We start from the raw sequence: 144,179 nt of genomic DNA, 5'->3' as shown, positions 1-144,179 counted from the left end.
AGCTGTTGAGTTCCCTTCACGGGGAAGAGCATAGCTCGCTAGTAGATGCCTATTAAAACCACTAGCCAGATAGGTGGATGGCTAGCTAGATAATATTACTTCTATGTACCACAGATTATATCGAACATACTTGACTGTATTGTTAGATAGCTAGTACCAGACTACTGTCATGCTGTTAACAAAGTTGTCTAGCTAGCTTAGCCTGTCTGATATTGCTAAGTCATAGCTGGCTAAGCTATCTAGCTAACGTTAGTTACCTAACAGCGTGGTATGTTGTCCGAGTTAAGTTATCGTTAGTTATTTTTGTCACACTTTTAAAATAGCTTTTTGAAAATACTCAACAACTGATGCACCGTGAAATCCGAAACAAATTGACTAACTATCTGGTTATACATTCACAAATGAAAGTGGATCACTCATTTCAGTGTAGATCATAGCTAGCTGGTAAAGCCAGGGCCTGGGAACAGATTTTGAACCTTACCCGGCCATTGTGAACTTCACTACCGCAAGCCTTGAGCCGGCTTCTGCTAGCTCAGGTTGGAATTCTGAATCATTTCCGATTACCTTTACCCCGACCATTTTACAGAATACAGCTGCAAATATGTATCTTATTTATGACAGATTATATACAAAATAGTGTCACGGGTGTACACTGTCCAAACTCAACTCCTCTCTAGAATCACACACTTTACTGAAGCGCCTTGACGAATGTTGGCCATTAACCAATGAAAACCAAGGAGGGCGTGGCCAACTCCACAGCTAAAACAAATCACAGAAATATAATGAATTTATTCTCTTTCGATTTAACAAATAATGATCCAAGGTAAGTTTTTAGTTTACGTGAATCTATCGAAATCAAATCAGATTCTATTTGTCACATGCCCCCGAATACAACGTGTGTAGACTTAACCGTGAAATGCTTGCTTATGAGCCCCCCCAATGATGCAGAGTTAAACAATTATAATAAAAATAACAATATCAACAGGAGGAATGAAATACACAAGAATGGAGCTATAAACAGGAAGTACCAGATCAATGTGGAGCTATATACAGGAAGTACCAGATCAATGTGGAGCTATATACAGGGAGTACCAGTACCAGATCAATGTGGAGCTATATACAGGGAGTACCAGTACCAGATCAATGTTTGAATGTGTGTTTGTGTTGTCGGTATGCGTGTGTGTGAGTATGTAGTGTGTGTGAATGTGTGGGGGTTTTGTGTGGGAGTGTCAGTGTAGTGTGTATATATAGTGTGTACAGTACCAGTCAAAAGTTTGGACATACCTACTCATTCAAGGGTTATTATTTATTTTTACTATTTTCTACATTGTACAATACTACTGATGACATCAACACCATGAAATAACAGATATGGAATCATGTAGTAACCAAAAAAGTGTTAAACAAATCAAAATATATATTTCGATTTTAGATTCTTCAAAGTTCAAAGCTGTCATCAAGGCAAAGGGGTGGCTACTTTGAAGAAACACTTTTGTTGGTTACTACATGATTCCATATGTGTTATTTCATATTTTGCGTAGAGTCAGTGCAGGTAGTCCAGGTAACCATTAATTAACTATTTAGCAGTCGTATCGGGGGTGGAAGCTGTCTCGGAGCCTATTGGGGTGGAAGCTCGTGGGTGGAAGCTGTCTCGGAGCCTATTGGTCCGAGAGCCGATGCTCCGGTACCGTTTCCTGGATGGTAGCAGACTGAACAGTCTATGGCTTGGTTGGCTTGAGTCTATGGGAATTCTTTGGCCCCAGTGATGTACTGGGCTGTCCGCTCTACCAAGCAGTAAAGTAGCCAGTCAAAATGCTCTCGATGATGATGCAGCTGTAAAACTTTTTGAGGATCCGAGGGCCCATGCAAAAAAAAAATTATCCTCCTGACGGCTGTTCTGCCATTTCCATGACTGTGCGGGTGTGTGTGTGGATTGTGTTAAGTCCCTAGTGATGTGGACGCCAAGGAACTTGAAGCTCTTGACCCACCCCACTACAGCCCCGCAAATATGGATGGGAGAATGCTCTCCCCTCTTTCTCCTGTAGTCCACGATCAGCTCCTTGGTCTTACTGACTTTGAGGAAGAGGTTGCTGTTATGGTACCGCACTACCAAATCTCTGACCTCCTCCCTGTAGACTGTCTCATCGCAGTCGGACACCAGGCCTATCACCGTCACGTCGTCAGCAAACTTGATGATGTTGTTGGAGTCGTGCGTGGCCATGCAGTCGTGGGTGAACAGAGAGTACAGGAGCCCTTGATGGGCCCCCGTGTTGAGGGTCAGCATGCCGGGGAGGTGTTTGTGCTGTTGCCTACCCTCACTACCTGGGGCCCGTCCCATCAGGAAGTACAGGATCCAGTTACAAAGGGAGGTGTTCAATCCCAGGGTTCCAGCTTGGTAATGAGCTTGGAGGGGACTATGGTGTTGAACGCTGAGCTGTAGAATATGAACAGTATTTTCACATAGTTATTCCCCCTATTGTCCAGATGGGAGAGGGCAGTGTGAAGTGCACTTGAGATCACTTGAGATCGCACTGGGTCTAGGGTGTCTAGGATGATGCTGTTGATGTGTGTCATAGCCAGCCTTTTTAAAAGCACTTCGTCATTACAGATGTGAGTGCTACAGGGGCGATAGTCATTTAGCCAGGTCATCTTGGAGTTCTTGGGAACAGGGACAATGGTGGTCAGCTTGAAACATGTTAGGATTACAAGCCGGGGACAAGGAGAGATTGAAAATGTCTGTGAAGACACTTGCCAGCTGGTCTGCGCATTCTTTGATAACGCGCCCTGGTATTCCATCTGGCCTGACAGTCTTCTGATTGTTAACCTGTTTAATGGTTTTACTCACACAGGCTGTCAGGGTTCCTCCTGACCACCAGAGGGCGGCAGAGACCGAACTAGATACTTTTATTGTGTCTTATTATTTCAAGATTGTGTCCCTGTTAAAAGAGGTGTGTTTTCTGTGGCCATTTACAGATGCTTGAATTGTTTACTGTGTGTGGTTGTTTCCTGAGTGAGTTTTCAACACTTAGTCTTTGTTGTTTTTCCCCTAGGTGTACTGTTTCTCAGTAAAGTATTTATGTTTATCCTTAACCATTGATGTGTGGTCTCTTCTCTGCACCTGGGTCTAACCTCATATCGGCCGGAGAGAGACATCACAAAGTCATCCGGGAACAGGGGCTTTCATGCAAGACCCAGTGGTTGTATTCCTCCTCGACGTGAGCATCACAGTCTGTACCAGCAAAACAGTCTTGTAGACTCGCGTTTGCTTTATCGGACCACTTCTGTATTGAGCGCGTCATTGGTACATTCTGTTTCAGCTTTTGTTTGTAAGCAGGAAAATAGTAATGGTCAGAATTGCCGAAGGGAGGTTGGGGGAGCTCCTCATTGTTTTTGGAGGTAGTCTAGTGGTTTAGAGTTTGAGTGGTTGTGTGTGTGTGTGTGTGTGTGTGTGTGTGTGTGTGTGTGTGTGTGTGTGTGTGTGTGTGTGTGTGTGTGTGTGTGTGTGTGTGTGTGTGTGTGTGTGTGTGAGAATGGTTTTATTAAGTCTCCCTCCGTTAGTCTTTGCCCACCAGAGATGCTGCCTCTAGTTTGTTTATGGCCCCATACAGTTTGTTGAATGCCAACGTGGTGTTGGCTTGTGGAGGGATGTATACAGCTGTGGCGATTACGGATGAGAACACTCGGTAGATAAAAAGGTCTGCAGCTTATCACGAGGTATTGAATATCAGCTGAACAAAAGCTCCAGATTTCCTTCACACTGGAAGTAGTGATTACATGTTTATACTGCATATACTCTAGGTGTGTGTGTGTGTGGGTTGTGTCTCTAAACACAACATATTTATGATCTGAGAGAGAACGTAAACTGACTCACTCTCCAGTCTCCATTGAATTGGCTTAGAATGCATATACGCTAGGGCTGTGTGTGTGTGTGTGTGTGTGTGTGTGTGTGTGTGTGTGTGTGTGTGTGTGTGTGTGTGTGTGTGTGTGTGTGTATTTCTTTAGATAGTGTTATATATACATACAGTGCATTTGGAAATTGTTCAGAACTCTTCACTTTTTCCACATTTTGTTATGTTACAGCCTTATTCTAAAATAGATTGCATGTTGTTTTTTTTGTCCTCATAAAAATACACACAATATCCAATAATGACAAAGCGAAAACAGGTTTTTAAATGTTTGCAAATGTATTCAAAGTTTTTACAAAAATAGCTACCTTAAATAAATATTCAGACCCTTTGCTATGAGACTCGAAATTGAGCAGAGGTGCATCCTCTTTCCATTGATCATCTTTGAGATGTTTCTACAACTTGATTGGACATGATTTGGAAAGGCACACCTGTCTTCAGTGCCTTGTGGAAGTATTCACCCCCTTGGTGTTTTTCCTATTTTGTTGCCTTACAACCTGGAATTAAAATGAATTTTGGGGGGGGGGTTTGTCTCATTTGATTTACACAACATGCCTACCACTTTGAAAATGCAAAATATTTTCTACTGTGAAACAAACAAGAAATAAGACAAAAAAACAGAACTTGAGCGTGCATAACTATTCACCCCCCCCCCCCACCAAAGTCAATACTTTGTAGAGCCACCTTTTGCAGCAATTACAGCTGAAAGTCTCTTGGGGTATGTCTCTAAGCTTGGCACATCTAGCCACTGGGATTTCTGCCCATTCTTCAAGAAAAAAATGCTCCAGCTCCTTCAAGTTGGATGGGTTCCGCTGGTGCACAGCAATTTTTAAGTCATACCACAGATTATCAATAGGATTGAGGTCTGGGCTTTGACTAGGCCATTCCAAGACATTTAAATGTCTCAACTGTTGCTTTAACAGTATGCTTAGGGTCATTGTCCTGCTGGAAGGTGAACCTCCGTCCCAGTCTACCCTCAAGAATTTCCCTGTATTTAGCACCATACAACATTCCTTCAATTCTGACTAGTCTCCCAGTCCCTGCTGCTGAAAAACATCCCTACAGCATGATGCTGTCATAACCATGCTTCACTGAGGGGATGGTGTTCTCGGGGTGATGAGAGGTGTTTGGTTTGTGCCAGACATTTTCCTTGATGGCCCTAAAGCTAAATGTTTGTCTCATCTGACCAATGGCTTTTTTTCTGGCCCCTCTTCCGTAAAGCCCAGCTCTGTGGTATGTGTATGGCTTAAAGTGGTCCAATGGACAGATACTCCGATCTCCACTGTGGAGCTTTGCAGCTCCTTCAGGGTTATCTTTGGTCTCTTTGTTGCCTCTCTGTCACGGTCGCCGTAAGGAGGAGACCAAGGCGCAGCGTAGTAAGCGAACATAACTCTTTTAATAAAAGAGAGAACACTGAACAGAACTATACAAACAACAAAACGTGAAGCAATATGGCTAGTGCAAAACAGGCAACTAAACATAGAATAACAACCCACAAAACCAAAATGGAAAATGGCAACCTAAATAGGATCTCCAATCAGAGACAACGATAAACAGCTGCCTCTGATTGGGAACCAATTCAGGCCACCATAGACCTACATATACCTAGACATACTAAAACCCCATAGATATACAAATACCCTAGACAGGACAAAAACACAGAGACAATACAAAAACTAAACCAACCACCCTTGTCACACCCTGACCTAACCAAAATAATAAAGAAAACAAAGATAACTAAGGTCAGGGCGTGACACTCTCTGATTAATGCCCTCCTTGACCGGTCCGTGAGTTTTGGCAGGTTTGTTGTGGTGCCATATTCTTTCCAATTTATAATAATGGATTTAATGGTGCTCCGTGGGATGTTCAATGTTTCTGATATTTTTTTATAACCCAACCCTGATCTGTACTTCTCCATAGCTTTGTCCCTGATCTGTTTGGAGAGCTCCTTGGTCTTCATGGTGCCGCTTGCTTGGTGGTGCCTCTTGCTTAGTGGTGTTGCAGACTCTTGGGCCTTTCAGAACAGGTGTGTATATATGCTGAGATCATGTGACAGATTGTGACACTTAGATTGCACACAGGTGGACTTTATTTAACTTATTATGTGACTTATGAAGGTAATTGGTTGCACCAGATCTTATTTAGGGGCTTCATAGCAAAGGGGGTGAATACATCTGCACGCACCACTTTTCCGTTTTTGTATTTTTTTAAACAACCTTTTTTAATTTCACTTCATCAATTTGGACTATTTTGTGTTTGTCCATTACACGAAATCCAAATAAAAAATATATTTAAATTATTGGTTGTAATGCAACAAAATAGGAAAAATGCCAAGGGGGATATATAAAAGGTTCCACAGTTGACAGTGCATGTCAGAGCAAAAACCAAGCCATGAGGTCGAAGGAATTGTGCGTAGAGCTCCGAGACAGGATTGTGTCGAGGTACAGACCTGGGGAAGGGTACCAAAAAATGTCTGCAGCATTGATGAAACTCCCCAAATACAGGTGTGCCAAGCTTGTAGCGTCCTACCTAAGAAGAATTGAGGCTGTAATCACTGCCAAAGGTGCTTCAACAAACTACTGAGTAAAGGGTCTGAATACTTATGTAAATGTGGTATTTCCCCAAAAAATTGGTACACATTTGCTAAAATCTCTAAACCTGTTTCTGCTTTGTCATTTTGGGGTATATTTATAAATGTTATAATAAGGCTGTAACGTAACAAAATGTGGAAAAGGTCAAGGGGTCTGAAATCTTTCTGAATGCACTGTACATACAGAGTGTACAAAACATTAGGAACACCTTCCTAATATTGAGTTGCACCCCCTTTTTGCCCTCAGATCAGCCTCAATTCATTGGGGTATGAACTCTACAATGTGTCAAAAGCAGTCCACAGGGATGCTGGCCCATGTTGACTCCAATGATTCCCACAGTTGTGTCAAATTGGCTGGATGTCCTTTGGGTGGTGGACCATTCTTGATACACACGGGAAACTGTTGACCGTAAAAAAACAACAACAGCGTTGCACTTCTTGACACAAACCGGTGCGCCTGGTACCTACTACCATACCTCGTTCAAAGACACAAATATATTTTGTCTTGCCCAATCTCCCTCTGAATGGCAAACATACAAAACATTTATTCAGATTTGCCCGTCAGTAGCTCCGAGAACAACCCTTACGAAAAAATATTGCAGTCAGAGGGTTGTATAACTGCATTTCTGCAATTACTGCTTCTAAAATACAACAGTCGACAGCAATTTTGAAACTGCAATCTTTTTTTTTTGTACGGGAAGTGAACCAAAGAACATTTTTTATTTAATTTAATGTATGGACATTAATGGGTTCAAATGGATTCTGCAACAATATATGCACGATGTAATGGATTGAATTAAATATGCATGAATCATATATAGCCTCATCATCTCTTAGCTTCATATATCTCTATGGTCCAATAACACACCAGATATGGTCCTTTCATCATGTCAGGGCGTGACTACAATGACTGTCAGGAACTGTGAACCAATCCGCGTTCAATTTACTGCACACTGTAACCAATCAACGTTCACGACCTTTTCGGAAGTTGTATGCGCAGATAATCATACGTGAGCACACAAACCAACGGGAGAAGCAAAGGCCGGTTCTTTTCAGTATTATTATTAGCTAGCTAGTATTTCATTAAAATATACAGATTTGATACAATTTCTACATGGATATGGCGGAGACGGCAACGAAACCTGCAGGTAAACTCATTGTGTAACGTTATGTAGCTAGCTACTATATATACAATGCTGAAATAATGTGTCAAGTGTTGCATCAGACCGGTGTTGCTAGTTAGCTTGCATACTTTAATTTTTTTTTTTTTAATTTAACCTTTATTTAACTAGGCAAGTCAGTTAAGAACAAATTATTATTTTACAATGACGGCCTACCCTGGCCAAACCCTCCCCTAACCCGGACGACGCTGGGCCAAGTGTGCACCGCCCTATGCGACTCCCAATCATGGCCGGTTGTGATACAGCCTGGGATCGAATCAGGGTCTGTAGGGACGCCTCTAGCACTGAGATGCAGAGCCTTAGACCGCTGCGCCACTCGGGAGCCCACCGGTAGCATAACCGTATCTTCACTGTCTAACTAGCTAAAAAAAAGCTAGTTAAGCATTTTGTTTGTTTTAGTGCCTTTTTCATTTCTGTCATACCTGTACCTAGCTGATATTCTCAACTCCACAATATGTACACACAGTGCGTTCGGAAAGTATTCAGACGGCTTGACTTTTACCACATTTTGTCACGTTACAGCCTTATTCTAAAGTTGAGTAAATATATTTCCCCCCCCTCATCAATATATACACAATACCGCATAATAACAAAGCAAAAAGCGAAAACAGGGTTTTAGAAGTTTAAGTACATCTCTGGCGAGACCAGAATATAGCTGTGCAGGGACGCTCCCCATCCAACAGAGCTTGAGAGGATCTGCAGGAAAGAATGGGAGAAACTTGCCAAATACAGGTGTGGTAAGCTTGTAGCATCATACCCAATAAGACTGGTGGCTGCCGAAGGTGCTTCAACAAAGTGCTTCGTAAAGGGTCTGAATACTTATGTAAATGTGATATTTCAGTTTTTTATATTTTAATAAATGTGCCAACATTAAAAATAAAGTTTTTGTCTTGTCATTATGGGGTATTGTGTGTTGATTGAGGAGGGAATACAATTTAATCAATTTTAGAATAGGGCTGTAACGTAACAAAATGTGGGAAAAGTCCAGGGGTCTGAATACTTTCCCAAAGCACTGTAGCTCCAACCTTTGAGTGGGTGAAATAGGCAACGTAGTGGGATGTCAAATATGGGATTTAGCATCGGGAATGATAACTGAACATGTCAAGCTAGGTTTAGAGGAAATGGCATTGCATGCAAGATCAAGTATTACAGTGCTTTCACTTTTTCCAGGTGAACTGTACGTGTCTGACAAAGAGGGAAATGACCAGGATGGCGACGGAACAGAACAGAAGCCTTTCAAGACCTCATTGAGGGTAAGAGGAATCAGTGTTGTCTGTTTGTTTTTCATTATTACACCCATTCAACAGAATTGATATGTCTACGATCCCCTTTAAATAAATCACAGTTAAGTGCAGTAACAACAGCTCTGTGGATTTCACAGGCATTGATATTTGCTGGAAAAGAACCATTCCCAACCATCTACGTGGATTCTCAGAAGGAGGGAGAGGTAGATAGTTACAACAAGCAATCAAAAATCAAGTCAAAACACAAACCCAGCAAAATCTGAAGATGTTTTCATTTTCTTTTCACTTACTGATTTTTGTTTCTCCTATTAATCTCAGCGTTGGGCAGTGATCTCCAAGACACAGAAGAAAAATGTGAAAAAGTTATTTGCCAGAGAGCAGATGAAGAGCGACTCCAAAGACAAAAAGGAGGTAATGGCACCCTATCCCCCCATATAGTGCGCTACCTCTGGTCAAAAGTAGTGCACTATGTAGGGAATAGGATGCACCATTATAATTATACACACTATTGTCTTCGGCCATAAACTGTACACTCACTGCTCACAGGTAGCAGTAGTGTATGTAAGAGGCAATTTATGTAAATGATTTTCAACTTTGATTTTGAAGGCAGAGGATTCTGAGAGACGAGAGAAGAACCTGGACGGAGCTAAGAAAGTCACCATTGAGAACGACTCCAGCCTTCCAGAGCCAAAAACGGTCAGATCCACTATATTCTCTTTAGTCAGCATCCTGTCAGAAACTCCTCATCTTTGGAAATAAGAGTGTAATTTTTTTGTCTTCCATTGTGTTTAAATATTGAAATTGAATCAACACTTTCCCAAAAGGTTAAAATCTATCAGTTGGAGCCTCTCCGGGGGGAGAGAGTGAAGGTGTTTGGCTGGGTGCACCGAATGAGAAAACAAGGTGAGGATTGTAGAAAGTCCAGTATGAAGGAAGATAGAGGTCGTTTTAGCGCTAGCTTAGCGCAAAGACTGGAAGTCAATGGGTACAGCTAGCTACCCACCAAAAATGTGTTCCGTGACCCAGAAAACAGAACTGAAAAGTTTCTGCAACACTGTGTACATAATGTTATGAACATGAATACTGTGTGATTCAAAACTTGTAAAAGTTGCACGTAATTTAAAAAAAAATCTTTAATCTAAGTTATGATATTTAGCATCGAAATCACAGCGCATCTTGGGTAATTTCCATAGCAACCTTGCTTACTTTTGTTGGACACTGGTCAGAACTATTTGTGCGTTCGGTGTTCGTCCTTGCATCAGCTCAAGCATCACGTGTTACCTTCACTGATGAACCCCGAAACGAGGAAATAAGTTTTAACCACATACAGTGGTTTTCTCAGTTAATATAAGACGTTCTGGCAGCTGCATTTCAGTGGAGGCTCCTCAGAGGAGGAAGGGGAGGACTATCATTTTGTAAAAAATCATTTTTATACTAAAAACTATACTAAAAATTATCATTTTTAAACTAAATATTTTCACATCACCAAATAATTGATTAAAACACAATGTTTTTCAATGAAAGTTCACAGTAGTCTCATCAGCACTTTGTAGGGTAGCAACATGGTGTAGCCGGAGGACAGCTAGCTTCCGTCCTCCTCTGGGTACATTGACTTAAATACAAAACCTTAGGAGGTTCATGGTTCTCATGTTTCTTCCATAGACTTACACAGTAATTATGACAACTTCCGGAGGACCACCTCCAACCTATCGGAGCTCTTGCAGCATTAACTGACATGTTGTCCACCCAATCAAAGGATCAGTGAATGAATGTAGTACTGAAAGCTACAGCTAGCTAGCACTGCAGTGTATAACATGTGGTGAGTAGTTGTTTTTTTTCCTACCCCTTTTTCGTGAAATCCAATTAGTAGTTAGTCTTTTCCCATCGCTGCAACTCTTGTACGGACTCGGGAGAGGCGAAGGTCGAGAGCCGTGCGTCTTCCGAAAACACGACCCTGCCAAGCCGCACTGCTTCTTGACACACTGCTTGCTTAACCCGGAAGCCAACCGCACCAATGTCTCAGAGGAAACACCATACAACTGGCGTCTGAAGTCAGCGTGCATGCACCCGGCCCGCCACAAGGAGTCGCTAGACCGCAATGGGACAAGAACATCCCGGCCGGCCAAACCCTTCCCCTAATCCGGACGACGCTGGGCCAATTGTTCGCTGCCTCATGGGTCTCCCGGTTGCGGCCGGCTGCAACACAGCCCGGGATCGAACCCAGGTCTGTAGTGATGCCTCTAGTACTGCAAAGCAGTGCCTTAGACCGCTGGGCCTCTTGGGAGGCCATGGTCACTTGGAATTTGACTCGTGGCCGCTGGTTTGGCGGTAATACGGTCACAGCAACAGCCCTAACGTTGACATGATCAGTCCAATCAAAGCTACTGTAGATCTAATGTGATTTGATGTAATTTTATCTGTGGCCAATGACCTTTGAGCCTTCTTGGATGGGCACTTCTAATGTAACTATGGCAGCACCCAAGGGGCTTGAATTTTTTAGCTCTCCCCATAGATTTTGCGGTGTCGTAGTGTCCCCTTGAGTGACAGAACACTGAGCCAATCACGGCGCAACTAGAGAACATTACAACCTCTACGCTCCGTATTTTCCCCTGTCTTCCCCACCACCACAGAAAGCACTGAGCTAGGATGAAACACCTGCATTTTTAAGCTGCCTTACTCAAGAAAGCAACATTGTTTGTATGCGGCTTTTTTAACTGAATTATAAAAATGTTTTACATTGTTTGCAAACTGATATGTGACACGTATTAATGTTGAAATAACATGCAAAACAGGCAGCAAAATGTTACATTTTTAATATTTATTTTTTAGCTAAACACAGAGATGCAAACCAGTTACCTTTTGGCAAAATTCACCGTTTTGAATCCAAAATAGTTAAAGTACTTGATTCAGGTTTTTTTTTGGGGGGGGGGTTCTAATATCCGTGTTTGGGTCACTAATGGCTGTAAGCGAACCAGTGATACATGTTTGAAGCAATTATGTCTGTAGCCAAGGCTCGAGCCTGCGCTCAGCCAGTCATTCACCTAACAGAATGTAGCACGCGACTGAAGAGACAACCAACTTGCTAGTTAGAGCATCAGCGCGCGCTCTGGAAGTCAGCGCAGAGTGGGAAGGCAGTTTTGATTGGGTGATGAAGCGTACTTCATGAGCTGTAACTGAAAAACTGGCATTTGGAAAGTTTGAGTTGAGGGAGTAAGTGTGGTGGGACAAGAATTGTTAGCAATGTTAAGTACTGTTATCTTGCTACAGTAGCTGGATCGAGTTATCTGTTAGCTAGCCAGAGAAATTTTGAGCAACATTATCTAACTTAGCTGATGAAATAATTGAGTTTATGGTGTGAATATTAGCTGGCTAACAAAGTTAGTCAGACCGCTAGCTAGCTGACGCTACAACATCAGATGAGGTAACATTATCTTGAGGAACCAATTAGCTACAGCGGTTCTTCCTTTAAAAAGTTGAAGTCTACTGCGGCTCAGCTTGCATGGTGCCGCAGAATTCTATGGCACTGTGCCAACCACTGGTACCATTAGTGGTAGTTGGTGCTAGTTTGACCACCAGAGGGCGTCTTTGAGAGGCATTTGATAGCCTTCAATAATGGCTGTACTAGAGAATTGAAAACTTTTTTTTGTAAGAACATTGTATATGGGACTGATTTTTTAAAGAAATTTTGCTTAATTAATTTGATTAATATTATGGTGTTTCTATTCCAAGGAAAACAAAAAAAACCCTGGGTTTCCATTAGGATGGAACGGGAAAATATGTCGCTGTACAACCAACGTGCCGGTCAGGAGTAGGCTACAGTACTGGGCTATTTAGCTAAAGAATCCCCGTGTTGTGCGGGCACGCGGGAGACCGGGGTTCAATTCCCTGCCGGGGAGGAAGGAGTAGGCTGTCCTTGTAAATAAGAATTTGTTCTTATTAACTGACTTGCTTAGTTAAATAAAGGTTACACTAAGAGCATAACATTTCTTAATGTTAAACTGAAATTGCAACCAATCACGGCCGGTTGTGATACAGCCAACCTAACTAAGAAATACATTCACCATGGGCTAGGTCCGTCTTCTGTGTGTGGCTCTGCAGCCCATTCTGTGCCCCCTGCCCTCGTGCCTTGAATCTTGTGCGCTTTCAGTGGATACAGCTGGAGAACTGCAAGGCAATCCCATTGTGTGCCACTCCTGAGCCATGACCAATATACAGTGGGGAGAACAAGTATTTGATACACTGCCGATTTTGCAGGTTTTCCTACTTACAAAGCATGTAGAGGTCTGTAATTTTTATCATAGGTACACTTCAACTGTGAGAGACGGAATCTAAAACAAAAATCCAGAAAATCACATTGTATGATTTTTTAATAATTAATTTGCATTTTATTGCATGACATAAGTATTTGATCACCTACCAACCAGTAAGAATTCCGGCTCTCACAGACCTGTTAGTTTTTCTTTAAGAAGCCCTCCTGTTCTCCACTCATTACCTGTATTAACTGCACCTGTTTGAACTCGTTACCTGTATAAAAGACACCTGTCCACACACAATCAAACAGATTCCAACCTCTCCACAATGGCCAAGACCAGAGAGCTGGGTAAGGACATCAGGGATAAAATTGTAGACCTGCACAAGGCTGGGATGGGCTACAGGACAATAGGCAAGCAGCTTGGTGAGAAGGAAACAACTGTTGGCGCAATTATTAGAAAATGGAAGAAGTTCAAGATGACGGTCAATCACCCTCGGTCCGGGGCTCCATGCAAGATTTCACCTCGTGGGGCATCAATGATCATGAGGAAGGTGAGGGATCAGCCCAGAACTACACGGCAGGACCTGGTCAATGACCTGAAGAGAGCTGGGACCACAGTCTCAAAGAAAACCATTAGTAACACACTACGCCGTCATGGATTAAAATCCTGCAGCGCACGCAAGGTCCCCCTGCTTAAGCCAGTGCATGTCCAGGCCTGTCTGAAGTTTGCCAATGACCATCTGGATGATCCAGAGGAGGAATGGGAGAAGGTCATGTGGTCTGATGAGACAAAAATAGAGCTTTTTGGTCTAACTCCACTCGCCGTGTTTGGAGGAAGAAGAAGTATGAGTACAACCCCAAGAACACCATCCCAACCGTGAAGCATGGAGGTGGAAACATCATTCTTTGGGGATGCTTTTCTGCAAAGGGGACAGGACGACTGCACCGTATTGAGGGGAGGATGGATGGGGCCATGTATCGCGAGATCTTGGCCAACAACCTCCTTCCCTCAGTAAGAGCATTGAAGATGGGTCGTGGCTGGGTCTTCCAGCATGACAACGACACGAAGCACACAGCCATGGCAACTAAGGAGTGGCTCCGTAAGAAGCATCTCAAGGTCCTGGAGTGGCCTAGCCAGTCTCCAGACCTGAACCCAATAGAAAATCTTTGGAGGGAGCTGAAAGTCCGTATTGCCCAGCGACAGCCCCGAAACCTGAAGGATCTGGAGAAGATCTGTAGGGAGGAGTGGGCCAAAATCCCTGCTGCAGTGTGTGCAAACCTAGTCAAGAACTACAGGAAACGTATGATCTCTGTAATTGCAAACCAAGGTTTCTGTACCAAATATGAAGTTCTGCTTTTCTGATGTATCAAATACTTATGTCATGCAATAAAATGCAAATTAATTACTTAAAAATCATACAATGTGATTTTCTGGATTTTTGTTTTAGATTCCGTCTCTCATAGTTGAAGTGTACCTATGATAAAAATTACAGACCTCTACATGCTTTGTAAGTAGGAAAACCTGCAAAATCGGCAGTGTATCAAATACTTGTTCTCCCCACTGTATATTGTCCTGATAATAACAGGGTTAATAATATATCTGTGAGAATATCCAAGGGGCTTTTATATCATTCTAAATTAATAATAATAATTGTTGTTTAAAAAAAATAACAATATTTTGGAGATGATTTTGTTTTCAAATAACGTAAACGAGCGAGGAAAAGGCCCTTCTTGAACATTGTTACTAATTCGTATTTAAAGCCAGTTTATTATTTAGAATAATTTATTTCTGTTTTTAGAGGGAGAGAAACCAAGCACCTACAGTCATCTCATGAGTCTCCCGGTCGAGACCGGCACAGATAGTGAACCAGCATCTGTAGCAACACAGCTTGCACTGCTATGCAGTGTCTTAGACTGTTGCGCCACTCAGGCGCTGTACAACGTGACCGGTCGGGAGTGGTCTACACTACTACAGGAAGAGCAAAAATAATCCTAACAAAATAAAATAATAAAAACCTTAGTGTAACAACAGTTTTAGTAAGTAATACTGAAGTTGTACACAATTATCAGTTTCTATTTAGGTTTATGTCGGCCATTCATTGTCAGTTAGAGACACAGTAGGACCCAAAAGCATAATCAGTGCTCTAACTCCCCCTTGTGGTGGTCTGGAGCAATGAAGTGGTGACGCAGGGCACTGTACTAAACCACAAATTACCTCTAAGTCCCGCAGCATAATCGCAAAACTTTTAGTGGAGCAACCACTATATAGTATTAACTGGTATACGACTTCTTGCCGATCCTCAAGCTATAACGTTAGTTGCTCTCTGGACCCTGGCAATCTGTGTGAAATGTTAACTAGTTAGCTAGCTAATGAACTAACTACTATCTATGAACTAATGTTTTCCCTTTGTGGTTAATTTTCTAAAATGAGAGAATTAAGTGAAAATGAGGCATTGCTTGTTAAACAAGTGGATTCAGGGATCAAGTGTAGCTGGACCTGCGGCCTGGTTTAAACTGGGCTTGGTTTAAGATGGATGCCGCTATAGAGGTGAAAGGAACACCACACACTTCCCCTCTTTCTCACTTTTACAAGACAACGGATAAAAAGGCCAGGTGTACTGTCTGCCTGAAAGAGATCAATTATGCCAACAAAGGGTATCATGCTCTGCTGGCACATTGTAGAACAGATGTCCCCAGGCAGAAAGTGTACAATGTAGTAATGTAGTAATGCAGTGTAGCCCAAAGTTATTGCTTTTGTTGTGTTGAACTTAACATACTGTTAAGTGAGGGGGAATTATTTAAAAAATTACTCAGTGAACGTTATGTTTTCACACATGTAGCCTTGTGCACTTAATCGATGTCTACTATAGGGGTCACTATAATAGAATACTAATGTCTACTATAGGGGTCACTATAATAGAATACTAATGTCTACTATAGGGGTCACTATAATAGAATACTAATGTCTACTATAGGGGTCACTATAATAGAATACTAATGTCTACTATAGGGGTCACTATAATAGAATACTAATGTCTACTATAGGGGTCACTATAATAGAATACTAATGTCTACTATAGGGGTCACTATAATAGAATACTAATGTCTACTATAGGGGTCACTATAATAGAATACTAATGTCTACTATAGGGGTCACTATAATAGAATACTAATGTCTACTATAGGGGTCACTATAATAGAATACTAATGTCTACTATAGGGGTCACTATAATAGAATACTAATGTCTACTATAGGGGTCACTATAATAGAATACTAATGTCTACTATAGGGGTCACTATAATAGAATACTAATGTCTACTATAGGGGTCACTATAATAGAATACTAATGTCTACTATAGGGGTCACTATAATAGAATACTAATGTCTACTATAGGGGTCACTATAATAGAATACTAATGTCTACTATAGGGGTCACTATAATAGAATACTAATGTCTACTATAGGGGTCACTATAATAGAATACTAATGTCTACTATAGGGGTCACTATAATAGAATACTAATGTCTACTATAGGGGTCACTATAATAGAATACTAATGTCTACTATAGGGGTCACTATAATAGAATACTAATGTCTACTATAGGGGTCACTATAATAGAATACTAATGTCTACTATAGGGGTCACTATAATAGAATACTAATGTCTACTATAGGGGTCACTATAATAGAATACTAATGTCTACTATAGGGGTCACTATAATAGAATACTAATGTCTACTATAGGGGTCACTATAATAGAATACTAATGTCTACTATAGGGGTCACTATAATAGAATACTAATGTCTACTATAGGGGTCACTATAATAGAATACTAATGTCTACTATAGGGGTCACTATAATAGAATACTAATGTCTACTATAGGGGTCACTATAATAGAATACTAATGTCTACTATAGGGGTCACTATAATAGAATACTAATGTCTACTATAGGGGTCACTATAATAGAATACTAATGTCTACTATAGGGGTCACTATAATAGAATACTAATGTCTACTATAGGGGTCACTATAATAGAATACTAATGTCTACTATAGGGGTCACTATAATAGAATACTAATGTCTACTATAGGGGTCACTATAATAGAATACTAATGTCTACTATAGGGGTCACTATAATAGAATACTAATGTCTACTATAGGGGTCACTATAATAGAATACTAATGTCTACTATAGGGGTCACTATAATAGAATACTAATGTCTACTATAGGGGTCACTATAATAGAATACTAATGTCTACTATAGGGGTCACTATAATAGAATACTAATGTCTACTATAGGGGTCACTATAATAGAATACTAATGTCTACTATAGGGGTCACTATAATAGAATACTAATGTCTACTATAGGGGTCACTATAATAGAATACTAATGTCTACTATAGGGGTCACTATAATAGAATACTAATGTCTACTATAGGGGTCACTATAATAGAATACTAATGTCTACTATAGGGGTCACTATAATAGAATACTAATGTCTACTATAGGGGTCACTATAATAGAATACTAATGTCTACTATAGGGGTCACTATAATAGAATACTAATGTCTACTATAGGGGTCACTATAATAGAATACTAATGTCTACTATAGGGGTCACTATAATAGAATACTAATGTCTACTATAGGGGTCACTATAATAGAATACTAATGTCTACTATAGGGGTCACTATAATAGAATACTAATGTCTACTATAGGGGTCACTATAATAGAATACTAATGTCTACTATAGGGGTCACTATAATAGAATACTAATGTCTACTATAGGGGTCACTATAATAGAATACTAATGTCTACTATAGGGGTCACTATAATAGAATACTAATGTCTACTATAGGGGTCACTATAATAGAATACTAATGTCTACTATAGGGGTCACTATAATAGAATACTAATGTCTACTATAGGGGTCACTATAATAGAATACTAATGTCTACTATAGGGGTCACTATAATAGAATACTAATGTCTACTATAGGGGTCACTATAATAGAATACTAATGTCTACTATAGGGGTCACTATAATAGAATACTAATGTCTACTATAGGGGTCACTATAATAGAATACTAATGTCTACTATAGGGGTCACTATAATAGAATACTAATGTCTACTATAGGGGTCACTATAATAGAATACTAATGTCTACTATAGGGGTCACTATAATAGAATACTAATGTCTACTATAGGGGTCACTATAATAGAATACTAATGTCTACTATAGGGGTCACTATAATAGAATACTAATGTCTACTATAGGGGTCACTATAATAGAATACTAATGTCTACTATAGGGGTCACTATAATAGAATACTAATGTCTACTATAGGGGTCACTATAATAGAATACTAATGTCTACTATAGGGGTCACTATAATAGAATACTAATGTCTACTATAGGGGTCACTATAATAGAATACTAATGTCTACTATAGGGGTCACTATAATAGAATACTAATGTCTACTATAGGGGTCACTATAATAGAATACTAATGTCTACTATAGGGGTCACTATAATAGAATACTAATGTCTACTATAGGGGTCACTATAATAGAATACTAATGTCTACTATAGGGGTCACTATAATAGAATACTAATGTCTACTATAGGGGTCACTATAATAGAATACTAATGTCTACTATAGGGGTCACTATAATAGAATACTAATGTCTACTATAGGGGTCACTATAATAGAATACTAATGTCTACTATAGGGGTCACTATAATAGAATACTAATGTCTACTATAGGGGTCACTATAATAGAATACTAATGTCTACTATAGGGGTCACTATAATAGAATACTAATGTCTACTATAGGGGTCACTATAATAGAATACTAATGTCTACTATAGGGGTCACTATAATAGAATACTAATGTCTACTATAGGGGTCACTATAATAGAATACTAATGTCTACTATAGGGGTCACTATAATAGAATACTAATGTCTACTATAGGGGTCACTATAATAGAATACTAATGTCTACTATAGGGGTCACTATAATAGAATACTAATGTCTACTATAGGGGTCACTATAATAGAATACTAATGTCTACTATAGGGGTCACTATAATAGAATACTAATGTCTACTATAGGGGTCACTATAATAGAATACTAATGTCTACTATAGGGGTCACTATAATAGAATACTAATGTCTACTATAGGGGTCACTATAATAGAATACTAATGTCTACTATAGGGGTCACTATAATAGAATACTAATGTCTACTATAGGGGTCACTATAATAGAATACTAATGTCTACTATAGGGGTCACTATAATAGAATACTAATGTCTACTATAGGGGTCACTATAATAGAATACTAATGTCTACTATAGGGGTCACTATAATAGAATACTAATGTCTACTATAGGGGTCACTATAATAGAATACTAATGTCTACTATAGGGGTCACTATAATAGAATACTAATGTCTACTATAGGGGTCACTATAATAGAATACTAATGTCTACTATAGGGGTCACTATAATAGAATACTAATGTCTACTATAGGGGTCACTATAATAGAATACTAATGTCTACTATAGGGGTCACTATAATAGAATACTAATGTCTACTATAGGGGTCACTATAATAGAATACTAATGTCTACTATAGGGGTCACTATAATAGAATACTAATGTCTACTATAGGGGTCACTATAATAGAATACTAATGTCTACTATAGGGGTCACTATAATAGAATACTAATGTCTACTATAGGGGTCACTATAATAGAATACTAATGTCTACTATAGGGGTCACTATAATAGAATACTAATGTCTACTATAGGGGTCACTATAATAGAATACTAATGTCTACTATAGGGGTCACTATAATAGAATACTAATGTCTACTATAGGGGTCACTATAATAGAATACTAATGTCTACTATAGGGGTCACTATAATAGAATACTAATGTCTACTATAGGGGTCACTATAATAGAATACTAATGTCTACTATAGGGGTCACTATAATAGAATACTAATGTCTACTATAGGGGTCACTATAATAGAATACTAATGTCTACTATAGGGGTCACTATAATAGAATACTAATGTCTACTATAGGGGTCACTATAATAGAATACTAATGTCTACTATAGGGGTCACTATAATAGAATACTAATGTCTACTATAGGGGTCACTATAATAGAATACTAATGTCTACTATAGGGGTCACTATAATAGAATACTAATGTCTACTATAGGGGTCACTATAATAGAATACTAATGTCTACTATAGGGGTCACTATAATAGAATACTAATGTCTACTATAGGGGTCACTATAATAGAATACTAATGTCTACTATAGGGGTCACTATAATAGAATACTAATGTCTACTATAGGGGTCACTATAATAGAATACTAATGTCTACTATAGGGGTCACTATAATAGAATACTAATGTCTACTATAGGGGTCACTATAATAGAATACTAATGTCTACTATAGGGGTCACTATAATAGAATACTAATGTCTACTATAGGGGTCACTATAATAGAATACTAATGTCTACTATAGGGGTCACTATAATAGAATACTAATGTCTACTATAGGGGTCACTATAATAGAATACTAATGTCTACTATAGGGGTCACTATAATAGAATACTAATGTCTACTATAGGGGTCACTATAATAGAATACTAATGTCTACTATAGGGGTCACTATAATAGAATACTAATGTCTACTATAGGGGTCACTATAATAGAATACTAATGTCTACTATAGGGGTCACTATAATAGAATACTAATGTCTACTATAGGGGTCACTATAATAGAATACTAATGTCTACTATAGGGGTCACTATAATAGAATACTAATGTCTACTATAGGGGTCACTATAATAGAATACTAATGTCTACTATAGGGGTCACTATAATAGAATACTAATGTCTACTATAGGGGTCACTATAATAGAATACTAATGTCTACTATAGGGGTCACTATAATAGAATACTTGTTTGTTTCATTCTATTTCTACTTTGAGATGTTTTTTTCCCCAAGTCTATTATAAAGGCTGTCGTGGTAACGAGCGTTCTATTATAAAGGCTGTCGTGGTAACGAGCGTTCTATTATAAAGGCTGTCGTGGTAACGAGCGTTCTATTATAAAGGCTGTCGTGGTAACGAGCGTTCTATTATAAAGGCTGTCGTGGTAACAAGCGTTCTATTATAAAGGCTGTCGTGGTAACAAGCGTTCTATTATAAAGGCTGTCGTGGTAACAAGCGTTCTATTATAAAGGCTGTCGTGGTAACAAGCGTTCTATTATAAAGGCTGTCGTGGTAACAAGCGTTCTATTATAAAGGCTGTCGTGGTAACGAGCGTTCTATTATAAAGGCTGTCGTGGTAACGAGCGTTCTTTTATAAAGGCTGTCGTGGTAACGAGCGTTCTGTTATAAAGGCTGTCGTGGTAACGAGCGTTCTATTATAAAGGCTGTCGTGGTAACGAGCGTTCTATTATAAAGGCTGTCGTGGTAACGAACGTTCTTTTATAAAGGCTGTCGTGGTAACGAACGTTCTTTTATAAAGGCTGTCATGGTAACAAGCGTTCTATTATAAAGGCTGTCGTGGTAACAAGCGTTCTATTATAAAGGCTGTCGTGGTAACAAGCGTTCTATTATAAAGGCTGTCGTGGTAACAAGCGTTCTGTTATAAAGGCTGTCGTGGTAACAAGCGTTCTATTATAAAGGCTGTCGTGGTAACAAGCGTTCTGTTATAAAGGCTGTCGTGGTAACAAGCGTTCTATTAAAAAGGCTGTCGTGGTAACAAGCGTTCTATTATAAAGGCTGTCGTGGTAACAAGCGTTCTATTATAAAGGCTGTCGTGGTAACAAGCGTTCTATTATAAAGGCTGTCGTGGTAACAAGCGTTCTATTATAAAGGCTGTCGTGGTAACGAACGTTCTATTATAAAGGCTGTCGTGGTAACGAACGTTCTATTATAAAGGCTGTCGTGGTAACGAACGTTCTATTATAAAGGCTGTCGTGGTAACGAACGTTCTATTATAAAGGCTGTCATGGCTAACTGCAATATTAATGTATTGTTTTTTTTCTCTGGGAAACAAATAACATTGGATTGCTTTCCTTAATGTTTTGCTACGAGTTTGGTTCACATTAACCACTTTTTATTTTACACACAGAGACTGATCCTGTAGATCATAATCTTTGTTGTTTAATTAGTACACAGTTAAAACCTGCATTTCAATGTAGCCTAAATGCTACATGCTGTAATGTAGCCTAAATGCTACATGCAATAATGTAGCCTAAATGCTACATGCAATAATGTAGCCTAAATGCTACATGCAATAATGTAGCCTAAATGCTACATGCAATAATGTAGCCTAAATGCTACATGCAATAATGTAGCCTAAATGCTACATGCAATAATGTAGCCTAAATGCTACATGCTGTAATGTAGCCTAAATGCTACATGCTGTAATGTAGCCTAAATGCTACATGCTGTAATGTAGCCTAAATGCTACATGCAGTAATGTAGCCTAAATGCTACATGCAGTAATGTAGCCTAAATGCTACATGCAGTAATGTAGCCTAAATGCTACATGCTATAATGTAGCCTAAATCAAGTCTAGGCCTATTATTTTGCTCGATCGCATGGAGGCAACTCTAAAACGAAGCAGAGTGAAGGTAGGAACCTGGTTCAAAAAAGCATGGGCTTGGGCTCTGTTTCAAAATATCACTTTTATATGGTTGGGAAAAATATTATTTTGTATTTTTATTATATTCTTACTATAAAATGTGTGTTGACTGTGATCTGGGTAGCCTACTTACTGTAAGTGTGTCTTGTTAGTAGTTTTGTTCATTCAAAAACAACGATGTCGAACTCATACCGGTCATTTTATAATATTTTAATTAATGTGCAACTTTTAACAAGTTTTGAACCACACTGTGTTTATATTCATAACATTCTATATGTGATGATTAAACTTTGAAGTTTTGTTTCCTGGGTCACGGATAGCCTTTTCTGAAGCCTTTTTTTTGGGGTGGTTGACCTTGGGACTTATATAACATGGACGTTGTTTTCTATCAGAATACGCTCAGGATTCTAATGCGTTGTACAGTCCCTAACCCTAACCCCTGACCCTAACCCTAACCAACACCATCTAGGGTTCCTGTTTACTTTGTATGATGCACTACAGACTTACTTAGGCTATTTATATTTTAGTTTTTATTTATTTATTTTTGTAATCCTTTTTTTTTTTTTATGAGGTAGATCGGCTTAAATATTGCAGGTAGATTGTAGCTTCCATCAATGTAATTGTCTGTATCACTTCCACAATCCCTCATATTTTTATATTTAAAAAAATATATTTTGTAGTTCTTTGCATGAATGAGAGAGGCTTATAGCGTGTTTGCTATTCTCTTGCTAGGAAAGAACCTGCTGTTCATCGTGCTGAGAGATGGAACTGGTTTCCTGCAGTGTGTTCTCAACGATAAATTGGTACTTTTTTTCCCCTTTTTTTTCGCTCTCTTTTAAAACTCAATTCTGTTAAAAAAATATAAAAAAATACGACAAAAATGTAATGATATACATTTTTTTTATGACCCCACTTTTATTTTTTTAATTTTCTCCTCTTATTCATTTGTAATATCTTTTTGGCCCTTTGTCACTGTTTTATAGTGTCAGTGCTACAATGCCTTGGTGCTGTCCACTGAAAGCACAGTGGCTCTGTATGGGACAGTGAAAGAAGTACCAGAAGGAAAACAGGTAAACATTCCTCCAAATAATATACATTATTGTTTCAAGTTTAGCATACACATATATGGTCATGTTTCCCAGACCCAGATTAAGCATAATCTTTGACATGTTCAATGAAAAATCTCCAATCTATTTTTTTGTTGTTGTCCGTGACTAGGCTTAAACTGTGTCCCAGGGGAAGGAAATCGGTCCCAATTAGTATTACATTTTAATGAATTATAATAACGTTGTTATGCCTTGCCTGTCTTCTCCTCCTCCACTAGGCCCCTGGAGGTCATGAGCTGACCTGTGACTTCTGGGAGCTGGTGGGTCTGGCGCCGGCTGGAGGCGCTGACAACCTGCTGAATGAGGAGTCCGATGTGGACGTTCAGCTCAACAACAGACACATGATGATCCGTGGGGAGAACGTGTCCAAGATCCTCCGGGTCCGCTCCACTGTCACACAGTGCTTCAGGGACCACTTCTTCAACCGCGGATACCATGAGGTACGGTAAAAAGTAGCTTCAACCGCGGATACCATGAGGTACGGTAAAAAGTAGTACCTATCCACATAGATACAACAGGATGGAGATTCTATTTAACATATGGGTACATCACAATCTTTCCATGTTTCTGATCTCTTTTTATAGTATATATATATACTGTAATGTCCATCACCTGCTGTCTTTGGGTTCTTATTGCTATTGCTGATTTTATAGATTAGGTTTGAATCATGAATAATTCTATATTGTCATCCTTGTGCATGTTTAAACATCTTTGTGACTTATTTAATAATATATCGTCTTAAGGATCTCTACAGATCGGTGTCCCACCCTCGGGACGGTTGAGCTAACGTGCGCTAATGCGATTAGCATGACGTTGTAAGTAACAAGAACATTTCCCAGGACATAGACATATCTGATATTGGCAGAAAGCTTAAATTCTTGTTAATCTAACTGCAGTCCAATTTACAGTAGCTATTACAGTGAAAATCAAATCAAATTTTATTTGTCACATACACATGGTTAGCAGATGTTAATGCGAGTGTAGCGAAATGCTTGTGCTTCTAGTTCCGACAATGCAGTAATAACAACAAGTAATCTAACCTAACAATTCCACAACTACTACCTTATACACACAAGTGTAAAGGGATAAAGAATATGTACATAAAGATATATGAATGAGTGATGGGAACAGAACGGCATAGGCAAGATGCAGTAGATGGTAGCGAGTACAGTATATACATATGAGATGAGTAATGTAGGGTATGTAAACATAAAAGTGCATAGTTTAAAGTGGCTAGTGATACATGTATTACATAAAGAAAACATACCATGCTATTGTTTGAGAGTGCACAATTATGTACTTGAAAATGTATATATTGACCAATTAGGCAGACTTGATATAACATGTTGAACAGAAATGCAATGGTTCATTGGATCAGTCTAAAACTTTGCACATACTGCTGCCATCTAGTGGCCAAAACCTAAATTGAGCCTTGGGTCCTAAATCAGATTATGGCCTTTCTCTTGCATTTCAAAGATGATGGTACAAAAAAATACAAAAAGAAAAAAACATGTATATTTTACCAGATCTAATGTGTTATATTCTCCTGCATTAATTTCACATTCCCACAAACTGGTTGCTGATGGTTGCTGATAATGAGCCTCTGTATGCCTATGTAAATATTCCATTAAAAAATCTGCCGTTTCCAGCTACAATAGTCATTTACAACATTAATAATGTCTGCACTGCATTTCAGATCATTTTTATGTTATTTTAATGGACCAAAAAAAAATGCTTTTCTTTCAAAAACAAGGACATTTCTAGGTGACCCCAAACTTTTGAACGGTAGTGTATATGTATAGAATGATCTCTTTTGTAAATGTAAAGCCATTCTAAAGCTATGTTTTTTTGTGTGTGTTTGTTTTCCCACAGATCACCCCACCCACCCTGGTGCAGACCCAGGTGGAGGGAGGTTCCACCTTGTTCAACCTGAACTACTTTGGGGAAGAGGCGTTCCTGACCCAGTCCTCTCAGCTCTACCTGGAGACCTGTATCCCTGCCCTGGGAGACACCTTCTGTATCGCTCAGTCCTACCGCGCTGAGCAGTCGCGCACCCGTAGGCACCTGTCTGAGTGAGTAGTAGTACTGGAATGGATGGGAGGTATTCATTAATTGGCCTTTCTAGGGAGTTTTTCCTAGCCACCGTGCTTCTACACCTGCATTGCTTGCTGTTTGGGGTTTTAGGCTGGGTTTCTGTACAGCACTTCGAGATATTAGCTGATGTACGAAGGGCTATATAAAATAAACTTGATTTGATTTGATTAAGGCACCCAATGTGCACTATAGCATGGAGGGAATAACTGAACTTGTACAATAAGAAACAATCACTTTTTTTGTTTTCCGATGCAAAGTTTTTCAATTGCGTTCGCTAATGAACGTGACCCAGTGCAATGTATTAGTATTCTGATGGCAAATACCTTCATTCTACAGGATATTCTCAGGAAATCCTCGAGTTCTGTTTGTTTACCATAGTACGACCGACCCTATGTTCCTCCCTTCCTCTGTAGGTACACTCACATAGAGGCAGAGTGCCCCTTCATGACCTATGAGGACCTACTGAGCAGGCTGGAAGATCTGGTGTGTGATGTGGTGGACAGAGTCCTGAAGTCTCCTGCTGCTTCTCTACTCTACCAAGTCAACCCTGTACGTCTGAGGTTTTATAAGGAGCTCTTTGCAGCTATTCTCTCTCTCTCTCTCTCTCTCTCTCTCTCTCTCTCTCTCTCTCTCTCTCTCTCTCTCTCTCTCTCTCTCTCTCTCTCTCTCACAAATGGTATTTGTCACATGCTTTGTAGATAGCAGGTATAGACTAACAGTGAAATACTTACGGGTCCTTTTTCAACAATGCCTAAGTTAATGATGAGATGAAATAATAACAGAAATAAGGACATGAGGAATAAATACAATGAATAACAATAGTGAGTTAAAAATGAGATATTTATACAGGAAGTAACAGTACCGAGTCGATGTGCAGGGGTACGAGGTAGATATAGGTAAGGAATGGATAATAAACAGTAGCAGCAGCGTATGTGGCGAGTGGGAAAGTGTGTGTGGCGTCAGTATTCGAGAGTGTATGTAGTGTGTGTGTGTTGGGGCGGGGGTGTGTTGGGGCGGGGGTGTGTGGGTAGGGCCCAGTGTGTGGGTAGGGCCCAGTGTGTGGGTAGGGCCCAGTGTGTGGGTAGGGCCCAGTGTGTGGGTAGGGCCTAGTGTGTGGGTAGGGCCCAGTGTGGGGGTAGGGCCCAGTGTGTGTGCGGGTAGGGCCCAGTGTGTGTGCGGGTAGGGCCCAGTGTGTGTGCGGGTAGGGCCCAGTGTGTGTGCGGGTAGGAACCAGTGTGTGTGCGGGTAGGGCCCAGTGTGGGTAGGGCCCAGTGTGTGTGTGGGTAGGGCCTAGTGTGTGTGTGGGTAGGGCCTAGTGTGTGGGTAGGGCCCAGTGTGGGTAGGGACCAGTGTGTGTGTGGGTAGGGCCTAGTGTGTGGGTAGGGCCTAGTGTGTGTGTGTGTGGGTAGGGCCCAGTGTGTGGGTAGGGCCTAGTGTGTGGGTAGGGCCCAGTGTGTGGGTAGGGCCCAGTGTGTGGGTAGGGACTAGTGTGTGGGTAGGGACCAGTGTGTGTGTGGGTAGGGCCCAGTGTGTGGGTAGGGGCCAGTGTGTGGGTAGGGCCCAGTGTGTGGGTAGGGCCCAGTGTGTGAGTAGGGCCCAGTGTGTGGGTAGGGCCCAGTGTGTGGGTAGGGCCCAGTGTGTGGGTAGGGCCCAGTGTGTGGTAGGGCCTAGTGTGTGGGTAGGGCCTAGTGTATGGGTAGGGACTAGTGTGTGGATAGGGCCTAGTGTGTGGGTAGGGCCTAGTGTGTGGGTAGGGCCTAGTGTGTGGATAGGGACTAGTGTATGGGTAGGGACTAGTGTGTGGATAGGGCCTAGTGTGTGGGTAGGGCCTAGTGTGTGAGTAGGGCCCAGTGTGTGGGTAGGGCCCAGTGTGTGGGTAGGGCCTAGTGTGTGGGTAGGGCCCAGTGTGTGGGTAGAGTCCAGTGTGTGGGTAGGGGCTAGTGTGTGGATAGGGACTAGTGTGTGGGTAGGGACTAGTGTGTGGGTAGGGCCTAGAGTGTGTGTGTGTGTGTGTGTGTGTGTGTGTGTGTGTGGGTAGGGCCTAGTGTGTGGGTAGGGCCTAGTGTGTGGGTAGGCCCAGTGTGTTGGTAGGGCCTAGTGTGTGGGTAGGGCCTAGTGTGTGGGTAGGGCCTAGTGTCTGGGTAGGCCCAGTGTGTGGGTAGGGACTAGTGTGTGGGTAGGGCCTAGTGTGTGGGTAGGGCCTAGTGTGTGGGTAGGGCCCAGTGTGTGGGTAGGGCCCAGTGTGTGGGTAGGGCCCAGTGTGTGGGTAGGGCCCAGTGTGTGGGTAGGGCCCAGTGTGTGGGTAGGGCCCAGTGTGTGGGTAGGGCCCAGTGTGTGGGTAGGGACTAGTGTGTGGGTAGGGCCTAGTGTGTGGATAGGGACTAGTGTGTGGGTAGGGCCTAGTGTGTGTGTGTGTGTGTGTGTGTGTGTGTGTGTGTGTGTGTGTGTGTGTGGGTAGGGCCTAGTGTGTGAGTAGGGCCCAGTGTGTGGGTAGGGCCCCTTTGTGTGGGTAGGGCCCCTTTGTGTGGGTAGGGCCCAGTGTGTGGGTAGGGCCTAGTGTGTGTGTGGGTGGGTTGTGTGTGCATAGAGTCAGTGCAAAAAAGGGTCAATGCAGGTAGTCCAGGTAGCCGTTTGATTAGCTATTTATCAGTCATGTTTAATAGCCGTATGGCGAGGGGAGGGGAGGGGGGGTAGAAGCTGTTCAGGGTCCTGTTGGTTCCAGACTTGGTACATTGGTACCACTTGCCGTGCGGTAGCAGAGAACAGTCCATGACTTGGGTGGCTGGAGTCTTTGACGGAGTCTCTTTCTCTCTCTCTTCCCCCCCGTGGTCTTGATCAGTGAGGTAGATGTATTCTTAAAGATTTCATCTCCCCAAAAAAAAATTATATTTGAGATTCAAATTTCCTTTTTGACCTCATTCAAAACGCCTCCCTCAAATCGTTAGTGTGGTCGTGAAAATCTGAACCCGATTTATGTGGTCTGTCCTTTACCTCCCCAGGACTTCAAGGCCCCCAAGAGGCCCTTCAAGAGGATCAACTACTCTGATGCCATCATCTGGCTGAAGGAGCATGACATCAAAAAGGATGATGGGACATACTATGAGTTCGGAGAGGTACATTTTGACTACGAATAAATGACATTTGACAAATGGTTTAGGGTCGGCATCAACCACAGTCAATTATAATCACTCCATCTAATCACTATCTCTCTCCAGAATTAATCTTTGGCTAGCATGAACCTGAGGTTGTGTTTTCAGGACATTTAGTGCTGGTTTCCTGGGCACAGATTGTGTCTAGTCCTGGATTACTGCTACTTTAATATGGTTCTTAGTCTAGCACTAGGTTTAATCTGTGTTGAGGAGACTGGCACAGATACGCAAAGAGAAGGGGGGAGGAGAAAATGGCCGCCAACTATTTACCTACTCATCAATGTATTGTTCAGTGGACCTTGTCTTTGTCCAGCTCCTGTTATTGTGATGTTATAAAACCCCTCTCCTTTTGATTCAGGACATCCCAGAGGCCCCAGAGAGGCTGATGACTGATGCCATCGGTGAGACCATCCTGCTGTGTCGCTTCCCGGCTGAGATCAAGTCCTTCTACATGCAGCGCTGTCCTGAGGACCGACGCCTCACTGAGTCGGTGAGTCCCTGACCAGCAGAGAGCTTACGTCACGGAAACCATGACCCCGGACCTGAAAAACAGCATCTTCATCAGAGCTTACCTCACCCGAACCATCACCCTTTTCCAAGGCCTGTATTCAAAAATGTCTCAGAGTTCTGATCTAGAATCAGTTTTTCATTTTAGTTCATACTGAATAGGCAAAGGCCATAGGTAACCGTCCCGTCCCTCCTGGATTCCTTTCCACCAGAGCAGAAGATCTGAATCACATTCTGGGTTTCCTTTACTTCTACTTTACACATGTTTGTAGTCACCCTCCCTTCACAGTTTTACAGGTGACACGTCCATCTGTCCCTGCTGCTTCTCTCTCCAGTGAAATAACTAATTGTTGTCCCTGCTGCTCCTCTCCAGTGAAATAACTCATTGTTGTCCCTGCTGCTCCTCTCTCCAGTGAAATAACTCATTGTTGTCCCTGCTGCTCCTCTCTCCAGTGAAATAACTCATTGTTGTCCCTGCTGCTCCTCTCTCCAGTGAAATAACTCATTGTTGTCCCTGCTGCTCCTCTCTCCAGTGAAATAACTCATTGTTGTCCCTGCTGCTCCTCTCTCCAGTGAAATAACTCATTGTTGTCCCTGCTGCTCCTCTCTCCAGTGACATAACTCATTGTTGTCCCTGCTGCTCCTCTCTCCAGTGAAATAACTCATTGTTGTCCCTGCTGCTCCTCTCTCCAGTGAAATAACTCATTGTTGTCCCTGCTGCTCCTCTCTCCAGTGAAATAACTCATTGTTGTCCCTGCTGCTCCTCTCTCCAGTGAAATAACTCATTGTTGTCCCTGCTGCTCCTCTCTCCAGTGAAATAACTCATTGTTGTCCCTGCTGCTCCTCTCTCCAGTGAAATAACTGTTATTGTTGTCCCTGCTGCTCCTCTCTCCAGTGAAATAACTGTTATTGTTGTCCCTGCTGCTCCTCTCTCCAGTGACATAACTCATTGTTGTCCCTGCTGCTCCTCTCTCCAGTGAAATAACTCATTGTTGTCCCTGCTGCTCCTCTCTCCAGTGAAATAACTCATTGTTGTCCCTGCTGCTCCTCTCTCCAGTGAAATAACTCATTGTTGTCCCTGCTGCTCCTCTCTCCAGTGAAATAACTCATTGTTGTCCCTGCTGCTCCTCTCTCCAGTGAAATAACTAATTGTTGTCCCTGCTGCTCCTCTCTCCAGTGAAATAACTCATTGTTGTCCCTGCTGCTGCTCTCCCCAGGTGGATGTGCTGATGCCTAATGTTGGAGAGATAGTAGGAGGGTCTATGAGGATCTGGGATGCTGAGGAACTGCTGGAGGGATACAAGAGGGAAGGCATTGACCCAACCCCTTACTACTGGTACACTGACCAGGTATGTACATCTACCCAACCCCTTACTACTGGTACACTGACCAGGTATGTACATCTACCCAACCCTCTAATACTGGTACACTGACCAGGTATGTACATCTACCCAACCCTCTAATACTGGTACACTGACCAGGTATGTACATCTACCCACCCCTCTAATACTGGTACACTGACCAGGTATGTACATCTACCCTCTAATACTGGTACACTGACCAGGTATGTACATCTACCCAACCCCTTACTACTGGTACACTGACCAGGTACGTACATCTACCCAACCCCTTACTACTGGTACACTGACCAGGTACGTACATCTACCCAACCCTCTAATACTGGTACACTGACCAGGTATCAACCCAACCCTCTAATACTGGTACACTGACCAGGTACGTACATCTACCCAACCCTCTAATACTGGTACACTGACCAGGTATGTACATCTACCCAACCCTCTAATACTGGTACACTGACCAGGTACGTACATCTACCCAACCCTCTAATACTGGTACACTGACCAGGTATGTACATCTACCCAACCCCCTAATACTGGTACACTGACCAGGTACGTACATCTACCCAACCCTCTAATACTGGTACACTGACCAGGTATGTACATCTACCCAACCCCTTACTACTGGTACACTGACCAGGTACGTACATCTACCCAACCCTCTAATACTGGTACACTGACCAGGTACGTACATCTACCCAACCCCTTACTACTGGTACACTGACCAGGTATGTACATCTACCCAACCCCTTACTACTGGTACACTGACCAGGTATGTACATCTACCCAACCCCTTACTATTGGTACACTGACCAGGTATGTACATCTACCCAACCCTCTAATACTGGTACACTGACCAGGTATGTACATCTACCCAACCCCTTACTACTGGTACACTGACCAGGTACGTACATCTACCCAACCCTCTAATACTGGTACACTGACCAGGTATCTACCCAACCCCTTACTACTGGTACACTGACCAGGTATGTACCCAACCCCTTACTACTGGTACACTGACCAGGTATGTACATCTACCCCTTACTACTGGTACACTGACCAGGTATGTACCCAACCCCTTACTACTGGTACACTGACCAGGTATGTACATCTACCCAACCCCTTACTACTGGTACACTGACCAGGTATGTACATCTACCCCTTACTACTGGTACACTGACCAGGTATGTACATCTACCCCTTACTACTGGTACACTGACCAGGTATGTACATCTACCCAACCCCTTACTACTGGTACACTGACCAGGTATGTACATCTACCCAACCCCTTACTATTGGTACACTGACCAGGTACGTACATCTACCCCTTACTAATGGTACACTGACCAGGTATGTACATCTACCCCTTACTACTGGTACACTGACCAGGTATGTACATCTACCCCTTACTACTGGTACACTGACCAGGTATGTACATCTACCCCTTACTACTGATACACTGACCAGGTATGTACATCTACCCCTTACTACTGGTACACTGACCAGGTATGTACATCTACCCCTTACTACTGGTACACTGACCAGGTATGTACATCTACCCCTTACTACTGGTACACTGACCAGGTATGTACATCTACCCCTTACTACTGGTACACTGACCAGGTATGTACATCTACCCAACCCCTTACTACTGGTACACTGACCAGGTATGTACATCTACTGGTACACTGACCAGGTATGTACATCTACCCAACCCCTTACTACTGGTACACTGACCAGGTATGTACATCTACCCAACCCCTTACTACTGGTACACTGACCAGGTACGTACATCTACCCAACCCCCTAATACTGGTACACTGACCAGGTACGTACATCTACCCAACCCCTTACTACTGGTACACTGACCAGGTATGTACATCTACCCAACCCTCTAATACTGGTACACTGACCAGGTACGTACATCTACCCAACCCCTTACTATTGGTACACTGACCAGGTATGTACCCAACCCCTTACTAATGGTACACTGACCAGGTATGTACATCTACCCAACCCCTTACTACTGGTACACTGACCAGGTACGTACATCTACCCAACCCTCTAATACTGGTACACTGACCAGGTATGTACATCTACCCAACCCCTTACTATTGGTACACTGACCAGGTACGTACATCTACCCAACCCCTTACTACTGGTACACTGACCAGGTACGTACATCTACCCAACCCCTTACTATTGGTACACTGACCAGGTACGTACATCTACCCAACCCCTTACTATTGGTACACTGACCAGGTATGTACCCAACCCCTTACTATTGGTACACTGACCAGGTACGTACATCTACCCAACCCCTTACTACTGGTACACTGACCAGGTATGTACCCAACCCCTTACTACTGGTACACTGACCAGGTATGTACATCTACCCCTTACTACTGGTACACTGACCAGGTATGTACATCTACCCCTTACTACTGGTACACTGACCAGGTATGTACATCTACCCCTTACTACTGGTACACTGACCAGGTATGTACATCTACCCAACCCCTTACTACTGGTACACTGACCAGGTATGTACATCTACCCAACCCCTTACTACTGGTACACTGACCAGGTATGTACATCTACCCCTTACTACTGGTACACTGACCAGGTATGTACATCTACCCCTTACTACTGGTACACTGACCAGGTACGTACATCTACCCTACCCCTTACTACTGGTACACTGACCAGGTATGTACATCTACCCAACCCCTTACTACTGGTACACTGACCAGGTATGTACATCTACCCCTTACTACTGATACACTGACCAGGTACGTACCCAACCCCTTACTACTGGTACACTGACCAGGTATGTACATCTACCCAACCCCTTACTACTGGTACACTGACCAGGTATGTACATCTACCCTACCCCTTACTACTGGTACACTGACCAGGTATGTACATCTACCCTACCCCTTACTACTGGTACACTGACCAGGTATGTACATCTACCCAACCCCTTACTACTGGTACACTGACCAGGTATGTACATCTACCCTACCCCTTACTACTTGTACACTGACCAGGTATGTACATCTACCCAACCCCTTACTACTGGTACACTGACCAGGTATGTACATCTACCCAACCCCTTACTACTGGTACACTGACCAGGTATGTACATCTACCCCTTACTACTGATACACTGACCAGGTACGTACCCAACCCCTTACTACTGGTACACTGACCAGGTATGTACATCTACCCAACCCTCTAATACTGGTACACTGACCAGCTATGTACATCTACCCAACCCCTTACTACTGGTACACTGACCAGGTATGTACCCAACCCCTTACTACTGGTACACTGACCAGGTATGCACATCTACCCACCCCTCTAATACTGGTACACTGACCAGGTATGTACATCTACCCAACCCCTTACTACTGGTAAACTGACCAGGTATGTACCCAACCCCTTACTACTGGTACACTGACCAGGTACGTACATCTACCCACCCCTCTAATACTGGTACACTGACCAGGTATGTACATCTACCCAACCCCTTACTACTGGTACACTGACCAGGTATGTACCCAACCCCTTACTACTGGTACACTGACCAGGTATGCACATCTACCCAACCCTCTAATACTGGTACACTGACCAGGTATGTACATCTACCCAACCCCTTACTACTGGTACACTGACCAGGTATGTACATCTACCCAACCCCTTACTACTGGTACACTGACCAGGTATGTACATCTACCCAACCCTCTAATACTGGTACACTGACCAGGTATCTACCCAACCCCTTACTACTGGTACACTGACCAGGTACGTACATCTACCCAACCCCTTACTACTGGTACACTGACCAGGTATGTACATCTACCCAACCCCTTACTACTGGTACACTGACCAGGTATGTACATCTACCCAACCCTCTAATACTGGTACACTGACCAGGTATCTACCCAACCCCTTACTACTGGTACACTGACCAGGTATGTACCCAACCCCTTACTACTGGTACACTGACCAGGTATGTACATCTACCCAACCCCCTAATACTGGTACACTGACCAGGTATGTACATCTACCCAACCCCCTAATACTGGTACACTGACCAGGTATGTACATCTACCCAACCCTCTAATACTGGTACACTGACCAGGTATCTACCCAACCCCTTACTACTGGTACACTGACCAGGTATGTACCCAACCCCTTACTACTGGTACACTGACCAGGTATGTACATCTACCCCTTACTACTGGTACACTGACCAGGTATGTACCCAACCCCTTACTACTGGTACACTGACCAGGTATGTACATCTACCCAACCCCTTAATACTGGTACACTGACCAGGTATGTACATCTACCCAACCCCTTACTACTGGTACACTGACCAGGTATGTACATCTACCCAACCCCTTACTACTGGTACACTGACCAGGTATGTACCCAACCCCTTACTACTGGTACACTGACCAGGTATGTACATCTACCCCTTACTACTGGTACACTGACCAGGTATGTACCCAACCCCTTACTACTGGTACACTGACCAGGTATGTACCCAACCCCTTACTACTGGTACACTGACCAGGTATGTACATCTACCCAACCCCTTACTACTGGTACACTGACCAGGTATGTACATCTACCCACCCCTCTAATACTGGTACACTGACCAGGTATGTACCCAACCCCTTACTACTGGTACACTGACCAGGTATGTACCCAACCCCTTACTACTGGTACACTGACCAGGTATGTACATCTACCCAACCCCTTACTACTGGTACACTGACCAGGTACGTACATCTACCCAACCCCCTAATACTGGTACACTGACCAGGTATGTACCCAACCCCTTACTACTGGTACACTGACCAGGTATGTACATCTACCCAACCCCCTAATACTGGTACACTGACCAGGTACGTACATCTACCCAACCCCTTACTACTGGTACACTGACCAGGTATGTACCCAACCCCCTAATACTGGTACACTGACCAGGTATGTACATCTACCCTCTAATACTGGTACACTGACCAGGTATGCACATCTACCCAACCCTCTAATACTGGTACACTGACCAGGTATGTACATCTACCCAACCCATTCTCTCAACCAGCTTCATGAGGTAGTCACCTGGAATGCATTTCAATTAACAACTTTAAGCAGTCGCAAAAAAAACATCAAGTGCTATGATGAAACTGGCTCTCATGAGGACCGCCACAGGAAAGGAAGACCCAGAGTTACCTCTGCTGCAGAGGATAAGTTCATTAGAGTTACCAGCCTCAGAATGCAGCCCAAATAAATGCTTCACAGAGTTCAAGTAACAGATTCATTTACATTTTACATTTACATTTAAGTCATTTAGCAGACGCTCTTATCCAGAGCGAATTACAAATTGGTGCATTCACCTTATGATATCCAGTGGAACAACCACTTTACAATAGTGCATCTAACTCTTTTAAGGGGGGGGGGGTTAGAAGGATTACTTTATCCTATCCTAGGTATTCCTTAAAGAGGTGGGGTTTCAGGTGTCTCCGGAAGGTGGTGATTGACTCCGCTGACCTGGCGTCGTGAGGGAGTTTGTTCCACCATTGGGGTGCCAGAGCAGCGAACAGTTTTGACTGGGCTGAGCGGGAACTGTACTTCCTCAGAGGTAGGGAGGCGAGCAGGCCAGAGGTGGATGAACGCAGTGCCCTTGTTTGGGTGTAGGGCCTGATCAGAGCCTGAAGGTACGGAGGTGCCGTTCCCCTCACAGCTCCGTAGGCAAGCACCATGGTCTTGTAGCGGATGCGAGCTTCAACTGGAAGCCAGTGGAGAGAGCGGAGGAGCGGGGTGACGTGAGAGAACTTGGGTAGGTTGAACACCAGACGGGCTGCGGCGTTCTGGATGAGTTGTAGGGGTTTAATAGCACAGGCAGGGAGCCCAGCCAACAGCGAGTTGCAGTAATCCAGACGGGAGATGACAAGTGCCTGGATTAGGACCTGCGCCGCTTCCTGTGTGAGGCAGGGTCGTACTCTGCGAATGTTGTAGAGCATGAACCTACAGGAACGGGTCACCGCCTTGATGTGAGTTGAGAACGACAGGGTGTTGTCCAGGATCACGCCAAGGTTCTTAGCACTCTGGAAGGAGGACACAATGGAGTTGTCAACCGTGATGGCGAGATCATGGAACGGGCAGTCCTTCCCCGGGAGGAAGAGCAGCTCCGTCTTGCCGAGGTTCAGCTTGAGGTGGTGATCCGTCATCCACACTGATATGTCTGCCAGACATGCAGAGATGCGATTCGCCACCTGGTTATCAGAGGGGGGAAAGGAGAAGATTAATTGTGTGTCGTCTGCATAGCAATGATAGGAGAGACCATGTGAGGATATGACAGAGCCAAGTGACTTGGTGTATAGCGAGAATAGGAGAGGGCCTAGAACAGAGCCCTGGGGGACACCAGTGGTGAGAGCACGTGGTGCGGAGACAGATTCTCGCCACGCCACCTGGTAGGAGCGACCTGTCAGGTAGGACGCAATCCAAGCGTGGGCCGCGCCGGAGATGCCCAGCTCGGAGAGGGTGGAGAGGAGGATCTGATGGTTCACAGTATCAAAGGCAGCCGATAGGTCTAGAAGGATGAGAGCAGAGGAGAGAGAGTTAGCTTTAGCAGTGCGGAGCGCCTCCGTGACACAGAGAAGAGCAGTCTCAGTTGAATGACTAGTCTTGAAACCTGACTGATTTGGATCAAGAAGGTCATTCTGAGAGAGATAGCAGGAGAGCTGGCCAAGGACGGCACGTTCAAGAGTTTTGGAGAGAAAAGAAAGAAGGGATACTGGTCTGTAGTTGTTGACATCGGAGGGATCGAGTGTAGGTTTTTTCAGAAGGGGTGCAACTCTCGCTCTCTTGAAGACGGAAGGGACGTAGCCAGCGGTCAAGGATGAGTTGATGAGCGAGGTGAGGTAAGGGAGAAGGTCTCCGGAAATGGTCTGGAGAAGAGAGGAGGGGATAGGGTCAAGCGGGCAGGTTGTTGGGCGGCCGGCCGTCACAAGACGCGAGATTTCATCTGGAGAGAGAGGGGAGAAAGAGGTCAAAGCACAGGGTAGGGCAGTGTGAGCAGAACCAGCGGTGTCATTTGACTTAGCAAACGAGGATCGGATGTCGTCGACCTTCTTTTCAAAATGGTTGACGAAGTCATCCGCAGAGGGGGAGGAGGGGGAGGAGGATTCAGGAGGGAGGAGAAGGTGGCAAAGAGCTTCCTGGGGTTAGAGGCAGATGCTTGGAATTTAGAGTGGTAGAAAGTGGCTTTAGCAGCAGAGACAGAAGAGGAGAATGTAGAGAGGAGGGAGTGAAAGGATGCCAGGTCCGCAGGGAGGCGAGTTTTCCTCCATTTCCGCTTTCATCTCAACATCAACTGGTCAGAGGAGACTGCGTAAATCAGCCCTTCATGGTCGATTTGCTGCAAAGAAACCAGAACTAAAGGACACCAATAATAAGAAGAGACTTGCTTGGGCCAAGAAACACGAGCAATGGACATTTGACCAAGAAGGAGAGTGATGGAGTTATGCATCAGATGACCTGTCCTCCACAATAACCTGACCTCAACCCAATTGAGATGGTTTGGGATGAGTTCGACCACAGAGTGAAGGAAAAGCAGCCAACAAGTGCTCAGCATATGTGGGAACCCCTTCAAGACTGTTGGAAAAGCATTCCTCATGAAGCTGGTTTTGAGAAAGCCAAGAGTGTGCAAAGCTGTCATCAAGGCAAAGGGTGGCTACTTTGAAGAATTATAAAATAGAAAATACATTTTTTTTTCATGGTAGGGTAGATGTATTTTCTTTCTACTAAATGTCTTAAGTCATTGTACACTGAACAAAAATATAAACGTATCATGTAAAGTGTTGGTTTCATGAGCTGAAAAAAGAAAATCCCAGAAATGTTCCATACGCACATAAAGCTTATTTCTCAAATTTTGTGCACAAATGGGGGAAAGAAAAGTGAATTGTTTCGCTCTCAAGAAAAGGGCACCAATGAAAGGAGTGATAACTGGGGTAGCAGTAGATATAAATGTTGACCAGCTGAGGGGAAAGATTCCCGGTGTTTGTGATGCTTGTCGTTTGATGCGACTCAGACAGGGTGGCGAGAGGGGCGAAACGGAAGAGTCATTGTCTGTTCTTTTGAGTTTTGAAGTTGAGTCTTTGCCTGACAAAGTGAAGCTAGGATATATAAGTTATCCTGTACGAGTGTATGTGCTGAATACATTACGATGTTACAGGTGTCAAGCTTATGGGCATGTGGCATCGGTGTGTAGGAGGGAGGGTCCAAGGTGTGAGAAGTGTGCAGAAGGGCATGAGACAAAGGAATGTGTAGCATTGGGGAAAGTAGTGGAATGTGTTAATTGTAGGGGTGCCCATGGGGCTGGGGATCAGAAATGTTCCATGCGAGAGAGGCAGGTTGAGGTTTCCAGGGTTAGAGTAGAGCAGAAGTTGTCATATGCTGAGGCAGTGAAGGAAGTAGAGGAAGATGGGTTAAGGGGGAGGAGTAGTAGAGATAACCCAGTACAGAGGGATAAGCCAAAAAGTGATATAAGGTTCAGTAAGATTGGATTTTTTGCATTTATGGTTATCAACTGTACTGCAGGGATGGAACGTAAGTCACAGAAAATGGAGGTTGTGGTGGCAGCTGCAGAGAGGTATTTGGGTGTGCTAGACTTGACAGCAGAGTTACAGGGTGTGTTAAATGGTGATGTCCCATCCTTTCAGGATGATATGAGGTTGAAATAAATACATTTAATTAGTGGATTAGGGTGGTATCAATTTGATTTTATACCATTTTGAAATGAGTGAGTGTAGTGTTAGATGGTAGGGTATTTATTTATTACATTTTATCTATCAAGCAAAGTGTAAGGGAGTTGTACTCCAGTCTAGTAGGTGGCGATAATGCAACAAATGGGATTCCAACCGCCGTTAAACCTCACAGAAGAAGAAGCGTCGTCTTCAGTCCCAATAGTCCTTTTAAAGAACAGGAAGTTACCAAACCACAGAGGAAGAAAATACGTGGTTTCCGGTGATGGCTAAATGGGATAGCTAGCAACTTGTAAACAATTACCCACTCCTTTAAGTGAGTACTATTTTAATAGTAATGTTAAATAATACATGTTGGCTGTCAAGCCAATTTATATTACACGACTGTTGCCTCCCGTTTAAGTTTATTGTGATGGTAATGGAGTTTTTTATGATAATTATTTTAGTTAGAAACAAGAAAAGTTATAAAGTTAGAAACAAGTTGAGGAAGAAGTAATTTAACAAATGTTTTATCACCTTTTCATTCAAGACAGGATAAGGTCATATCTCCCAAAAATAAATGCGATCTCTGACGAGAGACGTGCTCCCCATCTTGCATTACAAACACTACACTTGTCCGTTCAGTATTTTATTTGATTTATTTCACCTTTATTTAACCAGGTAGGCTAGCTGAGAACAAGTTCTCATTTACAACTGCGACCTGGCCAAGATAAAGCATAGCAGTGTGACAAAAAACAACAGAGTTACACATAAACAAATGTACAGTCAATAACACAATAGAAAAGTCTATATACAGTGAGTGCAAATGAGGTAAGATTAGGGAGGTAAGGCAATAAATAGGCCATAGTGGCGAAGTAATTACAGTACCGGGGCAAGACTCCGTGAAAATGACGTACGGCGTAATGAAATGTAACGGGGCAATAGATAGCTAGCTATACTGACAGCTAAAGTCATCCACAGCAACAATGTTTATCATTCCTAGCTAGCTAGTTATCTTACCTCTACAATGTTTACTCAAATTCGAGAGAGTTTTAGTTGGCGCCTCCGCCATCCTGAGTAAAGTAAAGCTTGCATTGCGTCGCCTCTCCTGTGATTTGAAGGAAAACTGGTCACAGTTTCCATTGGTTTCACAATCAACACTTTGATTAAAAAAACGTTTCTCTTTCACAATACGTCTCAAATGAAATAATACACAATGAGGCATGCTTCACAAGTCTGATTTTGTCACTGCTTAGAATGCCTCTCGGGGCAATCATCGACAAGGTCAGTTTCACAATGTCGTATATCATTGAAACGGACCTATCCACTAGCCACATTCTTGTTTTTCCCTGTTGTCCCGATCACATCCCTCACACAAACTGTTGAGAGTAGTTTTGGGATGGTTTTAGTTGTGTTACTAATGTTAACGTTGTGTTTTCCAGAGGAAGTATGGTACCTGTCCCCATGGTGGCTACGGGCTGGGCCTGGAGAGGTTCCTAACCTGGCTGCTGAACAGACACCACATCAGAGACGTGTGTCTCTACCCCCGCTTCATCCAGCGCTGCCGACCCTGAACTACCAACTACCCCGCCCCCTGCTGGCCTGGCCCTCTGTCTGCACCTAGATTGCACTGCAACAGACCCAAGGTTACGTCCCAAAAAATGGCAACTTATTCTCGCTGTATAGTGCACTTCTTTTGACCAGGGTTCATATTAATCTGGGAAAAACAGTAGTGCACTACTTGGGTGCCATTTGGGACGAAGCCTATCATCCTATTACACAGCAGGAGACCAACTTACAACGCTTGGGAACTAAAGACGAGATCACTTAATTAATCGTCACTTAATTAATTAATCAAATACAAATGTATAGAAGATGTTATTACAGGTGTAGAGAAATGCTTGTGTTTCTAACTCTTAGCAGTGCAGTAATATCTATCAATTCACAACCTAAAAGTAAAATAATGGAATTAAGAAATATATCAATTTAGGATGAGGATTATTTCAGGATACGAGACACAAATCTGCTAATTTTAAGGGTTTGAAATGTTATGTTTATTTAATTTTTTGTTGTTGACAACTTGCAATTCATGCTGTCCAGCAAATACAATAATGTCTGCCAATAAATGTATACCGTATGTGCTACTAAGATAACGCTGTTAGAGGTTTTTCTGTGGGGAGTTCATCATGCCTGGGTCCCAACTGATACTCCATAACCTAATATAGTGATGAGGATGTGGGACAAAGTAAGTCAATCAACATTTAGGTTCATGTTTGCTCCCGAGTGGCGCAGGCGGTCTAAGGCACTGTATCTCAGTGTCACTACAGACATCCTGTTTCGAATCCAGGCTTATTTAGCTGTCACAGACGTTTTTGACATCGGAGACAATCCCCATGTCGCTGCCTACTCGGGGCGCTGTCACCGACGCTCCTTTAATGTCGGTCAGAGACTCAATCTGAGGGCTACGGATCTCTTTCAGTCCCAGACATCCCAAAATGTTCAAACATGTTTGATTTTATCGGCACACTCTTCAATATTGTAGTGTGAGATGTGCAACGACACGTTTTGAGAACGGGGACCAGCGATGGCCAATAAGAGCTCGCCAGAGTAGAAGCCAGTGATCTGATGACGTTGTTTCCCATCACCCAGAATGTGTAGAGTAGCAGGAGCGATAACTACAACTAGTAAGCTTTTGTACTTGTCCTTAACCAAAGCAATGCTATACAATTCAAAATGTTGGCTGGATATTTTCAACTCTGTATAGCAAGCGTGAATGTCTTACTGAAAACGTTTGAGGCTGCTTTGAGCCACAGCTCATTGTAGATACGTTAAATATAATCCTTTATTTAACTAGGCAAGTCAGTTAAGAACAAATTCTTATTTACAATGAAGGCCGAAACCTAACGACACTGGGCCAATTGAGCGCCGCCCTACGGGACTCCCAATCACGGCCCTTTTGCGATACAGCCTGGAATCGAACCAAGGTCTGTAGTGACGCCTCTAGCACTGAGATGCAGTGCCTTAGACCGCTGTGCTACTCGGGAGCCCAATAATCACATTGTTTTCGTGAGACCGCGTGGTATCGAGAATCATAATGACCAAGTGAAGAATATTGTAGCGTGACATCGTTTTAGTGTGGGCACCACTACGTTGACAACACAAAACAGCCACAGGAGAGACAGTCGTTTAATGTGAGGCTCAGCGACGTTAGGATTCTGAATAGACGTGATGTAATTATTTCAAAACTGCAGCTCATTGTTTGAACATCTTTCTCTACTTCAATCAACCAGCCCTTTTTTTAAATGTGTGATTAAACTGTCATTTGGCAAGAAATGTATTTTGTGTATCCCATCAGTTAGATGTATTTCTGTAGGCCTAAATGGGAGCTTGTGTACACACACAGGATGCATGTGTAGAGGGAACAGTCAGTACACGAGTGAGTGAGACGTTTTAGGATGAAGAACTGCCTGATTCTTGGCTTGGTTTCTTTTTTTTGCTGTGCCCCGCATATGCTCATGTAGGCCTATGGGACACGAGTCAAAGCAAATTATGGCTTCCATCTGGCAAATCTACCATAAAGGCCTGATTGGTGGAGTGCTCCAGAGGTGGTGGTCCTTCTGGAAGGTTCTCCCATCTCCACAGAGGAACTCTGGAGCTCTGTCAGTGTGACCATCGGGGTTCTTGGTCACCTCCCTGACCAATGCCCTTCTCGCTAGATTGCTCAGTTTGGCCGGGCAGCCAACTCTAGGAAAAGTCTTGGGGATTCAAAACTTCTTCCATTTCAGAATGATGGAGGCCACTGTGTTCTTGGACCTTCAATGCTGCAGACATTTGGTACCCTTCCCCGGATCTGTGCCTCGACACAATCCTGTCTCTGAGCTCTACGGACAATTCCTTCGACCGCATGGCTTGGTCTTTGCTCTGACATGCACTGTCAACTGTGGGACCTTATATAGACAGGTGTGTGCCTTTCCAAATCATGTCCAGTCGATTGAATTTACCACTGGTGGACTCCAATCAAGTTGTAGAAACATCTCAAGGATGATCCATTTTTTTTTTTTTTTTTTAACCAGGTAAAACCCTTTGTGAGGTTAAAAACCTCTTTTGCGACCTGGCAAGAAGGCAAAACAGGAAAATAGCAGCGTGTCCATAAAATAATACAGAAAAATACAAAATACACACCATAGACAGTGTCACAAGTTACAGATACAATTGAAAATTGGAAACAACTGCAGTTGTCACAAACAGTGTTCTCGATCAGGGTCTTAAAAACAGGCAAGGACACCAACTCCCCTAACTTTAAAAAATATATATATTTTGAAGCATGATCCAGGATGAAGGGGCATTATGGGAAATGTTTTCCCCCATCTCAGTTCTAGCCTTAAGGAACAGACGAGGACAGCAGCGACTGTGAACGAAGACTGTATTGAGTGACTTGATCTGGTCAGTAAAGAACAGAGATACAAAGGCAGTTGTCCCGTCAATGCTTTGTATACAAAAGTGTACCAGCGCCTTCTGGTGGAGAGAGAGGTGCATTGCACCACAGCATACAAATCACTGATGGGTCAGTGATCTAGCATTGGTAATAAATCTTTAAGCACTATGATACACTGTCTCCAGAGTTGTTTTTTTTCAAGGTACTTGCTGAGGCCTGCATATAGACAATATCACCATCATCCGGGACTGATAAAAAAATTAAAAAAAATTATAATAATACTTTGAACAAGATTTTCTGACTAACATTGAAAAGCAAGATTTGTTCCTGAAATAGAAACCCAATTTTAATTTCAGTTTTCTTGGTCAAGTTATCAATGTGCTGTTTTAAAATTCAGCTTTTTATCTAAACAAATCCCCAAGATATTTAGAGGAGGTGAAACCTATCAATTTGCTGGCCTTTTTATAGTTCAAGTCTTACAAGTGACTCCATCTGTTCACTTTCAGGGAAGAGAAAACCATTAACTTTGTTTTCCGTTCATTTTAAGCGCCGGTTTCAATTGGAAAAAGCTGCCTTTGAATAACATCAACAGTAATGGAATCAACGGAAACAGGAAGCGCCTGAGCTCAATTTCGAGTGTCAAAGTAAAGGGTCTGAAAACTTATGTAAATAAGGTATTTCTGTTTTATTTTTATACATTTGCAAACACTTTAAAAAAAAAATTATATCTTAATTTTGTGATTCAATTAATTTCTCAATCAATTTTTTAATAAGACTTTAACGTAACAAAATGTGGAACAGGTCAAGGTGCCTGAATACCTCACGAATGCGCAGTAGGTTGTCATGGAACACGAGTCACTTTTAATGTTTACATGCTGTTTTACTGATTTCATATGTGTATATACTGTATTTTAGTCTACTCACCATCCTATATAACTACTGTCTATACACACCATCCTATATAACTACTGTCTATACACACCATCCTTTATAACTACTGTCTATACTGTCTATACACACCATCCTTTATAACTACTGTCTATACACACCATCCTATATAACTACTGTCTATACACACCATCCTATATAACTACTGTCTATACACACCATCCTTTATAACTACTGTCTATACTGTCTATACACACCATTTTGTGTGTGTTTGTGTATATATGTATACAGTACCAGTCAAAAATTTGGACACACCTACTCATTCCAGGGTTTTTCTTTATTTTTACTGTTTTCATTGTATAATAATAGTGAAGACATCAAAACTACCACACGGAAGCATGTAACCAAAAAAGGGTTAAACAAATCAAAATAGATTTTAGATTCTCAAAGTAGCCACCCTTGATGACAGCTTTGCACACTCTTGGCATTCTCTCAACCAGCTTCATGAGGTAGTCACCTGGAATGCATTTCAATTAACAGGTGTGACTTGTTCAAAGTTAATTTGTGGAATTTCTTTCCTTTTAATGCCTTTAAGCCAGTCAGTTGTGTTGTGACAAGGCAGGGGTGGCAAGGTAGGGGTGGCAAACAGAAGATAGCCCTATTTGGTAAAAGACCAAGTCCATATTATGGCAATAACGGCTCAAATAAGCAAAGAGAAACGACAGTCCATCATTACTTTAAAACCTGAAGGTCAGTCAATCCTGAAAATGTCAAGCACTTTGAAAGTTTCTTCAAGTGCAGTCGCAAAAACCATCAAGCGCTATGATGAAACTGGCTCTCATGAGGACCGCCACAGAAATGGAAGACCCAGAGTTACCTCTGCTGCAGAGGACAAGTTCATTAGTTACCGGACTCAGAAATTGCAGCCCAAATAAGTGCTTCACAGAGTTCAAGTAACAGACACATCTCAACGTCAACTGTTCAGAGGAGACTGTGTGAATCAGGTCTTCATGGTCGAATTGCTTCAAAGAAACCACTAATAAAGTACACCAATAATAAGAAGAGACTTGCTTGGGCCAAGAAGCATGAGCAATGGACATTAGATCGGTGGAAATCTGTCCTTTGGTCTGAATCCAAATTTGAGATTTTTGGTTCCAAGTGCCTTGTCTTTGAAACTCAGAGTAGGTGAACGGATCTCCTCGTGTAGTTCCCACGTGAAGCATGGAGGAGGAGGTGTGATGGTGTGGGTGTGCTTTTCTGGTGACAGTGTCTGTGATTTATTTAGAATTCAATTCACATTTAACCATCATGGCTACCACAGCATTCTGCAGCTACGCCATCCCATCTGGTTTGTGCCCAGTTCGACCATCATTCTTTTTTCAACAAGACAATGACCCAACACACCTCCAGGCTGTGTAAGGGCTATTTGACCAAGAAGGAGAGTGATGGAGTGCTGCATTTGATGACCTGGCCTCCACAGTCATCCGACCTCAACCCAATTGAGATGGTTTGGGATAAGTTGGACCGCTGAGTGAAGGAAAAGCAGCCAACAAGTGCTCAGCAAATGTAAGAACTCCTTCAAGACTCTTGGAAAAGCATTCCAGGTGAAGCTGGTTGAGAGAATGAAAATAGTGTGCAAAGCTGTCATCAAGGCGAAGGATAGCTACTTTGAAGAATATAAATCAAATATATTTTGATTTGTTTAACACTTTTGGTAACATTTTTCCACATGTGTTATTTCATAGTTTTGACGTCATCACTATTATTCTACAATGTAGAAAATAGTAAAAATAAAGAAAAAACCCTTTCATGAGTAGGTGTGTCAACTTTTGACTGGTATTGTTCAGGCAGTGCATTTAGAAAGTATTCAAACCCCAGGCCATTGACGGATATGACCCCAGGGCTGACTGAGCAGACAGCGTCTGATGTGAAAGATGTAGACTAACAGTGCCACCCGGTGGTCATCAACAGGTACTTCTAATTGTCCTCAGCTCACCAGGTTTCATAACTGAAACCTCACATAGTTAGCAGTTTAACACCAAGTGGATCATGTATTATCCATTTGTTGGCCTCCCTAAGCTGGATCCAATTCAGTGGCTGGGCCCCTCAGACAGATGACGTTATCAAGGGTCTGTCTGAACGGGGGAAGAACCTATCACTGGTCCCCGTCACATTCACCAGTGCCCACAGTGAGAAGCTGCATGAGCTGGACGTCGGGTACGTGGTACTGTACTGAGGTGTGAGTGAACTGGACATCGGGTACGTGGTACTGTACTGAGGTGTGAGTGAACTGGACATCGGGTACGTGGTACTGTACTGAGGTGTGAGTGAACTGGACATCGGGTACGTGGTACTGTACTGAGGTGTGAGTGAGCTGGATGTTGAGTACGTGGTACTGTACTGAGGTGTGAGTGAACTGGACATCGGGTACGTGGTACTGTACTGAGGTGTGAGTGAACTGGACATCGGGTACGTGGTACTGTACTGAGGTGTGAGTGAGCTGGACATCGGGTACGTGGGACTGTACTGAGGTGTGAGTGAACTGGACATCGGGTACGTGGTACTGTACTGAGGTGTGAGTGAGCTGGACATCGGGTACGTGGTACTGTACTGAGGTGTGAGTGAACTGGACATCGGGTACGTGGTACTGTACTGAGGTGTGAGTGAACTGGACATCGGGTACGTGGTACTGTACTGAGGTGTGAGTGAACTGGACATCGGGTACGTGGTACTGTACTGAGGTGTGAGTGAACTGGACATCGGGTACGTGGTACTGTACTGAGGTGTGAGTGAACTGGACATCGGGTACGTGGTACTGTACTGAGGTGTGAGTGAACTGGACATCGGGTACGTGGTACTGTACTGAGGTGTGAGTGAACTGGACATCGGGTACGTGGTACTGTACTGAGGTGTGAGTGAACTGGACATCGGGTACGTGGTACTGTACTGAGGTGTGAGTGAGCTGGATGTCGAGTACTCTCAGGTGCAGGGAGAGGAGGTACGTGGTACTGTACTGAGGTGTGAGTGAGCTGGATGTCGAGTACTCTCAGGTGCTGGGAGAGGAGGTACGTGGTACTGTACTGAGGTGTGAGTGAGCTGGATGTCGAGTACTCTCAGGTGCTGGGTAGGAGGTACGCGGTATTGTACTGAGGTGTGAGTGAGCTGGATGTCGAGTACTCTCAGGTGCTGGGAGAGGAGGTACGTGGTACTGTACTGAGGTGTGAGTGAACTGGATGTCGAGTACTCTCAGGTGCTGGGAGAGGAGGTACGTGGTACTGTACTGAGGTGTGAGTGAGCTGGATGTCGAGTACTCAGGTGCTGGGAGAGGAGGTACGTGGTACTGTACTGAGGTGACCAGAGCAAAGTACAGAGAGATCCTTGATGAAAACCTGCTCCAGAGCGCTCAGGACCTCAGACTGGGGTGAAGTGATATTTCATTTTTCTATTTTTAATAAATTAACAACAAAGAAAAAAAACGGTTTTACTGGGGGAGGTTGGGTTATGAGCATGAGCACAAAACACAAGTCCTTTTTTATTTATTTTTTAAATTTTTTACAAATATTACAAATCTTCTTCCACTGAGTATTTTGTGTAGATCGTTGACAAAAAATGATAATGAAATCCATTTTAATCCCACTTTGTAACAACAAAAAATGATAATGAAATCCATTGTAATCCTACTTTGTAACAACAAAAAAACATTGAAATCCATTTTAATCCCACCTTGTAACAACAAAAAGACATTGAAATCCATTCTAATCCCACTTTGTAACAACAAAAAAACAATGAAATACATTTTAATCCCACTTTGTAACAACAAAAAGACAATGAAATCCATTTTAATCCCACTTCGTTAACAAAAAATTACAATGAAATCCATTTTAATCCCACTTTGTAACAACAAAAAGACAATGACATCCATTTTAATCCCACTTTGTAACAACAAAATAACAAAGAAATCCATTTTAATCCCATTTTGTAACAACAAAAAGACAATGAAATCCATTTTAATCCCACTTTGTAACAACAAAAAGACAATGACATCCATTTTAATCCCACTTTGTAACAACAAAAAGACGATGAAATCCATTTTAATCCCACCCAAAATGTGGAACAAGTCGAGAGCTGCTACGGTAGGAGACATTGACATTTTACAGTTGGAACAATTGAAACGTATTATTTTTATTCACGTGGACAGACATTCTGATAGCCAGCAGGAAAGGAAAAAATGCAGGTAACTTTCCCAAAATACCCTGGTTAACCAGAAGTAATGATTGGAGGATTCCGTATTTCCAAGATTTCTGGAAAGCTGGGAATTTTGGGGAAGTTACTGGAATTTTTGCACTTCTACCCTGTACCCATCTGTTACTACAGGACAAAGCAGAAGTTCTAACTAACCAACATTGGAAGAAGAAGCAGATTAATAAGTAGAAAATAAAGTGTCTAATCACAATGACTGTATCGCATTAAATCTACAAGAGAAGAAGTCGTGCACTTAGTTTGTCCCACGCTGTTGGCCGTACATTCCATCCGTTGAGTCCCTGGAACTCCATTCATCCCTCCATCCTTTCCAAAGAGGAAGATTAAATGAGGGGCATCACGGCTGTATCGTTTCTCCTTACCTGATCGGATTTCAGGAATCAGACGGGATTAAATGTTAGAATTGGGGTTTTTCTAAACTGAAAAATGTGATTCTGATTCTCTGGATGGAGAAGGATTTGATAATCCAATCTGACCTTTAATCAGGTTTGAATGTCATTTTTGCGAATTTTTTCAGAATTCAAAGGATAGTTTTGATGCTGATAATATGGATTATCTTGATCCAACTGGGAGGATGGATTTAGAAAGGTGAAAGGTGAAAGGCACTACAACCAAGAAATGTCAATGTAGCTAAGGTCAGGTGTAAAAAGACCTTTCTTACATCTGAAAACCAAAAGTTCATTATGTTAAATTGACTGGAGTAGGTATGTGAGCTGTCGTTATTGAGAAGTGTCAAATAAATGCATCTACAATACTTGCTTATAAGTGATATTCAAGCTCTATTATTTTTACTCAAAGGAACCTTCATTCATGTCGTTTTTCTCATCTGTTTCCCTGTGCCAGTGTAGAAGTAGTACAAGTAGATGAGTAGATGAGGTGTTGGCCTGTTCACAGCACTGAAAATCCTTTGTTGATTGATCTGGATGAGAATGATCAGATACATTTTTTGGGGGAAAAACCACCACAAAAAAACAGCCAGAGAACTTTAGAATCCGGATTAAACGTTTTGTAAAACTGGGACCTGGTGCTTGCCCAGTTGGTTGTGCGTCATGTTGTGAAGACCCCCCCCCCCCCCCCCCCTCGCTTCCCATCCTTCTGGTAGGTCATCCTCTGGTAGGTCATCCTCTGGTAGGTCATCCTCTGGTAGGTTATCCTTCTGGTAGGTCATCCTCTGGTAGGTCATCCTCTGGTAGGTCATCCTCTGGTAGGTCATCCTCTGGTAGGTCATCCTCTGGTAGGTCATCCTCTGGTAGGTTATCCTTCTGGAAGGTCATCCTTCTGGTAGGTCATCCTTCTGGTAGGTCATCCTTCTGGTAGGTCATCCTCTGGTAGGTCATCCTCTGGTAGGTTATCCTTCTGGTAGGTCATCCTCTGGATGTCATCCTTCTGGTAGGTCATCCTTCTGGTAGGTCATCCTTCTGGTAGGTCATCCTTCTGGTAGGTCATCCTTCTGGTAGGTCATCCTTCTGGTAGGTCATCCTTCTGGTAGGTCATCCTCTGGTAGGTCATCCTCTGGATGTCATCCTTCTGGTAGGTCATCCTTCTGGTAGGTCATCCTTCTGATAGGTCATCCTCTGGTAGGTCATCCTCTGGTAGGTTATCCTTCTGGTAGGTCATCCTCTGGATGTCATCCTTCTGGTAGGTCATCCTTCTGGTAGGTCATCCTTCTGATAGGTCATCCTCTGGTAGGTCATCCTCTGGTAGGTCATCCTCTGGTAGGTCATCCTCTGTTTCTCTGGAGGACTGTGCCCTGCTTTGAGACCCATCTCTGCAGTCTGGAGGACTGTGCCCTGCTTTGAGACCCTCTCTGCAGTCTGGAGGACTGTGCCCTGCTTTGAGACCCTCTCTGCAGTCTGGAGGACTGTGCCCTGCTTTGAGACCCATCTCTGCAGTCTGGAGGACTGTGCCCTGCTTTGAGACCCATCTCTGCAGTCTGGAGGACTGTGCCCTGCTTTGAGACCCTCTCTGCAGTCTGGAGGACTGTGCCCTGCTTTGAGACCCATCTCTGCAGTCTGGAGGACTGTGCCCTGCTTTGAGACCCATCTCTGCAGTCTGGAGGACTGTGCCCTGCTTTGAGACCCATCTCTGCAGTCTGGAGGACGGTGCCCTGCTTTGAGACCCATCTCTGCAGTCTGGAGGACTGTGCCCTGCTTTGAGACCCATCTCTGCAGTCTGGAGGACTGTGCCCTGCTTTGAGACCCTCTCTGCAGTCTGGAGGACTGTGCCCTGCTTTGAGACCCATCTCTGCAGTCTTGGGGACTGTGCCCTGCTTTGAGACCATCTCTGCAGTCTGGAGGACTGTGCCCTGCTTTGAGACCCATCTCTGCAGTCTGGAGGACGGTGCCCTGCTTTGAGACCATCTCTGCAGTCTGGGGGACTGTGCCCTGCTTTGAGACCATCTCTGCAGTCTGGAGAACTGTGCCCTGCTTTGAGACCCATCTCTGCAGTCTGGAGGACTGTGCCCTGCTTTGAGACCCTCTCTGCAGTCTGGAGGACTGTGCCCTGCTTTGAGATCCTCTCTGCAGTCTGGAGGACTGTTCCCTGCTTTGAGACCCATCTCTGCAGTCTGGAGGACTGTGCCCTGCTTTGAGATCCATCTCTGCAGTCTGGAGGACTGTGCCCTGCTTTGAGACCCTCTCTGCAGTCTGGAGGACTGTGCCCTGCTTTGAGATCCTCTCTGCAGTCTGGAGGACTGTGCCCTGCTTTGAGACCCATCTCTGCAGTCTGGAGGACTGTGCCCTGCTTTGAGATCCATCTCTGCAGTCTGGAGGACTGTGCCCTGCTTTGAGATCCTCTCTGCAGTCTGGAGGACTGTGCCCTGCTTTGAGACCCTCTCTGCAGTCTGGAGGACTGTGCCCTGCTTTGAGACCCATCTCTGCAGTCTGGAGGACTGTGCCCTGCTTTGAGACCCTCTCTGCAGTCTGGAGGACTGTGCCCTGCTTTGAGACCCATCTCTGCAGTCTGGAGGACTGTGCCCTGCGTTGAGACCCTCTCTGCAGTCTGGAGGACTGTGCCCTGCTTTGAGACCATCTCTGCAGTCTGGAGGACTGTGCCCTGCTTTGAGACCCTCTCTGCAGTCTGGAGGACTGTGCCCTGCTTTGGGACCCATCTCTGCAGTCTGGAGGACTGTGCCCTGCTTTGAGACCATCTCTGCAGTCTGGAGGACTGTGCCCTGCTTTGAGACCCATCTCTGCAGTCTGGAGGACTGTGCCCTGCTTTGAGACCCATCTGTGTCCCTAGAGGCTCCCTTCATCCATCCATGGGGAGGCAATGCTCATCTATTCTATAGTCAATGCTTGTAAATCTCTCATGCATACGCACACTTCCTCATCCACCCCTCCCCCACCATTTCTCTCCCACCGAGCAGCCTCCTCTCACCTCTCTGCTGACCTCTAATCTCTCATAGGCCATCATCATCCCTGGCTCCACTTCTACAAATTGCTGCTGCACATCTACCTCCATCAGGGCTGCAGTGTCCCCTCCCTGTCTCTCCCCGGCCATCTACCTCATCAGGGCTGCAGTGTCCCCTCCCTGTCTCTCCCCGGCCATCTACCTCCATCAGGGCTGCAGTGTCCCCCATCGCTGTCTCTCCCCGGCCATCTACCTCATCAGGGCTGCAGTGTCCCCATCCCTGTCTCTCCCCGGCCATCTACCTCCATCAGGGCTGCAGTGTCCCCCATCGCTGTCTCTCCCCGGCCATCTACCTCATCAGTGCTGCAGTGTCCCCATCCTTGTCTCTCCCCGGCCATCTACCTCCATCAGGGCTGCAGTGTCCCCCATCGCTGTCTCTCCCCGGCCATCTACCTCATCAGGGCTGCAGTGTCCCCATCCCTGTCTCTCCCCGGCCATCTACCTCCATCAGGGCTGCAGTGTCCCCCATCGCTGTCTCTCCCCGGCCATCTACCTCATCAGTGCTGCAGTGTCACCCATCCCTGTCTCTCCCCGGCCATCTACCTCATCAGTGCTGCAGTGTCCCCCATCCCTGTCTCTCCCCGGCCATCTACCTCATCAGTGCTGCAGTGTCCCCATCCCTGTCTCTCCCCGGCCATCTACCTCCATCAGGGCTGCAGTGTCCCCATCCCTGTCTCTCCCCGGCCATCTACCTCATCAGTGCTGCAGTGTCCCCCATCCCTGTCTCTCCCCGGCCATCTACCTCATCAGGGCTGCAGTGTCCCCCATCCCTGTCTCTCCCCGGCCATCTGCCTCATCAGTGCTGCAGTGTCCCCCATCGCTGTCTCTCCCCGGCCATCTACTTCCATCAGTGCTGCAGTGTCCCCCGTCCCTGTCTCTCCCCGGCCATCTACCTCATCAGTGCTGCAGTGACCCCCATCCCTGTCCCTTCCCTACCTGCCTCTAACCTCCCTGCTTCAGTTTAGATTACTTCACTTTGCTCTGAACATGCTACCCATCAGTGCAACAATGCTGTTCATGTCTTCATCATGGCTTACTCCACCTGAGCTGTTCATGTCTTCATCATGGCTTACTCCACCTGAGCTGTTCATGTCTTCATCAAGGCTTACTCCACCTGAGCTGTTCATGTCTTCATCAAGGCTTACTCCACCTGAGCTGTTCATGTCTTCATCAAGGCTTACTCCACCTGAGCTGTTCATGTCTTCATCAAGGCTTACTCCACCTGAGCTGTTCATGTCTTCATCAAGGCTTACTCCACCTGAGCTGTTCATGTCTTCATCATGGCTTACTCCACCTGAGCTGTTCATGTCTTCATCAAGGCTTGCTCCACCTGAGCTGTTCATGTCTTCATCAAGGCTTGCTCCACCTGAGCTGTTCATGTCTTCATCAAGGCTTACTCCACCTGAGCTGTTCATGTCTTCATCAAGGCTTACTCCACCTGAGCTGTTCATGTCTTCATCAAGGCTTACTCCACCTGAGCTGTTCATGTCTTCATCAAGGCTTACTCCACCTGAGCTGTTCATGTCTTCATCAAGGCTTACTCCACCTGAGCTTCATGTCTTCATCAAGGCTTGCTCCACCTGAGCTGTTCATGTCTTCATCAAGGCTTACTCCACCTGAGCTGTTCATGTCTTCATCAAGGCTTACTCCACCTGAGCTGTTCATGTCTTCATCAAGGCTTACTCCACCTGAGCTGTTCATGTCTTCATCAAGGCTTACTCCACCTGAGCTGTTCATGTCTTCATCAAGGCTTGCTCCACCTGAGCTGTTCATGTCTTCATCATGGCTTACTCCACCTGAGCTGTTCATGTCTTCATCAAGGCTTGCTCCACCTGAGCTGTTCATGTCTTCATCAAGGCTTGCTCCACCTGAGCTGTTCATGTCTTCATCAAGGCTTGCTCCACCTGAGCTGTTCATGTCTTCATCAAGGCTTGCTCCACCTGAGCTGTTCATGTCTTCATCAAGGCTTACTCCACCTGAGCTGTTCATGTCTTCATCAAGGCTTGCTCCACCTGAGCTGTTCATGTCTTCATCAAGGCTTACTCCACCTGAGCTGTTCATGTCTTCATCAAGGCTTACTCCACCTGAGCTGTTCATGTCTTCATCAAGGCTTACTCCACCTGAGCTGTTCATGTCTTCATCAAGGCTTACTCCACCTGAGCTGTTCATGTCTTCATCATGGCTTACTCCACCTGAGCTGTTCATGTCTTCATCAAGGCTTGCTCCACCTGAGCTGTTCATGTCTTCATCAAGGCTTGCTCCACCTGAGCTGTTCATGTCTTCATCAAGGCTTGCTCCACCTGAGCTGTTCATGTCTTCATCAAGGCTTGCTCCACCTGAGCTGTTCATGTCTTCATCAAGGCTTACTCCACCTGAGCTGTTCATGTCTTCATCAAGGCTTGCTCCACCTGAGCTGTTCATGTCTTCATCAAGGCTTACTCCACCTGAGCTGTTCATGTCTTCATCAAGGCTTGCTCCACCTGAGCTGTTCATGTCTTCATCAAGGCTTACTCCACCTGAGCTGTTCATGTCTTCATCGTGGCTTACTCCACCTGAGCTGTTCATGTCTTCATCAAGGCTTGCTCCACCTGAGCTGTTCATGTCTTCATCATGGCTTACTCCACCTGAGCTGTTCATGTCTTCATCAAGGCTTGCTCCACCTGAGCTGTTCATGTCTTCATCATGGCTTACTCCACCTGAGCTGTTCATGTCTTCATCATGGCTTACTCCACCTGAGCTGTTCATGTCTTCATCAAGGCTTGCTCCACCTGAGCTGTTCATGTCTTCATCATGGCTTACTCCACCTGAGCTGTTCATGTCTTCATCAAGGCTTGCTCCACCTGAGCTGTTCATGTCTTCATCATGGCTTACTCCACCTGAGCTGTTCATGTCTTCATCAAGGCTTGCTCCACCTGAGCTGTTCATGTCTTCATCATGGCTTACTCCACCTGAGCTGTTAGTTGTATTTGCTGCTGCTTCTCTACCGACGGACGGCCGGATGGATAGGCAGACAGATGCTTGGCATACTTCACCTTTGACCTCGGTCGGTCTAGCATTGAGTAATATAACATAACTGTTTTACACCTACTTATTGAACACTCTATGGATTCAACTTTGTTGAACTTAGTTTTTTTTATATGTAATTAACTAAATGTGATACCTACCAGGGTAGTGTTCATTAGGGCACGCCGTAAGAAAACACTTTTCAACAGATAAAGAAAATGAGCGTTTTCTTATTGAACAAGTTCAGAGTACCTCTCTGCTTCGTGACGTGCCTACTGAACACGACCCCAAAGTCAAATGTATCATCTGAAGTCATCTGTAAATCATGTTGAACAATCTTGACTTAATAAAGAGAGTTAAGGTTTGTATTTAGATGTGTGGAAAGTATAGTGTATTAAAGACCTGTGTTTCTGTATAAGTGAGGAGATGCCTCGTTATCATTTGGGGGGGGTTGTGAGGAAGATGCCTCGTCATTGTTTTGGGGGGGGGGGGGGTTGTGAGGGAGATGCCTCGTTATCGTTTGGGGGGGGGTTGTGAGGGAGATGCCTCGTTATCGTTTGGCGGGGGTTGTGAGGGAGGTGCCTCGTTATCGTTTGGGGGGGTTGTGAGGGAGATGCCTCGTTATCGTTTGGGGAAATTTTGAGGGGGATGCGTCGTTATCTTTTGGGGGGGTTTTGAGGGAGATGCCTCGTTATCGTTTGGGGGGGGGGTTGTGAGGGAGATGCCTCGTTATCGTTTGGGGGGGGGGGGTTGTGAAGGAGATGCCTTGTTATCGTTTGGGGGGGGGAGGTTGTGAGGGCGATGCCTCGTTATCATTAGGGGGGGTTGTGAAGGAGATGCCTCGATATCGTTTGGGAGGGGGTTGTGAGGGAGATGCCTCGTTATCGTTTGGGGGGGGGGGGGGGGTTGTGAGGGAGATGCCTCGTTATCGTTTGGGGGGGTAGTGAGGGAGATGCCTCGTTATCATTTGGGGGGGGGTTGTGAGGGAGATGCCTCGTTATCATTTGGGGGGGGTTGTGAGGGGGATGCCTCGTCATCGTTTGGGGGGGGTTGTGAGGGAGGTGCCTTGTTATTGTTTGGGGGGGGGGGTTGTGAGGGAGAGCCTCGTTATCATTTGGGGGGGGAGTGTTGTAAGGGAGATGCCTCGTTATCATTTGGGGGGGGGGGGTTGTGAGGGGATGCCTCGTTATCATTTGGGGGGGGGGTTGTGAGGGCGGTGCCTCGTTATCCTTTGGGGGGGGTTGTGAGGGAGATGCCTCGTTATCATTAGGGGGGGGTTGTGAGGGAGGTGCCTCGTTATCATTAGGGGGGGTTGTGAGGGAGGTGCCTCGTTATCCTTTGGGGGGGGTTGTGAGGGAGTTGCCTCGTCATCATTAGGGGGGGGGTTGTGAGGGAGATGCCTCGTTATCATTAGGGGGGGGTTGTGAGGGAGGTGCCTCGTTATCCTTTGGGGGGGGTTGTGAGGGAGATGCCTCGTTATCATTAGGGGGGGGTTGTGAGGGAGATGCCTCGTTATCATTTGGGGGGGGTTGTGAGGGCGATGCCTCGTCATCATTAGGGGGGGGGGGGTTGTGAGGGAGATGCCTTGTTCTCATTAGGGGGGGGTGGGGGTTGTGAGGGAGGTGCCTCGTTATCCTTTGGGGGGGGTTGTGAGGGAGATGCCTCGTTATCATTAGGGGGGGGTTGTGAGGGAGATGCCTCGTTATCATTTGGGGGGGGGTTGTGAGGGAGATGCCTCGTTATCATTAGGGGGGTGGGGGTTGTTTAATGTTGCTTTATTTCTAATCATAAAACACCACCTGCTCCGTTGTTCAAATTTTTTTGTATTTTTACTGAAGTACAACATTAACACATCTTCCTTCCTTCAAAAATTGATAAAAACATTTGCATCATAATTTCATCAAAGCCAACCCAGTCCTCTCAGCCCCCCATCCTCTCATCCCCCCCCCCAACCCCCATCCTCTACCCATGGCGTCCCAATCACTTCGACTGCTGTTGATTAAGCCAAGAGAGATTGGATGTCCAGGACCCAATAACCCCGGAGAGAGAGTTCAGGGCCTGTGCTCTCCTCCCCGACCAGCCAGGCTGGATGGGGGGGGATGAGCTGTTAGATGGAGGAGGGGGGGGGAGGGTTTGGGGAAGTGTGAGATTCGGCTCGGGCAGCAGGAGCGTCCTGGTAATTGAAAAGCTGGGGACGTTGGCGCTCGGCTGGAACTCTGCTGGCGCTCTCCACCGTGTGACCTCTAATTGAGAGTCCTCCCATTGATTTCTTGAGCGTGAGAGATACAAAGATTGAGGTAGGAGGGAGGGAGAAGCGGAGAGGAGTGTGTGTCGGGGGGGGGGGGTGGGGGAGGAAGTGTGTGTGTGTGTGTGTGTGTGTGTGTGTGTGTGTGTGTGTGTGTGTGTGTGTGTGTGTGTGTGTGTGTGTGTGTGTGTGTGTGTGTGTGTGTGTGTGTGTGTGTGTGTGTGTGTGTGTGTGTGTGTGTGTGTGTGTGTGTGTGTGTGTGTGTGTGTGTGTGTTTTCAGCAGCAGGGTACTAAGAGGTGAGGAGGAATTAAATGAGTGTACCGGCCAGGGTGGATTGACTGTAGGTGGGATTGGAGAAAACTGGTTGGTGGACCTGGACGAGTAGCGGAGGAAAGGGAATGAGAGAGGATGAGATTAGAAATAATACGAATTGGGAGAAGATGTGAAAGACATTTTATTTCCTTGTTCTCCATTTCACTCATAATATGTGAATTCATTCTTTATGACAGATTGAACACGTGTCATAACCAGACTTCTTTTCAAATATTACACCGAACCAAAAATGTAAACACAACATACAACAATTTCAAAGATTTTACCGAGTTACAGTTCATAAAATGAAATCGGTCCATTGAAATAAATTAATTCGGTCCTAATTTATGGATTTCACATGACTGGGAATACAGATACCATCTGTTGGTCACAGATACCTTTACCAATAAAAAAATAGGGTCGTGGATCAGAAAACCAGTCAGTATCTGGTGTGACCACTATTTGCTTCATGCAGCGTGACACATCTCCTTTACATAGAGTTGACCAGGCTGTTGATTGTGGACTGTGGAATGTTGTCCCACTCCTCAATGGCTGTGCGAAGTTGCTGGATATTGGCGGGAACTGAAACACACTTGTCATACTAGTCGATCCAGAGCATCCCAAACATGCTCAATGGGTGGCATGTCTGGTGAGTAATGCAGTATGTAATGTTGACATCAGCAAACCGCTTGCCCACACAACGTCATGCATGTCTACCCGGTGCAGTTGAAACTGGGATTCATCGGTGAAGAGCACACTTCTCCAGCGAGCCAGTGGCCGTCGAAGGTGAGCGTTTTTCCCACTGAAGTCGGTTAAGACGCCAAACTTCATTCGGGTCAAAGACCGTGGTGAGGACGACACGCAGATGAGCTTCTCTGAGACGGTTTCTGACAGTTTGTGAAGAAATTATTCGATTGTGCAAACATGTGACCAACATGTGACCAACACTTGTGTATTTAGGATAGTTCAATTACTTTCAAAGACGTTTAGATATTTTATTTGAAAAGATAAGTAGTTGAATATTGGAATGTACTTGGAAATAAACTTTGGAAAGTACTTGAAAATAATCAAATACACTCCCAAGTACTTAACCCAGGCATTTTGAAAAAAGTATTTGAAAATCCTTTCAAATAGTAGGCTATTCATAGGGAAAGTAGTTGATTCGGGCTATATAACAAAAAATTATAAAAAACATGTAATTAAACCCAGGTCTGTAATTGAACCCAGGTCTGGTCATAATCCACCTTTATGCAACATTGATAACAAGGATCTAGGTCTGTTCCAGGGCTTGCTGATGCTGAGCCACACATAAACCCCCTGGACCAGAGCTAAGAAGGACCTATCCTCCTCCTAAGAAGGACCTATCTTCCTCCTAAGAAGGACCTATCTTCCTCCTAAGAAGGACCTATCTTCCTCCTAAGAAGGACCTATCTTCCTCCTAAGAAGGACCTATCTTTCTCCTAAGAAGGACCTATCTTCCTCCTAAGAAGGACCTATCTTCCTCCTAAGAAGGACCTATCTTCCTCCTAAGAAGGACCTATCCTCCTCCTAAGAAGGACCTATCCTCTTCCTAAGAAGGACCTATCCTCTTCCTAAGAAGGACCTATCCTCTTCCTAAGAAGGACCTATCCTCCTCCTAAGAAGGACCTATCCTCTTCCTAAGAAGGACCTATCCTCCTCCTAAGAAGGACCTATCCTCTTCCTAAGAAGGACCTATCCTCCTCCTAAGAAGGACCTATCTTCCTCCTAAGAAGGACCTATCCTCCTCCTAAGAAGGACCTATCTTCCTCCTAAGAAGGACCTATCTTCCTCCTAAGAAGGACCTATCTTCCTCCTAAGAAGGACCTATCTTCCTCCTAAGAAGGACCTATCTTCCTCCTAAGAAGGACCTATCTTCCTCCTAAGAAGGACCCATCCTCCTCCTAAGAAGGACCTATCCTCCTTCTAAGAAGGACATATCCTCCTCCTGTACAATTGAAGTGGTTCATAATCACTGGACTCACCATCACTCTGAAACTAAGATACTTAGAAACTTATGCTTCCAAATGATGTATGTACATTCGGAAAGTACATGCAATACCCCATAATGACAAGGTAAAAACAGTTTTTTTGAAATTGTTGCATATTATTTTACGAATGTTTTTTGTTCTGTTCAAAATCACATTTACATAAGTATTCAGACCTTTTACTCAGTATTTTGTTGAAGCACCTTTGGCAGCGATTACAGCATTGAGTGTTCTTGGGTATGATGCTACAAGCTTGGCACACCTGTATTTGGGGAGTTTCTCCCATTCTTCACTGCAGATCCTCTTAAGCTCTGTCAGGTTGGATGGGGAGCGTTGCTGCACAGCTATTTTCAGGTCTCTCCAGAGATGTTTGATCGGGTTCAATTCAGGCCACTGGCTGGGCCACTCAAGGACATTCAGAGACTTGTCCCGATGCCACTCCTGCGTTGTCTTGGCTGTGTGCTTAAGGTTGTTGTCCTGTAGAAAGTTGAACCTTCGCTCCAGTCTGAGGTCCTGAGCACTCTGGAGCAGGTTTTCATCAAGGATCTCTATTTACTTTGCTCCGTTCATCTTTCCCTCGATTCTGACTAGTCTCCCAGTTCCTGCCGCTGAAAAACATCCCCACAACATGATGCTGCCACCACCATGCTTCAATGTAGGGATGGTGCCAGGTTTCCTCCAGACGTGACGCTTCGCATTCAGGCCAAAGAGTTCAATCTTGGTTTCATCAGACCAGAGAATCTTGTTTCTCATGGTCTGAGAGTCCTTTAGGTGCCTTTTAAGCAAACTCCAAGCGGGCTGTCATGTGCTTTTTTACTGAGGAGTGGCTTCCGTCTGGCCTCTACCATAAAGGCCTGATTGGTGGAGTGGTGCAGAGATGGTTGTCCTTCTGGAAGGCTCTCCCATTTCCACAGAGGAACTCTGGAACTCTGTCAGAGACCATCGGGTTCTTGGTCACCTCCCTGACCAAGGCCCTTCTCCCCCGATTGCTCAGTTTGGCCGGGCGGCCAGCTCTAGGAAGAGTCTTGGTGGTTTCATACTTCTCCCATTTAAGAATGATGGAGGCCACTGTGTTTTTGGGAACCATCAATGCTGCAGAAATGTTTTGGTACCCTTCCCCAGATCTGTGCCTTGACACAATCATGTCTCCTTGCTCTAACAGACAATTCATGTGACGTCATGGCTTGGTCTTTGCGCTGACATGCACTGTCAACTGTGTGACCTTTTTATATAGACAGGTGTGTGCCTTTCCAAATCATGTCCAATCAATTGAATTTACCACAGGTGGACTCCAATCCAATTGTAGACACATCTCAAGGATTTTGAGTCTCATAGCAAAGGGTCTGAATACTTATGTAAATATGTTATTTCTGTTTTTAATACATTTGCAAAAAAAATATTATTTTATCCGCTTTGTCGTTATGGGGTATTGTGTGTAGATTGAAAAATGATGTCATCCCTTTTAGAATAAGGCAGTAACCGTAACAAAATGTGGAAAAGGGAAAGTGGTCTGATTTCTTTCTGTCCTGTATATTATAGTAAATTCAAAACGACTTCCATAGTCTCCATATATACAGTTGAAGTCGGAAGTTTACATACACTTAGGTTGGTATCATTAAAATTTGTTTTTCAACCACTCCACAAATTTCTTGTTAATTAACAAACTATAGTTTTGGCAAGTCGGTTAGGACATCTACTTTGTGCATGACACAAGTAATTTTTCCAACAATTGTTAACAGACAGATTATTTCACTTATAATTCACTGTATCACAATTCCAGTGGGTCAGAAGTTTACATACACTAAGTTGACTGTGCCTTTAAACAGCTTGGAAAATTCCAGAAAATTATGTCATGGCTTTAGATGTTCTGATAGGCTAATTGACATCATTTGAGTCAATTGGAGGTGTACCTGTATATGTATTTCAAGGCCTACCTTCAAACAGTGCCTCTTTGCTTGACATCATGGGGAAATCAAAAGAAATCAGCCAAGACCTCAGAATAACCTGAAAGGCCGCTCATCAAGGAAGAAGCCACTGCTCCAAAACCAGAATAAAAAAAGCCAGACTACAGTTTGCAACTGCACACAGGGACAAAGATTGCACTTTTTGGAAAAACGTTCTCTGGTCTGGTGAAACAAAAATAGAACTGTTTGGCCATCATGACCATCGTTATGTTTGGAGGAAAAAGGGGTAGGCTTGCAAGTCGAAGAACACCATCGCAACCGTGAAGCAGGGGGGTGGCAGCATCATGTTGTGGGGGTGCTTTGCTGCAGGAGGAACTGGTGCACTTCACAAAATGGAGGAAAATTATGTGGATATATTGAAGCAACATCTCAAGACATCAGTCAGGAAGTTAAAGCTTGGTCGCAAATGGGTCTTCCAAATGGACAATGACCCCAAGCATACTTCCAAAGTCGTGGCAAAATGGCTTAAGAAGAACAAAGTCAAGGTATTGGAGTGGCCATCACAAAGCCCTGACCTCAATCCTATAGAACATTTCTGGGCAGAACTGAAAAAGCGTGTGCGAGCAAAGAGGCCTGCAAACCTGACTCAGTTACACCAGCTCTGTCAGGAGGAATGGGCCAAAATTCACCCAACTTATTGTGGGAAGCTTGTGGAAGGCTTCCTGAAATGTTTGACCCAAGTTAAACAATTTAAAGGCAATGCTACCAAATACTAATTGATTGTACAGTATGTAAACTTCTGACCCACTGGGAATGTGATGAAAGAAAAAAAGCTGAAATAAATCATTCTCTCTACTATTATTCTGATATTTCACATTCTTAAAATTAAGTGGTGATCCTAACTGACCTAAGACAGGGACTTTTTACTAGGATTAAATGTCAGGAATTGTGAAAAACTGAGTTTAAATGTATTTATTTGGCTTAGGTGTATATAAACCTCCGACTTCAACTGTATGCATAGTCACTTTAACTATACATTCATGTACATACTACCTCAATTAGCCCAACCAACCAGTGCTCCTGCACATTGGCTAACTGGGCTATCTGCATTGTGTCCCGCCACCCGCCAACCCCTCTTTTACGCTACTGCTACTCTCTGGTTATCATATATTCATAGTCACTTTAACCACATCTACATGTACATACTACCTCAATCAGCCCGACTAACCGGTGTCTGTATGTAGCCTTGCTACTGTTTATAGCCTCTCTACTGTTATTTTTCACTGTCTTTTTACTGTTGTTTTTATTTCTTTACTTATCTATTGTTCACCTAATACCAAATTATTATTATTTTTGTTGTTGTTGAAATTGCACTGTTGGTTAGAGCCTGTAAGTAAGCATTTCACTCTAAAGTCTACATCTGTTGTATTCGGCGCATGTGACAAAAATACTTTGATTTGAAATGTCTGAAAACCTGTTTTTGCTTTGCTATGGAGTCTTGTGTAGACTTATGAAGAAAGAAATCAATTTAAAATCATTTTTAGAATAAGGCTGTAACGTAACAAAATGTGGAAATACTCAAGCACTGTATAACCCCGAACTTGAGTTTAGTCTTCGCCAATGAGAACCAAGAGCGGCCTAGCTTCGTCCTTCATGACCGGGAAAGGCCTCGAATCTAGGCCGTAGGAAATCCTCCTTCCTTCTCATTAGATCAGAACAGGATGGATCAACAGACAATCTGGCTGATGAGCCTGTTGAGGTTGGTGTAAGAGGGGCGCTCAATGTCCAGGTTTCTACGGCAGATGTCGTAGATGGCCTCATTGTCAACCATGAAGGCACCGTCGATATTACTGATCCTTAAACTCATCCTTAAAAAAAAACGATAGTTGTGTTTCGCTGCATAACACATATTATGTGACTCCCGATATGATGTGGATCATTGTCAGGTTATTTGATGTATAAACTTCAGTAACAACAGAACACCATGGTTGTCGTAACACTTTAAACAGGTAGCTTGTAAATGTGTACAATGTGTTTGTTTTGGGGCAACACTGGTAAGTTAACTTATGTAAATTAGATAGTTACAGAGGATTTTCTTCTGAAAAACTGGTCAAGACATAGCACTTTCCGTTCAGCTTCAGGTAACTTTGATGTAAGGCTTGATAACACCTGTAGTAACTACTTCTATCTGTCACGCCCATTGTTACTTATCCATTGTTCACTAGATATATCAATGTAATGACACCCAACACAATGTTGAAAAACAGAACGCTTCCCGCCACTAGATCACATAACTAGACGTGAGCTGGACATGATCCCAACGCTGCCACCAGTGTAGCGGGAGAAAGGTGCAACAGGGACTCTATCCAGGGCTCATACGTGGTTATAACCAGGGGCTCATACGTGGTTATAACCAGGGGCTCATACGTGGTTCTAACCAGGGCTCATACGTGACAAAGTGAGCTCTAACGGCCGTTGCCATGAAAGCCGAGTTACAAATTTAATTTAATTTAACTAGGCAAGTCAGTTAAGAACAAATTCTAATTTACAATGACGGCCTAGGAACAGTGCGTTGGTTACCTGCCTTGTTCAGGGGCAGAACAACAGATTTTTACCTTGTCAGCTCAGGGATTCGATCTAGCAACTTTTCGGTTATTGGCCCAACGCTCTAACCACTAGGCTACCTGCCGATCCAGGGGATTTTAAACCAAACAGATTTTTTTTGCAGGTCTTCTGTTTCCCCACATTTATTAATGAATTCATTTTCCATCATGAAAATGTATCCCCATTCCCCAATCAAATACATTAAACGATACCACACACAAAAAACGGACAAATACAGCTTTTACTCCAATCTGGTAACCCTCATAAAATCCGACATAGCACCAGTATTGCAAAGTATTAAGCGAAAACAACCATAGAAAATAGCATTGGCATTAATAGAAAAATTAACGCAAGGCTACTAATATATTATAAGTATTTCGGTGACAACCTGGTCGGTTAACAATACTGGGGTGTTAACACGTTTTTATATATAAATAAATGTGGGACACAAAAAAAGACTTTCAAAATATTGTTTGTTCCAAAGTTTGCCCCCCCCCCCTCAAAATGTATTGTCCTATGAATGAAGTCATATTAAAAAATATTGCATTTTCCTTGGAATGAAGTAGCACAAAAATTGGTGTATTTTCGCATGAATTAAACCACACAAAAACGCACGAAATCTGCTGAAATAGTTTTTGTACATTTTTGCACCAATTGAGTGTGAGATTGTGTTGCCACATATATAGGCCTATCTTCATAAACGCAACGTGACAGAAAGTCTGACTGAATTACTGGACATATTGACTACATATTTGAATTTGTATATAGAATGCGGGACATGATTGGTTGGTTGCTGAACAAAGTGCAAAAATAAGAAACACTAGTCATTTGTCCAACTGAATGCATTCAATTGAAATGTGTCTTCCACATTTAACCCAACCCCTCTGAATCAGAGAGGGGAGGGGGGCGGGGGGGGGCTGCCTTAATCGACATCCACGTCTTCGGCGCTCGGGGAACAGGGGGTTAACTGTTCAGGGGCAGAACGACAGATTTTCACCTTGTCAGCTCTGGGATTCGCTCCAGTAACCGTTCGGTTAATGGCCCAACGCTCTAACAACTAGGCTACCTGCCAGGACAATCCAGCACAATCCGGAACATTTGGTCACCCTACGTGTCTTGGGGGTATACTATTTGTGCGTCTGTAACTTTCTCACTCATCGTTATTCACGATTCATTTAGGATTATCGGTAATCATGGTAGCATCCACATTAATTTAGAAGTGTTTAGAAACATATATTCTTATTTACAATAAAAGTGACTCCAAATGATGAAAATACCCTCAAATGAATGCTAATAGTCTACACTTTAATAACCTCATAGTCATTTCAAATCCCCCTAAAAATGAGTAACTGTCCCAATACTTTTGGAGCTCACTGTAAGTACATGCTAATACAATACAAGACAGTGTTTTATATAAGTGTATGCTTATACAAGACTATATAATAGTCCCCCTGACCACGACTGTTTGTGGCCATCTCACATAGACATCACCCTCACAGAATTAAATAGAACACTAATATATTATATTATAAGGATATATTTAAGCAATAAAGCCTGAGGAGGTGTGGTATATGGCCAAGGACTATTCTTAAGCACGACACACCGCGGAGTGCCTGGATACAGCCCTTAGCCGTGGTATATTGGCCATATACCACAAACCCCCGAGGTGCCTTATTGCTATTATAAACTGGTTACCAACGTAATTAGAACAGTAAAAAGTAAATGTTTTGTCATACCCGTGTTATACGGTCTGATATACCATGACTGTCAGCCAATCAGCATTCAGTGCTCGAACCACCCAGTTCATAATGATATATACACTACCGTTCAAAAGGTTGGGGTCACTTAGAAATGTCCTTGTTTTTTAAAGAAAAGCAAAAAAAATTGTCCATCAAAATAACATCATAATTGATCCGATATACAGCGTAGACATTGTTAATGTTGTAAATGACTATTGTAGCTAGAAACGGCTGATTTTTAATGGAATATCTACATAGGCGTACAGAGGCCCATTATCAACAACCATCACTCCTGTGTTCCAATGGCACGTTGTGTTAGCTAATTCAAGATGATCATTTTAAAAGGCTAATTGATCATTAGAAAACCTTTTTGCACTTATGTTAGCACTGCTGAAAACTGTTGTTTTGAGCCTGTAATCGAACCCACAAATGCTGATGCTCCAGATATTCAACAAGTCTAAAAAAGGCCAGTTGTATTGCTTCTTTAATCAGACCAACAGTTTTCAACTGTGCAAACATAATTGCAAAAGGGTTTTCTAATGACTTTGGTGCGAAAAGTGCAAATCAATCCCAGAACAACAGCAAAGGACCTTGTGAAGATGCTGGAGGAAACAGGTACAAAAGTATCTATATCCACAGTAAAACTAGTCCTATATCGACATAACCTGAAAGGCCGCTCAGCAAGGAAGAAGCCACTGCTCCAAAACCGCCATAAAAAAGCCAGACTACGGTTTGCAACTGCATATGGGAACAAAGCTCGTAATTTTTGGAGAAATGTCCTCTTGTCTGATGAAACAAAAATAGAACTGTTTGGCCATAATGACCATCATTATGTTTGGAGGAAAAAGGGGGAGGCTTGCAAGCCGAAGAACACCGTGAAGCATGGGGGTGGCAGCAGGAGGGACTGGTGCACTTCACAAAATAGATGGCATCATGAGGCAGGAAAATTATGTGGATATATTGAAGCAACATCTCAAGACATCAGTCAGGAAGTTAAAGCTTGGTCGCAAATGGGTCTTCCAAATGGACAATGACCCCAAGCATACTTCCAAAGTTGTGGCAAAATGGCTTAAGGACAACAAAGTCAAGGTATTGGAGTGGCCATCACAAAGCCCTGACCTCAACCCTATAGACAATTTGTGGTCAGAACTGAAAAAGTGTGTGAAAGCAAGGAGGTCTACAAACCTGACTCAGTTACACCAGCTCTGTCAGGAGGAATGGGCCAAAAGTCACCCAACTTATTGTGGGAAGCTTGTGGAAGGCTACCCAAAACGTTTGACCCAAGTTAAACAATTTAAAGGCAATGCTACCAAATACTAATTGAGTGTTTGTAAACTTCTGACCCACTGGGAATGTGATGAAAGAAATAAAAGCTGAAATAAATCATTCTCTCTACTATCATTCTGACATTTCACATTCTTAAAATAAAGTGGTGATCCTAACTGACCTAAGACGGGGCGTTTTTACTAGCATTAAATGTCAGGAATTGTTTAAAACTGAGTTTAAATGTATTTGACTAAGGTGTATGTAAACTTCCGACTTCAACAGTATATCTATGGAAGGCATCCCTATGGAAAAAGACGGGAGGCAGAGACCGAGTGTGAATGAATCAAAGCGGTTTATTTGATATTAATAGCAGAATATACAACACTACCATTTGATGATAGTGGGGATGGAAAAAACTAAATCAGGTACCAGGAAAAAATTGATTTAGCATGATGCAGACATAAACACTAATGCAATGTAAAGCGTAATGTAAAGGTTTATATCCAAAACAGCAAATATAAACAGCACACAAACACACAGCTAAATCATCTGAGATAGAGAAAGGACTGGGACGTTCTGCAGATGTTTGAAAGTACCCAAATACATCAACAGATTGAACAATATTAAAAGTTCCAATGTAATGCAGGCGTTAAAACGTACAGTAACATTGATACAGATAGTGTTTTCATCATTACCTTTTAACATGTTTTTTTTTCTTTGTACAGCTAATAATATTGCACAGATGAAAGGCGCAAATGCTCTTTTTTTGAAGTCCTACCTGTTTTGTAGGGTAGGATTTATTATACCAAGCTTTAGAAATAATCCAGACTCAATATGCATTGTTTTCTCAAATTGAAAAGGAAACTACTGAAATACATGCAAACAGATATAACTATGCGATTCTTTTCAGTTGTGTAAATATTTCACCGATTTGAAACTGTTTTTTGGGGAAGTTGTCATGGTGAGTAGAGTGATCTTTTCTTTGGCAACACTGTGGACAAGTCAGATGAGCTAGAACACCGGAACAAGTCTAGAACTCCTGATGAATGTTCTAGAACTCCCGATGAATGTTCTAGAACTCCTGATGAATGTCCGGTATCTGTAGACACAGCTGAACTATAACCTTGGAGACTGGCTCCATATACATGAACTTAGCCATAATGTATGTGAGTGTTATTTAGTTTATTTGGTATTGGTTTTCATCATATTCACAATCATCGAAGTCTTACCTGGTAAAATAAAAAGTTAATATGACCTTGTCAATGCAAATTATGCTACAGTTTTTCTTTGGCTTGTTAATAACACATTAGTTGTTGCTTTACATTAGGGCATATCAAGAGGTCCAAGGCTTTGAGATCACAGACTCAACCTTCCATTTTCACTAAAGAAATCCTTTCCACCAATAGTAGGCAGTAGGACACTCACTACCCGGCAATGAAACACACTTAAGAGGACAAAACCTAATCTGTAATCTGTCAGTATCATCATATCAGATTAACAAGACTTGCTATGGTCTCAATGACACAGTTAAAGTGATTGTTGTGTGTTTTAAAGCTGTTGAATTGTTGTTCTATCTGGTGATTCAGGCCCAGGTCATTCTGGCTATCGCTTTGTTCAAAATGATTCAATTCAAACACGATTTTAAGTAAAAAAAACGAAAAGAAAGAATAACATTGGATTCTTTTTTAAATGGTCTTATCTTTTCTCCTTGCCTTAAGAAATACAAATTGCAAAACTGCATCATTTCAGTTGAGTTGAATTGCCTCTATTTAAGACATGGATCTGTAAAAGATTATTATTATTAATTATTTTTATTTAAAAAAGAGGAACAAATTAATACAATCGTTTTCAATCTGAAAAAATGTTTTGGGGGGGGTTTTCAAGTCATGATGACAAATCAGATGGATAAGACCATTGTGATTTCTTTATTGTGTCTTTTATACATGGAACAACATTGTCTCTGCACCTCTACTTCATTTGGGTCCTAAATTATATTTCTTATCAAAATGTTATCAATATGACTCCAATAACAACACCACAATTAAATACCAGTTCCCCTTCGTGTCCCAACCAATGAAAATACAAAATCTATTAGTGTAAACAAAAACACCAACAAAAGGAACAAAGGAATGAATAGAATTATTCAGAACATGAATACTGTATAATGATACTTTGGAATAGACAGCATATTGGCTTTGTAATGTTGGGAATTAAGCTTTTGCTTAGTTAGAATATTCAACTACTATCACTCAGGCTAGCCTGATCCCAGATCTGTTTGTGCTGTTTAGTCAACTCCTATGGTGGTTGTCACAAACAGACCTGGAACCAGACTACTCGGCCAACTCATGTGAGGTCATTCTTTACTATTCTGGTTCCTGGTATTATCAGATTGTAACGCGACCATGCCTTTGGTCTGAACACACTCCTCTCATGTCGACCCGAACTAACCAACCAGGCCAGTACAGTACAGCTTGGCTCCGTTCGGTTCGGCTCAGTTGTGTGAAAAGGCTTATAAGACCCTTACTGAGCCATCAGGCATCGATAGATAGAATCCACTGTATGTTACATTCCATCGAGCACAGACAGAGAGAATCTGGCTGTGGAGAGAGATTGAGAAGTTCTCTGAATAGTTATTGTTCGATATTCTCATTTTCTACTGAATTCATGAGTGATTTGATTAATCAAAGGTTATTAATAAAGCCGGGAGGGTTTGGGCCCGTTGTGTTTCACATCAGACTTTCCTCTGACCTCTAACCCCTGAGGTCATCAGACTGTCTGACCTTTCACCTCTGACCCCTGAGGTAGGCTAGTAATCTTGATGCTGATCTCTTTATGGGGTGGTTTTTACCCAGTGAGGACCAGAGTACAGGACAATCACTTCATCAGGTTGGGAGCTGCTGTCGACCAATGGGGTTGTATTTGTCAGTTAGTTCAGTGGAAGATAAAAGAGAAGCATAGATTGTCAGGCAAAGTACCTTCTGTGACATCATGAAGTTGAGGCTTTTCTGTAATATCGTTTGAAAATATTATTATTATTTAGGTGTGTTGTTGTTGGTCAAATACTACATGGTTTGTGCACTGATGCTGCCAAAATTCAGCGACGTGTAAGTTACTATATATGATCAAGTTAGAGTTGTGGACTTCTGTCTCAAATAGGCCTCAAAACAGGTTAACTAATTATGTTTATCTCACCTGTCACAGTTGCAATATGTTAACAGTTGGACTTGTGTTCATAACATTCTACTCTGAATACAGACCCTTCAAATTATTAACTTATTAACCTGAGGGTCCACTATGATAGTGGGGTCCAATATATACACAACTGAGCCACGCTCTCAGAAACCACATGCAGAAACTAAGTCCATAGAGTGGTACAGATTCTAAACTTAAAAGGCCATAAAGTCACAATGCATTACACTGCTAGCTAATTGTAAATATACTCATGCATAAAATCTGGGCTATAGCACTGTTGTTTGGCAGTGGCTAATTGTAATGCTACACTTCAACACAGAAGTATAGGTCATAAGACAAAGAAGGAATGCGTGAAAATGAACAAAATGGTGGTCTTAAACTTTAACAGAAGAACAGTTTTTGTTGTTGTTGTAACATGTAAACTGTGGGCTCATTCTGTAACTATTCCCAATCCAGAAAGCCAAGTGAATATAACCAGAGTCCCTCCAACAACAAAAATAGAAAACTGAAAAATAAAAACCTCAAACCACAAAAGATGAGAAAAATTGTCACATTAACAAGAGAGCATAAGACAAGCATTTGTTTTTGGTAAGCGCACCTCTTCAACTATTACAAAAATCACAACTTAAAATGTATAAAGCTTTTTTTGTTTGTTTCGTACAGTCACAGTTACCAAAAGAAGAGCAAGTGAATAATTTATTACATACGCTAGAATAACATTACCCTAACCACTAGTATCTATGAGGTATATCCGATAACATTAAGGAGAGCACGGTCTGCGCTGTTGACATGCCACACATCTTTTTTTCTTCATTTAAAGCTTTGCAACCATTTGGAGGACGAAAGAAGAAGAGGGAAGGAAACATAGATGTGGAAATCCTTTGGTATTATTTGTCTTAGTTGTTTGTTTAGTGATTGCATTGCAAAGCACCACAGAGCCGGACCAACACATTGTCCACTAGTCAACATGCTGTCTGGCTAGTCTAGACGCTGAGCACCGCAGAGACGGACCAACACACAGTCCACTAGTCAACATGCTGTCCGGCTAGACGCTGAGGTATTCACAGGAATAAAAAGTACAGAGGTGTACACTTCGCTTTGGTACAAGCAAGGCACTCGTCCCATGGCCCCATGGTTATCTCAAACTTTGCAACAAAAGCCCTCTCTACGTCTTTGTTACAGCAGCCCCATTGGAAAAGTAACATAGATGGCTGAAAATGTACGAGATAATCAACGATGGGGCTGTGCGTTCTATGGAAAATAATTAACGACGTGGAAGGTGTTACCGGAGTGGAAATAACCTTCCACAGAGTTGTAATAGTTTCCAGAGAACACATAGAGCCCGGAGTTTATTATCCTTTTTATACAAATCTATGCTAGAAATGTGTTAATTTTTGCCGGTAGAAATGTGTTCAACGTCCATTGAAGTAGCTAGCAAGTTTACTAGATAGCTACAGTAGTTGCCTTGGTAACCAAACAAACAGTCTAGTTTAGCGAAAATGTAATTCAACGATACCATGAACGTTTTATATTCTACTTTTGCTTTCAAAAGCAGCTCAAACATATAACACGTACAAATGAACTTCATAGCCATTGAATTATACCGTGCATTATTGGAAAATAATATGACATGGTTATATGCCTATGTTATTTAAGCAATAAGGCCCGTGGAGGTGTAGTATATGCCGCGATGCGTCGTGCATAAGAACAGCCCTTAGCCGTGGTATATTGGCCATATATCACAACCCCCCCAGGTGCCTTATTGCTATTATAAGCTGGTTACCAACGTATTTAGAGCAGTAAAAATACATGTTTTATCATACCCGTGGTATACGGTCTGATATACCATGGCTGTCAACCAATCAGCATTCAGGGCTCGACCCACACAGTTTATGAAAGGCCTTTATACCATGGCGTTGTTGATTACTCGTTTCTGATTGGCTTGAAGGGCATTCTAGAGCGTGCATTTTTTCCCCTATAACGCACGGTATAATTCAATGGACATGAAATTAATTTGTACATGTTCTATGTTTGAGATGCTTTTGAAAGCAAAAGACGAATTTAAAACATTATTGGCATTGTTGAATGCGATTAAGTAACATAGGCATATAACCTTATTTTATCAGCTAATAGGGAGAGAATCAACTGGGCCCAGTATTATCATATCATTCCATGAGTCCCAGATCAACTGTTGCCACTCTCATCTCTCAAGTCTAATTGCATAATTCGATTTATCTTGTAATATATATGCTGAATTGTATAGGCTACACATGAACATGGCAACACTTGATGAAGTCGTGTCTTTTCATAAATGATAACGATCCCGAGTTCCAACAGATTCCACATGATTTTTCTCTCATTTCAACTCCATATTACCTTTCCAAACAGGAGCTGGGGCATGATTAGTATAAGTTCCAAGGAGTACACTACTAATTTAATTGTTACAGGTGTTCTATTTTGTCTAACCCTTAATGCGTCAGGGTAACATCCCAGTGTGTATCTTCCAGAGGCCCTTCACCAGTGCCTTTTGGTTTCTCTGTGTTGAGGTTTCTTTGGTTTAAATCACAACGTTGCACTGAAGCAATAGGCAGGGAAGAGGATTGTGTTTCTGGAATTCCACGTACAGTTCTTTTTTCCTTGCTTTATTTGTCTGATTGTTTTGGATTTGATACTTGGGGATTTGAGGTGAACATTTCAAATGTATGGCCTGCAGCCCTCTCTTCACAGGAAATAGAACAAATATAGCTAATATAATTTTAGTTTGATAAGATGTACACAGTGTTTTTGGCTAATTATTCGGACTTCTGTGGTTGTAGATTCCGACACAGAAAAAAAAAAAAACCCGACACTGCTTGTTTGGTCCTTACATTTAAAACATCAAGGAAAAAAAGTAAATCCCTAGAAGTTTGTGAATTATATGATTGTAGTATGTTCTTTATGTGGAGTAGCGTAGATGTATTTTGTCCATCAGAGTAACCAGCCCTTGGGTTGCCTTAATGCTTTAGTGCAAAATGGTGTTGTTTTTTAGTTTAGTTTAGTTTTTCACAACTCAATGTGTGGTTTGGACACATGTGTACTGTGATCTGGTGAAGGGCTTTCTGAAACACATAGCATTGATCATACATCACCAACACACACCCTCACCTTCCCTAACCCAACGCGCACCCTCCCCTCACCTTCCCTAACCCAACACACACCCTCACCCTCACCTTCCCCTGTACACCTGTTATTGTAGGGGAGGAGAAGGCATGAGAGAGAGAGAGAGCAAGAGCAAGAGAAAGGAGGGGAGAGGGAAGGAGAAAGAGAGATAATATCAAAATGAAAGCATGGGCCAAGCGCAGACCGTACTAGAGAAAACATCTTTGGTATCTTTGGTTTCATCAACACGATTCAAATGACAAATGGAAAGGTCAGTGAGGTAGCCTCTTTGGTTCTCACTATAGAAATAGAAATCGTTTTTTTTTTTATACACAAGTCAGTCTTGGAAGCAGCTAGTTTAAGGGAATCCTCTGTTGTCCTTCTATCAAGTGAAACAACGAACAACTTCTCAGCGTTCCAGTTATCTTTGGTGAGTTTGTCTGTCTCAATCAACGTGTGGCCCTGTCCTATCAGTGGTGAGTCTGTCTGTCTCATTCAACGTGTGGCACTGTCCTATCAGAGGCACAAACATCAGTCTGAAATTCATTGCTTGTCCATCATGGTAAGCAGAATAATGCAAATGTCTCAAAAATAAAACTCATTCATTAATAAATCACAGAAGAAAAACCGATGCAGTGCTCATTCATTATCTTTTCATGAACTGATTGATTCATTATCTTTTCATGAACAGATTGAGTCATTGTCTTTTCATGAACAGATTGATTCATTATCTTTTCATGAACAGATTGAGTCATTCTCTTTTCATCAACAGATTGATTCATTCTCTTTTCATCAACAGATTGATTCATTCTCTTTTCATGAACAGATTGAGTCATTCTCTTTTCATCAACAGATTGATTCATTCTCTTTTCATCAACAGATTGATTCATTCTCTTTTCATCAACAGATTGAGTCATTCTCTTTTCATCAACAGATTGATTCATTCTCTTTTCATCAACAGATTGATTCATTATCTTTTCATGAACAGATTGAGTCATTCTCTTTTCATCAACAGATTGATTCATTCTCTTTTCATCAACAGATTGATTCATTATCTTTTCATGAACAGATTGAGTCATTCTCTTTTCATCAACAGATTGATTCATTATCTTTTCATGAACAGATTGAGTCATTCTCTTTTCATCAACAGATTGATTCATTATCTTTTGTTCAACAGATTGATTTCATCGGAAATAAGAAAGTAAATGAAAAATCTAAATGAGTTATAATAATGTAGTGGCAACATTAATCATTCCAACTACCCTGACATTACTACGTTTGGAAAGCATTCTTCTGTCATTATTAACTAAACAATTAACACAGACTCTGTTGCTCTTTAAAGTAAAGCTAACTAATAATAAATTAACTGGGTAGGACATAAGCACTGCATCTTTGATGCTCTAACATTCTTAAATACCCATACATATTAATCCAAACAATTACATCTAATTAAATAGCATTAAATAATTAAGTAAAACAACTATAATGTGTATTAACACACCTCAAAAATACATTTGTTTGACAGCATCATCAAAAGAAAACAGGACAAACAATGTAAACTTTGACAAGCTAATCAGGGTAAAGGGTTTCCAAGGGAGATTTGGCAATATAAATTAATTCTCAATTAATTAAAACAAATATAAATTACATGAAATAACAACATATATTGACAAAAACCTAGGAAAGACAACTTAATTGTACATTAGGCATTGGCAAACGAACGTAAGCACTAAAGACAAGCAATGAAAACCTCTTTGGATTTTGGTTTCATACCCATGGTTGGCACATGTTCCTCAAGACCAGACTGCAGCGAGTATGAAGGTGGACTACGCCAGGCTCCGAGCCTCAAGACCAGGGCTAGGACCAGGGTTAGGACCAGACCAGGAGAGCTAGGACCAGGGCTAGTACCAGGACCAAGAGAGCTAGGGCCGTGGCGGAGCATCTTTGGACTAGAAGCCTTACATTGAGACAACTAGGAAAGGATAAAGCTATTCGACCGATATTTGAGCAGTTTCACTCAACAGGTTGAACTACTGTTCTGTTTCTATATTTGGTTTTGCTTATTGTGAACGTGTGGAGTAGTTGTGTTTTGTTTTCCCCCAAAAAGAACTGAAGTCATACAGGATGTGCCTATGAGCACCCAACCCCTCTGTCCCCTACTGTACCCTCCTTCACTAACATGAACGCTGTGGAGAGTAAGGTGAACAGATGAGATGTGATGACAGACCGACAGAGAGAGGTGTGTGTAGTGTACCACAAAGTGTGACTAATTGTGAGTCTTGAGTACAACAGCACGGTAGTTAGTGGATGGAACCGGAAGGATCTGAGTACAACAGCACGGTAGTTAGTGGAACTGGAAGGATTGTGGTGTGCTGTACACCAGTTATCTTTGGTGTGTACTGTAGTTTCACATAGTTTCACAGAATCATGTTTCTCTACAGACTGCAGTGACAGATACACCTGAATCCTCCGGGCATGATGTTCCCTAGTGGAGTGGACAGACGGAGAACCCGAGGTAGTCAGTGTCCAGTGAAAGGGAGTGATGGAGAGGATGTATCGTACCTACTGAATCACACAGTGTCATGTTGAAGAAGGAGCGTACCCTTAAAATCATACATACATGTACTACCATATATACATGTACTGGGTAGCGCTAGCTATACAGTATGCATGCATGTATGGTAGACATTGTCAGGAAAATAAACGTTGGGGTTGAAACTGCTGTAGGAATAATTATGAATCTTTGGTTTTGTAGCTGATGAGGTTTTCGTTGTTCTTTTCCATTTTTTTTTTTTGTTGGAAAAACTGCATAGGCACACGTTAAAGACAACCTTCCTACTTTCAGAGACACGTCATTCTGCCTTAGAAAACAGCTGCTGCAATCGACATTGCTCCCACACGTGTTTAAACCCTTTCAGTCCTATCCTGCTTCCCCTTAAAATGTCATGACCAATCAGAACAGAACAAAGCTACTTCTCTGTTCCCTCTGACGTCTGTCCTCCACTTCCTCCTCTTCATCATCATCATCATCGTCATCGCTGCTCACATTTATAATTATCTTCCTCTTTAGAACAGTTTTGTTGTAGAACAGTTAGGTGCAGAAAAAGTTTCTTTGGTTTCGATTTGTCAATAAATAGAAAAAGTCTCAAGTGTCCATTTATGGTCCTTCAAGCCTTCGGCTTGCTTCTATACCACGAAAACCTGTGTTCTACGGGACAAGGGGCTGCTTACCGGTGTCTTTACCTCTGTTGTTTGATCGATGGCTGATAGACAGCGATAGGAGTTTGACGTGATTGAACTCTTAAGGGGTTGGCTTGACAGGGACGGCAGGTATATTTACAGAATGTGTAATATATTGCATGATTGTTATTGTGTTTTAATGGAGTCCTCAACACAATAATGTGTTGTCTATATAATCATTAGTGTTGTACCAGACAGGTAAATGCTCAGAATATTTCAGGTATGGGGTTCTTTCTTAGCCTGGCTCCCAAGGTGTTGGCTGTACAAGACGACACAGCCAGATCTGGGACCCAGGCTAAGGCTGTCTGTCACCTATAACGTACTGAGCATCCATCTGACATATCAACGACAGAACCTTTGTCAAGAGATGGAACCGACAGGCATCGTCTTGGAGATTGTCCTCTTTTTCTATTACAAAGGCCCTGATCAGCCACGCCAGTTTATCTCACAGAGGTCACAGACCGCTGACTGGTCCAGAGTCCTAGGGTGGCGTCCCAAATGACACTCTATTCCCTATAAAGTGCACTACATTTTGACCAGAGGCCTATGGAACCCTAGTCTAAAGTAGTGCACTAGAGGCCTATGTAGTGCACTATATAAGGAATAGGGTGGCCTTCCACACACAGTCCTACTGGTACGTTAGTTAGGAGGAAGGCTAGCATGGATCTGATTGTTGTGTTGTTATTAAAATATAATGGTTGCTATGGTTAGATAAACCATATTAAGCTAGGGTAGAATCATACCTTTTGTCTTATCAGAGACGTTCTATAATATAAAGTCGGGAAACTGTTGGGAAAATGTCTCCTCAGGGGTGTGTCCTACTGTAGGTTAGTGTTTATGTTAATGTGGGTGTGTGTGTGTGTGTGTGTGTGTGTGTGTGTGTGTGTGTGTGTGTGTGTGTCATGTGTCATCTGTGTGGATGTCATAATTACACTATGGAGATCATAGCGTACACTGTGTGTGCAAGAGTGGGTGGTCTAGTAGTAGTAGTAGTAGTAGTAGTAGTAGTAGTAGTAGTAGTAGTAGTAGTAGTAGTAGTAGTAGTAGTAGTAGTAGTAGTAGTAACAGTAGTAGTAGTAGTAGAAGTAGTAGTAGTAGTAGTAGTAGTAGCAGTAGTAGTAACAGTAGTAGTAGTAGTAGTAGTAGTAGTAGTAGTAGTAGTAGTAGTAGTAGTAGTAGTAGCAGCAGTAACAGTAGTAGCAGTAGTAGTAGCAGTAGTAGTAGCAGTAGTAGTGGTAATAGCAGTAGTAGTAACAGTAGTAGTAGTAGCAGTGGTAGTAGTAGCAGTAGTAGTAGTAGTAGTAGTAGTAGTAGTAGTAGTAGTATAGTAGTAGCAGCAGTAGTAACAGTAGTAGTAGTATTAGTAGTAGTATAGTAACAGTAGTAGTAGTAACAGTAGTACTAGTAGTAGCAGTAGTAGTAGTAGTAGTAGTAGCAGTAGTAGTAGTAGTAGTAACAGTAGTAGTAGTAGTAGTAGTAGAAGTAGTAGTAGTAGTAGTAGCAGTAGTAGTAGTAACAGTAGTAGTAGTAGTAGCAGTAGTAGTAACAGTAGTAGTAGTAGTAGTAGTAGTAGTAGTAGTAGTAGTAGCAGCAGTAACAGTAGTAGCAGTAGTAGTAGCAGTAGTAGTAGCAGTAGTAGTGGTAATAGCAGTAGTAGTAACAGTAGTAGTAGTAGCAGTGGTAGTAGTAGCAGTAGTAGTAGTAGTAGTAGTAGTAGTAGTAGTATAGTAGTAGCAGCAGTAGTAACAGTAGTAGTAGTATTAGTAGTAGTATAGTAACAGTAGTAGTAGTAACAGTAGTACTAGTAGTAGCAGTAGTAGTAGTATAGTAGTAGTAGTAGTATAGTAGTAGTAGTAGTAGTAACATTAGTAATATTAGTAGCAGTAGTAGTAGTATAGTAGTAGTGGTAGTAGTAGTAGTATAGTAGTAGTAGTAGTAACAGTAGTAATAGTAGTAGCAGTAGTAGTAGCAGTAGTAGTAGTAGCGGTAGTAGTAGTAGTATTAGCAGTAGTGGTAGTATAGTAGTAGTAGTAGTAGTAGTAGTAGTAGTAGTATTAGCAGTAGTAGTAGTATAGTAGTAGTAGTAGTAGCGGTAGTAGTATTAGCAGTAGTAGTAGTATAGTAGTAGTAGTAGTAGCAGTAGTAGTATTAGCAGTAGTAGTAGTAGTAGCAGTAGTAGCAGTAGTAGTAGTAGTAGTAGTAGTATTAGCGGTAGTAGTAGTAGCAGTAGTAGCAGTAGTAGTAGTAGTAGTAGTAGCGGTAGTAGTAGTAGTATTAGCAGTAGTAGTAGTATAGTAGTAGTAGTAGTAGTAGCAGTAGTAGCAGTAGTAGTAGTAGTATTAGCAGTAGTAGCAGTAGTAGTAGTAGTATTAGCAGTAGTAGTAGTATAGTAGTAGTAGTAGTAGAAGTAGCGGTAGTAGTATTAGCAGTAGGTGTTCTTCAGCCTCTGTTTAGAAATGGCATCCTGAGATTTCTAATATGTGAAGAACATTCTGCATTGAGCTGCAACTCCAGTTCTATTGCAAAGAATATGTGCTTCATTATTGTGCTCACATGCTTTACAGACCACGACATATGTTGAGAGAGAGAGAGCTAAGTTTAGTAGTCGCTTTACACTGTAAAGAGTGTGTGTGTGTGTGTGTGTGTGTGTGTGTGTGTGTGTGTGTGTGTGTGTGTGTGTGTGTGTGTGTGTGTGTGTGTGTGTGTGTGTGCGTCTAGTGTTGTGTTTACATTTTGCTGGTTGTGGAAGAGTCTCCAAGTCAAATACCTCCCTCTCCTCTCATAAGACTCTGATGCTGTTGTAGATACCTCGCTAATATCACATCTCTAAGTTATAATACCAGATAAGGGTTGCTTGTATGTATGTTTGTATATATGTGTGTGCGTGTATATATATATTTAATATGTAGTCTGCATTATTATAACTTATTATTGGAGTTTAGAAAACATAATACTGGGTCATTGGTATTTGGATTGTTTATATAAGTATCCTATATGACGATGTCAAGGAAGTCCTGCTCCGAGAGATTGTTAGGACATTCTGTGGTTAATTCTTTGGTGGGTTAGCTAACACTGTGGTTTCAATCCAATATTGCATATTGATCATTTACATCATATATTAGCACATAATACTTGGTCAATGGTTTGTGGGCTAATGTTTTGAGGGACATTATAAAAAACTAGAATAGAGCAGATTAACTGTGTTTCATTCTAATAAAGCTATAGATAGACATTAGTCATGAATAGCCTTGGACTGGTGGTATCATTCAGGCAGTGTGCAAACCCGGGGGGTGGGATTACCCTATAGTGCTTCATCAATGCATCAATGTTTTATAAATGGATCTGATTTAATTTTGCTACTTCAGCCAGTAAACAGCCCCTTTCCTTTTTAACTCATTTTCAAAAAGCAAAATGTAAAAAGTTTTTGGTTTCCTAGTGGTGGTTCGACGCGCCCCTCCTTGGTGCACTGACCAGCTGCCCTCCCCCCCCCAGCCCCTCACCCCCACCCGGACCGTCCCAACCCTCCCACAACCCCAACCCCCCCCCCCCCCCCCCCACCCCCTATCCATCACACTTTGGTACAAGAGCTGGATGCTGTGGAGGCTCCTCCAGGACTCCCCTCGTCCATCCATTTGTCCAGGCTGCGCCTGCGGGCGTTCATGAAGAAGTTGCTAACGGTGGTGAGTTCCAGTCCCAGCTGCTGAGAGATGGTCATCTGCATCTCTTTGGACGGACGCTTGTTCTCCTTGAAGATGGCCAGCAGGGTGCGACGCTGCAGGTCAGTAAAAACCAGGCGCGATTTCTTTGGTGTATTGTTCCTTTCCTTGCTTGGGTCTTGTTCTTTTCTTTTGCACGCTTTAGGAGGGAGGGAGGGAGGGAGGGAGGGAGGGGAGGGGAGGGGGGCAGGGGGAGGGAGGGAGGGAGGGAGGGGAGGGGAGGGCAGGGGGAGGGAGGGAGGGAGGGAGGGAGGGGGAGGGAGGGGGGGAGGGAGGGAGGGGAGGGGAGGGGGAGGGAGGGAGGGGAGGGGAGGGGGAGGGAGGGAGGGAGGGAGGGAGGGGAGGGGAGGGGGAGGGAGGGAGGGTGGGAGGGAGGGAGGGAAAACACAGAGAGACAGGGTAGGATGAGAAGAAGAAGAGAGAGTATATGTTAGTAGTCATACTAGGAATGATCCTACAGAGAGAGAGGTGAAGATGTGATGCAGGTGATTTTGGGTCAGGTAGAACAGACCTGTGTACCTGTCTTAGATAAATATCAAGTTAAAAACATACACTACATCCCCTCTATGACATTTATAACGTTATATAACAGTAATATTTATGTAAAACCTGCAGTGTCAATGATATAAACATTTCAATCATTATTAGATCTGAAGACAACATCTTCTGTAAATGTTGCTGTGCACAATAAACCACAACCTCAATATTTCACATTCTACCATGAGTCCAGACATTTTCAGTGCAACCATTTGTAAGATATGGTGTGGAAGAACCACTCTGCCCTCCAAGTAATTGCTTTAGTGCCCTCTCTCTCTGTTCCAAACGAACCTTACACGTGTCAGATATTTTCATGTCTGCATGACCTGTCTAGAGTTCTCGAAGTGTTGCAATGTGAACAGCTTATTAACTTCAACAGGTCGACCTACGTGTAGACAATAGTTTAATAACTTCAACAGGTCGGCCTACGTGTAGATAATAGTTTAATAACTTCAACAGGTCAGCCTACGTGTAGATAATAGTTTAATAACTTCAACAGGTCAGCCTACGTGTAGATAATAGTTTAATAACTTCAACAGGTCAGCCTACGTGTAGATAATAGTTTAATAACTTCAACAGGTCAGCCTACGTGTAGATAATAGTTTAATAACTTCAACAGGTCGGCCTACGTGTAGATAATAGTTTAATAACTTCAACAGGTCGGCCTACGTGTAGATAATAGTTTAATAACTTCAACAGGTCGGGCCTACGTGTAGATAATAGTTTAATAACTTCAACAGGTCGGGCCTACGTGTAGATAATAGTTTAATAACTTCAACAGGTCGGCCTACGTGTAGACAATACTTTAATAACTTCAACAGGTCAGCCTACGTGTAGATAATAGTTTAATAACTTCAACAGGTCAGCCTACGTGTAGACAATACTTTAATAACTTCAACAGGTCAGCCTACGTGTAGACAATAGTTTAATAACTTCAACAGGTCAGCCTACGTGTAGATAATAGTTTAATAACTTCAACAGGTCAGCCTACGTGTAGATAATAGTTTAATAACTTCAACAGGTCAGCCTACGTGTAGATAATAGTTTAATAACTTCAACAGGTCGACCTACATGTAGATAATAGTTTAATAACTTCAACAGGTCGGCCTACGTGTAGATAATAGTTTAATAACTTCAACAGGTCAGCCTACGTGTAGACAATACTTTAATAACTTCAACAGGTCAGCCTACGTGTAGACAATAGTTTAATAACTTCAACAGGTCAGCCTACGTGTAGATAATAGTTTAATAACTTCAACAGGTCGACCTACGTGTAGATACTAGTTTAATAACTTCAACAGGTCGGGCCTACGTGTAGATAATAGTTTAATAACTTCAACAGGTCAGCCTACGTGTAGATAATAGTTTAATAACTTCAACAGGTCGACCTACGTGTAGATACTAGTTTAATAACTTCAACAGGTCGGGCCTACGTGTAGATAATAGTTTAATAACTTCAACAGGTCGGCCTACGTGTAGATAATAGTTTAATAACTTCAACAGGTCGGGCCTACGTGTAGATAATAGTTTAATAACTTCAACAGGTCAGCCTACGTGTAGACAATAGTTTAATATCTTCAACAGGTCAGCCTACGTGTAGATAATAGTTTAATAACTTCAACAGGTCGGCCTACGTGTAGATAATAGTTTAATAACTTCAACAGGTCGGCCTACGTGTAGATAATAGTTTAATAACTTCAACAGGTCGGGCCTACGTGTAGATAATAGTTTAATAACTTCAACAGGTCGGCCCACGTGTAGATAATAGTTTAATAACTTCAACAGGTCGGCCTATGTGTAGATAATAGTTTAATTACTTCAACAGGTCGACCTACGTGTAGATAATAGTTTAATAACTTCAACAGGTCGGCCTACGTGTAGATAATAGTTTAATAACTTCAACAGGTCGGCCTACGTGTAGATAATAGTTTCATAACTTCAACAGGTCGACCTACGTGTAGATAATAGTTTAATAACTTCAACAGGTCGGGCCTACGTGTAGATAATAGTTTAATAACTTCAACAGGTCAGCCTACGTGTAGACAATAGTTTAATATCTTCAACAGGTCAGCCTACGTGTAGATAATAGTTTAATAACTTCAACAGGTCGGCCTACGTGTAGATAATAGTTTAATAACTTCAACAGGTCGGCCTACGTGTAGATAATAGTTTAATAACTTCAACAGGTCGGGCCTACGTGTAGATAATAGTTTAATAACTTCAACAGGTCGGCCCACGTGTAGATAATAGTTTAATAACTTCAACAGGTCGGCCTATGTGTAGACAACAGCTGATAAGATGCAAAGGAAAAACAAAATATTGAGGGACACGGACACAGAAAAACACTCTACAACACCACAGAACCAACACTACCCATACAGTAGTCTTCAGTCAGTGGGCTAGAACCAAACACTACCCATATAGTAGTATTCAATCAGTGGGCTAGAACCAAACACTACCCATATAGTAGTATTCAATCAGTGGGCTAGAACCAAACACTACCCATATAGTAGTATTCAATCAGTGGGCTAGAACCAAACACTACCCATATAGTAGTATTCAATCAGTGGGCTAGAACCAAACACTACCCATATAGTAGTATTCAATCAGCGGGCTAGAACCAAACACTACCCATATAGTAGTATTCAATCAGTGGGCTAGAACCAAACACTACCCATATAGTAGTATTCAATCAGCGGGCTAGAACCAAACACTACCCATATAGTAGTATTCAGTCAGCGGGCTAGAACCAAACACTACCCATACAGTAGTATTCAGTCAGTGGACTAGAACCAAACACTACTCATATAGTAGTATTCAGTCAGTGGGCTAGAACCAAACACTACCCATATAGTAGTCTTCAATCAGTGGGCTAGAACCAAACACTACCCATATAGTAGTATTCAGTCAGTGGGCTAGAACCAAACACTACCCATATAGTAGTATTCAGTCAGTGGGCTAGATGGTGTTTCCTCATTAGTCCCTGGGTACTTATTCCTGTGTTCTCTGCTTGTCTGTTGCCAGTTCGTCTTGTTTGTCAAGTCAACGAGCGTGTTTTTTCCTGTTCTGCTGCTTTTTCCTTCTCTCTGTTTTGTTAGTCCTCCGGGTTGTGACCCTTGCCTGTCTGGACTCTGAACCCGCCTGCATGACCATTCTGCCTGCCCGCCACTCTCTACCTTCTGGACTCTGACCTGGTTTTGGATCTTTTGCTCGTTCTATGACCATTCTCTTGCCTACCCCTTGGATTATAATAAATATCAGAGACTCAAACCATCTGCCTACCGTGTCTGCATCTGGGTCTCACTTTGTGCCCTTATACAGTAGTCTTCAGTCAGTGGGCTAGAACCAAACACTACTCATAGAGTAGTCTTCAGTCAGTGGGCTAGAACCAAACACTACCCATATAGTAGTCTTCAGTCAGTGGGCTCGAACCAAACACTACCCATATAGTAGTATTCAATCAGTGGGCTAGAACCAAACACTACCCATATAGTAGTATTCAGTCAGTGGGCTAGAACCAAACACTACCCATATAGTAGTATTCAATCAGTGGGCTAGAACCAAACACTACCCATATAGTAGTATTCAGTCAGTGGGCTAGAACCAAACACTACTCATATAGTAGTCTTCAGTCAGTGGGCTAGAACCAAACACTACCCATACAGTAGTCTTCAGTCAGTGGACTAGAACCAAACACTACCCATATAGTAGTATTCAGTCAGTGGGCTAGAACCAAACATTACCCATATAGTAGTCTTCAGTCAGTGGGCTAGAACCAAACACTACCCATACAGTAGTCTTCAGTCAGTGGACTAGAACCAAACACTACCCATATAGTAGTATTCAATCAGCGTGCTAGAACCAAACACTACTCATATAGTAGTATTCAGTCAGTGGGCTAGAACCAAACACTACCCATATAGTAGTATTCAATCAGTGGGCTAGAACCAAACACTACCCATATAGTAGTATTCAATCAGTGGGCTAGAACCAAACACTACCCATATAGTAGTATTCAGTCAGTGGGCTAGAACCAAACACTACTCATATAGTAGTATTCAATCAGTGGGCTAGAACCAAACACTACTCATATAGTAGTATTCAGTCAGTGGGCTAGAACCAAACACTACCCATATAGTAGTATTCAATCAGTGGGCTAGAACCAAACACTACCCATATAGTAGTATTCAATCAGTGGGCTAGAACCAAACACTACCCATATAGTAGTATTCAGTCAGTGGGCTAGAACCAAACACTACCCATATAGTAGTATTCAGTCAGTGGGCTAGAACCAAACACTACCCATACAGTAGTCTTCAGTCAGTGGGCTAGAACCAAACACTACCCATACAGTAGTATTCAGTCAGTGGGCTAGAACCAAACACTACCCATACAGTAGTATTCAATCAGTGGCCTAAAACCAAACACTACCCATATAGTAGTATTCAGTCAGTGGACTAGAACAAAACACTACCCATACAGATGAGTGGGCTAGAACCAAACACTACCCATATAGTAGTCTTCAGTCAGTGGACTAGAACAAAACACTACCCATACAGATGAGTGGGCTAGAACCAAACACTACCCATATAGTAGTATTCAGTCAGTGGGCTAGAACCAAACACTACCCATACAGTAGTCTTCAGTCAGTGGACTAGAACAAAACACTACCCATACAGATGAGTGGGCTAGAACCAAACACTACCCATATAGTAGTATTCAGTCAGTGGGCTAGAACCAAACACTACCCATATAGTAGTCTTCAGTCAGTGGATTAGAACCAAACACTACCCATATAGTAGTCTTCAGTCAGTGGGCTAGAACCAAACACTACCCATATAGTAGTCTTCAGTCAGTGGGCTAGAACCAAACACTACCCATACAGATGAGTGGGCTAGAACCAAACACTACCCATATAGTAGTCTTCAGTCAGTGGACTAGAACCAAACACTACCCATATAGTAGTCTTCAGTCAGTGGGCTAGAACCAAACACTACCCATATAGTAGTCTTCAGTCAGTGGGCTAGAACCAAACACTACCCATACAGATGAGTGGGCTAGAACCAAACACTACCCATACAGTAGTATTCAATCAGTGGGCTAGAACCAAACACTACCCATATAGTAGTATTCAATCAGTGGGCTAGAACCAAACACTACCCATATAGTAGTATTCAGTCAGTGGGCTAGAACCAAACACTACCCATATAGTAGTATTCAATCAGTGGGCTAGAACCAAACACTACTCATATAGTAGTATTCAATCAGTGGGCTAGAACCAAACACTACCCATATAGTAGTATTCAATCAGTGGGCTAGAACCAAACACTACCCATATAGTAGTATTCAGTCAGTGGGCTAGAACCAAACACTACTCATATAGTAGTATTCAATCAGTGGGCTAGAACCAAACACTACTCATATAGTAGTATTCAGTCAGTGGGCTAGAACCAAACACTACCCATATAGTAGTATTCAATCAGTGGGCTAGAACCAAACACTACCCATATAGTAGTATTCAATCAGTGGGCTAGAACCAAACACTACCCATATAGTAGTATTCAGTCAGTGGGCTAGAACCAAACACTACCCATATAGTAGTATTCAGTCAGTGGGCTAGAACCAAACACTACCCATACAGTAGTCTTCAGTCAGTGGGCTAGAACCAAACACTACCCATACAGTAGTATTCAGTCAGTGGGCTAGAACCAAACACTACCCATACAGTAGTATTCAATCAGTGGCCTAAAACCAAACACTACCCATATAGTAGTATTCAGTCAGTGGACTAGAACAAAACACTACCCATACAGATGAGTGGGCTAGAACCAAACACTACCCATATAGTAGTCTTCAGTCAGTGGACTAGAACAAAACACTACCCATACAGATGAGTGGGCTAGAACCAAACACTACCCATATAGTAGTATTCAGTCAGTGGGCTAGAACCAAACACTACCCATACAGTAGTCTTCAGTCAGTGGACTAGAACAAAACACTACCCATACAGATGAGTGGGCTAGAACCAAACACTACCCATATAGTAGTATTCAGTCAGTGGGCTAGAACCAAACACTACCCATATAGTAGTCTTCAGTCAGTGGACTAGAACCAAACACTACCCATATAGTAGTCTTCAGTCAGTGGGCTAGAACCAAACACTACCCATATAGTAGTCTTCAGTCAGTGGGCTAGAACCAAACACTACCCATACAGATGAGTGGGCTAGAACCAAACACTACCCATATAGTAGTCTTCAGTCAGTGGACTAGAACCAAACACTACCCATATAGTAGTCTTCAGTCAGTGGGCTAGAACCAAACACTACCCATATAGTAGTCTTCAGTCAGTGGGCTAGAACCAAACACTACCCATACAGATGAGTGGGCTAGAACCAAACACTACCCATACAGTAGTATTCAATCAGTGGGCTAGAACCAAACACTACCCATATAGTAGTATTCAATCAGTGGGCTAGAACCAAACACTACCCATATAGTAGTATTCAGTCAGTGGGCTAGAACCAAACACTACCCATATAGTAGTATTCAATCAGTGGGCTAGAACCAAACACTACTCATATAGTAGTATTCAATCAGTGGGCTAGAACCAAACACTACCCATATAGTAGTATTCAATCAGTGGGCTAGAACCAAACACTACCCATATAGTAGTATTCAGTCAGTGGGCTAGAACCAAACACTACCCATACAGTAGTATTCAGTCAGTGGGCTAGAACCAAACACTACTCATATAGTAGTATTCAATCAGTGGGCTAGAACCAACCACTACCCATATAGTAGTATTCAGTCAGTGGGCTAGAACCAAACACTACCCATATAGTAGTATTCAATCAGTGGGCTAGAACCAAACACTACCCATATAGTAGTATTCAATCAGTGGGCTAGAACCAAACACTACCCATATAGTAGTATTCAGTCAGTGGGCTAGAACCAAACACTACCCATACAGTAGTATTCAATCAGCGGGCTAGAACCAAACACTACCCATATAGTAGTCTTCAGTCAGTGGGCTAGAACCAAACACTACCCATACAGTAGTATTCAGTCAGTGGGCTAGAAATGAGGATAAAGAAGGATAAAGAAACAGCTCTTCTTTGTTGTATGTCATCAAATGTCAACATTCCGTTGCAAGATGGCTGCCGTGCCTCCCAGACACAAACACACTGCTGTCTAGCAAACCCGCCATGTACCTCAGAATCCACACAGACAGACATGCTGGTGTACAAACATACTAGCGAACAAGCCAATGGACAGACACAAGACCAAACACACATAGCATTACTCATCATGTACCATTAACAGGATATCTGAAATCCCAACCCTGTATGGGAAAAAATCCTTCTGATAGCATATTTCTTATTTTTCATCGGCCTGCTGACATGAATTATTTGATCCATTTAGAATAGCCCTTCAATCCATCCTTGATGCTTCACATTATTATTCTACATATAACCATTATTCTGTATATAACCATTATACTGTATATAACCATTATTCTGTATATAACCATTATTCTGTATAACCATTATTCTGTATATAACCATTATTCTGTATAGCCATTATTCTGTATAACCATTATTCTGTATATAACCATTATTCTGTATATATACATTATTCTGTATATATACATTATTATGTATAACTATTTTTCTGTATATAACCATTATTCTGTATAGCCATTATTCTGTATAACCATTATTCTGTATATAACCATTATTCTGTATATATACATTATTCTGTATATAACCATTATACTGTATAGCCATTTTTCTGTATAGCCATTATTCTGTATAACCATTATGTTTATAACCATTATTATTTAATCATTATTCTGTATATAACCATTATTCTGTATATGACAATTATTCTGTATTTAACTATTATTATATAACCATTATTCTGTACATAACCATTATGTTTATAACCATTATTATATAACCATTATTCGGTATATAACACTTATCATAACCTGGGGGTTCGAGCCCTGAATGCTGACTGGCTGACTGTCACGTTCGTTATATGAATCGGACCAAGGTGCAGCGTGGTATACGTACATTCTTCTTTAATAAAGAAAGAACACTGAACAAACAAAACGTGAAGCTATATGAAATAGTGCAGACAGGCAACTAAACATAGAACAAGAACCCACAAACACCAAATGGGGAAATGGCTACCTAAATATGAACCCCAATCAGAGACAACGATAAACAGCTGCCTCTGATTGGGAACCATATCAGGCCACCATAAACATAAAAATACCTAGACATACAAAAACCCTAGACAATACAAAAACTATCATAATCCACCCTAGTCACACCCTGACCTAACCAAAATATAGAGAAAAACAGAGATATCTCAGGTCAGGGCGTGACACTGACAGCCGTATTATATCAGACCGTATACCACGGGTATGACAACATTTCTTTTTATTGCTCTAATTATGTTGGTAACCAGTTTATAATAACAATAAGGCACCACGGGGTTTGTGATATATTTATATTCATTTGTATTTATTATGGATCCCCATTAGTTCCTGCCAAAGCATCAGCTACTCTTCCTGGGGTTTATTATGGATCCCCATTAGTTCCTGCCAAGGCAGCAGCTACTCTTCCTGGGGTTTATTATGGATCCCCATTAGTTCCTGCCAAGGCAGCAGCTACTCTTCCTGTGGTTTATTATGGATCCTCATTAGTTCCTGCCAAGGCAGCAGCTACTCTTCCTGGGGTTTATTATGGATCCCCATTAGTTCCTGCCAAAGCATCAGCTACTCTTCCTGGGGTTTATTATGGATCCCCATTAGTTCCTGCCAAGGCAGCAGCTACTCTTCCTGGGGTTTATTCTGGATCCCCATTAGTTCCTGCCAATGCAGCAGCTACTCTTCCTGGGGTTTATTATGGATCCCCATTAGTTCCTGCCAATGCAGCAGCTACTCTTCCTGGGGTTTATTATGGATCCCCATTAGTTCCTGCCAATGCAGCAGCTACTCTTCCTGGGGTTTATTATGGATCCCCATTAGTTCCTGCCAAGGCAGCAGCTACTCTTCCTGGGGTTTATTATGGATCCTCATTAGTTCCTGCCAATGCAGCAGCTACTCTTCCTGGGGTTTATTATGGATCCCCATTAGTTCCTGCCAAGGCAGCAGCTACTCTTCCTGGGGTTTATTATGGATCCCCATTAGTTCCTGCCAAGGCAGCAGCTACTCTTCCTGGGGTTTATTATGGATCCCCATTAGTTCCTGCCAAGGCAGCAGCTACTCTTCCTGGGGTTTATTATGGATCCCCATTAGTTCCTGCCAAAGCATCAGCTACTCTTCCTGGGGTTTATTATGGATCCCCATTAGTTCCTGCCAAGGCAGCAGCTACTCTTCCTGGGGTTTATTATGGATCCCCATTAGTTCCTGCCAATGCAGCAGCTACTCTTCCTGGGGTTTATTATGGATCCCCATTAGTTCCTGCCAATGCAGCAGCTACTCTTCCTGGGGTTTATTATGGATCCCCATTAGTTCCTGCCAAGGCAGCAGCTACTCTTCCTGGGGTTTATTATGGATCCCCATTATTTCCTGCCAAAGCATCAGCTACTCTTCCTGGGGTTTATTATGGACCCCCATTAGTTCCTGCCAAGGCAGCAGCTACTCTTCCTGGGGTTTATTATGGATCCCCATTAGTTCCTGCCAAGGCAGCAGCTACTCTTCCTGGGGTTTATTATGGATCCCCATTAGTTCCTGCCAAGGCAGCAGCTACTCTTCCTGGGGTTTATTATGGATCCCCATTAGTTCCTGCCAATGCAGCAACTACTCTTCCTGGGGTTTATTATGGATCCCCATTAGTTCCTGCCAAGGCAGCAGCTACTCTTCCTGGGGTTTATTATGGATTCCCATTAGTTCCTGCCAAAGCAGCAGCTACTCTTCCTGAGGTCCAGCAAAATTAAGGCACTTTATACAATTTAAAAAACATTACAATACATTCACAGATTTCACAACACACTGTGTGCCCTCAGGCCCCTACTCCACCACTACCACTTATCTACAGTACTAAATCCTCCATGTGTGTGTGTGTGTGTGTGTGTGTGTGTGTGTGTGTGTGTGTGTGTGTGTGTGTGTGTGTGTGTGTGTGTGTGTGTGTGTGTGTGTGTGGTGTGTTTGTGTGTGGTGTGGTGTGGTGTGGTGTGTGTGTGTGTGTGTGTGTGTGTATAGTGCATATGTCATTGTGTGTGTGTGTGTGTGTATAGTGCATATGTTATTGTGTGTGTGTGTGTGTGTGTGTGTGTGTGTGTGTGTGTGTGTGTGTGTGTGTGTGTGTGTGTGTGTGTGTGTGTGTGTGTGTGTGTGTGTGCCAATGTTTGCGTTGCTTCACAGTCCCCGCTGTTCCATAAGGTGTTTTTTAAAATCAAATTTTACTGCTGGCATCAGTTACTTGATGTGGAATAGAGCTCCATGTAGTCATGGCTCTATGTACTACTGTGCTCCTCCCATAGTCCATTCTGGACTGTGAAGAGACCTCTTGTGGCATGTCTTGTGGGGTATGCATGGGTGTCCGAGCTGTGTGCTAGTAGTTTAGACAGACCGCTCAGTGCATTCATAAATAAAAGTAGTGATGAAGTCAATCTCTCCTCCACTTTCAGCCAGGAGAGGTTGATATGCATATTATTAATATTAGCTCTCTGTGTACATCCAAGGGCCAGCCATGCTGCCCTGTTCTGAACCAATTGTAATTTTCCTTTTTGTGGCACCGGACCACACGACTGAACAGTAGTCAAGGTGCGACAAAACTAGGGCCTGTAGGACCTGCCTTGTTTATAGTGCTGTTAAGAAGGTAGAAACTAGGGCCTGTAGGACCTGCCTTGTTTATAGTGTTGTTAAGAAGGTAGAAACTAGGGCCTGTAGGACCTGCCTTGTTGATAGTGTTGTTGAGAAGGTAGAAACTAGGGCCTGTAGGACCTGCCTTGTTGATAGTGTTGTTAAGAAGGTAGAAACTAGGCCCTGTATGACCTGCCTTGTTGATAGTGTTGTTAAGAAGGTAGAAACTAGGGCCTGTAGGACCTGCCTTGTTGATAGTGTTGTTAAGAAGGCAGAGCATCGTTTTATTATAGACAGACTTCTCCCCATCTTAGATACTACTGCATCAATATGTTTTGACCATGACAGTTTACATTCCAGTGTTACTCCAAGCAGTTTAGTCATCTCAACTTGTTCAATTTCCAAATTATTTATTACAAGATTTAGTTTAGGTTTAGGGTTTAGTGAGTGTTTTGTTCCAAATACAATGCTTTTAGTTTTAGAAATATTTAGGGATAACGTATTCCTTCCCACCCATTCTGAAACTAACTGCAGCTCTTAGTTGAGTGTTGCAGTCATTTCAGTCGCTGTAGTAGCTGACTGGTATAGTGTTGAGTCATCCTCATACATAGACACTCTGGCTTTACTCAAAGTCAGTGGCATGTCGTTAGTAATTTTTTTTTTAAAGCATGGCTTAATAACCAAGGCTAAGGGCTGTATCCAGGCACTCCGCAATGCCTCGTGCCTAAGAACAGCCCTTAGCCGTGGTATATTGGCCATATACCACACCCCCTCGTGCCTTATTGCTTAATTATATAACCATTATTCTGTATATAACCATTATTATATAACCATTATTCTGTATATAACCATTATTATATAACCATTATTCTGTATATAACCATTATTGTATAACCATTATGTAACCATTATTCTGCATATTCCCATTGTTGTATAATCATTATTCGGTATATAAACATTATTATACAACCTTAATTCTTTATTTAACCATTATTCTGTATATAACCATAAATATATAACCATTATGTATATACCCATTATTATGTAAAATGTATATGGTCATCATTATATAACTATTATGTATGTAGCCATTAGTATGTATAACCATTATTATGTATATAACATTATTATATAGCCATTATGCTGTATGTAAGCATTATTATATAACCATTAATATTGTATATATCCATTATTCTGTATACAACCTGTATATAACCATTAGTCTGTATATAACCATTATTATATAAAATTATTCTGTATATAACAATTATTATATATTTAACCATTATTCTTTATATCACCATTATTATATAATCATTATTATGTATTTATACATTATTCTATAACCTTTATATAACCACTATTCTATATATAACCATAATTGTATAACCATTATGTGTATAACCATTATTATGTATAACCATTATTCTGTATATACCCATCATTATATAACCATTATGTATGTAACCATTATTATGTATAACCATTATTCTGTATATACCCACCATTATATAACCATTATGTATGTAACCATTATTATGTATAACCATTATTCTGTATATACCCATCATTATATAACCATTATGTATGTAACCATTATTATGTATAACCATTATTCTGTATATACCCATCATTATATAACCATTATGTATGTAACCATTATTATGTATAACCATTATTCTGTATATACCCATCATTATATAACCATTATGTATGTAACCATTATTATGTATAACATTATTCTGTATATACCCATCATTATATAACCATTATGATGTATAACTATTATTATGTATATTATTATTAACATTATTATATAGCCATTAATATTGTATATAACCATTATTCTGTATATAACCATTATTTATATAACATTATGTATATAACCATTATTCTGTATCTAACCATTATTATATAACCATTATTCTGTATGTAACCATTATTATATAATCATTAATCTTGTATATAACAATTTTTCTGTATATAAGCAATGTTCTGTATATAAACATTATTATATAACTATTATTATATATGTAACCATTATTCTGTATATAACCATTATTCTGTGAACAGTATAACAATTTTTTCTGTATATAAGCAATATTCTGTATAACCATTATTCTATATTTAACTCATATTTTGTATATAATCATTATTATATAACTATTATTATATATGTAACCATTATTCTGTATATCACCTTTATTATATAAGCATTATTCTGTATGGAACCATTATTCTGTATAGAACCATTATTCAGTAATCATTATTATGTATTTAACCATTATTATAAACTGGGTGGTTCCAGCCCTGAATGCTGATTGGCTGACAGCCTTGCTATATGAGACCGTATACCATTGCTATGACAAAACATTTATTTTTTACTGCTCTAATTACGTTGGTAACCATTTTATAATAGCAATAAGGCACCTCGGGGGTTTGTGGTATACGGCCAATATACCACGGCTAAGGGCTGTATCCAGGCACTCCGCGTTGAGTCGTGCTAAGAACAGCCCTTAGCCGTGGTATATTGCCCATAAACCACACTCCCTCGTGCCTTATTGCTTAAATATATAACCATTATTGTATAACCATTATTCTGTATATAACCATTATTATATAACCATTATTCTGTATATAACCATTATGTTTATAACCATTATTCTGTATATAACCATTATTATATAACCATTATTCTGTATATAACCATTATGTTTATAACCATTGTTCTGTCTAACCATTATTCTGTATAACCATTATTCTGTATATAACCATTATTATGTATATAACCATTATTATGTATATAACCATTCTGTATATAACCATTATTATATACCATTATTCGGTATAACCATTATGCGTATAACCATTATTCTGTCTAACCATTATTCTATATATAACCATTATTATGTATATAACCATTATTCTGTATATAAGCATTCTGTATATAACCATTATTATATACCATTATTCTGTATATAACCATAACTCTGTATAACCATTATTCTGTATATAACCATTATTCTGTATATAACCATTATTCTGTATGTAACCATTATTATATACCCGTTATTCTGTATATAACCATTATTCTGTATATAATATAATCTCCCAGTGGAGACAGAAATAGATTTAGACCCTTGACGTGTCTGGAGCTGTATTCCTGACACTCATCTCCAGGCCTGGGTTTAAGGTTAGATTTGATTATCTCCCTGAATTAAGTATGCACAACTGAGACCCAGAGAGATCGATAAAAACTCAATTGAGTACAAAACTATTATGTATAAACATAAACACGGGGTCTATCCCAACATCTCCTTATCCTCCTCTCCCCCTATCCTCTTAATCGTCCTCTACCCCATCCTCCTAATCCTCCTATCCCCCTAATCCACCTCTCTCCCAATCCATCTCTCTCCCAATCCTCCTCTCCCCTCTCCTCCTATCGCCCTAATCCTCCTCTCCCCCTATCCTCCTATCGCCCTAATCCTCCTCTCCCCTCTCCTCCTATCGCCCTAATCCTCCTCTCCCCTCTCCTCCTATCGCCCTAATCCTCCTCTCCCCTCTCCTCCTATCGCCCTAATCCTCCTCTACCCCTATCCTCCTCTCGACCTCTCCCCCAAATCCTCCTCTCCCCCTAATCCTCCTATCCCCCTAATCCTCCTCTCCCCCTAATCCCCCTAATCCTCCTCTACCCCAATCCTCCTCTATCCCTATCCCCGTAATCCTCCTCTCCCCCTTATCCCCCTAATCCTCCTCTTCCCCTATCCCCCTAATCCTCCTCTACCCCAATCCTCCTCTATCCCTATCCCCTAATCCTCCTCTACCCCAATCCTCCTCTATCACTATCCCCCTAATCCTCCTCTACCACTATCCCCCTAATCCTCCTCTTCCCCCATCCTCCTCTACCCCTATCCCCCTAATCTTCCTCTACCACTACCCCCCTAATCCTCCTCTCCCCCTAATCCTCCTCTACCCCAATCCTCCTCTATCACTATCCCCCTAATCCTCCTCTACCCCTAATCCTCCTCTACCACTATCCCCCTAATCCTCCTCTACCCCTATCCCCCTAATCCTCCTCTACCCCTATCGCCCTAATCATCCTCTCCCCCTAATCCCCCTCTCCCCCTATCCCCCTAATCCTCCTCTCCCCCTAATCCCCCTAATCCTCCTCTACCCCAATCCTCCTCTATCCCTATCCCCCTAATCCTCCTCTACCACTATCCCCCTAATCCTCCTCTTCCCCTATCCTCCTCTACCCCTATCCCCCTAATCCTCCTCTCCCACTAATCTCCCTATCCCCCTAATCCTCCTCTCCCCCTAATCCCCCTATCCCCCTAATCCTCCTCTACCCCTAATCCTCCTCTACCCATAATCCTCCTCTTCCCCTATCCTCCTCTACACCTATCCCCTAATCCTCCTCTACCCCAATCCTCCTCTATCACTATCCCCCTAATCCTCCTCTATTCCTATCCCCCTAATCCTCCTCTATTCCTATCCCCCTAATCCTCCTCTTCCCCTATCCTCCTCTACCCCATCCCCCTAATCCTTATCTCCCCCTAATACCCCTATCCCCCTAATCCTTCTCTATCCTTATCCCCCTAATCCTCCTCTACCCCTAATCCTCCTCTACCCCAATCCTCCTCTATCACTATCCCATAATCCTCCTCTACCCCTAATCCTCCTCTACCACTATCCTCCTCTTCCCCTATCCTCCTCTACCCCTATCCCCCAATTCTCCTCTACCCCTAATCCTCCTCTACCCCAATCCTCCTCTATCACTATCCCCCTAATCCTCCTCTATTCCTATCCCCCTAATTCTCCTCTTCCCCTATCCTCCTCTACCCCTATCCCCCTAATCCTCCTCTACCCCTAAACCTCCTCTACCGCAATCCTCCTCTATCCCTATCCCCCTAATCCTCCTCTCCCCCTATCCTCCTCTACCCCTATCCCCCTAATCCTCCTCAACCCCTATCCCCCTAATCCTCCTAATTTTTCTACTATAAGCCGCCTCCAACCACATTTTAGAGAATTTGGCAGTATGTGCAACCGGTCTCACAACCACAGAGGGCGGTTGTAACCAAGCCAGCCCAAGACCTCCACATCCGGCTTCTTCACCTGCTGGATTGTCTGAGACCACCCGGGCAGCTGATGAAACGGAGGAGTATTTCTGTCTGCGGAAAAACTCATTCTGATTGGCTGGGCCTGGCTCACAAGTGGGTGGGCCTATGCCCTCCCAGGTCCACCCATGGCTGTGCCCCTGCCCAGATATGTGAAATCCATAGATTAGGGCCTAATTAATTTATTTCAATTGACTGATTTCCTTATATGAACTGTAACTCAGTAAAATCGTTGAATTGTTGCGTTTATATTTTTGTTCAGTATAGTTAAATCAAACATATAGGCCTAGCTTATATCTAGTTTTAGGCATTAATATACCACTCACACAGCGGCTAACTGATGTAGGCTGAATATGCAGCTAGTAAACAGAAGGCTACTATATGAAGCATGTCTAATATGGAAAAATAAAGACATAAGGAATAGGCCTAATTAAAAAATAATGTCATTTTACACCGTTCATAGCAGAAACCATTCGTATGTCTAGAGCCCAGAGGGCTCTGTTTCTCTCTCTCTCACACCCATCATCACTCTTGCGGTGAAATGTGAAACTAAAAACAATTCCACCAGAAGGTGGCAGTATTCCCTGACTATTCTCTCAGACAGACACCACTGATTGTAATTGTAACAGGGAGTTTCTTCTTGCTAACTAGGACTAGTCCTAGTGCATCATTAAAACAGACAAAACCATCTGGGTATGACGATGGATTATTTCACAATTATTACGGAGACGTTTCACAATAACACAATTTAGGGTAGGCTAGCCCATCTCAGTTATAAGGTCAAATAAATGTAAACCTACTAAAAAAAATATTTAAAAAAAACAGAACATTTCCAGACTACATTATTAGTTGCACATCCGGATATAGAAACTGAGATCTCTGTAGTGCATAAAAACAAGGAAGATTGTTGGAGTGGTTATTGTCTTTAACTGCTGTATTCGAGCTCCTCCATTTTGTTTCGGTGCAGAATTGCAGTTTAGTTTATAAATACATTGATAAAGTGACACATAGCATGACAACCTGAAATCGGTCTACTATGAAGCTTCAAACATTTCAGTCCCTTTTTTACAAAGGCTATTCACCCTGTGGCTGCAACATGCCGACATTATAATGTATCTATAGACTAACAATAGAAACGGGAGATTATTGGTGGTTGCTAAAAAAATCATTGGTGACTATTCTAAGTATCTCATCGAACAAATCCCAATAAAAATTTCATGACCATATATTGTTACATACAGTAAATTATGTTACTAAAATACTATTGCCTAGGTTTACGTCAGATTACGGATAAAACAACATCAAAAAGGCTTAACCATAAAACAAGAAGACTTCCTGATAACGATAAAACAAAAGCTTCCTGATAACCATAAAAACAAAAGCTTCCTGATAACGATAAAACAAAAGCTTCCTGATAACGATAAAACAAAAGCTTCCTGATAACCATAAAAACAAAAGCAGATTAAGGCCAACACCTTCATGTGATGATGAAATTATTATGCCCCATAATGTTCTATCATGATTAGGCTACAGTCGCCGTAAACCACCAAAGCAATTGCTAACCCAGGACGCATAAAAACGTCAGGCCCGTGTAAAAGTTTCAATCTCCTCCGTCAAGGAAAGTCTATGCTCCAGTGATTCAGTCAAGGTTCCTTCCACATAGGATACAGCAAGATCAAAAAACACAATTATATTTTTCCGAGAATGATTTACCGTTTCCAAAGTAGAGGAGAAGGGGAAGTTAATGTTGTTGTGTTTTTTTAAATAAGGGTATGTTCCATCCTCTCAAATAAAACGGAAGGACCTCGATCCCGATCTCTCTTTTGACGAACATATCAAGAATATTTCAATGACAGATTTTTTTTCCATCTACGTAACATTGCAAAAAATCGGAAACTTTCTGTCCAAAAATGTGGCAGAAAGGTTAATCCATGCTTTTGTCACTTCTAGATTAGACTACTGCAATGCTTTACTCTCCAGCTACCTGGATAAAGCACTAAATAAACTTCAGTTAGTGCTAAACACCACTGCTAGAATCTTGACTAGAACCAAAAAATGTGATCATATTACTCCAGTGCTAGCCTCTCTACACTGGCTTCCTGTTAAGGCTAGGGCTGATTTCAAGGTTTTACTGCTAAATTACAAAGCATTACATGGGCTTGCTCCTACCTATGTCTCCGATTTGGTCCTGCCGTACATACCTACACGTACGCTACGGTCACAAGACGCAGGTCTCCTTACTGTCCCTAGAATTTCTAAGCAAACACTTGGAATCAGGGCTTTCTCCTATAGAGCTCAATTTTTATGGAATGGTCTGCCTATCCATGTGAGAGACGGAGACTCAGTCTCGACCTTTAAGTCTTTATTGAAGACTCATCTCTTCAGTAGGTCCTATGATTGAGTGTAATCTGGCCCATGGGTGGGAAGGTGAACGGAAAGGCACTGGAGCGACGAACCGCCATTGCTGTCTCTGCCTGGCCAGTTCCCCTCTCTCCAGTTGGATTCTCTGCCTCTAACCCTATTACGGGGGCTGAGTCACTGGCTTACTGGTGCTCTTCCATGCCATCCCTAGGAGGGGTGCGTCACTTGAGTGGGTTGAGTCACTGACATGAGCTTCCTGTTGGAGTATTTTTCCTGTCTTATCAGGTGTCCTGTGTGAATTTAAATATGCTCCCTCTAATTCTGTCTCTCTCCCCCTCCCCTGAGCCTTGGGACCATGCCTCAGGACTACCTGGCCTGATGACTCCTTGCTGTCCGAGGTCCACCTGGTCATGCTGCTGCTCCAGTTTCAACTGTTCTGCCTTCAGCTACGTAACCCTGACCTGTTCACTGGATGTGCTACGTTGTCCCGGACCTGCTGTTTTCAACTCTCTCTCTCTCTGTACCGCACCTGCTGTCTCGACCTCTGAATGCTCGGCTATGAAAAACAAGCTGACATTTACTCCTGAGGTGCTGACCTGTTGCACCCTCTACAACCACTGTGATTATTATTATCTGACCCTGCTGGTTATCTATGAACGTTTGAACATCTTGGCCATGTTCTATTATTATCTCCACCCGGCACAGCCAGAAGAGGACTGGACCCCTCAGAGCCTGGTTCCTCTTTAGGTTTCTTCCTAGGTTCCTTCCTTTCTAGGGAGTTCTTCCTAGCCTTCTACATCTGCACTGCTTGCTGTTTTGGTTTTTTTTAGGCTGGGTTTCTGTATAGCACTTTGTGACAACGGCTGATGTAAAAAGGGCTTTATAAATAAATGTGATTAATTGATGGATCGATGAGGTAGGCTTCCCTCGCTCTTTCGTCAGAGGGATCCTATAATAGGATGTGGTGTGTTTCTAACGGGACAAAGAATAGGGAGATCCTCATCCGCCCGGTGAAGACGCATGTAACCGGCGCAGAGCTGTCAGATTTGTCATGTTTTGAGGTGCTTCTTGTAGCATTTTTTGAGTCAAACGTGAATTCGTTGAATTATTTTCGTGGGAGTTTCATGTAAATATAGCGTTTTGTTCTTCCCGCTTTTTTATTTGTAAAAGTAGTTTAACATGAAGATTGGTAACAGTTTTATTTTTTGTTTATTGGGTTGAAATTAAATGATACTAGATTACTTTAGAAAAAACATTTGGGTGTTGACTGTTCAGATAAAAACGATGACATAAAGAGCCGTTGTTGAAACATCGTGCGATGTTTAAAACGGTGAGAAATCGCAGTGAAACTAAATGCCTGAAGAGTTTGACTATGTGATGTTAGGTGGCTTCTTGTGTAAATATTTTCCGTCTGGATTTTAATGATTTGTATTATTTCATATCGATGTTGCGCACCATAGGCTAATGAGAATAGAATGATGAGTGTCATGTCTTGGGTTCTGGCTTGGTTATTGGTTTCTGGTATTAATATCCAATTGGCCCAAGAGAAAACTATTGTAAAGGTAAATAAAGACTATTTTTTATATGTGAAAATCCTCTACTATATATTACGTATGCATATTTTTTTCTGAATTTTCTATTTGACATATAAAGATCTACAGTTGAAGTCGGACGTTTACATACACCTTAGCCAAATACATTTAAACTCAGTTTTGAACAATTCCTGACATGTAATCCTAGTAAAAATTCATTGTTTTAGGTCAGTTAGGATCACCACTTTATTTTAAGAATGTGAAATGTCAGAATAATAGTAGAGAGAATGATTTCTTTCAGCTTTTATTTCTTTCATCACATTCCCAGTGGGTCAGAAGTTTACATACACTCAATTAGTATTTGGTAGCATTACCTTTAAATTGTTTAACTTGGGTCAAACATTTCGGGTAGCCTTCCACAAGCTTACCACAATAAGCTGGGTGAATGTTGGCCCTTTCTTCCTGACAGAGCTGGTGTAACTGAGTCAGATGTGTAGGCCTCCTTGCTCGCACAAGCTTTTTCAGTTCTGCCCACAAATTTTCTATAGGATTGAGGTTAGGGCTTTGTGATGGCCACTCCAATACCTTGACTTTGTTGTCCTTAAGCCATTTTGTCACAACTTTGGAAGTATGCTTGGGGTCATTGTCCATTTGGAAGACCCATTTGCGACCAAGCTTTAACTTCTGACTGATGTCTTGAGATGTTGCTTCAATATATCCACATAATTTTCCATCCTCATGATGCCATCTATTTTGTAAAGTGCACCAGTCCCTCCTGCAGCAAAGCACCCCAAAAACATTATGCTGCCACCCCCGTGCTTCACGGTTGGGATGGTGTTCTTCGGCTTGCAAGCCTCCCCCTTTTTCCTCCAAACATAATGATGGTCATTATGGCTAAACAGTTCTATTTTTGTTTTATCAGACCAGAGGACATTTCTCAAAAAATTATGATCTTTTTCCCCATGTGCAGTTGCAAACCGTAGTCTGGCTTTTTTATGGCGGTTTTGGAGCAGTGGCTTCCTCCTTGCTGAGCGGCCTTTCAGGTTATGTCGATATAGGACTCGTTTTACTGTGGATATACTGTGGATACTTTTCCTCCAGCATCTTCACAAGGTCCTTTGCTGTTGTTCTGGGATCTCTAGGAGACAGAACGCATCTCCTTCCTGAGCAGTATGACGGCTGCGTGGTTCCATGGTGTTTATACTTGTGCACTATTGTTTGTACAGATGAACGCGGTACCTTCAGTCGTTTGGAAATTGCTCCCAAGGATGAACCAGAGGTGTCCAATTTTTTTTCTGAGGTCTTGGCTGATTTATTTTGATTTTCCCATGATGTCAAGCAAAGAGGCACTGAGTTTGAAGGTAGACCTTGAAGGTAGACCTTGAAATACATCCACAGGTACACCTCCAATTGCCAAAACTATAGTTTATTAACAAGAAATTTGTGTAGTGGTTGAAAAACTAGTTGTAATGACTCCAACCTAAGTGTATGTAAACTTCCGACTTCAACTGTATGTTGGGCCTCCAGCAAAATTAAATGGGCTATATAAATCTATCTCTCATGAAATTATAGGACTTGATCCTATCTATATCAAATACAGAATTGGAAAGTAATGGTAGTGTAAACCACATGTTTTGGAGCCTGATATTACATACTGTAGGGTAAACCACATGTTTTGGAGCCTGATATTACATACTGTAGGGTAAACCACATGTTTTGGAGCCTGATATTACATACTGTAGGGTAAACCACATGTTTTGGAGCCTGATATTACATACTGTAGGGTAAACCACATGTTTTGGAGCCTGCTATTACATACTGTAGGGTAAACCACATGTTTTGGAGCCTGATATTACATACTGTAGGGTAAACCACATGTTTTGGAGCCTGATATTACAGACATTAACTTTTACTGCCTCAGAAACCCGGATCCGGGAGCACCCCCCACCCCCCACACACTGATTAGCATAGATAGCATAGCTTCAGAAGTAGATAGTAGCATCTAAATATCATTAAATCACAAGTCCAAGACACCAGATGAAAGATACAGATCTTGTGAATAAAGCCACCATTTCAGATTTTTAAAATGTTTTACAGGGAAGACAAAATATGTAAATCTATTAGCTAAACACGTTAGCAAAATACACCACTATTCTAACTCCATCAGTTTCTTACTCCTTCAGGTGCTATCACCAATTCGGCTCAACTAAGATATTGATAGCCAATAACCTATAAAAAAAACCATCAGATGACAGTCTGATAACATATTCATGGTATAGGATAGTTTTTGTTAGAAAAAAGTGCATATTTCAGGTAGAAATCACAGTTTACAATTGCACCGACCATCACAAATCCACTAGAATTACTAGATAGAGCAACGTGTATGACCAATTTACTCATCATAAAACATTTCATAAAAATAGACAAAGCATAGCAATGGAAAGACCCAGTTCTTGTGATTTCAGACCATATTTCAGATTTTCTAAGCGTTTTTCAGCGAAAACACAATAAATCGATAAGTTAGCATACTACATGTTCCAACGTTACCAGAGCATCGATTCCAGCCAAAGAGCGCTATAACGTAACCACCGCCAAAAGATATTAATTTTTTCACTAACCTTCTCAGAATTCTTCCGATGACACTCCTGTAACATCATTTTACAACATACATATACAGTTTGTTCGAAAAGGTGCATATTTAGCCATACAAAACCGTGGTTACACAATGAAAATACTAGGAAATCAAGCCTCAATATGTCTGACGTCATCTATCAGAGTGATCTAGTTTAATTAAAAGCTAATCATATACTTGACTAAAAAATACAGGGTTGACAGGAATCGAAAGACAAATTAGTTCTTAATGCAACCGCTGATTTACATTTTTAAAATTATCCTTACTTTTCAATACAGGGTTGGCCAAGTGAAGCTATACCAAACAAAATGGCGATATATGCGTTTAAAATATTTCGACAGAAACACGGTTTATCATATTAAATATTGCTTACTTTGAGCTGATCTTCCATCATATTCTTGGGCAATGTATCCTTTCTATGTTATAAACGTCTTTTGGTCGATAGATGTCCTCTGTCCTTCGAAATGTCCATCACCAACGACCGACACCCTAAAGCGTGTCCAAACTTTCAGAGTGCACGACAAAGAAATTCCTCAAAATCGCACTAAACGGATATAAATTGATATAAAACGGTTAAAATTCACTACATTATGATGTTTTTAACAACTATAACGACTGAAAACATGACCGGAGAAATACTGCTGGTTAGAAAACGATTTGGAACGAGGCAGGTCCGATGTCCTTTACGCTTCAGGCGCACGTTGAGAAAGGGTGGTCTCTGTACATTTTCGTCTTTTATAATGGCTGTGAACGTCCCATCGATTCCATTGAAAACGTGATGACGTACAGACACCCAGAGGAAGACGTAGGCAGTGTCGGTTTCTTCATAGCATTCACTGTCGCCTTAAAAACAGACCCCAGATCAGAGGTAAAAATTTCTGAAATCTGAACCCTGTCATGAAAAGTGCTGTAGAAATTGTTCTGTACCACTCAGAGACAAAATTTCAACTCCTATAGAAACTATAGACTGTTTTCTATCCAATAATAACAATAATATGCATATTGTACGATCAAGAATTGAGTACGAGGCAGTTTAATTTGGAAATGTAAAAAAAAAAATAATGCTAACAGCTCCCCCTATTGACAAAAGGTTAATGGCGCCGGAGGGAATGGCTGTCATTTTACGGGCTCTTAACCAACTGTGCTATTTTATTTTTTTTTTTCACATTGTTTGTAACTTATTTTTTAGATAAAGTTGTTGATATCGTCTCTTTTGGCCGAAAAGAGCTTCTGGACATCAGCACAGCGATTACACACCTTGAACTGGACAAATCATTTTCCTTTAATGAGTCAGACTCAAAGGATATACTGCTTCCCAGAGACCAGGCCCATATCCCCGTCATTCGAAGAAAAGACAGAGGGGGAGGAGGGCAGGGTTCCTTGTTAGGATTCATAGGCGATTGAGTAAATCACCACTATCATCGGTTCTATTGGCCAATCACTGGAAAACAAACTGGTCGAGACTATCCTACCAATGGGGACTGTAATATCTTATGTTTCACCAAGTAGTGGCTGAACGACGTCACGTATAATATAGAGTTGGCTTTCGGCACGACAGAGCAGCTACGTCTGGCGCGGGTGTGTGTCTATTTGTCAATGACAGCTGGTGCGCAACGTCTAATATTAAAGAAGTCTTAAGGTATTGCTTGACTGAGGTAGAGTACCTCATGATAAGCTGTAGACCACACTACCAAGAGAGTTTTCATCTATATTATTCGTAGCCGTCTATTTACCACCACAAACTGATGCTGGCACTAAGACCGCACTCAACGAGCTGTATAACGCCATAAGCAAACAAGAAAATGCAGGCAAACTTAAATCCATTTTACCTAATTTCTACCAGCATGCCACGTGCAACCAGAGGGAAAAAACTCTAGACCACCTTTACTCCACACACAGAGATGCGTACAAAGCTCTCCCTCTCCCTCCATTTGGCATATCTGACCATAATTATATCCTCCTGATTCCTGCATACTAGCAAAAACTAAAGCAGGAAGTACCAGGGACCTGTGCAATACGGAAGTGGTCACATGACGCAGATGCTACGCTAAAGGACTGTACGTACATATCCCAACCAGAAGCAATGGATTACAGGCAACATCCACACTGAGCTAAACACTAGAGCTGCTGCTTTCAAGGAGTGAGACACTAATCCGAACGCTTATAAGAAATTCCGCTATGCCCTCAGACGGACCATCAAACATGCAAAGTGTCAATACAGGACTAATGAGCTAAATGCCTTTTATGCTCACTTCGAGGCAAACAACACTGAAGCATGCATGAGAGCACCAGCTGTTCTGGACGACTGTGGGATTTCCGTAGCAGATGTGAGCAAGACCTATAAACAGGTCAACATTCACAAGGCTGCAGGGCCAGACAGATTACCTGGGCGTGTACTCAGGCATGCGCGGACAAACTGGCAAGTGTCTTCAATGACATTTTCAACCTCTCCCTGACTAAGTCTGTAATACCTACATGTTTCAAGCAGACCACCATAGTCCCTGTGCCCAAGAATGCGAAGGTAACCTTCCTACATGGCTACCGCCCTGTAGTAGTGGTAAACCACATGTGTTAGAGCCTGACATTACATACTGTAGTGCAGGGCTCTCCAACCCTGTTCCTGGAGAGCTACCCTCCTGTAGGTTTTAACTCCAACCCTGTTCCTGGAGAGATACCATCCTGTAGGTTTTCACTCCAACCCTGTTCCTGGAGAGCTACCGTCATGTAGGTTTCAACTCCAACCCTGTTCCTAGAGAGCTACCCTCCTGTAGGTTTTAACTCCAACCCTGTTCCTGTAGAGCTACCATCCTGTAGGTTTTAACTCCAACCCTGTTCCTGGGGAGCTACCGTCAACCGTAGTCTAGCACACCTGATTCTAATAATTAGCTGGTTGATAACCTGAACCAAGTTAGTTACAACTGGGTTTGGAGCAAAAAACATACAGGAAGGTAGCTCTCCAGGAACAGGGTTGGACATCCCTGCTGTAGTGTAAACCACATTTTAGAGCATAACATCACATACTGTAGTGTAAACCACATTTTAGAGCCTTACATTACATACTGTAGTGTGAACCACATGTTTTAGAGACTGACATTGCATACTGTAGTGTAAACCACATGTTTTAGAGCCTGACATTACATAGTGTGTCAAGTCGAGTGAGACTCGGGATTTTAAGTGGTCAGAGAATACGCAGTGGCCATGTAAAAAGGGGAACAGAAAGAGCACTTTGCTTTCCACATCAAATAGTTTCATTTTACACCAGAATCAAGAGGGCCCTGGTCAGCAAAGTGATTACCGACTGTGATCATGTCGGTTCTTACTACCAAGCTACAAGAAAGAGAGAAAAAACCTTTTCAGAATAACTCCCAAAACGAGCACCAACATTGACCATTAAAACTATATAAACAGATCAATAAGAACATTCTATTGACACTGTGCGTAATGGTTACTTCACACTACATTCCAATTAAGATCCAGACCCAATGAAAAGTCAGATAAATGTGTCTGAGATCAACTGTATACCAGCTGGCCAAACGGAGAAACACCTTATTCCTATATAGCGCACTACTTTTGACCAAAGCCCCTAAGTCCTATGGGCCCTGGTTAAATGTAGTGCATTAAATAGGGAATAGGGTTACCATTTTGATAGCTTATCAACTGGCAGCTTCATTAAATAGTACCCACAATACACCATTCTCAACGTCAACAGTGAAGAGGCGACTCCGGGATGCTGGCCTTCTAGGCAGAGTTGCAAAGAAAAAGCCATATTTCAGACTGGCCAATAAAAATAATATATTAAGATGGGCTAAAGATCACAGACACTGGACAGAGGAACTCTTCCTAGTCGCCTCTTCACTGTTGACGTTGAGACTGGTGTTTTGTGGGTACTATTTAATGACGCTGCCAGTTGAGGACTTGTGAAGCATCTGTTTCTAAAACTAGACACTCTAATGTACTTGTCCTCTTGCTCAGTTGTGCACCGGGGCCTCCCACTCCTCTTTCTATTCTGGTTAGAGCCAGTTTGCACTGTTCTGTGAAAAAAGTAGTACACAGCGTTGTACGAGATCTTCAGTATCTTGGCAATTTCTCACATGGAATAGCCTTCATTTCTCAGAACAAGAATAGACTGACGAGTTTCAGAAGAAAGTTTTTGTTTCTGGCCATTTTGAGCCTGTAATCGAACCCACAACTGCTGATGCTCCAGATACTCAACTAGTCTAAAGAAGGCCAGTTTTATTGCTTATTTAATCAGGAGAACAGTTTTCAGCTGTGCTAACATAATTGCAAAAGGGTTTTCTAATAATCAATTAGTCTTGTTTGGGATAGGGGGCAGCATTTTCACTTTTGCATGAAATGCGTGCCCAGAGTAAACTGCCTGCTACTCTGTCCCAGATGCTAATATATGCATATTATTAGTAGTATTGGATAGAAAACACTCTGAAGTTTCTAAAACGGTTTGAATAATGTCTGTGAGTATAACAGAACTCATTTGGCAGGCAAAAATCTGAGAAAAATCCAACCAGGAAGTGGGAAATCTGAGGTTTGTAGTTTTTCAAAGCTTGGCCTACCGAATACACAGTGTCTATGCGGTCAAGTTGCACTTCCTAAGGCTTCCACTAGATGTCAACCGTCTTTAGAAACTTGTTTCAGGCTTCTGCTATAAAGGAGGGGGGAATGGGAGCTGAATGAGTCATGGGTCTGGCCGAGTGTCTCAGGCCCGTGACGCACGGTCCCGACAGAGTTAGCTCTCGTTCCAGTGCTTTGCTACAGACAATGTAATTCTCCGGTTGGAACATTATTGATGATTTATGTTAAAAACATCCTAAAGATTGATTCCATACATCGTTTGACATGTTTCTACGACCTGTAACGGAACTTTTCAAGTTTTTGTCTGGACGTAGTGCTCATGAAGATGGATTACTGGGCTGAACGCTTTAACAACTAGTGGCTATTTGGACATAAATTATGGACTTTATGGAACTTTATGGAACAAATCAGTCATTTATTGTCGAACTGCGATTCCTGGGAGTGCATTCTGATGAAGATCATCAAAGGTAAGTGAATATTTATAATGTTATTTCTAACTTCTGTTGACTCCAACATGGCGGATATTTCTTTGGCTGGATAGGGCTCTAAGCGCCGTACTCAGATTATGCTTTTTCCGTAAAGTCTTTTTGAAATCTGACACAGCAGTTGCATTAAAGAGAAGTCTATCTTTAATTCTGTGAATAACACTTGTATCTTTTATCAATGTTTATTATGAGTATTTCTGGGATTTCTGTGGCTATCTGCAAAATCACCGGATGTTTTGGAATCAAAACATTACTGCACGTAACGCTCCAATGTAAACTGAGATTTTTGGATATAAATATGCACATTATCAAACAAAACATACATGTATTGTGTAACATGATGTCCTATGAGTGTCATCTGATGAAGATCATCAAAGGTTAGTGATGAATTTTATCTATATTTCTGCTTTTTGCTGCTCTTAGCTCTCCAGCCTAGCTAGCTAGCGGGTGTCCTTAATGTACTGCAGCTGTTAGCTCTCCAGCCTAGCTAGCTAACGGATGTCCTTAATGTGCTAGCTGCTCTTAGCTCTCCAGCCTAGCTAGCTAACGGATGTCCTTAATGTGCTGCAGCTGTTAGCTCTCCAGACTAGCTAGCTAGCGGATATCCTTAATGTGCGGCTGCTCTTAGCTCTCCAGCCTAGCTAGCTAGCGGATGTCCTTAATGTGCGGCTGCTCAGAGATGATAATGTCGGATAAAGAGAGATGCGACTGACTGACAGACACTTCCTGCTAACAGACAGGCAGACACTTCCTGCTAACAACAGACAAGCAGACACTTCCAGCTAACAAAAGACAGACACTTCCTGCTAACAACAGACAGAGATGTCATCCTCTACATGTGCACTGAGAGTCTAACTGACATAATTTCATAGCATTCATCCCTATCAGAGACTGCACAAAGGATAGATTGTGAGATTGTTTACACGCACGCACGCACACACACGCACACTCACGCACACCGATTGACACAGACACAGAATTTCTCCTCTCTCTCTAATCAGCAGGATAAAGGTGGGAGTCTGGCAGCCTATCTAGGAATCACAGTGTCCACATAGTGATGATGACATCACCAGCCAGCGTCCAAAGGTCTGCAACCAGACTTATTTATTAGCCCTGTGAAACAACCAATCACAGTTCCCTCTCATCAACTTTTAGTGATGTCACTGTACTGATGAGGAAATAGTCTCAGAGGGATTTTGGTCAAATAAAATCAAATCCTGTTCCTTCCTATAACCAAGTATATACCATTAGGTTTGGACACACACGCACACACACACACACACAGACACACACACACACACACACACACACACAAACACACACACACAGACACACACACACAGACACACAAACACACACAGACACACACACACACACACACACACACACACACACACACACACACACACACACACACACACACACACACACACACACACACACACACACACACACACACACACACACACACACACACACACACACACACACACACACACACACACACACACACACACACACACACACACACAACCCAGGATACGCTCAGACCCAAACGAATCCAACAAGCCCTTTTAGTTAAGTGCTTTTCTACGACAACTGATGAATCTTATTAATACTCCTTATTACAGAAAGTTAAACTGATACTGCAGATACATATAGCACGGTATCAACCACATAGTAGTCAAACTGTTCAGCATCTTGGTTGCTTTAATCAACCACATAGTAGTCAAACTGTTCTGCATCTTGGTTGCTTTAATCAACCACATAGTAGTCAAACTGTTCAGCATCTTGGTTGCTTTAATCAACCACATAGTAGTCAAACTGTTCAGCATCTTGGTTACTTTAATCAACCACATAGTAGTCAAACTGTTCAGCATCTTGGTTGCTTTAATCAACCACATAGTAGTCAAACTGTTCAGCATCTTGGTTGCTTTAATCAACCACATAGTAGTCAAACTGTTCTGCTTCTTGGTTGCTTTAATCAACCACATAGTAGTCAAACTGTTCTGCATCTTGGTTGCTTTAATCAACCACATAGTAGTCAAACTGTTCTGCATCTTGGTTGCTTTAATCAACCACATAGTAGTCAAACTGTTCAGCCTCTTGGTTGCTTTAATCAACCACATAGTAGTCAAACTGTTCTGCATCTTGGTTGCTTTAATCAACCACATAGTAGTCAAACTGTTCTGCATCTTGGTTGCTTTAAAGTAGAATATGGCCAACAAAATGTATCCTAAAACAAAATGACTAACCCAGTAAGATTCTGAAACGTTGAATAGTTTGATTACTACTAAAATTCACATATCCAAAAGCATGGTGTTGGTTCAGTGCTTTTAGTCTAGAGACAGAGAGGGGCTGCATGTGACCCAGTAAGTGAGTCTCTGTTTGGTTGAAGAAGAGGGCAGTGTTAATAAACCTTGCCCTTTACACATGCAGTGTGTTGACAGCATCAAGATGAGAAGAGAAAAAAAAGAGGTGATACAGAGATCAACAGAGAGTCACTGTTGGATGGTTTGGCCAGTCAGACCTGGCTAGCAGAACATTATCATCATGCTTTAACTAGAGAAGATAAATACTACCATACTCAGCTTTCTGTTATCTAGACTGGAAAACAGACGTAAACACACTGTGATATAGTGGGACACATGTTTCTCCGCAAAACAGATCTGTGATATAGTGGTGACACATGTTTCTCCGCAAAACAGATCTGTGATATAGTGGGACACATGTTTCTCTGCAAAACAGATCTGTGATATAGTGGAACACATGTTTCTCAGTAAAACAGATCTGTGATATAGTGGTGACACATGTTTCTCAGTAAAACAGATCTGTGATATAGTGGGACACATGTTTCTCAGTAAAACAGATCTGTGATATAGTGGAACACATGTTTCTCCGCAAAACAGATCTGTGATATAGTGGAACACATGTTTCTCAGTAAAACAGATCTGTGATATAGTGGAACACATGTTTCTCCGCAAAACAGATCTGTGATATAGTGGAACACATGTTTCTCCTCAAAACAGATCTGTGATATAGTGGAACACATGTTTCTCAGTAAAAACAGATCCTTATACCGTAGTTTACAACATTGGCGAATTTATCTTGAATCTCAAAGCCAGGTGAACTCATCATCTCACTGGATAATGTAGGACTGTCACAAAGCCAGGTGAACTCATCATCTCACTGGATAATGTAGGACTGTCACAAAGCCAGGTGAACTCATCATCTCACTGGATAATGTAGGACTGTCACAAAGCCAGGTGAACTCATCATCTCACTGGATAATGTAGGACTGTCACAAAGCCAGGTGAACTCATCATCTCACTGGATAATGTAGGACTGTCAATGAACACATGCACACATCAACCTACCTCCTGACAATGAAACCAAAATGCAAAAAATATATATATATACTTTTCTAAACAACCTCTCATCATTTTAAACTGGTAAATGTCTGGGCTAATAGTGTGTTTTCATCACAATGTTACTTACTATTAGCATAAGTAGGCCTACTTTAACTTTAAATGGCTTTAAACCACATATTAAAGACTATTATCCACAATTGGATTTCTCAAATCCAATATCACATTTAATCCAATACTGAATATACCCAGTCTAATATTAATCCAATCTCAATCCATTAAGGTAAAAAGGATTTCCCTCCAAATACACATCTACTAACTACACATCACACTAGGTATATTTGTATCTGTTGAACATTACTACATGTTATTTTTTTGTTTAGTTTTTTGACATACCATAGTTTTGGGTCCCTGTGCACAATGTTGTCAGTGTCTGACAGTGCATTCCATTTGACCCAATCATGGCGTGCTCTCTACTGGTACCTGTAAGGGAGGAGGCACACAGGGAAAGGGCTTGGTGTGGTGATCTGTTCTCTAGCCGCTGTATGTTTAGCCTACTACAACATTAGGATTAATACACACTAATTTACATACTGCATTTCTTCTTCCCATTTAAAATACCCATTATTAGGATACCACTTCAGTGTACATGAGATAGAAACCATACGTTGTGTCTTTCGGAAATATATTCAGACCCTTTTGACTTTTTCCACATTTTGTTATGTTACAGCCTTATTCTAAAATGGATTAAATTCACTTTTTCCCTCGTCAATCTGCACACAACAGCACATAACGACAAAGCAAAAATAGTTTTTTTGAAATGTTTGCAAAAATATGAAATACACATTTTACATAAGTATTCAGACCCTTTACTCAGTACTTTGTTGAAACACCTTTGGCAGCAATTACAGCCTAGATTCTTCTTGGGTATGACGCTACAAACTTGGCACACCTGTACTTGGGGAGTTTCTCCCATTCTTCTCTGCAGATCCTCTCAAGCTCTGTCAGGTTGGATGGGGAGCGTCGCTGCACAGCTATTTTCAGGTCTCTCCAGAGATGTTCAATCGGGTTCAAGTCCAGGCTCTGGCTAGGCCACTCAAGGACATTCAGAGACTTGTCCTGAAGCCACTCCTGCATTGTCTTGGCTGTGTGCTTAGGGTCCTTGTCCAGTTGGAAGGTGAGCCTTCAACCCAGTCTGAGGTCCTGAGCGCTTTGGAGCAGGTTTTCATCAAGGATCTCTCTGTACTTTGCTCCGTTCATCTTTCCCTCGATCCTGACTCGTCTCCAACATCTCCACAGCATGATACTGCTACGCTTTACCGTGGGGATGGTGCCAGGTTTCCTCCAGACGTGATGCTTGGCATTCAGGCCAAAGTGTTCAATCTTGGTTCCATCAGACCAGAGAATCTTGTTTCTCATGGTCTGAGAGTCCTTTAGGTGCCTTTTGGCAAACTCCAAATGGGCAGTCATCTGCCTTTTACTGAGGAGTGGCGTCCGTCTGGCCACTCTATCATAAAAGCCTGATTAGTGGAGTGCTGCAGAGATGGTTGTCCTTCTGGAAGGTTCTCCCATCTCCACAGAGGAACTCTAGAGCTCTGTCAGAGTGACCATCGGGTTCTTGGTCACCTCCCTGACCAAGGCCCTTCTCCCCCGATTGGTCAGTTTGGCCGGGCGGACAGTTCTAGGAAGAGTCTTGGTGGTTCCAAACTTCTTCCACTGTGTTCTTGGGGACCTTCAATGCTGCAGACATTTTTTGGTATTCTTCCCCAGATCTGTGCCTCGACATAATCCTGTCTCGGAGCTCTACGGACAATTCCTTCGCCCTCATGGCTTTGTTTTTGCTCTGACATGCACTGTCAACTGTGGGACCTTATATAGACAGGTGTGTGCCTTTCCAAATCATGTCCAGTCAATTGAATTTACCGCAGGTGAACTCCAATCAAGTTGTAAAAACATCTCAAAGATTATCAATGGAAACAGGATGCACCTGAGCTCAATTTCGAGTCTCATAGCAAAGGATTTGAATACTTATGTAAATAAGGTATTTCTGTTTTTATTTTTAATACATTTGCAAAAATCTGTAAAAACCTGTTTTCGCTTTGTCATTATGGGGTATTGTGTTTAGATTGATGAATGAAAAAAATAACATTATCAATTTTAGAATAAGGTTGTACACTTATGCACTGCATACTTCATTCTTCAAGGTAGATTTAAAAAAAATCTTAATCAATAAAGCACATGATCATGTTGACTTTTAATTGATCAATAATTTCTGAATGAGTGCTGTCCTACAAACATCAAGGCTAACTGACAGTTAAGCCAAAACTAGAATACCACTGCCACTCTCAACGTATGCCTGAAATACCAGGGAAAAAATCACATATAAAACATTTAATTTTAAGGCTGCAATAAATAATTATCTCAGACACGTTTCAGTTCAGTTTTTCTCAAACTAAACTGTCAAACCAACAGACAGGTGCAGTCTTTGGTCTGAGGCGGTTGATGTGGGTGTTGTGAGAGAGAGAGGGCAGTAGAGATACTGTAGCTCCAGTGCTGGGAAGAAGGTAAAACCCCGCCTGCGTCATCAGCTTTACTGGAACAGCTCGGTATCGGGTTCAACAGATCAATGCGAACTGGGTCCACGCGTTTATGTTATTGTTGCCAGCATTAATGCCCTTTTAATCTTGTGGAGATTATCGCCATCGATCCACATCCATACTGCCTAACATATTTGTTTGAAAAAAATGACAATTGCACAACTGAAAGAAAGGCAGGATCGACAATAAACAACATGTCCTGTGTGTTTTCGTTAGTCATGTTTCCCCCCCCCTTTTTTTTTTTTACTGTGCCCAAGTACATCACATGAACATGATTTTCCTGCAACGTAATTTCATTTCAAATGTGATATAGAATATTTGCTTTTTCCAGTGGCCTATTTTAGTTTGGGTCTAATTTCACAGTGACGCCAGAGGAATATTGTGAAAAATACTTTCGGCCTATATGGTTTTAATTTCACAAAAGAGGTAGAGGTATTGGAGTGTATTTTTCTATGTAGGAATGATTATAGTGTTAAAGATATTTCTCCCTAAATCGCCATAATTTCGACATGACAAACACCATGGTTAATTTAAAAAGATTTTCATAATTTTATTTTCGAAATAAAAGCAATATAGGCCTAGGTTTTATTTCTTTCGATCGTCTATAGTTAAGGGTGCATTTATTATCCAATTTTGGTTTCTTATTTGTTTATAGGCCTATTAATGAGTTTATTTTGCATATAATTCCACTCGTTTGTTAATTATAAAGAGGCGTAATAACGTCTACCTGTTCAATCTCAACCGTCCAGAATTCTATCATGACGCTTGTCCTGTGTGATTTATTTATTTTGTCAAGTTATTTCAGCTGGACTGTAAACCGCATATCAATGATGTCGGCTAGGCTAGCTGTAACCGGGAATGTTGTCGGGTCCGTGGCAGGCACATGGAGATGTCAGCCAGGACCAGGACAGCCTGATTACATGCAGCAGTGTGAGTGCCGGTGGAATACGTTTGAGTTAAGTGTCACGTTTGATTTGACTACAACTAATAAAGCTGTGACAAGGCCATTTTCCCCACTGAAACCAGGCAGAGAAAGGGCACCCGTTCTATTCTCTGCCTAGAAGCTGTTGTATCAAATAATTAGTAGGCTATAGGCCTATGACCAACAGCTACTGCAACGGTGGTTATTGCCTAAAGACCTATTGAGTATTGATTGACTATTAATATACCTATAAACCTATATTTATGTAGGCCTACTTCACATAAACTGACTAATTGGAGAGAAAAACATGACGTATTTACAGATCAAATTGCATTTACAACCACATTTGTTTTTTAAACATAATCTTATGATTTATCATTTTCAATCCGTGATATTTATAGACGTAAATTTTCTATTACACCCGCTGAATCTGCAGAACGAACAGCGAACAAAAGCCTCGCGCCCTGCTCCACGTTTTGCCTAACTGGTTAACCCACGACAAGGTGACGTTTTGTGCTCGAGCTGTGGGTCACGCCGAGATTTATATCAATAATTCATTGAGCCGCGCGCTCTGCAGCTTCTGTTCTTCTTTTCAATTCCCTGGCTGCTGCCTCGCACCGAGCCGATCACATAATACCTTCCCCCAAAGCCCTGAGCTGCCTGGCCGCAGAGTTACCGCCTTCTGTAAACGAATGATGCTGCTGCGGGGAAGAAGGGAAGTCTGCAAAGCCTTTCCCCTATCATTTAGGCTACCAATGGTATAGGCTATATTTGGTGATGTTTTCATGGTGTCAATTGGGTTTACAATCGCGCCATTAACTGATGTGAATATTAAAAAGGCCTTCAACGTTCGCTGCATGAAGTCATGGCATTTAACTGTTTTATGGAAGGAAAATATGTGACAGATTATGATGTGGAGCAACCTAATATCTTTCCATCCGTACAGTATTAGTCATTGACTTATAGCCTCGTCAAATGGCATTATTGTTCTTCTGATCACTACATGACGTTAGGCCTATTGTATCTATACATGACATCTAATGGTGTAGTTGTTTTGGTCTTACAGTTTTTCAGCAGGCTGCAATTTTGATCATACCCTTTTAGAAAATGCGCAGAATTTGAAATATTGATCCACTATTCGCAGCTGGTCTGGTCTTCCTTTCCAAACCTCCTCTCCATCAGGCAACATCCCCCTCGATTTAGTCAAAACAGTCAACTTTCCACACTATACTTACTTCAGCCTATACGCCTGTAATAGTTTACATTTAGGATAGCCCATATTGACTTTTTCATCGGTGAAAAATAAACTGCCTTTTACTAATAGGCAATATTTGTTTGCTTAAAATTACTAGTGTATTAATTGAATGTATAGTGTATTTAAACACACTTTTTTTTGACGATTGTGAGAACAGTGAAGTGAAAGAAAACGAGAACCCTCAGTAATTGTAATCCACAATCAATTCTGAAAGGGAATCAACTATAGAGAGGGTACATTTGTTCGCTTTTGACGGAACAAAAGAAAACCCGTCTCGTCGTTCTACGTGTTCTCGCTAGAGGGGGCACCAGCCTTACTATAAGGCTACCTATGCATGTGTTTACCCGGTTTTCAACGCGTCCCAGGCTTTGATTGGAAAAATCTCATCACAATCAACAGCATTCTCTGTCAGTCTGTATGTCTGTCTGTCTCTTTCTCTCCCTCTCTCCTCAATGAGGGAACACGCACAGAAAAAGTCATTGCAATGTATTTGCACAATATTCCTTAGGCAGCATTAATAGCCTGCCTACTCCAGGTGTAAATATGTATATTCAATAGAAATACAATTGTATATATATATATACACACACACACACTATATATATATATATATATATATATATATATGTGTGTATAAAAAATTGAAAGGCCTCCCCCATAAAAACAAACGGCAAAATTGTGTATAGTTATTATATTTTGAAATTAGGTGCTGATGCTGTTTTCAATGCTGCACATTTTTTTGAAATGGGTGACCAATCTATCTGCTTATAATAATTTAATATCAACATCAAAATAAAGCCACACATGACATTTCACCAGAAGAACTTGCTCATCACTAAAACAGAATTTCCCCCAAGAAATGTAGGCCTATACGCTAGAATATCAATACCATAAATAGCCTATTATTACATGGATAAATAATATTCGAGAGAGAAATCATTTGACCTTGTCATTGATATCGAGATTTGATTTGATTTTGATTTTTTGATCGATCGTTATTATGGATCACTAATAACAATACTACTACCGTAATTTGAAATAAATGTAATTGATCTAGTCTACTCTGCAGTGAGAGGTATAGATAGATAGATAGATAGATAGATAGATAGATAGATAGATAGATAGATAGATAGATAGATAGATAGATGGATACTGAACTGTGTTTTATTGCAGGGCTATAGCCTGACTACAAGCAGAGGCAGGCAGGCAGCAAACAGCAGCAGAGACGGTCGGTTGTATTGAGGATACCTTGTCTTACCTGCAAGCCGTAGGGCTGACATCCTCTGAAACTCGGGTTCCTGCAGCCACTTCCACATCCGTCGAAAGGTCTCCCTTCCAGATTTAAGTTTACTCCAAGGTTTGGGGTTCCTTAAGAGGTCTGAAAGGGTGCCTTGCGAGCGACACAGCACCCTCTGAGCGAATATAGCCTGGGGGATGCTATACCGCTTCAGTTCGGCTGTGATCCTTTGTGCCACTTCTTTGGTGTTGATCTCTTCAAGCTGCCCCGAGTTGTTACCTTGTTGTCCCGAGGAGGAGGGCGGTCTGTCCCGGTTGGAAGCCAACACAGGCCCGTGGGATTGAGAGTGGCCCGGGTGCCCGGTGTGGTGCATCCCGTTCAAATGCGGCATCATACCTGCCGTGGGGCCACCGAGGCCTCGTGAGAGGTGTTGATCCCCCCTGGCCAGCATGGCAGTGTGGGCATCGAAGTTGGAGCTTAGCATCTTGTCGTGCCCATGAGTGCCATAGTTATGGAGGTTTTGCTGTGTGTTATGAAGAGAACCCAAGCCATTGCCAAGAGGGCTGCTGGCCAGGGGGGATAAACTCTGACCCATCCCGGTCATGTCCTTATGATAGTGACTGTAGAGGTTGTTCATTGCTGGTAAACCCCTCTCGTCCCGCATCAGCGTGAAACTCCCGCTTACGTTCCCAGAGAGACGCTGGTGGTGGTGGTGATGGTGATGGTGATGCGGATGGTGGAATTTGTCCGAAACGGTTGAAATGGGGGGTAAAGGTTGAAGTGGAGTTAACGTGGTGTATGTGCCGTTCATACCCATTCCCGGTGGGGATGTATCACACGGCATGCTCATAGCGTGATGGAGCGGGTGCGATAATTCTGGTCGGTAGTCTCCTGCTCCGTCCAGAATCGTTGCCATGCTGGACACCATGGCGGACCGCGACGATGCAGCAGCCAGATCCTGATGTAACCGCAGAGAAGCCCCCGCGTTCCTATTGTGATGGGGGCTGTGGCTGTTCATCAAGTCCTGGTCATGGCTCAGTCCGCCATGCAGATTGCCAATGCTGTCCATTGTCATCTCTGGGTTCATGGCGTAGGCATCCAGATCCTTGGCCAGGCATCGATAGGCGTTATAAGCAGTCTTCATTCAGCCCTCATTCAGTCCATTGATCTATTTAATGTTTTGTGCCGGGATGGGTATTTCCTTCGCTTTGTTTTCTCTAAGGCCTCTCGTTTTTTTTTTTTTACATTTAAAAACAATTCCGCTCTCTATCAGACGGGCCAGTGCTGAGTCTACCTAGATCCATGTCCGAGCCTCTCCTCCTCCTACGTATTATGTTTAGGCAAGAGGAGCTGTCCAGGATGGGCTTGCTGAACGAACAGCCTAACACGCTGGCGGGGGAGGGGATTTACAGTTACGGACGGATAATCTGACCACCGGAGTCGCTCCTTGGTTCAAACAAAGGCATGTCATTGGCTGCTTCTCCCATATTCATTTTTACGCGTAGCGCACAGTCAGATATAAAGGGTGGTAGAGATTTAAACGCGTCTCTGGCATCTGGAGTCTGTCAGAAAGTATAAATGTCTTCTCAACTTCCTCTGCTGTAATCATTTCACAAGACACTTTTTAGTGAGAGACTTTATTGACAACATGGGTTAAATAGGCATATGGTCAACATTGGACAATACTTATTTGATTGTTTTTTTGCATAGGCCTACAAGAACAAACATCATTTAGAACTGGCTACAGACCAGTGGGTGCAGAATTAGATTAATAAATGATTCAATGATTTGGAGATTCATGGCGCTTAAATTTGTCCCTTTTCATGTGATATGTGTTTTTGGCATATCCCAACGCCCCCTTAGAGTGGGGTCGTGGCATGTCATTATAAAACCCAATTAGCGTTAAGTGCCTTGTCAGCTCGGGGATTCGAACAAGCAGCCTCTCGGTTACTGGCCTAATACGCTAAATACTAGGCTTCCGGTTGTCACCGGAGGTTGCTTTATGATGTTTCAAAATGTAATGTTACGTGCGCAGTAAAATACCTTTCTTTCAAGTTCGAAAACCAACAATGCATTAATCTATATAAATGTAGTACTAAAAAACACCATGACAAGATCGGTTAGGTCTATATAAATAAACAAATAAGTAATATTTGTAGAGCTATAGTCATCATCATGTCCACATTCCTCCTGCTTTGCCAATTTTACCAAATATATAGGTGGGCAAAACAACACAGCAAGCACAAAGTTTAAATTTTTTACCTTCATTTAACGAGGCAAGTCAGTTAAGAACAAGTTCTTATTTACAATGAAGGCCTAGGAACAGTGGGTTAACTGCTTTGCTCAGAGGCAGAATGACAGATTTTTACCTTGTTATCTCAGGGATTAGATCTTGCAACCTTTCGGTTACTAGCCCAATGCTCAAACCACTGCTGCCCTCTTTAAGAGTAACATGCTCAAACAAAGTGCAGATAGCCTTCTGTTCACATTTCAATCAATGAAAACTAGACCAAATGATTTTAGTCTCTCTCTCTCTCCCCCCCCCCCCTCTCTCTCTCTCTGAAGTAGATCTGAGTCAGAAATATAACATTACATTTAACAAGTCATTTAGCAGACGCTCTTATCCAGAGCGACTTACAAATTGGTGCATTCACCTTACAATTATAATATTTTTCAGGATATATGAGTTGTGCTATTCATATCAGAGTTCATCCCTTATGATACATTATCTCTCTCCCACTTTCCATGTGCGCGCTTCTCGACCATACCCAGATTTCTCAAGATCCCTATTCTCCAGATGAACCCGACATCCCTATTCTCCAGATTAACCCTACATCCCTATTCTCCAGATTAACCCTACATCCCTATTCTCCAGATGGACCCTACATCCCTATTCTCCAGATGAACCCTACATCCCTATTCTCCAGATGAACCCTACATCCCTATTCTCCAGATTAACCCTACATCCCTATTCTCCAGATTGACCCTACATCCCTATTCCCTGGATTAACCCTACATCCCTATTCTCCAGATTGACCCTACATCCCTATTCTCCAGATTAACCCTACATCCCTATTCTCCAGATTAACCCTACATCCCTATTCTCTGGATTAACCCTACATCCCTATTCTCTGGATTAACCCTACATCCCTATTCTCCAGATGAACCCTACATCCCTATTCTCCAGATTAACCCTACATCCCTATTCTCCAGATTGACCCTACATCCTATTCTCCAGATTAACCCTACATCCCTATTCTCCAGATTGACCCTACATCCCTATTCTCCAGATTAACCCTACATCCCTATTCTCCAGATTAACCCTACATCCCTATTCTCCAGATTGACCCTACATCCCTATTCTCCAGATGAACCCTACATCCCTATTCTCCAGATTAACCCTACATCCCTATTCTCCAGATTAACCCTACATCCCTATTCTCCAGATGAACCCTACCCATTCTGAAATTGTAGCAGTAGGTGTCGATTGCACTGAGCCACTTGAAACTATAGACGCTCACTCCCCACCACTAAAAACATGTCAAATGTAGATCATACAAACAAGATATATTTTTTAATTTCTAACATTGTGTGATGATTTCAGAGGTGACACCACATGTCCCAGATAAGTGTGGGGTAAATTGTTTTCCAGGGGCCAATAGTTTTTCCTGATCTGTTAGTAGGCTAACCTAACCAACTCTGGACCCTAGTTGTAGCATATGTCATAGTAATAAATCAGCTATAAACAGCGGTTTTATATGGTCTATGATGGGACCAGATTCATTATCTAATCAGATCAACACCTGGAACAACTCCTGGAACAACTCCTGGAATAACTCCTGGAACAACTCCTGGAATAACTCCTGGAACAACTCCTGGAATAAATCCTGGAACAACTCCTGGAATAACTCCTGGAATAACTCCTGGAATAACTCCTGGAACAACTCCTGGAATAACTCCTGGAACATCTCCTGGAATAACTCCTGGAATAACTCCTGGAACATCTCCTGGAACAACTCCTGGAATAACTCCTGGAATAACTCCTGGAACATCTCCTAGAATAACTCCTGGAATAAATCCTGGAACAACTCCTAGAACAACTCCTGGAATAACTCCTGGAACATCTCCTGGAACAACTCCTGGAATAACTCCTGGAATAACTCCTGGAACATCTCCTAGAATAACTCCTGGAACAACTCCTGGAACAACTCCTGGAACAACTCCTGGAACATCTCCTAGAATAACTCCTGGAACAACTCCTGGAATAACTCCTGGAACAACTCCTGGAATAACTCCTGGAACATCTCCTGGAATAACTCCTGGAATAACTCCTGGAACAACTCCTAGAACAACTCCTGGAACATCTCCTGGAATAACTCCTGGAATAACTCCTGGAACAACTCCTGGAATAACTCCTGGAACAACTCCTGGAATAACACCTGGAACAACTCCTGGAATAACTCCTGGAACATCTCCTGGAATAACTCCTGGAATAACTCCTGGAACAACTCCTGGAATAACTCCTGGAACAACTCCTGGAACATCTCCTAGAACAACTCCTGGAACATCTCCTGGAACAACTCCTGGAATAACTCCTAGAATAACTCCTGGAACAACTCCTAGAACAACTCCTGGAACATCTCCTGGAACAACTCCTGGAATAACTCCTAGAATACCTCCTAGAACAACTCCTAGAATACCTCCTGGAACAACTCCTGGCTCAGGGAGGATGAGAACATTTAAACCTTTTACACAGACAACAAGACAACAACTGCGATTGGACAAAAACTAAAACAGGGCTGAACAGGCTGTATGCAGGGTTGCATCGTGAAGGCCTTTGCATCTGTAATTTAAGAAAAACTTCACAGTATGTCATCACTATGGTATTGATTGATTAATTTCAGCCGATCATCTTGGATTAAAAAGGTTTAGGTAGCCTAACCACCTGAAGTTTGAATATAAACCAAATTCTCAGTCACATTTTCTCAGAATACAAATAAATGGGCCTAATTTAGGTTATAAATACATAGCTTTCCCCTGGACCAGATGGGTTCAGATGATGCTCTAGGCTACCTGTGGTTGTTATCAGTAGGCTGCTCTAGGCTACCTGCAGCTGTGGTTGTCATCAGTAGGCTGCTCTAGGCTACCTGCAGCTGTGGTTGTCATCAGTAGGCTGCTCTAGGCTACCTGCAGCTGTGGTTGTCATCAGTAGGCTGCTCTAGGCTACCTGCAGCTGTGGTTGTCATCAGTAGTTTGCTCTAGGCTACCTGTGGTTGTCATCAGTAGTTTGCTCTAGGCTACCTGTGGTTGTTATCAGTAGGCTGCTCTAGACTACCTGTGGTTGTCATCAGTAGGCTGCTCTAGGCTACCTGCAGCTGTGGTTGTCATCAGTAGTTTGCTCTAGGCTACCTGCAGCTGTGGTTGTCATCAGTAGGATGCTCTAGGCTACCTGCCGCTGTGGTTGTCATCAGTAGGCTGCTCTAGGCTACCTGCAGCTGTGGTTGTCATCAGTAGGCTGCTCTAGGCTACCTGTGGTTGTCATCAGTAGGCTGCTCTAGGCTACCTGTGGTTGTTATCAGTAGGCTGCTCTAGGCTACCTGTGGTTGTTATCAGTAGGCTGCTCTAGGCTACCTGTGGTTGTCATCAGTAGGCTGCTCTAGGCTACCTGTGGTTGTTATCAGTAGGCTGCTCTAGGCTACCTGCAGCTGTGGTTGTTATCAGTAGGCTGCTCTAGGCTACCTGCAGCTGTGGTTGTTATCAGTAGGCTGCTCTAGGCTACCTGCAGCTGTGGTTGTTATCAGTAGGCTGCTCTAGGCTACCTGTGGTTGTCATCAGTAGGCTGCTCTAGGCTACCTGTGGTTGTTATCAGTAGGCTGCTCTAGGCTACCCGTGGTTGTCATCAGTAGGCTGCTCTAGGCTACCTGCAGCTGTGGTTGTCATCAGTAGGCTGCTCTAGGCTACCTGCCGCTGTGGTTGTCATCAGTAGGCTGCTCTAGGCTACCTGTGATTGTTATCAGTAGGCTGCTCTAGGCTACCCGTGGTTGTCATCAGTAGGCTGCTCTAGGCTACCCGTGGTTGTCATCAGTAGTCTGCAGTCGATCAGACTGAAGCACATTGACAATCCTTTTTGGTGGTGGGTATAGCTTCCATATGATACTGCCTGACGCAAATCCGCAGTGAATTCACTTATACCCACATTTTCCGTTACAATGAGCTTTTACCACATGTAATGATTTGCATGATATTGATAAAAATTAAGTCTGGTTTGTTGTAATGTTGTACAGTAGGTCTACAATACTTTAATATTCATATAATAAGGTTAATCGTTCATTTTTTATAGGCTAATGTTACTTGATGAAGACATGCTGTTAGCAACTCTGCGCTTTTGTCTTGAAGCTAAAGAGTGTAGCTAAAAGACGAGAAAATAATCCCTTTAATTGTCTAAACATGCTTGTTAATTGTTGCATTATTCAAGAATGTAATGTGGTTGGATTATTCAATATTATAATATGTTTTAGAAGAAAAGTTGATGTCATTGTTCAATAGTTTGTGCTTACCGGCTAGTGGCTACTGTTCTATTTACCGTCAATTTGACCTGCGGACAAAAATATGTGTCTTTGCCAGCCACAACTAAAGGTAAGGCAAGGTTTTAACGTGAATTGAAAAGTAGAAATCTCTTTCGCTACTCCGCTGCTCAGACTCTCATTCATATCTCCATTAGAGGACACAGTAATGACAGTGAAACAGCATCACAAAGAAACAGCATTGGTCACATTTGGTTTGAACAGAACAGCTTTAAAAGTAACAGATTTCTCGGAAGCCGCGGTTGCTTCTGGTCGGGAGGCTGATATTTTCTTTGGAAGTGGCGCAGATGTTACTTTTGTTTAAAGACACTGTAATTAAGGAAGAAGGACAGAAGTCTGAAAAAGCGTGACCTATTTCTCTTTTGATCAGCTGTCAAAGGAGGAGCAGGGGGTCCTTTCAAGCACGGGTCTCTTCCTAAACTTTCAGCTGGCAACAGACGAGACCACAAATTGGGGGAACAACCGCATTGTAGGCTACCTGTGGGGCTTTCCCCCCCCGCTTGTTTGGTCGTTTGGACAGCGCGCGAACCCACTGCACCGAGACAATTACCGTCCAAGGATATTATGATAGAATGACGAACGAACGTTTAGGCTTGCTTTGCTTTCACATCTCTTTTGATAGGCATTTTTTGTATTATTTCCATGTTGGGACTCCCAATCTAGGCTATGCGTCAAAAATACTTACTGCTGGAAATGGGTTAGAGTAGTCAACAAATCAATGTAGCCTATTCTAAAATGAGGCCGAGTCAACATGGTTTCTAAACTATATGTATATCCGGCCGATTTCTAAACTATATGTATATCCGGCCGACTATATTTATATATGACCGATTAGCCTATATTGTTTTCCAATTTTGGGGGGCAAAGAAAAATGGGTTGTGTGGTGACTACTTTGTACAGTAAAGTATATAATCTACAAATCACAATACTAAACTAATTGGAGTTTATTGTAACATTTTCTCTCTGTGTAAACTAGGCCTGTAACATTTGTAGACTCGGTCTATATCAATGTAATAACCCGAAATATGTTATTTTTCATTCATAAAGTCACACGTTTCCAAAGACATTCTGCTAAATTATCATATAAATTATTATCATATAAAACCTGTATAATTGTATATTTCAAGTAGCCTAATATAATCTTATAGGCCTATACAGTAAGAGACACACACTCAAATCTGTCAGAAAAAAAGATATTTGCAAAATATCGTTGGCCACAAATTCAAATCTAATCACCCCTCATAAATGTATCTGAAAGTCTAAAATCAGAATTATATGTACCACTAATAAAACATTATGTACAAGTCCCTCTGAGCATAATACTTTCTAAACCAAAAGGAAGGGTAATGTCTAAAAGACAAGCCTGAATAACTCTGGGTCGATCAGGACATTTTTTGTTGTCCTGGTCTCTCTCTCTCCTGCCATCTGCTCAGCAAATGCAGTAGGCTAGTATTGATTAGTATCATTGTGCTACAGAGCCCATGCTAATCTATACCGTTACTGGCAATCCGTTGGCGCTTTACATTGCATCTGTTCATACGCTAGTATAGCTAGCGATGTGAGTCCATGACCTAGCCCTGTCTACACCCCTAGTCACTGTTTCAGAAGCCGTTAGGTAAGTGTCCCACATTCATTTGTGTTAAATGGAAGTTTTTTTGTCATCGTATCGTGTGGAATAAACATGTAATGAGCAACCTCTGAAATGTAAGGTTTAAGAACAGGGCGGCTTCAGTAGGCTAGTGACGGAAGAGAAGTAGAGCGGTAGCAGAGGATCTCTATAGACGGCTGTCAGCACCTGGCTGACTGGCCGGGAGATACGCACATGCAGCCCGCTATTGGCTATGCAGAAGTATGTGATTAATCCTAATGTGTGTGTGCTCGCAATGTGTGAAGAACCAAGTTGATATTCATGAACTATTTGTTTCAATTTAAAGTAATTGTAAATTGTATACCAAAGAAAATTGAGAAATTACTTAATTCGAATGGCTTGGTTTAACTTTAGTAGGCCACAGTTATTTTATATTCAATCACATATAGGCTAATCTGAAAGTGTGTGTCCAATGAATCCTAACTTAAACCATAAAATAATATTCATTAATTCTACTTTAGGATTAATGCAATTTGAAGTATTAAAATACACTGAGTGTACAAACCATTAAAAATACCTTCTCTTTCCATGCCATAGACCGACCAGCAATAGTGGAAAAACTACTCAATTGTCATACCTGAGTAGAAGTAAAGATACCATAATAGAAAATGACTCAAGTAAAAGTGAAAGTCACCCAGTAAAATACTACGTGAAGTATTTTAGAATATTTTTAAATATACTCAAGTATGAAAAGTAAATGTAATTGCTAAAATGTCCTTAAGTATCAAAAGTAAAAGTTACAAGTATAAATGAGAAAAAATTCCAAATTCCTTAAACAAAATAGAAGGTACACATTGGTTTTATTTGTTTAAATTTACAGATAGCCAGTGGTACACTCCAACAGTCAGATATAATTTACAAAACAAGCATTTGTGTTTAGTGAGTCTGCCAGATCAGAGGCAGTAGGGATGTGTGTGTGACTTGGACCATTTTCCTGTCAAAATGTAACGACCACTTTTGGGTGTCAGGGAAAATGTATGGAGTAAAAAGTACACGACTTTCTTTCGGAATGTAGTGAAGTAAAAGTAAAAGTTGGCAATAATATAAATATTAAAATGAAGTACAAAAAAACGACTAAAGTAGTACTTTAAAGTATTTTTTACTCTAGTACTTTACACCACTGCTGACCAGGTGAATCCAGGTGAATCCAGGTGAAAGCTATGATCCCTTATTGATGTTATTATTTAAATCCACTTCAATCAGTGTGGATGAAGGCGGGAGACAGGTTAGAGAAGGATTTTTAAGACTTGAGACAATTGAGACATGGTACGTGTGTTCGTGCCATTCAGAGGGTGAATGGGCAAGACAAAAGATTTAAGTGCCTTTGAACAGGGGGTATGGTAGTAGGTGACAGGCGCACCGGTTTGTGTCAAGAACTGCAACGCTGCTGGGATTTTCATACTCAACAGTTTCCTGTGTGTATCAAGAATGGTCCACCACCCAAAGGACATCACGCCAACTTGACACAACTGTGGGAAGTATTGGAGTCAACATGGACCAGCATCCTTGTGGAATGCTTTCGACACTTTGTAGAGTCCATACCCCGACGAATTGAGGCTTTTCTGGGGGGCAGAAGGGGATACAGCTCAATATTAGGAAGGTGTTCCTAATGTTTTGTACACTCAGTGTAGATTATAAATGTTAGAAGTATGTCTTAATGTGTAATTTTCACTTCAATCTGTTATAATACTATTATAATTACGAGGCCTGTTGTTATGTAATTATTATTATTATTATTTTTATCAGGCCTACAATTTAGGTTGCGTTAATCAGTCAGAAATGTTTTTGTATGCATGCTAATAGCGCTAACCATCTGGTAGGCCTACAGACAGTTTGTGACATGCTTGCTGTCTGGTTTTAAAGCTTCCCTTTTGAAACGCAAATAACCTCAACTTTCAACAGGAGACACATGGGCCTAATCCTTCACCCGTATTTTGTTAGATAGTGTAGCTTACACCTCGGCATACACTGTAGAAGAACATCATGTAGGTAGTTAGACTATTAACAACACGTTTACGTCACTTTATTACTGTCTAGGTATGGAAAGGAAACACATTTAAATACAATAGCTGTTAGTTGCAAAAAAAACTATTTAATCGGTCATTTACAGTCAGTCCGATTGATAACATTGAAATGGGTGTGTTCTTCTAACGATTAAGAAATGTGCATAATCGTGGTATTTTGTTGTTTTAATATTAAAACGATAATGTTTATGTACATCACATAATGTAATTGTGAATACTATAACACAGGAAAAAGCCCGGCGGTTGGAATGCAGCAGATCGACACAGATACAAGCGCACAGTAGGACAGGAGTCGTCATGTATTATCTAGAAGGGGGACAGGAGTCGTCATGTATTATCTAGAAGAGGGACAGGAGTCATGTATTATCTAGAAGGGGGACAGGAGTCGTCATGTATTATCTAGAAGGGGGACAGGAGTCGTCATGTATTATCTAGAAGGGGGACAGGAGTCGTCATGTATTATCTAGAAGGGGGACAGGAGTCGTCATGTATTATCTAGAAGAGGGACAGGAGTCATCATGTATTATCTAGAAGGGGGATAGGAGTCGTCATGTATTATCTAGAAGGGGGACAGGAGTCGTCATGTATTATCTAGAAGGGGGATAGGAGTCGTCATGTATTATCTAGAAGGGGGACAGGAGTCGTCATGTATTATCTAGAAGGGGGACAGGAGTCGTCATGTATTATCTAGAAGGGGGACAGGAGTCGTCATGCATTATCTAGAAGGGGGACAGGAGTCGTCATGTATTATCTAGAAGGGGAACGTCGTCATGTATTATCTAGAAGGGGAACAGGAGTCGTCATGTATTATCTAGAAGGGGGACATGAGTCGTCATGCATTATCTAGAAGGGGGACAGGAGTCGTCATGTATTATCTAGAAGGGGAACAGGAGTCGTCATGTATTATCTAGAAGGGGGACAGGAGTCGTCATGTATTATCTAGAAGGGGGACGTCGTCATGTATTATCTAGAAGGGGGACGTCGTCATGTATTATCTAGAAGGGGGACGTCGTCATGTATTATCTAGAAGGGGGACGTCGTCATGTATTATCTAGAAGGGGGACAGGAGTCGTCATGTATTATCTAGAAGGGGGACGGGAGTCGTCATGTATTATCTAGAAGGGGGACGTCGTCATGTATTATCTAGAAGGGGGACAGGAGTCGTCATGTATTATCTAGAAGGGGGACAGGAGTCGTCATGTATTATCTAGAAGGGGAACGGGAGTCGTCATGTATTATCTAGAAGGGGGACAGGAGTCGTCATGTATTATCTAGAAGGGGGACAGGAGTCGTCATGTATTATCTAGAAGGGGGACAGGAGTCGTCATGTATTATCTAGAAGGGGGACAGGAGTCGTCATGTATTATCTAGGAGGGGGACAGGAGTCGTCATGTATTATCTAGAAGGGGGACAGGAGTCGTCATGTATTATCTAGAAGGGGGACAGGAGTTGTCATGTATTATCTAGAAGGGGGACAGGAGTCATCATGTATTATCTAGAAGGGGGACAGGAGTCGTCATGTATTATCTAGAAGAGGGACAGGAGTCGTCATGTATTATCTAGAAGGGGGACAGGAGTCGTCATGTATTATCTAGAAGAGGGACAGGAGTCGTCATGTATTATCTAGAAGGGGAACAGGAGTCGTCATGTATTATCTAGAATGGGGACAGGAGTCATGTATTATCTAGAAGGGGGACGTCGTCATGTATTATCTAGAAGGGGGACAGGAGTCGTCATGTATTATCTTGAAGGGGGACGTCGTCATGTATTATCTAGAAGGGGAACAGGAGTCGTCATGTATTATCTAGAAGGGGGACAGGAGTCGTCATGTATTATCTAGAAGGGGAACAGGAGTCGTCATGTATTATCTAGAAGGGGGACAGGAGTCGTCATGTATTATCTAGAAGGGGGACAGGAGTCGTCATGTATTATCTAGAAGGGGGACGTCGTCATGTATTATCTAGAAGGGGAACAGGAGTCATCATGTATTATCTAGAAGGGGGACAGGAGTCATGTATTATCTAGAAGGGGGACGTCGTCATGTATTATCTAGAAGGGAGACAGGAGTCGTCATGTATTATCTAGAAGGGGGACGTCGTCATGTATTATCTAGAAGGGGGACAGGAGTCGTCATGTATTATCTAGAAGAGGGACAGGAGTCATCATGTATTATCTAGAAGAGGGACAGGAGTCGTCATGTATTATCTAGAAGGGGGACGTCGTCATGTATTATCTAGAAGGGACACAGGAGTCGTCATGTATTATCTAGAAGGGGAACAGGAGTCGTCATGTATTATCTAGAAGGGGGACGTCGTCATGTATTATATATAAGGGGGACAGGAGTCGTCATGTATTATCTAGAAGGGGGACGTCGTCATGTATTATATAGAAGGGGGACAGGAGTCGTCATGTATTATCTAGAAGGGGAACAGGAGTCGTCATGTATTATCTAGAAGGGGGACAGGAGTCGTCATGTATTATCTAGAAGGGGGACGTCGTCATGTATTATCTAGAAGGGTAACAGGAGTCGTCATGTATTATCTAGAAGGGGGACAGGAGTCGTCATGTATTATCTAGAAGGGGGACAGGAGTCGTCATGTATTATCTAGAAGAGGGACAGGAGTCGTCATGTATTATCTAGAAGGGGGACAGGAGTCATCATGTATTATCTAGAAGGGGGACAGGAGTCATCATGTATTATCTAGAAGGGGGACAGGAGTCATCATGTATTATCTAGAAGGGGGACAGGAGTCGTCATGTATTATCTAGAAGGGGGACGTCGTCATGTATTATCTAGAAGGGGGACAGGAGTCGTCATGTATTATCTAGAAGGGGGACAGGAGTCGTCATGTATTATCTAGAAGGGGGACGTCGTCATGTATTATCTAGAAGGGGGACAGGAGTCGTCATGTATTATCTAGAAGGGGGATAGGAGTCGTCATGTATTATCTAGAAGGGGGACAGGAGTCGTCATGTATTATCTAGAAGGGGGACAGGAGTCGTCATGTATTATCTAGAAGGGGGACAGGAGTCGTCATGTATTATCTAGAAGGGGGACAGGAGTCGTCATGTATTATCTAGAAGGGGGACAGGAGTCGTCATGTATTATCTAGAAGAGGGACAGGAGTCGTCATGTATTATCTAGAAGGGGGACAGGAGTCGTCATGTATTATCTAGAAGGGGGACAGGAGTCGTAATGTATTATCTAGAAGGGGGACAGGAGTCGTCATGTATTATCTAGAAGGGGGACAGGAGTCGTCATGTATTATCTAGAAGGGGGACAGGAGTCGTCATGTATTATCTAGAAGGGGGACGTCATCATGTATTATCTAGAAGGGGAACAGGAGTCGTCATGTATTATCTAGAAGGGGAACAGGAGTCGTCATGTATTATCTAGAAGGGGAACGTCGTCATGTATTATCTAGAAGGGGGACAGGAGTCGTCATGCATTATATAGAAGGGGGACAGGAGTCGTCATGTATTATCTAGAAGGGGGACAGGAGTCGTCATGTATTATCTAGAAGGGGGACGTCGTCATGTATTATCTAGAAGGGGGACAGGAGTCGTCACGTATTATCTAGAAGGGGGACAGGAGTCGTCATGTATTATCTAGAAGGGAGACGTCGTCATGTATTATCTAGAAAGGGGACAGGAGTCGTCATGTATTATCTAGAAGAGGGACAGGAGTCGTCATGTATTATCTAGAAGGGGGACAGGAGTCGTCATGTATTATCTAGAAGGGGAACGTCGTCATGTATTATCTAGAAGGGGGACAGGCGTCGTCATGTATTATCTAGAAGGGGGACAGGAGTCGTCATGTATTATCTAGAAGGGGGACGTCGTCATGTATTATCTAGAAGGGGGACAGGAGTCGTCATGTATTATCTAGAAGGGGGACAGGAGTCGTCATGTATTATCTAGAAGGGGGACAGGAGTCGTCATGTATTATCTAGAAGGGGTACAGGAGTCGTCATGTATTATCTAGAAGGGGGACAGGAGTCGTCATGTATTATCTAGAAGGGGGACAGGAGTCGTCATGTATTATCTAGAAGAGGGACAGGAGTCGTCATGTATTATCTAGAAGGGGGACAGGAGTCGTCATGTATTATCTAGAAGGGGGACAGGAGTCGTAATGTATTATCTAGAAGGGGGACAGGAGTCGTCATGTATTATCTAGAAGGGGGACATGAGTCGTCATGTATTATCTAGAAGGGGGACGTCATCATGTATTATCTAGAAGGGGGACGTCATCATGTATTATCTAGAAGGGGGACAGGAGTCGTCATGTATTATCTAGAAGGGGAACGTCGTCATGTACTATCTAGAAGGGGGACAGGAGTCGTCATGTATTATCTAGAAGGGGGACAGGAGTCGTCATGTATTATCTAGAAGAGGGACAGGAGTCGTAATGTATTATCTAGAAGGGGGACAGGAGTCGTCATGTATTATCTAGAAGGGGGACAGGAGTCGTCATGTATTATCTAGAAGGGGGACGTCATCATGTATTATCTAGAAGGGGAACAGGAGTCGTCATGTATTATCTAGAAGGGGGACAGGAGTCGTCATGCATTATATAGAAGGGGGACAGGAGTCGTCATGTATTATCTAGAAGGGGGACAGGAGTCGTCATGTATTATCTAGAAGGGGGACGTCGTCATGTATTATCTAGAAGGGGGACAGGAGTCGTCACGTATTATCTAGAAGGGGGACAGGAGTCGTCATGTATTATCTAGAAGGGGGACGTCGTCATGTATTATCTAGAAGGGGGACAGGAGTCGTCATGTATTATCTAGAAGAGGGACAGGATACGTCATGTATTATCTAGAAGGGGGACAGGAGTCGTCATGTATTATCTAGAAGGGGAACGTCGTCATGTATTATCTAGAAGGGGGACAGGAGTCGTCATGTATTATCTAGAAGGGGGACAGGAGTCGTCATGTATTATCTAGAAGGGGGACAGGAGTCGTCATGTATTATCTAGAAGGGGGACAGGAGTCGTCATGTATTATCTAGAAGGGGGACAGGAGTCGTCATGTATTATCTAGAAGGGGGACAGGAGTCGTCATGTATTATCTAGAAGGGGGACAGGAGTCGTCATGTATTATCTAGAAGGGGGACAGGAGTCGTCATGTATTATCTAGAAGGGGGACAGGAGTCGTCATGTATTATCTAGAAGAGGGACAGGAGTCGTCATGTATTATCTAGAAGGGGGACAGGAGTCGTAATGTATTATCTAGAAGAGGGACAGGAGTCGTCATGTATTATCTAGAAGGGGGACAGGAGTCGTCATGTATTATCTAGAAGGGGGACGTCATCATGTATTATCTAGAAGGGGGACAGGAGTTGTCATGTATTATCTAGAAGGGGAATGTCGTCATGTACTATCTAGAAGGGGGACAGGAGTCGTCATGTATTATCTAGAAGGGGGACAGGAGTCGTCATGTATTATCTAGAAGGGGGACGTCATCATGTATTATCTAGAAGGGGGACGTCATCATGTATTATCTAGAAGGGGGACAGGAGTCGTCATGTATTATCTAGAAGGGGAACGTCGTCATGTACTATCTAGAAGGGGGACAGGAGTCGTCATGCATTATCTAGAAGGGGGACAGGAGTCGTCATGTATTATCTAGAAGGGGGACGTCGTCATGTATTATCTAGAAGGGGGACAGGAGTCGTCACGTATTATCTAGAAGGGGGACAGGAGTCGTCATGTATTATCTAGAAGGGGGACGTCGTCATGTATTATCTAGAAGGGGGACAGGAGTCGTCATGTATTATCTAGAAGAGGGACAGGAGTCGTCATGTATTATCTAGAAGGGGGACAGGAGTCGTCATGTATTATCTAGAAGGGGAACAGGAGTCGTCATGTATTATCTAGAAGGGGGACAGGAGTCGTCATGTATTATCTAGAAGGGGAACAGGAGTCGTCATGTATTATCTAGAAGGGGAACGTCGTCATGTACTATCTAGAAGGGGGACAGGAGTCGTCACGTATTATCTAGAAGGGGGACAGGAGTCGTCATGTATTATCTAGAAGGGGGACGTCGTCATGTATTATCTAGAAGGGGGACAGGAGTCGTCATGTATTATCTAGAAGAGGGACAGGAGTCGTCATGTATTATCTAGAAGGGGGACAGGAGTCGTCATGTATTATCTAGAAGGGGAACAGGAGTCGTCATGTATTATCTAGAAGGGGGACAGGAGTCGTCATGTATTATCTAGAAGGGGAACAGGAGTCGTCATGTATTATCTAGAAGGGGGACAGGAGTCGTCATGTATTATCTAGAAGGGGAACAGGAGTCGTCATGTATTATATAGAATGGAGACAGGAGTCGTCATGTATTATCTAGAAGGGGGACAGGAGTCGTCATGTATTATCTAGAAGGGGGACAGGAGTCGTCATGTATTATCTAGAAGGGGGACAGGAGTCGTCATGTATTATCTAGAAGGGGGACAGGAGTCATCATGTATTATATAGAAGGGGGACAGGAGTCGTCATGTATTATCTAGAAGGGGGACAGGAGTCGTCATGTATTATCTAGAAGGGGGACAGGAGTCGTCATGTATTATCTAGAAGGGGGACAGGAGTCGTCATGTATTATCTAGAAGGGGGACGTCGTCATGTATTATCTAGAAGGGGGACAGGAGTCGTCATGTATTATCTAGAAGGGGGACAGGAGTCGTCATGTATTATCTAGAAGGGGGACAGGAGTCGTCATGTATTATCTAGAAGGGGGACAGGAGTCGTCATGTATTATCTAGAAGGGGGACAGGAGTCGTCATGTATTATCTAGAAGGGGGACAGGAGTCGTCATGTATTATCTAGAAGAGGGACAGGAGTCGTCATGTATTATCTAGAAGGGGGACAGGAGTCGTAATGTATTATCTAGAAGAGGGACAGGAGTCGTCATGTATTATCTAGAAGGGGGACAGGAGTCGTCATGTATTATCTAGAAGGGGGACGTCATCATGTATTATCTAGAAGGGGGACGTCATCATGTATTCTCTAGAAGGGGGACAGGAGTCGTCATGTATTATCTAGAAGGGGAATGTCGTCATGTACTATCTAGAAGGGGGACAGGAGTCGTCATGTATTATCTAGAAGGGGGACAGGAGTCGTCATGTATTATCTAGAAGGGGGACGTCATCATGTATTATCTAGAAGGGGGACGTCATCATGTATTATCTAGAAGGGGGACAGGAGTCGTCATGTATTATCTAGAAGGGGAACGTCGTCATGTACTATCTAGAAGGGGGACAGGAGTCGTCATGCATTATCTAGAAGGGGGACAGGAGTCGTCATGTATTATCTAGAAGGGGGACGTCGTCATGTATTATCTAGAAGGGGGACAGGAGTCGTCACGTATTATCTAGAAGGGGGACAGGAGTCGTCATGTATTATCTAGAAGGGGGACGTCGTCATGTATTATCTAGAAGGGGGACAGGAGTCGTCATGTATTATCTAGAAGAGGGACAGGAGTCGTCATGTATTATCTAGAAGGGGGACAGGAGTCGTCATGTATTATCTAGAAGGGGAACAGGAGTCGTCATGTATTATCTAGAAGGGGGACAGGAGTCGTCATGTATTATCTAGAAGGGGAACAGGAGTCGTCATGTATTATCTAGAAGGGGGACAGGAGTCGTCATGTATTATCTAGAAGGGGGACAGGAGTCGTCATGCATTATCTAGAAGGGGGACAGGAGTCGTCATGTATTATCTAGAAGGGGGACAGGAGTCGTCATGTATTATCTAGAAGGGGGACAGGAGTCGTCATGCATTATCTAGAAGGGGGACAGGAGTCGTCATGAATTATCTAGAAGGGGGACAGGAGTCGTCATGTATTATCTAGAAGGGGGACAGGAGTCGTCATGTATTATCTAGAAGGGGGACGTCGTCATGTTTTATCTAGAAGGGGGACAGGAGTCGTCATGTATTATCTAGAAGGGGAACAGGAGTCGTCATGTATTATATAGAAGGGAGACAGGAGTCGTCATGTATTATCTAGAAGGGGGACAGGAGTCGTCATGTATTATCTAGAAGGGGGACAGGAGTCGTCATGTATTATCTAGAAGGGGGACAGGAGTCGTCATGTATTATCTAGAAGGGGGACAGGAGTCATCATGTATTATATAGAAGGGGGACAGGAGTCGTCATGTATTATCTAGAAGGGGGACAGGAGTCGTCATGTATTATCTAGAAGGGGGACAGGAGTCGTCATGTATTATCTAGAAGGGGGACAGGAGTCGTCATGTATTATCTAGAAGGGGGGCAGGAGTCGTCATGTATTATCTAGAAGGGGGACAGGAGTCGTCATGTATTATCTAGGAGGGGGACAGGAGTCGTCATGTATTATCTAGAATGGGGACAGGAGTCGTCATGTATTATCTAGAAGGGGGACGTCGTCATGTATTATCTAGAAGAGGGACAGGAGTCGTCATGTATTATCTAGAAGGGGGACAGGAGTCGTCATGTATTATCTAGAAGGGGGACGTCGTCATGTATTATCTAGAAGAGGGACAGGAGTCGTCATGTATTATCTAGAAGGGGGACAGGAGTCGTCATGTATTATCTAGAAGGGGGACGTCGTCATGTATTATCTAGAAGGGGGACAGGAGTCGTCATGTATTATCTAGAAGGGGGACAGGAGTCGTCATGTATTATCTAGAAGGGGGATAGGAGTCGTCATGTATTATCTAGAAGGGGGACAGGAGTCGTCATGTATTATCTAGAAGGGGGATAGGAGTCGTCATGTATTATCTAGAAGGGGGACAGGAGTCGTCATGTATTATCTAGAAGGGGGACAGGAGTCGTCATGTATTATCTAGAAGGGGGACAGGAGTCGTCATGTATTATCTAGAAGGGGGACAGGAGTCGTCATGTATTATCTAGAAGGGGGACAGGAGTCGTCATGCATTATCTAGAAGGGACCCAGGAGTCGTCATGTATTATCTAGAAGGGGGACAGGAGTCGTCATGTATTATCTAGAAGGGGACAGGAGTCGTCATGTATTATCTAATTATCTAGAAGGGGGACATGAGTCGTCATGCATTATCTAGAAGGGGGACAGGAGTCGTCATGTATTATCTAGAAGGGGGACGTCGTCATGTATTATCTAGAAGGGGGACGTCGTCATGTATTATCTAGAAGGGGAACAGGAGTCGTCATGTATTATCTAGAAGGGGGACGTCGTCATGTATTATCTAGAAGGGGGACGTCGTCATGTATTATCTAGAAGGGGGACAGGAGTCGTCATGTATTATCTAGAAGGGGGACGGGAGTCGTCATGTATTATCTAGAAGGGGGACGTCGTCATGTATTATCTAGAAGGGGGACAGGAGTCGTCATGTATTATCTAGAAGGGGGACAGGAGTCGTCATGTATTATCTAGAAGGGGGACAGGAGTCGTCATGTATTATCTAGAAGGGGGACAGGAGTCGTCATGTATTATCTAGAAGGGGGACAGGAGTCATCATGTATTATCTAGAAGGGGGACAGGAGTCATCATGTATTATCTAGAAGGGGAACAGGAGTCGTCATGTATTATCTAGAAGGGGGACAGGAGTCGTCATGTATTATCTAGAAGGGGGACAGGAGTCGTCATGTATTATCTAGAAGGGGGACAGGAGTCGTCATGTATTATCTAGAAGGGGGACGTCGTCATGTATTATCTAGAAGGGGGACAGGAGTCGTCATGTATTATCTAGAAGGGGGACAGGAGTCGTCATGTATTATCTAGAAGGGGGACAGGAGTCGTCATGTATTATCTAGAAGGGGACAGGAGTCGTCATGTATTATCTAGAAGGGGGACAGGAGTCGTCATGTATTATCTAGAAGGGGGACAGGAGTCGTCATGTATTATCTAGAAGGGGGACAGGAGTCGTCATGTATTATCTAGAAGGGGGACGGGAGTCGTCATGTCTTAACACCATGATTATTTATTGTACTTGTGCGGTCTTTTTAATCATAACATTTGATTTAGTTATTGCTCCACGTGTAAGATACCAATAATTAGAACAATATACAGTCGGTAACGGCTACATGTTGGAGAATATTATACATGTTAGAATTGATACTCACTCAAATGTTACGTTTTTTGTAGGCTACAGGGCTTAGGTCTGTGACTGTCCTAAAGGCTTGTGAATATGCCACATAAACAATTCGGTTAAAATGAAAGCGAATTTAAAACGAATAAAACACTAATAGCCGATACGACTAGTTGCGCCAGTTGGTTAACTCTAGGGAAATTATAAGCTTCTTATAACAAGACAAAAACATTTTTTTTTTTTTCACTCTACAGTCAATTGAATAGGTTAATGATCCACTTTTCATACAAGGCTGCTCTAGCCATCAGATCACAAGGGAAGTACATAACAGCCAAAACAGTGCATCCTGTTTTAGGACCTCTTTACAAGCACGGGACATTAGGAGACAAGGATGAAGGGTCATCAAAGATCAGAGGTCAGGCGCTCGGCGCGAGCCATCTGACCTCTCACATTTAGCATATTATACCCTGTTCGGATGGCTCGCTTTTCAAAGGAAGATTAAAAAAAAATATATATATATATATAGAAACCAAACATTCGAAATGAATGAATATTCAAATATTAAATATTTTCATCTGGTCGAAATGTCAATTAATTAATTAATTAATAAAGTAATAAATGGTTGGATAAAAAAAAAGAGGCAAAAACCATGAAAATAACAAAGTATTGTGTAAATGAATAACATTTTATTTGGTGCTTTATAAAGATGATGAGTCTAAAGACTATTCACATTTATGTATCAATCATTAGTGCATTTTTAGAAATCAGGAAAGTACCTCTGGAAGTAAAACAAACATGTTCCTTATTATTATATAATAGCAATATTATCCATTCAACTGCGTTTAAAGACAACTGTGTATCTACATTAGTTTAAATCCATCATTTTGAGTCAAATAATTTTGAGTCAAACTATTTTGGGTGGATGAACCTTTGCCCCGAAGTCTGGGTTAATCTGTCACCTGATTTGTGTATGAATGTACTCGAAATATCCTCTATTCTGACATTCCTCATCCTCACTCACTAACATATATATATTTTAATGTTGCCTAGCATAGAAATATTTATAATTGTGTTATCTAGCCTATTCAACAATCCATCAGTGTTTCCCATTGAGATACAATGTAATGCTTGAGTTCTATTTAATTTGTGGTGTTTCCTCTGCAACTATAGTGTTAGCCTCCCTTGCACAGAAACATCTGTAATTGTGTTCATCTTGTCAACTACCCTATTCAACAATGTTTCCTCTTCAGGTTTTAAACTAGCTGTGTGTAACAGGCTCTCGCTCTGTAGACACAGTGTTGTACCTACATACTCCCAGTGTTTTTCTGCTTACTCTCTGTGATTCTCTCAGCAGGGAAATATAAACACTCTCCTCCTGACTTATGACCTTTGAACTTTAACCCCTTCTATCACACAGACCACCAAGCTGTCTCCTGACCTGCAACAAAACAGGACAAGACAAGACCATTCAAGCCTCTTATGCAACACATAAAACACATAGAACACGTAAAACAAGTAGAAAATGTAGAACACGTAGAAAATGTAGAACACAGAACACACAGAACAAGTAGAACACAGAACAAGTAGAACACGTAGAACACAGAACACACAGAACAAGTAGAACACAGAACAAGTAGAACACATAGAACACATAGAACAAGTAGACCATGTAGAACACAGAACAAGTAGAACACATAGAACAAGTAGAACACATTGAACACATAGAACACATAGAACACATTCAACACATAGAACACATAGAACACATAGAACACATAGAACAAGTAGACCATGTAGAACACAGAACAAGTAGAACACAGAACACACAGAACAAGTAGAACACATAGAACAAGTAGAACAAGTAGAACACATATACCACATAGAACACATATACCACATAGAACACGTAGAACACATAGAACACATAGAACAAGTAGAACACATATACCACATAGAACACATAGAACACATAGAACACATTCAACACATAGAACACATAGAACACGTAGAACACATAAAACACGTAGAACAAGTAGCTCACATAGAATGCAGAAAACATAGAACAAGTGGAACACGTAAAACACATAGAACAAGTAGAATACATATAACACGTAGAACACATAGAACAAGGAGAACACGAAGAACACATAGAACAAGTAGAAAACATAGAAAAAGCAGAACACGTAGAACAAGTAGAACACGTAGAACACAGTACACACAGAACAAGTAAAACACGAAGAACACAGACCACATAGAACAAGTAGAACATATAGAGCACATAGAACAAGTAGAACATGTAGAAGAAGTAGAACACGAAGAACACAGAACACATAGAACATGTAGAACAAGTAGAACAAGTAGAACGAAGAACACAGAACACATAGAACAAGTAGAACATGTAGAACATGTAGAACACGTAGAACACGTAGAACATGTAGTACACATAGAACAAGTGGAACACGTAGAACACAGAACACATAGAACAAGTAGCACACGTGGAACACAGAACAAATAGAACACAAATAAAGTCCAAATCAATAGCTATGTTTATCAAACCACTGACTATTTATATGTATTAAGGCCTAAATTCAATCCGTACCGTGGAAGATCTGCACTATAGCGCCATTCAAATTTAAAGGCAATGTTACTGCATTTGGGAAAACTGCATTCATGGTAAACGCTGCATATTTCAACTCAATCGGAAATTACCTTTAAATTTAAACCGTGCTTTTACCATGGATCTTCCATGCTACACATTGAATCTACCCTAAACATGAATCTGTAAATTATGATTGTTTTTATAGTTTTCATTTTATTCAGTAAGGTATCATTATTTTAGTCATGTAGTTTTTAGACTACTACAGCTAGCAATATTATATTATATTATACTATTATTATTATTATTATGATTACATGGGATCATTTTCACAGTTGATCAGTGAAACAAGTGGTGTGGCAATATCATGTGTTTTACAAATATAGACATCATGTTGATTCTGAAACCATATTCTCTTGGTATATGAACTCATAGTAAAGAGAACCAGAAATACCGTCAAATCTTCAGGAGATATGTGGGTTAATTCCATCACATGGGTTACATTTAATTGATACCAGAATAGGCCTACAATTCATCTGTACTGTCGTTAAAGTTGTGTGATTGGCGTAAAAAGTATGTCATTTAAAAAAATAAAAAATAAACAATGAATAAAAAACAAATAGACAATATGAATGTAATGTAAGATTATTTCCATGTATATAAAATGATCTGCAATTGATCTGTTTTTTTTTTTTTTTTACAATGTTATAATACAAACGGTACCCCTCTTAAAGCATTAATAAATATGCAGGATAGGCCTACTGTCAAGTTGTCTACTGTTAACATGTAAGATGCAACTCAGTATCATTCCCGATTTGTAGCTAGTAGCCTACCATTTGTTAACGCCTTTGCACCAAAAAAAAAAAAAAAACAGAACTGAGAAAGTAGTAAAAGTAATTCTTTATCAAGAAATAATTTAAGAGGATAAACAATAGCTTTCATCATTTTCTTACTGTTAAGTGGGAACACGACTGTATCCTGCTGTGATTGTATCAACGGAATCTGCACCGCTGATGTAACTGCCTATCCATTGAACAATGGCAACAAACGATGTTTCCATCTGTGAATTAAACGTGGTCAAATACATCTCAGTCTATCAAGCCTCATTTTTATATTTTATTTTACAACAATGAGTTTGAATTTTAATTGATAATCAAAATAATAGTGACCGACTGAGACACGCACGCACGCACGCGCTATGTTTTCTTCTTCGCCTATCACAGAGGGGTGGCAATTTCTCCACGACCCCCTCTCCCCTCTGAAAGACAGCCGCCTATATTGATCTCAGGAGATTCTGTGCATAATTTCGGATTTGCATTATGCACAAAGCAGGCACAAAAAAACACTGGGCTGGGATTCAATCATATAGCGGGTTGCAGGCATTACGGTTTTAAAGACAATTGTTCCCCTGTTTGCGGAGATCCCATTAAAGGTGAATGCTGCATATGTTGGCTTCATTGGAAATGACTTGTTATAACAGCGACTGCCTTTAATAAAAAGCAAGGAATCCATCTGAAAACGGTCTATGTGGCATTGCTATGAGTCAGAAACATTGATTCTAGTGTCACAGTTGACTACAAAAGTGTAAATAGGATCATTTTGGTCATAAAGTCAGTCTCCTCTAAAATGGAGTTTGGAAAATAGGATGTCACAATGGGTAAATAAAGGTTGGGTTTTGATTTTGAAGATGTCCATTTGCCCACTGACATGGGGTGAACTGCTGTGGTACTCAGTCAGCACGGTTACATGCAGGTTAATATAATAGTTCGTTTAAAACGATTACCTGCTTTGCACGATGAATGATTTCCCTAATAACTATGTTTAGGCCTACATGGACACATCTGAAATCAGGATACTGTTGGGACTTTTGATAAATGCAGAAAATTCGCCAATCAAAATAAACGTTCTACCACAGTGGCCATGTTATTTTTGCGTATACTTTTTGATTCTGAGTTCGGACATAAACAGTTTGTATGTGAAAACTATTTATAAGATGCATACTGTTTTTCAGAACTCACTTCACTGGTGCGTAGAGAGGCTTGCTCTACCAGCTGCTGGCAGATGCGAAGATCAAATACAAGTCTGGAAGCTGAATAAGCTGTTTACATGTCCCAATAACTCGAAAGATTGCTCAGAAAACAAAATTATTTAATCCATGTATGCTTACTTCGATTATGATCGTACGTCAATTAAGAGGGGCGGTAGGTAGCCTAGTGGTTAAAGCGTTGGCCTCTGTTCCTAGGCCGTTATTGAAAATAATGCAGAGTAAGGATTCTAGATGACTAATGCCATACTCAGCCTTCTTCAATATTCAGTTGAAATATTCATGTAAAAGTACACAGTACAGTATGAATGTAGGCTAAAACTTCTTCTCCAAATTGAAATTCCCGATCACACTTGCAGGAGATGTCATGGCGAAGTTGGCTAAGATCATGCATAGAACACATAATCGAACCGTCGACTCGCGACGTACTACGCACGTGCGGGCTGTCAAATCAAAGGCACTCCTTCAAAATAATGTCGTTTTTGATGAAAAGGAAAACGTTTCAGTTTGTCACTTTCAAAAATTTGGAGTAAAGACATGTTCAACTACTTAAAAGATTGTCTCGAATCTATGTTGTGCGTTTAGA

At 42.1% G+C, this 144,179-nt stretch overlaps 3 protein-coding genes across 6 annotated transcripts in view; 1 reads left to right on the top strand and 2 right to left on the bottom strand.

The window, feature by feature from the left end:
* LOC139539230 (thioredoxin-like protein 1) overlaps positions 1-695 on the bottom strand; it is a 27,167-nt gene extending 26,472 nt beyond the window's left edge. The window contains exon 1 of the mRNA XM_071342115.1: positions 482-695. Within this exon, the coding sequence (XP_071198216.1) occupies positions 482-579 (98 nt within the window). The 5' untranslated portion in view covers positions 580-695. The remainder of the gene's footprint in view (positions 1-481) is intronic.
* A 6,783-nt stretch (positions 696-7,478) lies between these two features.
* Positions 7,479-41,989, top strand: LOC139539218 (asparagine--tRNA ligase, cytoplasmic-like). Its single transcript, XM_071342112.1, has 15 exons — positions 7,479-7,643; positions 8,847-8,929; positions 9,058-9,123; positions 9,239-9,331; positions 9,527-9,616; positions 9,745-9,823; positions 23,601-23,671; positions 23,852-23,938; positions 24,193-24,414; positions 25,847-26,046; positions 26,482-26,617; positions 29,068-29,181; positions 29,576-29,707; positions 30,942-31,073; positions 41,284-41,989. Exons 1-15 carry the CDS (start codon positions 7,610-7,612, stop codon positions 41,413-41,415), a joined length of 1,671 nt encoding a protein of 556 aa, XP_071198213.1. The 5' UTR covers positions 7,479-7,609; the 3' UTR covers positions 41,416-41,989.
* Positions 41,990-68,249: 26,260 nt separating this feature from the next.
* Positions 68,250-120,504, bottom strand: onecut2 (one cut homeobox 2). Of its 4 annotated transcripts, none has more exons than XM_071342098.1 (3): positions 118,672-120,504; positions 113,036-113,122; positions 68,250-81,341 (listed from the first exon to the last, which is right to left on the bottom strand). In XM_071342098.1, exons 1-3 carry the CDS (start codon positions 119,792-119,794, stop codon positions 81,055-81,057), a joined length of 1,497 nt encoding a protein of 498 aa, XP_071198199.1. In that variant the 5' UTR covers positions 119,795-120,504; the 3' UTR covers positions 68,250-81,054. The 4 variants fall into 4 exon arrangements, 3 of the variants coding, with proteins under 3 accessions (XP_071198199.1, XP_071198205.1, XP_071198209.1); XR_011667886.1 differs by having other exon boundaries at positions 81,281-81,341; positions 118,662-120,504; XM_071342104.1 differs by lacking the exon at positions 113,036-113,122.
* Between the last annotated feature and the right edge of the window lie 23,675 nt (positions 120,505-144,179).

The sequence above is a fragment of the Salvelinus alpinus genome, chromosome 1, assembly GCF_045679555.1.
Source record: "Salvelinus alpinus chromosome 1, SLU_Salpinus.1, whole genome shotgun sequence".
NCBI lineage: Eukaryota > Metazoa > Chordata > Actinopteri > Salmoniformes > Salmonidae > Salvelinus > Salvelinus alpinus.
Note: the sequence above shows the minus strand (reverse complement) of the source record. Positions and strands in the feature narration are given on the sequence as shown.

Excerpts from the sequence above, each read along its gene's own strand:
- onecut2 (XM_071342098.1), bottom strand. The coding sequence starts at position 119,794 with ATGAAGACTGCTTATAACGCCTATCGATGCCTGGCCAAGGATCTGGAT. Across the intron at positions 113,123-118,671 it reads GTCAGCCCTACGGCTTGCAG|GTACCAGTAGAGAGCACGCC; the intron begins GTAAGACAAGGT and ends CCTCCCTTACAG. Across the intron at positions 81,342-113,035 it reads CACAGGGACCCAAAACTATG|CGTGCAAAAGAAAAGAACAA; the intron begins GTATGTCAAAAA and ends TCCCTCCTAAAG.
- LOC139539218 (XM_071342112.1), top strand. The coding sequence starts at position 7,610 with ATGGATATGGCGGAGACGGCAACGAAACCTGCAG. Across the intron at positions 26,047-26,481 it reads ACCCGTAGGCACCTGTCTGA|GTACACTCACATAGAGGCAG; the intron begins GTGAGTAGTAGT and ends CTTCCTCTGTAG. Across the intron at positions 29,182-29,575 it reads CATACTATGAGTTCGGAGAG|GACATCCCAGAGGCCCCAGA; the intron begins GTACATTTTGAC and ends CTTTTGATTCAG.